The following is a 140,987-nucleotide window of genomic DNA, read 5'->3' on the forward strand; positions in this document are numbered from 1 at the left end:
GAATTGTAGGAATGACGCGTGGGCTTTCAGAGCCAGTTCACGCACGTTAGATTGGGGTTGTCTGGCTGCAGAGTGGTTGTGGGAGACGAGCGTGGTGGGTGAGGTGGCCCAGCCATGGTGAGGGTGAGGCCCGGGGAGCAATTCTAGCGTGTGGGCCGGGAGGGATCGGCAGAGGTGTTGGCGTAGTGAATGCGCAGGCTGGGGAGAGAGAGAGGCCAGGTTAGGAGCAGCAGAAAACAGCACGGCCTCGTCGGGAAGAGGAACAGGGGCGCTGAGAAGTTCCTCTGCACACGCTAGGCCCGTGGCAGGACTGGGGCTGTGACTGCAGCCGAGAACAGGGGATGTGGGCAGGGGAAGGGTGGCAGGGGTGTGGGCAGGGGAGGGGTGCAGGGGGAGGGGTGGCAGGGGTGTGGACAGCAGAGGGTGGAGCAGAGGGAGGGGGTGGCTGGGGTGTGGGCAGGGGAGGGTGGAGCAGGGGGAGGGGTGGCAGGGGTGTGGGCAGGGGAGGGTGGAGCAGGGGGAGGGGTGGCAGGGGTGTGGGCAGGGGAGGGTGGAGCAGGGGGAGGGGTGGCAGGGGTGTGGGCAGGGGAGGGTGGAGCAGGGGGAGGGGTGGCAGGGGTGTGGGCAGGGGAGGGTGGGGCAGGGGGAGGGGTGGCAGGGGTGTGGACAGCAGAGGGTGGAGCAGGGGAGGGGGTGGCAGGGGTGTGGGCAGGGGAGGGGTGCAGGGGGAAGGGTGGCAGGGGTGTGGACAGCAGAGGGTGGAGCAGAGGGAGGGGGTGGCTGGGGTGTGGGCAGGGGAGGGTGGAGCAGGGGGAGGGGTGGCAGGGGTGTGGGCAGGGGAGGGTGGGGCAGGGGGAGGGGTGGCAGGGGTGTGGACAGCAGAGGGTGGAGCAGGGGAGGGGGTGGCAGGGGTGTGGGCAGGGGAGGGTGGAGCAGGGGGAGGGGTGGCAGGGGTGTGGGCAGGGGAGGGGTGGTAGGGGGAGGGGGTGGCAGGGGTGTGGACAGCAGAGGGTGGAGCAGGGGGAGGGGTGGCAGGGGTGTGGGCAGGGGAGGGTGGAGCAGGGGGAGGGGTGGCAGGGGTGTGGGCAGGGGAGGGTGGAGCAGGGGGAGGGGTGGCAGGGGTGTGGGCAAGGGAGGGTGGAGCAGGGGGAGGGGTGGCTGGGGTGTGGGCAGGGGAGGGTGGAGCAGGGGGAGGGGTGGCAGGGGTGTGGGCAGGGGAGGGTGGAGCAGGGGGAGGGGTGGCAGGGGTGTGGACAGGGGAGGGTGGAGCAGGGGAGGGGGTGGCTGGGGTGTGAGCAGGCATCCGGGTGAGCCGGGCACGTCGGCTAAGGATGTCAGTGGAACTTACTTGCAGGGGATTTTGGGGCTTGGCCCTCGATCTGGGGAGGGCCAGGGGCACTTGGTCCGGTGAAAGTGTGTCTCCGTGGCCAGGTTGGTCAGGGTGTTTGGTGGGTCGTACCTTCCCTGAGGACTAGGGATGGTATGGAATAGGGACTCTCAAAGACTCTGGAGTGTTGGGTCACCTGTTGGGATATGGAAGACAGGGATTCTGACTTGTTACCCAAGTGACAGGGGGCAGGGACTCCAAAAGGAGGGAGCTCATACCAGATGGAGGCGGCAGTGGACACTTGTGTAGCGGGGAGGCCACAGCCTACTCTCTCTAAGGGGGGGGGGCGTCTGTGAACCGACCTGCCAGACTGGGGCGGGGGGCGGGGAGGGCAGAGATCCGTGTGCTTGATGGGTTGGAACGGGAGAGGGGTGCAGACTGGAAACCCGGGTGGCTCTCCTGCCAGTGGAGCAGCAGTCAGATGGGGTCATAGAGTTTTAGAAAGATCTACAGTGACTCAGGTTGGGGCAGGAGAGGTTGTGTAGGTTCCCGCTGACGTCCCCACTACCCACGGGGTGAGGGGCTTGGAGGTTACCCAGGGTCCCAGGTTACCATGGTAGGAGCACGCAGCAGGGGAGTCATGGGAAAGTGCCTGAAGGCCTCTGGGCTGGGGGCCCTGATTGGCTTAGAGGTTTGTGGATGTAATGCCGATGGGAGGAGCCATTCAGTTTTTAGGGGTCTCTCCTCCTGGTTGACCTCATCCTGCTATCAAAGACTCGGGAGGCAACATTTTTTTAAAAAGATTTATTTATTTTACTTGAAAATCACAGTAACACACACAGAGAGAAGGAGAGGCAGAGAGAGCAAGAGTGAGAAGGAGACAGAGAGAGCTCTTCCATCCACTGGCTCACTCCCCGGATGGCTGCAACAGCTGGAGCTGCACTGGTCCGAAGCCAGGAGCCAGGAGCTTCTTCCAGGTCTCCCACGTGGGTGCAGGGGCCCAAGGACTTAGGTCATCCTCCACTGCTTTCCCAGGCCACAGCAGAGAGCTGGATCGGAAGTGGAGCAGCTGGGACTAGAACCAGCGCCCATATGGGATGCCAGCACTGCAGGCAGGCGGCGGCTCTACCCGCTACGGCACAGCACCGGCCCCAGGGAGGCAACATTTGAAAGCTCCTGCTGGGGCGTTTGGGGTCCTCGTTCTAATGTCTCGAGTTTCTCTCCATGTCCGGGGCCAGCTGATGGACTCCACGTGTAAGGAGAGTGGTCCCTGCAGGGGTGCTGGGACCCAGACTGCTAAACTCAATGAGTCAGGTTCTCACCCAGACTCTGGGTAATGTCTGCGATCTAACTGTAATTGAGTGTGGGACTTCATGTCTGCATGTGGTCCCGGGGCAGGGCGGCTTCGTCCTCAGGTGGGTAGGGCCTGGAGGTCCTGTGTGGGTAGAGCATTGCCGGCCGCTGCGAGTGGGGTTCTGTTTTGCTAGTTGGAGCGGTCAGCATGTTCACGGGCTGCTTGCTAAATGCCGGCTCGCTCGTCTCTGAAGTTTGTGTGGAATGTAAAATATGACAGACACCTGGCCAGGTGAGGAGGTGCACCTGTCGCACGGGGGCGCTCCTGGTGGCGTATCCTGGATCCTCAGGGGAGGAGCCAGGCTGGCCCTCCATTTGGGGACATATCAGTCACAGACAAAGGAACAGGGACCTGGGCTGTGCCTGCTGTTCTCGCCACCTCCCGGAGGGGGACATGTGGTGAGGAGGAGGAGATGGGGAGCGGTCCAGAGGGAGAGGTGGCTTGGAAATCGGGTGTGGGGGGGTCTTGGGTGTGTGGATTCTGGGAAGCTGGGACGCGGACCGCAAGGGGCAGTGGGAGCGGATGTAGGGGACCTCTGGGCACTGGCCATTTCATCGGGGAAAGTTATTCCAATTCCGGGAAGGACTGGGGTCGAGGGTCCCGATTCTGGTTGCCCAGTGAATATTGTGGGAAAGTTTGGCTGCAAAGGCAGAGGAGTTTCTTGGACTTCAGGTCGGGAGCCAGTCCGAGAGTCCCACGGTTGCTCAGCAGGCAGCACACAGGACTGTGGGAGGGATGGACTGTTCTGATCCCATGCTTTTGCTTTTTAAGAAGATTTGTTTAGGGACTGGTGCTGTGGTGTAGCAGGTTAAGCCACCGCCTGCAGTGCCTGCAGTGCCGGCATCCCGCATGGGCGCCGGTTAGAGACCCAGCTGCTCCACTTCCAGTCTACTGATCTCTGTCCTGGGAAAGCAGTAGAAGATGGCCCAAGCCCTTGGACCACTGCACCCACGTGGGAGACCCGGAAGAAGCTCCTGGCTCCTGGCTTCGGATCAGCGCAGCTCTGGCTGTTGTGGCCATCTGGAGAGTGAACCAGTGGATAGAAGAGCTCGCTCGCCTTCTCTCTCTCTCTCTTCTCTCTCTCTCTCTGCCTCTCCTTCTATCTCTGTGTAGCTCTTTCAAATAAATAAGTGTTTTTAAAAAAATATCATTTATTTATTTGAGAGCAGTTACAGAGAGAGGTAGAGACAGAAAGGTCTTCTGTCTGCTGGTTCATTCCCTATTTGGGTGCAATGGCCAGAGCTGGACCTATCAGGAGCCAGGAGCTTCTTCCAGGCCCGCCACGTGGGTGCAGGGGCCCAAGGACTTGGGCTGTCTTCTACTGCCTTCCCAGGCCACAGCAGAGAGCTGGATTGGAAGTGGAGCAGCTGGGGTCAGACTGGCGCCCATATGCGATGCCAGCTCTAAGGCGGCAGCTTTTGTTCCCACGGAGAAGGCATTAAATGATCTTTGGACATACACTCTCGCCTGGTCAGAACATGTTATCCTTTTTTATTTTACATTTTTTGTTAAGATGTATTTATTTATTTGAAATAGAGTTAAAGAGAAAGGGAAAGAGAGCCAGACTTGGGCCATCTTCCACTGCTTTCCCAGACACATTAGCAGGGAGCTGGATGGAGGTGGAGCAGCCAGGACTCGAACCAGTGTTCGTGAGGGCTGCTGGCGCTGCAGGCAGCAGTTTAACCCATTACGCCACCGCGCCAGGCTCCTATTGCCCTTTATACCCTTCTGCATTTGACCTGCTTACATGTGGCTAGTCTTGCGTCTATGTTCATGAAGCAGGTTCCTCCAGAAGCTGAGAAAACTGTGCGTTTACATCGGGCGGTGGGCCTGCTCCTGTTTCCTGAGCTGTGTGCAGCCGGCATTGCGCCTCCCTCGCCATCGGTTTCATGGTCTGCAGGCGTGCAAGTGTGTGTGTGTGTGTGTGTGTGTGTGTGGAGAGAGAGACATTGAGGGAGAGACAGGGAGAGGGAGAGAGAGGGAGAGGGAGAGACACTGGAGAGAGGGGATTGAGAGGGAGAGGGAGAGGGATTGAGACAGAGAAAGCTAGAGATTGAGAGAGAAACATTGAGATTGAGAGAGACATTGAGAAAGGCAGAGATTGAGAGAGGCAGAGAGAGATATTGAGAGATTGAGGGAGAGAGATTGAAAAAGAGATTGAGAGATTTATTTAAAAAAAGATTTATTTATTCGAAAGAGTTACACAGAGTAGGAGAGGTAGAGAGAGGTCTTCCACCTGCTGGTTCACTCCCAATTGGCTGCAACGGCCAGAGCTGCACCAATCCAAAGCCAGGAGCTGCTTCTGGTTCTCCCTGCAGGTGCAGGGCCCAAGGACTTGGGCCATCCTCCACTGCTTTCCCAGGCCACAGCAGAGAGCTGGATTGGAAGTGGAGCAGCCAGGACTCAAACCAGAACCCATATGGGAGCCAGCACTGCAGGTGGCTGCTTTACCCGCTATGCCAAAGCACCGGCCCCGAGAGATCAAGAGATCGAGAGATCGAGAGATCGAGAGATTGAGAGAGAGATAGAGAGATTGAGAGAGAGATAGAGAGATTGAGAGAGAGATAGATATAGAGATGTAAAGATTGAGAGAGATGTAGAGATTGAGAGAGAGAGATGTAGAGATTGAGAGAGAGGTAGAGATTGAGAGAGAGGTAGAGATTGAGAGAGAGAGGTAGAGATTGAGAGAGAGAGGTAGAGAGAGAGAGAGAGATTGAGAGATACAGATTGATCTTCCATCTGCTAATTGGTTCCTCAAATGGCTACGACAGCCATGTCCACCAGGGGGCGCCGGTGCAGCAAGTGGCTGCTTCCCCTGCTGTTCTACCGCGCCGCCCAGAGTTCTTTGTGCAGGCTGGACACCTGTTTCCTGTTAAACGTGTGTTCCTAAGGCTTTTTACAACTGTCTATAGCTTGCTGGTTCTTTTTAAACGATCTATTTTATTTAATCGAATGGCAGAGTGAGAGACAGGGAGTTCAGACAGAGAGGAGAGAGCTTCTACCCACTGGTTCGCTCTCCAGATGTCTGCAATGACCAGGGCTGGGCCGGGCCAGAGCCAGGAGCTCCATCTGTCTCCCTTTTCCGGGACAGGGGTCTAAGCACTTGGGCTTCTTCTACTCCCTTCTCAAGAGCATTAGCAGGGAGCTGGATCGGAAGGACTCCACAGGGCAGTGTGATACGGCATCCCACACGGGCACTGGTTCCTGTCCTGGCGTCTCCACTTCCGATCCAGCTCTCTGCTATGGCCCGGGATGGCAGTGGAGGATGGCCCAAGTCCTTGGGCCCCTGCACCCGCGTGGGAGACCTGGAAGAAGCTCCTGGCTCCTAGCTTCGGATCGGCGCAGCTCCGGCTGTTGTGGCCATCTGGGAAGTGAGCCAGCGACCTCTCTCTCTGCCTCTCCCCCTGTCTGTCTGTAACTCTACCTCTCATAAATAAAATCTAAAAAAATAGTACTTGAAGGCAGAGTTAGAGAATTTCCCATGTGCTGGTTCACTCCCCCAATCTGAAGCCAGGAGCCAGGAACTTCATGCTGGTCCGCCACGAGGGCGCAGGGGCCCAAGCACGTCGGCCGTCGTCCTCCACTGCCCTCCCGGGCCATACAGAGAGCTGGATGGGAAGTGGAGCAGCCAGGTCTCGAACCGGCGTCCCCCTGGGATGCTGGCGCCACCACAACGCCAGTCCTTAAGCGGGCCCCTTCCGAACAGACTCTCCAGGCCATGGACCTTTCCCACTCAGGGCTAGGGCCAGGCCAGGCTCCCTGTCCTCAGCACATAGGGAGCGCGAGGCCCTGGCGTGCGTGAACCTAGCCCTCGGTCCTGGCGCCATGGGCCGCGGCTCTCGGGACCGCCAGGACCTAGAGGCATCTGCGCCTGCGTGGGCCGGTGGGGCGGGGCCAGCCTGGGGGCGTGGCCTGCATGCGCAGACGCAGTGGGCGCCGGCGCCTCTTTCCAACGCAAGGGACGCTGGGAGTCACTTCCGGGTTGTCCTGGAGTCCGGCCCCGCCGCGGCTGCCGGAGGGCGCGGGAGGGTCCCTCTGACGGAGCTCGGGGGCGGGCTGTCTCCTGAGACCGCTGCTTCCACGAGCTGAGCGCCCGGCGAACCAGGTGGCCGCCGCTGTGAGTCGGGTCGCCCTCCGGCCCCGCCGTCAGGTGCCCGGGCTCGCCCAGCAGCGGTCAGGAGGTGGCCTTGTCACTCAGCCCCTTGCAGCCCAGCAGGGGACGGCTGGCTCAGTGCTGCTGGGTGGTGGGGAGCATTGGAAGCGCAGTTGTTGCGTGTACTGCTATGGACACTGCCTGGCCGTGGGAGACGCAGCCGGCCCACGGCACCTGCTGCCTGAGCGCGCACCGACAGGGTGGGGGGCTTAGGGGGTGCTGTGGACCGGAAGCCGCCCGCTCAGGGGGCCGCTTTTCCCAGCGTGGTTCCGTGCACGCTGGTACCCGTGCCCCACACTGCCCAACAGCCGCCTGCACCGGCTCACCACGGTTCCTGCACACCCCCCGCAGGGGCCGGCTGACGGTGACCTCGGGTGCCAGACACCCACGATAAACGGCAGCTGCAGGGCCAGGGGTCCCATCAGACGGTACTTAGCACCGCACAGTTCAGCTGTGGCTGCTGAGCGCCTGCCCTTTCGAGCGTACTCTGAAAACGCTTCCAGTCGAGACTGAAGCCTTCTTGGCAGTCGTAGGGCTCTCACAGGCCTCCCGTCGCAGTCCCCCTCGACTCTGGCACACGAGACTTCGGCAGCTTGGATGTCAGCTGAGGGTTCCGACCGGCCAAAATCCGTGGGCGAGGGCAGGGCCGGCTGGAGGCAGAGGAGGCAGGCGGGTGCTGGCCCTAGATCTGAGCTGTTACCCGGAGTGGGGCTTCCGTTCTCGGTTAACGTTTCAAAGGACACCAGCACATGTTCTCACTTGGGCCTACGTTTTGAAGAATGTAAGTTCTTAGTAGGCTGTCGTTAGGAAACAAGGTGCTACTGTGCTACTGACTTAAAATTGGGCCATGGCACAGCGGGCTAAGCCCCGGGCCTGCAGCGCCAGTACCCCCATATAGGTGATGGTTCGAGTCCCGGCTGCTCCACTTCCGATCCAGCCCCCTGCTAATGTGCCTGGGAAAGCAGCGGATGATGGCCCAAGTCCGTGGCTCCCTACACCCACGTGGGAGACCTGGAGGAAGCTCCTGGCTTTGGATTGGCTCAGATCCAGCTGTTGCAGCCGTTTGGGGAGTGAACCAGCAGATGGACTTTCAAAATAAATCAAATGAAAAAAAAAAAAAAGGCACTAAAATTTGAGAGGTAGAGTTACAGAAGGTGAGACAGAAAGGTCTTCCATCTGCTGGTTCACTCCCCAAATGGCCACAATGGCTGGAGCTGGGCCAATCTGAAGCCAAGAGCTTCCTTCAGGTCTCTCACATGGGTGCAGGGCCCAAGGGCTTGGACCACCCTCCACTGCCTTCCCAGGAGTGATAGCAGAGAGCTGGATCAGAAGTGGAACAGCCGGGATTCGAACTGGCGCCCACATGGGATGCCGGCACCACAGGCAGAGGGTTAGCCTACTGCACCTGAGCACCGACCCCAATATAGCTTAAAAAAAAAAAAAAAAAAAATTGTAACCCTGACCCAGATCCCTCCCTTTGCAATGAGAACAGCATCACTCATTTAGGCTAAGCCAACAAAAACAGGTAATGTAACAACCTGTAGTAAAGTCTCTGCTAGGATTCATCACTGACCAAAATCCACAAACGGAGGAGCGCAGTGCAGGAAGTTGTCTAGAGACCCCAACCATGGTGTTGATGGAGCAAGCCACAGAACCCCTGGGGAAAAGGAGGTTCCACACTTATTATGGTGAAGTCACGTGGACTCACTGGGGAAGGCATTTAGCCTAGTGGTTAGCGCTGACATGCCCACATCAGGGTACCTGGGTTCGATTCCCGGCTCTGGCCTCTGACGTCCGCTTCCTGGGACACAGTGGGGACAGCTCAAGTGACTGGGTCCCAGGCACCCACATGGGGCACCCGGATGGAGTTTCTAGCTCTCAGCTTCAGCGTGACCCAGCACCAGTTTGGAGAGGGAACTGGGACATGGGAACCCCCACCCTACCCCCAAAAGCTAAAAGGAAATCGCTAGCTCACCCTCTGACCAAAGGAAATGAAAGCGCTTTTTGGGACGCCTCTCTTGTAGCTGCATCGCCAGGCCGGACAGGGCCGTGGGAGGTGCCCTCACTGCTGTCCCTGCAGTGCAGGGTGGGTCAGGGGCTCTGCTGATGGTCATCGCAAGACGGCCAAGGGGCAGGGTTTTACCAGAACCTGCAAGTTAGTCTCTACCACGGAGATGCACGGCCAGGCTCCTGGAGACGTTCGAGGAGCGCTCTGCATGTTAGCTTTCCTGCTTCTGTTAGCCTGCAGACGGCACTTGGTGAACATGAAGCCATTCTGCCTTAGTGACAACTCGGGGCCGGTGACGGTAGGCTGAGACTCCTCTCCATCCTAATACTTCTCACTGCTGCTGGCAGCAGTGGCTCTAACATGGCGTTAGTTCACGGATTGGAGTGCCTCGCTTTATTTGAAAACTCTGGCCTGTGATTTCTGCAAAGTAGACCAGGGGCTATCATTTGTGCTTGACCTTGCCGGGTGTGATGAGTAACGCCAGCCACATCACAGCACATGTTAGAACACACACTTGTCTTCTGGGGCTGCCATTGTGGCACAGTGGGCAACAGGGGCAGCATCCCATGCTCCACTTCTAACTGGCTCCCTGCAAATGTGCCTGGGAAAGCAGTGGACGATGGCACCACCTGGGAGACCTGGATGGCATTCCAGGCTCCTGGCTTCAGCCCGGTCCAACCCTGACCGTTGTGGCTGTTTGCGGAGTCAACCGGTGGGTGGAAAATCTCTCTCCCTCTCTGCCCTCCAAATAAGTAAATTAATGAATTCAGAACAAAACAGAACTAAACTTGAGCTTTTCCCAGTTACTCCTTGTGTGCTGAGAGAGACAGTGGCTTTACTCACACACACAGCAGCTAAACCAGCCCTACTTTTAAAAGGGATGGAGTCCGATGTAATGCAGTGAGGAACAGGTTAATCCTGGAAGGGGCAGGGGCATGCTCTCCACTGGCTTCTGCACACCCAAGCTTCAAGTCTCCTCCTGGCTCTGAGAGCGCCCCGTCCCTGGACACACACTAGACTTGATGGCTGCAGCCGGGTCAGTAGAAACCATTGAAGTTTATTGGCGGTCACAATGCGTACACCGTAGGCAGCAAACACCCTCACACGTCTATCCCAACCTGATCACGCGAGAAAGGATTCACCGCAGTCGCCAGAGAAAGGAGGAACTCAACAGGCTTGTTTCGGGGGTGGAGGAGAAAGAAAGACAGAACCCAATTGATGAGTGTCCCGTGGCAAGAGCGGAGCCAGAGGTGGTAAACCAGCAGCGACAGTCGCGGGGAAAGTACCAGGCGCGTAGCTTTCTCCGTTGCTTTTCCTCTGTAGGTTCATTCTTTTTAAATATTCAAAACATTTATTATGGTTCTCATTTTATAAAAACGTGTACTTTGAAGGGGTGGGAGGCTGCTGACTACTCCATGCTAGGTAGGCCTTGTTACTGAGAACCCCTCCTCCAGTTCATACATTCACGAGTGCAGGTGCATATATAAATATCCACACGCATACGTCCACACGCACTGCCTCAAGGGCTGGGGAAGACAAAGGTATTGGCCACGCGCAGCTGGGCCTCTGGTGGCCTCATCCAAACTGCTCCGACGAGAGCAACCGGCTCCATTACTTCTCTGCGGTCTCTGGGCCAGAGGCCAGAAACCCCACACACACTGCGAAACCCGATGAGCAGAGGCAAGTGCGGGAGGCTGAGGTGAGCCCCGCGGGAGGGGTGGAGTGAGGACACCGAACGCTGTCAGGGGGCCGCGCGGCCCTGGGGGGCCGGGGCGCTGCTCTGGCATGGCTTAGAGTCCCTAAAAACCAGGGTTCATACAGTAACAGGGCGTGACCACTGCTGGGGCGAGGAAGGGGCGATACGAAAAAATAGACATTTGGGATTTTTACTTCTGCCTCTCCACACTGCGTCACTGAATCTGCACGCTCACACACCCTTGTCCAGTAAAGCTTCAGGCCACCGGGTACACGACTGCACTCGCACACAGCCCTCACGTCAGCACTGTGCACTGGACTCTGTAAAAAGTTTTCAGTCACACTTTTTGTTTTTAAACTTGAGTCAATATAAACCTTGTTCAAAATGTTATGAAAAAATGTACATGTTTATACAAGGCAGGCTGTGGCAGGACACTGGGGTTCTCCCCCTCGGGAGGCCCCGGGAGGAGGGGCTGGAGGCGCGGGCGTCCTCGTCTCTGGCTCCTCTCCTCCCGCCACCCTCCCCACCCCGTCCCCAGGAACCAGCAGCGCCCTGCCCCGAGCTGAGTGCACTCACACCCGTTCCCCGGGGAAGCAGCCAGGTGACCTTTGCCATCTCCCCACACCCCGGGAGGAAGGGGCCAGGAGCAGCCAGGCCCTCTCCCTTGCAACTGTTCACCCCTCTGGGCCAGACCCGAGGGACACTGCTCTGTACAGGCAGAGTCCGGGGAGCCGTCAGCTCATCATGTCATTGCTGTTCACGCCGTACGTGGAGCTCTTCATCGAGTCGTTGACTTCTCGACGGAACGCCGACAGGTTCTGCGTGAATCTGTGGACAGGTTGGCGGGGGGGTGGGTGTGTGTGTGTGTGTTTGCCGCAGAGAAGCGGCTCCTGGGAAGCCGAGCGTGGCACGGTGCTTCTGCTTCTGAGCCCACAGGCAGCTCCTTCCTGCCCCTTCTACCTGGCAGCACTGCCCGGGGAGGAAGAAGCAGCCGGGAGAGTGTGGGCTCCGGCGGCGGCGCCCAGTGTGGGAGCGCTCCCCACACAGCAGTGGGCAGCGCGGCCAGGGCAACTCAACGAGGGAACTTAACCATTCATGGAGTCCCACTCTCCAGTGCAGCCTAGCGCCCGAGTCGGGGTGCTCTGGGTACGTGCACGGCAGATGGGATTCGGAACACTCTGTGCAGTGAGGATGTCCAAACTCTCACACACTGACGTCCGTGTCCTGGGCTACAGACTCTCGACCTTCAGCTGGACGGCGGGTCTGAGGGAGCTGCCCGCCCTGCGCCCGGGGCCCCTGCACTCACCTGTCTCTGTTTTTCGTCAGAAGGTTGCGCTCGATGCCTTCCATCAGGTTCTCGAAGCACAAGTGCATCGCCTGCTGCTTCTCTGGTGGCTGGCTGTTCACGATGCTGTTCCTTAGGTCCGAAAAATACTGTGGGGCGAGGAGTGGGACCGAGGGTCAGAGGCCGAGGGCAGGACGGCTAGTCCTGTCGCCTGCAGGGCTGCGGGATGCTCTCCAAGCAGAGAGACAGCTTCCACTAAAACTGGGTCCTTGAAAAACATTCAGGCAGCTACTGGCAGGACGGCTGCATCCCGCTGCAAATCACCAGTGCGGCATCTGCCCCTGACTCCTTCCAGGCCTGTCCAGACTGGCCCCGTCGCCGCAGAGACGGAAGCACGCTCTCCCTGCCCAGAGGGAAACCCCGCCTTCCACCCAGGCGGACTCTGACCGCCAGTCAGCGGGTGGGGTTCAAAGTCAGTGACCGGCTCCTTTTGCCTGCTTTACCATCCCTGGGTATTGCTTTTAAAATGTTTATTTCTTTGTATTTATCTGAAAGGCAAAGACACACAAGAGACAAGGGAGAGACTCCATTTTCTGGTTCACTCCCTAAATGCCTCCACTGGCCAAGGGCTGCATGCAGCAGGCAGGAGCCAGGAGCCTGGTGTCTGGCGCCCAAGCCAGGCCTCCCGTGTGCGGGAGCCGTCACTGCTGCCTCCCGGGACCTGGAGCTGGGAGCAGGACTCACACGCTCCGGCAGGATGAGGGTGTGAAGTGGGGATTTTCCACTACTGCACCACACACCTGCCCCCAGGGCGCTTCTGAAAGCATTCTTTCCTCTCTCTGCCTGGCCACTGAGAGCGAAGTACAGCCAAGCCCTGCCTCTTGTACCTTTTCATTTAGTAGTATCAAGCCAAGCAGGGGTCGGGACATGGACCACTGGTTCCTACAGTCTTCAAAGATGATGATGTTCAGCACCGTGGACAGCATCTGGAGGGCGAGAGAGAGGCTCGGAGGCAGAGGCCAAGGGAGGCTGGGCTGCAGGCAGGCGAGCCGGGCGAGCGTCTTCTCTTCACTTCAAGGTCAGCTTTTGTCTGTGCTGTTTCCGTTCCTGTTCTTTACGGTGCTTTGATGACCCCACTACAAAGGGGCCACTCCGCTTCCCCCGGACTGCGGGGAGCCAGGGCACGTCCAGCACTGGGGCCCCAGGCAGTGTCTGAGCAGCCCGTGTCCTTGTGGCCTGCACGCTGTTCCGTCTAGCAAACAGCAGCACAAGCCGGAAGCGGGCTGCACACCTGACAGCTCACGCTCCATGTACAGCACCGACTTTCACGGGGAAGGGGCAGTGCTCACGAGGTGGGTCCAGGCACGGGGGCTGCTGTAACACTCAGAACCCGACCGTATCAGATCTCTGGCAGCCGGCAGTCACTCGGCCATCTGCCATGCCAACCCAAGCCTCACGGGGACAGCGCGAGCCTGGGGAGGCGGGGCCGCCGGCTGACCCGGCCGGCAGCGGTTCTCCCCGCTCACCTGCTGGATCATCTCCGGATGCTGCTGCATGATGTGCAGAAAGCGGTCACTCTCCTGGCTCAGGGGCGTCGTTCTCTTCTTGGTGCTGCGCGACAGCTGCTTGAAGAGGTACGTCACGATGTGGTCCAGGCAGGAGCAGCAGCCCGTGCACACCATGGTGTCTGCAGGGGAGAGAGCGGGGACGCAGCACAGCTACGGAGCTGCCCGTGGACGGCGGTCCTGTCAGCCAAGGCCACGGCCCGGGTGCTGCTGCTAGCTCTGACCTTTGCCGTGCGGCAGGCTGATCTGTAAGTCTGAGAGCGAGTGTGTGGCAACAGGTCCTATGAGCATAAAGGTGTGAAAGGCAGAGGGACAGAGACCTATCTTCCACCTGCGGGCTACTCCACAGATGGCTGCCACAGCCAGGTCTAGGCCAGGCCAAAGACAGGAGCCTGGAACTCTGTCCCGGTTTCCCCGGTGGCAGGGGCCACTATCCGCTGCTTTCCCAGAAGCGTCAGCAGGGAGTTGGGCCGGAAGTGAACCAGGCGGGACCTGAACGGTGCTCTGCTGCGGGACGTCCGCGTCGCTGCGCCCCATGTGCGTCCCAGCAAGGGCGGCCTCTGCCAGACAGTGCTGAGTGCCCGACAGGTACGCCAGGAGGCAGGTGTTCCACTGCACACACGAGGGAACCAGCGTCTGGGAAGGTCATGCTGCTGGTAACGGAAGAGCTGTGCTCAGAGGCCGGGAAGTCAGAGGTGAGCCCGTGTTCTGGGTTACCTGGGGGAATCTCATGAACCCCATAGCCCACTGCACAGCCATGGCATTTCTGGGGGAACCACAGATTTGTAACAAGGAAACACCCTGCACAGAGCCAACACTGTGACTCCTGGAGGACTGACGGTTTACACAGCGGCCCCTGTATTTTCAAGAAGCAAGGTGTCCTGCCTTGACTGGGTTGCATTAAACACGGCTGTCACCAGATGGCGCTGAATGCCAATCAAGTGGCAGTGGTGGTGGGGCCAGAGCTGTGGCATAGCAGGTAAAGCCATCGCCTGCAGTGCCAGCATCCCATGTGGGCGCTGGTTGGGAGTCCTAACTGCTCCACTTTTGATCCAGCTCTCTGCTGTGGCCTGGGGACACAGTATAAGATGGCCCAAGTGCTTGGACTCCTGCACCCACGTGGGAGACCAGTAAGAAGCTCCTGGCTTCAGATCAGCCCAGCTCCTGTCATTGCGGCCATCTGGGGAGGGAACCAGCGGATGGAAAACCTCTCTCTGCCTCTACAACTCTGCCTTTCAAATAATAAATAAACCTTTAAAAACTCGAGTAATAAATACTTTCTTAAAGTGGCAGGGGTGTAGCTCCCTCACCACAGATCACCCTCTAACTTCATTTATGGTCTGCTCAGCCTAACACACACACACGCAACTACAAAGACTGCTGGAAGGTAGCCTAGAAAACAGTGGGTGGGGGCCGGTTCGAGTCCCAGCTGCTCCACTTCTGATCCAGCTCTCTGCTCTGTATGGGAAAGCAGCAGAGGATGGCCCAAGTGCTTAGGCTCCCCCTGCCCGCGTGAGAGATCTGGAAGAAGATTCTGGCTTCAGATCAGCCCAGCTCCGGCCAGTGCGGCCATTTGGGAAATGAAAACAGATGGAAGATCTCTCTCTCTGCCTCTCTTAACTACCTTTCAAATAAAAAAAAAAAAATTTTTTTTTTAAATGAAAACCACGTGGTGCAGAGCCATGGGGATGATGATGGAAACCTCACTGGGCAAGGGGCTGGAACCTCCCCTGATCCGTGGCCCTCATGGGGCTTCAGAGCCCCCTTCCGGAGCCACAGGCCTGCACCTGTGTGCGGTGGCGCCAGCTGCCTGGCTTTCTGCTGCCCACAGACACGAGTGCCCGCTGCTCCGACTGGCGGGTCCTCTCCTCCTGACCCGGGCAACAGCGTCCGGACGCCGCCGTCTCTAGCAGCCCCGCTCAGGCCCTTGTCTGTCAGCTTCACCCAGCACAGAGGCCTGCTGCACCTCACTGCCCTACCGCTCCCGCAGCGCCCGGTGCCAGGCGGTCTGTGTGTGCTGGGCGCAGGGCACGCAGCACGTCAGTACCCTCTCCTTTCAGGGCACGCTCCCCTTGTTACTAGCTAGGAGGTGGGAACCAGGCAGACGGGCGGGCCAGCCAGGTGCTTACCAAGTGCAGTGAGGCCTTCAGAAATGGAAGAGAGAATGTACATGATGACGTGGGGCTCCAGGCTGGCGATGAAGTTCATGTGGTCCTGGGTGAGGACTTCCAGCAGTGAGTAGTAAGACTGGCTGAGCTTGGGGTAATCCTGAGGGAGGAGGAGGAAGAGGGGCTCGGGCGCTGTGCACCTCGGCGCGCAGGAGAACACCTGCGTCACATGGCTCCGTGCCGCAGCCAGCCCAGAGGCCTGGTCCCGGGCGAGCTTACCAGGAGGTCGCTGTGCGGAATGGAGAGGAGCAGCTTGATGAAGGTCTGCAGGGCGTTGTCCAGGGCGTCGTCGCCATAGAGACGGAAGACCCCGAAGTTGACGTAGCTGCCGCTGAGGGCTGCCTTCAGCATGGAGAAGCAGATGGAGATGCCCTTGAGCTTCAGGGCGTAGACCTGGTCCTTGGGGACCTCTCCCAGTGTCAGGATGCGATTGCCTGAGGAAACACGGGGCAGGTGTTCAACCACGTCGGCACTGACGGTTCTTATCCCCAGCAGGCTGTAGGGGCGGCTGGCACGCCAGAGGAACGCAGCACGCCCTAACACTGTCCTGGCCACGGCCCTGCTCACGGTCCCCGGCAGGGCCAGCGCCTCTGAGCACTCACCATACATGGTTATCATCTTGCTGGTTTCCCGAAAGAGTAAGATGCCGTTGGGAGAAGAGACATCGAACTGCAGCCTCTGGGACCTGAGTGGGGCACAGCAGGGAACAGTCAGAGATGTGGTCAGGGATGGACTGTGGCATTGCAGGCTCTCGGGAGTCCCCGGGCTGCTCTGCAGTCAGACATGCAGACGCCTATCTAACGTGAGAACAACGAAGCTAGCTACAGGTATGTAACCAGGGGCCGGCACTGTGGCTAGCAGGTAAAGCCACCGCCTGCAGTGCCAACATCCCATATGGGCCCCATTTCCGATCCAGCTCTCTGCTATGGCCTGGGAAAGCAGTGGAAAATGGCCCAAGTGCTTGGGCCCCTGTACCCACATGGGAGACCCGGAAGAAGCTCCTGGCTTCGGACTGGCACGGCTCTGGCTGTTGCAGCCAACTGGGGAGTGAACCACCGGATGGAAGAGCTCTCTCTCTCCTCTGCCTTTCCTCCTCTCTCTGTGTACCTCGACTTTCAAATCAATAAATCTTAAAAGTATGTAACCAATGATGTAGCTTGTGTCTCAAAAAAAAAAAAGTATTTAAAAGGCAGAAAGAGATATCTGTTCAATCTGCTAGCTCATTCCCTAAATGCCACAACAGCTGGGGCTGGGCCAGGCCAAAGCCAGGATCCCCGAATGTCACCTGGGTCTCCCATGAGGGCGGCAAGGACCCAAGAACTTGAGCCACACCTTCTGTCTCCCTGGCCTGCTTCAGCAGGAAGCTGACTTGAACCAGGCACTCTGACAAGGATGTGGGTATCCAAGCAGCTGCACCACAATGCCCAACCCGGCCTGTTCACTGGATTCAAGGAGGTAAAAGGCTCCCATCCGCGGTTCTTCTCTCCCGTGTGCCCCTGAAGTCACCCATTGCCTCCCCTCTGCCCCACCTCCCCTCTGTCCCTTCCTTCACACAGCAGGTGGCTAGGATGGCACCATTCAATACTGTAAATGAGATCACTCATCCCCTGCCTACACCCTCCTGTAGCTTCCCACGTTAGTGAGGCTAAATGCCCGCCCCGCCGTGGGGGAGGGTGTGTGTGTGTGTGCATGCGTGCATGCGTCAGGTGCCATCTTGTTTAGAACAGTCCCTGTCTGTGCAGGCTACAGAATGTTACCTGTCATCCAGATCCCAGCACGAGCGTCACAGCCTCCAGGCCTCTCCCACCCCTCAGTCCGTTCTGTGTCCCTGCCTTGTTTTACCTTCTCCACAGCACTCGTTACTACCTGCAATGATCTCTGCTGGCTTCCCGTCTCTCTCATTGTCTGTGCCGTCAAGGAGGCAAACAGCTGGGAAGGGGCCACACAGCTAGGAAGGTGTTTGGCAAGAATAGCTAGCTGCTTCCACGGCGCTGTGGCACAGTGGGTTAACGCCCTGGCCTTAAGCGCCGGCATCCCATATGGGCGCCAGTTCTAGTCCCGGCTGCTCCTCTTCCCATCCAGCTCTCTGCTACGGCCTGGGAGAGCAGTTGAAGATGGCCCAGGTCCTTGGGCCCCTGCACTCACCGGGAGACCCAGAAGAAGCTTCTGGCTCTTGGCTTCAGATCTGCACAGCTCTGGCCATTGTGGCCATCTGGAGAGCGAACCAGCGGATGGAAGACCTCTCTTTCTGTCTCTAACTCTTTCAAATAAATCTTAAAAAAAAGAATAGCTGCTTCCAAATATATCTTATAGTGAGTACCTCAGAAACACAAGCCTCACGGTGAGCTACTGCCCATTCCCTCACTCGGGCAGCTTTAACATGACTAACTTTCTCAGGACGACCATGAGAGGCAGTCACAGCAAAGCTAAGGTGCTCAATTTTTCCTTCTTACCATCTCTATAGTATTGGGAAAATATGCAATTTAAAAAAATGATTTTCCTTTTATTTGAAAGGCAGAGAGACAGAAGTCTTCCGTGTGCTGGTTCATTTCCCAAATGCCTACAGCAGCTGGGGCTGGGCCAGGCTGAAGTGAGGAGCTGAGGACTCCACCCCAGTCTCTCATGTGGGTGGTGGGGAACCAGGCATGTGGGCCACGATCTGCTGCCTCCCAGGGTGCGTGTGAGCAGGAAGCTGGATTGAAAGCAGAGTAGCCAGGACCAGAACCGGGCACTCTGGTAGGGAAAGCGGATGCTCCAAGTGGTGACTTAACTGCTGTGCCACACTCACCCCTCCATTTAAAAAAAATAAATCTCTCAAGTTTACAGAGATCCTCCATCTCCTGGCTCACACACCACACGCCTGCAACAGCTGGGACTGAGCCAGGCCAAAGCTAGGAGTCTGGAACTCTACCCGTTTCCCACATGGGTGTGGGAGGCAGGACCCGAGTACTGGACCCAGCTGCTGCCTTCCAGGGTGTACATCAGCAGGAAGCTGGAACTGGAAGTGGAGCCAGAACTCAGACACAGGCACTTCCATGAGATGTGGGTGTCCCACGTAGCATGCTAACTGCTGGATCAAACGCCTGCCCCAAAGCTGTAATTTTGTTTTGGAAGTCTCTCACTTAAAAAAAAAAATCCTTATGGATCCATCTGTAATTTACTGAATACATGCCCTTCCTAAGACAGGGTATTCTTGGATCATCCTATCGTTTTCAGTGGTCTCTATGAACTAAGAGAGGGCACTACTGCCACACGCTTGCCCTCTGTCTGTGGGCACGGGAGTTGGAATCTGGACTGCCCAATGTATTCTAATAGGTATCTGGAAGGAACGGGGTGGGGGCGACAGTGAGGACTCGGGGGTTCATCTGGGCGTTGGTTGCGAGTGCTGTCAGGTGACCCGAAACGCCTCTGTACCCTCCTGTGCATTTCATGGTATGTAGGCTGTATTTTTGAGACTCTTGTCAAAGCGATTTATCTCCTGCGGGCACTTTGTGTGGTGGGAGTATCTCCCTTCATACACACCCTCGAGCTCTCCCACCGGACAGCAATGCATCCTACCCTGTCACAACGCGTCCAAGCGCCAGGCGAGGCAGGTTCTCTCCAGGACAAGCAGCCCTGCTTACCTGTTGTGAACGAGTTCCGCCATCAGCTTGAGCACGGGCGTGGTGCAGGCGGGGTCGTGGTACCACAGCTCGATCGCCCGCTGCAGGATGGGCATGTAGGACGGGTATCTGGGGAGAAGCTAAGGCAGACTCCCTGCACCGACGGGAAGCGCGGCCCAAGCACAACACCGCTGCCCTTCCTCCTGTCCCCGCCCCTCGCATCCTAACCGGGGCCTCACTAGAAGGCGCTCGAGGGACTGTGCTCTGGCCTCTGGGAACGCGCATTCACTCACACAGCGCCTTTCCTCTGAAGAGCACGATGCACTTCACACTGTTAGTTGTCCTTTCACTACTTCTCTGAGGGGACGGGGATCAGCTATTCCCTGGCACGGCTGGAGAACAAGGCCCCTGGTCTGAGATGACCCGGTCTGCGACGCTGGGCGCTGCCGTCTTAGAGCTGATTCTGCAGCAGGCCGAGATGTTTCTCCTTCCTGCAACCCTGCACGGCCGCTGTCTACCTGGGGCCGCCAGAGGCACTGGGAAATCACCTCCCTTGTGCGCGTCCCAGACCACCGAAGGTGGCGTACAGACCTCTGGGGACCGCTGCCACCTCCCGGCCGCACCACACCTGCTCCCCTCCCGCAGTGCCCCCGTCAGCTGAGGCCTGCTGGGCCGGCTCCTGGACTGAGGTAGGATACATCCATTCAAACAGCATCATGAAGCTGGTCTTGGCGTTGAAGGCGAAAGCTATCCCCCTCAGGTCTCTCACCAGGCCAACTAGAGTGCGCTGCAACAGAGGGCAGAAACGCGTTCACAGGAGAAAACCAAAGCCGGAACCACCCGGCGGGGGGGTCTCCCTCCCACACAGCTCCACGATATTCCAGATCAATCTCGACCACACCAGAGCGGCATCTTTTCACACAAAAGCTAGTTTGGAAGCTGCTTCTAAGAAAACAGGACGGTTACTGGGCAACTGGAGCGAAAACAGTCTGATGAGCTTTCGAGATACTAAAGTGATAAATCGTATGTAAAAAGCTGGCAGGCCAAAAGGCCCGTCCAACAGGCAGAAAAGCGGTACATCTTCAAGGCCGTGTCCCAGAGGGACGCCCATGGGGAGTGTGTGTGGCACTGTCCCTTCGGTTGGGGTGCCTGGCAATCAGGCGTACAGCCCACGGTGGTGCGGCTGGGGGCAGGAGGGCCCGGATGAGGAAGCACAGAAGCACAGCAACACGCACTTGGTGGCCATAAACAGTAGTCAGGACTTTTTATTTATTTGAAAGACAGAGAGAGGTAGGAACATGAGAGAGAGATCTTTCATCTGCTGGTTCACTCCCCAGATGGCTGCAATGTTGCTAGAGCTGTGCTGATCTGAAGCCAGGAGCTTCTCCCAGGTCTCCCACGAGGGTGCAGGGCCCGAGGACCTGGGCCATCCTCCACTGCTTTCCCAGGCACAGCAGGGAGCTGGACTGGAGGTGGAGCAGCCAGGACTAGAACTGGCGCCTATATGGGATGCTGGCACTGCAGGCGGCGGCTTTAACCTGCCGCACCACAGCGCTGGCCCCTAGGACTGTTTTTAAATTAGGAAGTCACCAGGATGGTCAGAAAGGCAGCAGACGTGGTGGTCCCACCTCATTTTGGCAACAACCACTGTACTTCTGTTTTAACAGTGTGCTTCAAAAGCAAACAGTTTTGGGGCCAGGGCTGTGGTGAAGAAGGTGAAGCCTCTGCCTGCAGTGTTGGTGTCCCACATGAGCACTGGTTCGAATCCTGACTGTTCCACTTCTGATCCAGCTCCCTGCTAATGCGCCTGGGAAAGCAGTAGAAGACGGCCCCAAGTGCTTGGGCCCCAGCACCCACATGGGAGACCTAGAAGAAGCTCCTGACTCCTGGCTTTGGCCTGGACCATCCCCGGCCAGTGTGACCATCTGGGAAGTAAACCAGAGGATGAAAGATCTCTCTCTTTCTCTCTGCATTTCAAATGAATGAATAAATCTTTAAAAAAAAAAAAAAAGTTGTGTTGCTTGAGCAGTCTTCCAGTCTGCATGGGACATGACACGTGTGGGAGACAGCTCTTCTGGCTGACTGCACTTGGCTGCATGGGACTGCTGTGCTGGGAATGGCGCTGGTGATCAGACAGCTCTCAAGGACCTCTGTCTACTGACGGGGGCTCTGGCTTCAGTCCCCAGTGCGTTCCATGTTCACACAGCCCGGAATGTGACTGCCTCGAACCCCGAACCCCAAAACGACGCATGGTCACGCGCTGCTCAGTGAGGGGAAGGTGAACTGAGACGTGACTCGGCAGGTGCCTTCGCCGCGGTGTGGACACACCCACGCGGTACAGCTGCTACACACCTAGGCTACGGGGAATAAGCTGTCATGGAAGGGGTCCAGTGTGGACGGAAACGTCATGAGTGGTGCAAAACTGGCAAGGAGCAGAGCCGGGCAAAGTGGTGCTGCTCTCGGACTGCCCTGCTGAGCTGCAGACAAAAACCCAAGAGGCCTTCCAGGCATGAGAAAGGGGAATCTGGGAGTGGGGTGCAGCCCGCCTCTTTCCTAGCTACGTCCCTGACCGTGTGGTGGCTCCAGGGCGAGGCTCGGTGTTCACCAGCTCCGACACCCTGGGGCCGCCCCTCTGCGGCAGAGGCGGCTCAGGACAGGTGTGAGCGCAGGAGGACGACAGGAGGCCAGCAGTCAGGAAACCACTACAGCACCTGAACAGGCCCTGTGCAGGGAAATGCAAAAGCCTTCCACGGGACCGTGTGGCAAAGGCAAGAACCTTAATGGAAACCAGAAGCTACGAAGACCCAAACGACAGTGAATACTATATACTAAGACTTGTGGGTTCTGTTTCACAGTGTGGAAGTACTAACCACTACTAAACTAAACTTTATCTTCTAAACTATATAAAAATGACTAGGATGGCAAATTTTACAATTTTTTACATTAAAAAGCTCTTAAATACGTGGACTAATATACACCAATTTTTTGGGTAATTTTAAATGATTATATTAGGCAAGAAGAAGGGGGTTGCAAACTAGAACCACAGATAACTCCAAGAAAAAAAATACACACAAACAATGAAGAGTAAAAATGGATGAAACAGAAAACAGATAAAATGCAGGCAAAAAAAGAAAAAAGTGCCAACAAAATGCAGTGACTTCTTACAGACTAATAAAATGGATCAGCTTCGGGAGGACTGATCTAGAAAGAGTGAAGCAGGAGTCCAGTACTGAAGATGGACAGGGCAAGTAATTAAGACACAACAGAGATGAAAAGGACAGCATGAAAACTACAGTAACTCTATGCTGACACACTTGAAAACTTAGAAAAAACCCCTGAGAACTGCTCAGAACTGTAATGTAAAGAAGCATTTATAGACCTCTGCTGTTCTTCAACTGAGCTCCCGGAAGCCCCAGGCTCCAGGCAGAAGCTGAAGCAGGGCCGGCTCCTGCTCTGCGCAGTGCGGGCAAGCCCGGGCCCCAGCAGGGGCGCACAGCTCCCGGGCGAGGCCTCACCTTCGCTTCCTGCTCGTTGAAACTGTTAGCGCTGAACATCTGGGCCACAGCCTCGAACGCCGCTGTGAGTGGCAGCATGAACTGCTCGTACTGATCTTCGTCCTCTCCTGCAAGGGACACAAGCCGGGTGTGGCCGCACACCAGCTACTCACCGCTGTGGGCGCACGGGAGAGCTGGGAGACCCAGGGAAACTGAACGGGGTCCCTTTACTAACCCAACAGGCTACAGTAGTGCATGGGAAATAACATGTGCACACACAAGCAACTGTTAAACCAGAACACAGCAGAAATCAGCTAGTCAAGGGGTGTCCCAAGTGGACCAGACTCCCAAGTGTATGAAGTGCTATGTGGTTCGTTTGTTTTCTATGAAGTGACGACCAGGTGAGACTCACACTCCAAAGAGCTGCTTGTGGGGACTTTACAGTCGTGAGCATTGTCCCTCGTCATCTCTCCCAGCCTCGGAAGGTTTTAGAATGTCATTTTAAACTTAAATAGCTCAAAATGCCAATGACATCTTCGAACTTTAGTGATTAGCTAACCACATACTGCTCTCACAACCACCTGAGCCACAGAGGTGACTGAGTTCCTGGTTCATGTGTGTTAGAGATTGGATGATAAAAATTTTGTTGGCTGTCTTAAAAGCAAGTTTGCAGGATCAGCATCGTGGCAGAAAGCGTTAAGCCACTGCCTGAAACACTGACATCCCATATGGGAGCTGGTTCAAGTCCCAGCTGCTCCACTTCCAATCCAGTTCCCTGCTAACACACCTGGGAAAGCAGCAGAGGATGGCCCAAGTGCTTGGGCCCCTGCACCCACATGGGAGACCCAGAGGAAGCACCAGGCTCCTGGCTTTGGACTGGCCCAGCTCTGAACATTGTGGCCATTTGGAGAGTGACCCAGTGGATGGAAGACCTCTCTCTCTCCCCTCCCTTTTGGTAATTCTGCCTTTCAAATAAATCTTAAAAACAAGTGTGGGATGATGGGAGCTATCTGGCCAACAAAACACAGGTAAGAAGCTTACTGTGCAATTCTCTTCATTTTCCAGGAAAGGAAATGAGGAGAACATTCATGCTACAGCTAGCGCTGTCAGACAGAAGCCTGCAGGGTACTGTCACTCTTGGCCAGTTACAGGGACCGTAAGGGCATGATGGGTGCTTGGTGCTGTCTGACTGCTGTTTCAGATGGCTCGGCTCCTGCTGAAACGGAAAGACTTCCCACATCTGGCTTTCTGTCCTCAACTAACAACGTAGAACAGTGCCAGAGGACTTCGTAAGCCTTAGGATTTACTGCAGTACCTAAATCCACCATGAGGAGACGCCCGAGTGCTGTGTAGAAGGTAGTCCGACACCGCATGTCTGTCAGGTTGGATTGGTTGTTAATTCCCAAAAATGAAAAGTGCTCGCTCTGTTGGGGGGAAAAAAAAAACAAACACCACCGCCACAGGTTAGAGGCAGAAGGTAAGCCAGAGATTTGAGAATTCCGGAGCTCTTTCACACACATGGCTACGTGGTTATTCCTTAAGGACCTGAGGGCAGAGTTTCTGTGTTTAGATGATCGCTGAGGTGTGCACAGTACCCGTGACCTCAGCCTAACTCAGCCCTCTGGGTCCCCAGCGGCACGCGGGACTCCCCCCACGCACCCCGTGTGGAGCAGTGTGGGTGGGGCGGCTGTGGAGGGGGCGTGGGTGCTCACCGTGGGACTCCCCCCACGCACCCCGTGTGGAGCAGTGTGGGCGGGGCGGCCGCGGAGGGGGCGCGGGCGCTCACCGTGGGACTCCCCCCACGCACCCCGTGTGGAGCAGTGTGGGCGGGGCAGCCGTGGAGGGGGTGTGGGCGCTCACCATGGGACTCCCCCCAAGCGCCCTGTGTGGAGCAGTGTGGGCGGGGCGGCGCGGGCGCTCACCGTGGGACTCCCCCCAAGCGCCCCATGTGGAGCAGTGTGGGCGGGCGGCCGTGGGGGGGGCGTGGGCGCTCACCGTGTGATTGTTCAGCATGAACTGCACGGCGCTGAGCTTCACCAGCTTCCTGACGCTACTGTACGTGAGGACCACGGAGGAGTCAAGGAAAGGGGCGCGCCCTGAGAACCCGGCAGGCGGAAACGTCGCAGGATGCACGCAGCGACTCAGACGCCTGGCTTTTCTACATCCCTCGCCAAACAGAAAAGATGTGTTCTCACCTAAGCAATATGTAACTGACCCAGAAGAGAACACCTATTCCAAACTCCTGTCTGGAGAGAACAGGTAAGCTCCAGCAGTCTCCCTGAAGAGCCACCACATCCCAGAGTGGCGTTCCTCGCCAGGGAGTCAGGTTCTCCTGCACTGCCCAAGGCTTCACCAAGGATAACAAACCTGTCACCGACCTGCAGAGCAGTAGTTCTGTACAGTGAAAGCCAAGCGATCTCACGCGCTGGCCTTCTCTTGCAAAGCCCTGTGTAGCAAGCTCTCCTGGAGCACGCACTCTTAGGCAGGCGTCTGTCACAGAGCCTGCTGACAGGACACCCCCAGAGGGGCTGTGCCGCCACGCCGAGGGCGCACCTACGGGAAAGGCCCACGGGGTGTTTCTGGGCCTTATGATCATCCAAGGATAAAGCTGTAGTTGACGATTAGGTTGTGCGCTGGCTCATTCTGGAGTCTAGGTTACTTCTACACTGCACCGTGGGTACTGCCTTTGATTCCAAGGAATACAGAAGATGCCGGAGCCCGCAGCTGAATGAGTGAGAGGCCACAGGAGGCCGTGACTTCTGGCTGCACGCACTGCCCACTGTGCACAGGCGCTGGCTGAGCAAAGGATATCCAATGGAGAGGTCGTTGAGCAGCTGCAGGGTCTTGGAGGTGATGGGTTCACAGCGGCCCCAGTACTTCAAGTTGGTGATGCTGGGGGACACAGAGAGAAGAGAGCAAGAGCCACTTTTGATTTGCCTGCCTTCCTCGGGGACTGGAAGAAGAAAGTCATCCATCAAAAGTCACCACACATCTGCATCACCAAGTCACAGACATCACGACCACAAAAAAAAAGAAAAGAAAAAAAAAAAGAAAAAAGGGCATAAAATCTCCATACTTACATTTGGTGGACTAGAAAAATTATCCTTCAGATTATCTTCACTACTTGGTTCCAAAGCTACACTGGCCCATACCCAGGCCCTTGGAATTCTGGGGCACTCCAGGGCAGATTTCTGCAGCAAGGGTAAGAGATTCCTGCGGCAGTGACAACATGCAGACGTATGCGATTCTGCACCTGCACCATCCACCGTCAGCTGCAGAGGTCTTGTAGCCCTTGCTCTGGATTCTAAGCTCGCAGAGTCCTTTAGACCCCCTCGGCTTTCTCCTCTGAAATGATCAACCAGCTCACCGACATGAGTGTTTAGGGCTAGGATGGCTGGAGAACGCAAAATGTCACATTGCACACAGCCCTGGGTAATGCAGTTGGCTCCTAGTGTGTGCTTTGGTGAACCGAGCTTCCTAAGAAGTGGGAAAAGTTAATAAAGGGCACAACTTAAAAAATAAACAAAAAAAGGCGGGGGCAGCCAAATAGGAGCGCCACCTTTGAAAACAGTTCAAACAACAGCACTGCACTGGCGACTCGAGACGCTCCGAGGCCCATTTACAGTGGGGCTCTGCTCCCAGGGGACGCCAGAAGCGGACGGCCGCGCTGGCAGCCCCGGCGGCGCGGCAGAGCACCGATCGCTCAGAAGGGAGGGCTGTCTGTGAGTGCCGCGACACGGCTGCACCGACTCCAGGGGCTGAAGAGGAGCTTCTGCGAGAGCAGAGTGAACCCTTGCCTGGGCAAGCCTGGAATGCTCTGGGGCCGGGCCATGTCTCTAAGCACAGCTTGTCACACACTCAAATGCACAATGTTCGGACGCAAACCATCAGTGCTGGAGTCCCGAGGCACTGGCAGCACAATGCCAAGCTCACACTGAGGCTGTGACAGGACCGCGAGGGGCGCCTGCTGGCGGCCGCAGCACTTACATCTTCCCTATGAAGACGCTGAGGACCATCGTCTCGTCACTCAAGCCCAGAACCTCGGAGAGTCGGCGGTACAGCTGGCGTCGAGGGAAGGGAGACAGAACCAGGAAACACGGTCAGCACGCACCCCTTCACTCTCTTCTGTCCACACTCGAGGGTAAATAGGCAGGAAGCACACGGACCACATCCTGGGGAGGCCGCGCTGACGGGGCGAGCTCAGTATCGCCACGTGAGGCAGGGGTGCTGAGCTCTCTGCGACCCTGAAGTGACAGAAATGCTGCCACAACCTTTGCTGTTCTGAACAGTGATCCACTGCCGACGTAGGGGGGCAGCAGACGTTACGACTGCCATTTGATAAGCACATGGAGCACTAGAGAAAGGGGCCCAATCCTTTGATGAGCTTCCTAGAATTCTACAGACTGAGAGGAAACATTCAGACCATCCCGCCACCTCGGATCTGCAGGCTGTGTCTGAACTGCTACCAACGGCTTCCCTCCATCAGCTATTCCACAAGCAAGGGAGAACGCAACGGAGTCGACTGTGAGTGTGTTACCTTGGAGGATTTCTGCACCTGGTCCCCAATGTAGATCTTACGAAACTGTTCAAAAAAGCTCAGCATGGCCAATTCTAGCTTCTCGTTACCCGCCTGAGCCAGGCGAGAGTCTGTGAGGTTCATCAGCTGCAGCACCCTAGGGGAAGAGGAGCAATGATTCTCGCAGCAGCGGGATATCCTAGTCACTCCAGACCCCGGAGCTCCCTCGCCGTCTACACCCCTGACGGGCATTCTGTGCAGGCCCTACGCTCTGGGGAGGGAGCGCGCTTCCCCATTTCTGCCCCACAGGAACCACCGTTGAAGAGTGGAGGGGAAGTTTACCCACTGACACAGCAGACTGGGGAACACACCAGCAGCCTAAGAACAGCGGCAAATGCTGGCAGGCAGCGTAATGGTCTTCCTGAGACGTCTATGGGACCTGGGCAGAGCAGTTTCCCGGGTCCCAGTGCATCTATTTAAATGATGGAGACGGCACGAGGCCAGCAGTGCTGGGTCAGTGTTCTCACAGAGCCATGAAAGGAATGCTGGCACATACAGGATGGCGTCCACAGGCAGGAGACCTGTGACTGCACCCCTTTGTCCTGCAGCCCTCTCCCCTGAAGAGAGCACACTGGAGGGCACCTGAGTGAGTGCCGAATGACTGAGAACAATGCTACGGCGAGTGAGGCATCGGACATCCCGCTCGTGTGAGCAGAGGCAGCAAACTGCCATGTCGTGAATGAGTGGGGCTCAATCTGCGCTGGAACACCCACGCTGAGAACCTGACTAGCAGACACTGTCCGCACTGAACGCGCGTTCTGAGCCACACACAGGAGCACCCGGGCTGCAGGCCGGAAAGGGCCTACATCCCACTCTGAGGAAATCTTTGCACAGGTCTCCAAAATATGGCAGTCAGACAAGGCCACAGAGGCTTGTCGGGATCCAGCCTCCTGAGGGCAAATGGGTGCGTGATTAACAAAAAGGAGATAGAAAGACACAGACGGGGATTTGCAGAGGAAGAACATGGACTCAGACACCCAGAGACCAGCGCAGTCACGGCATCACGTTACACTGGGCTCCCTCTGAAAGCGGAGAAGCCTTTAGGCTAGTGGCCCTCTGCCAGGTCAGGTAACCATGACACTGAGATACTCTCGGCCCTTTTCACCTGCCTTATCTCACGACATAGGGGTAGCTTCCCAGAGGCTACAGGTCATGTGACGTCACAACAGGCTGGATGCGGAAGCAGGGCTGAGAATCCAGCTGACTTCCGTCATGCCAGACATTAAAACTTGCAAATATGCCAACCACTGCCACTCTTCTCATTCTTTATAGTATTTTTCATAAAATATAGTATGCATTTATCATTAAAGTGAACAGACTGATATTTTTTAAAAAATTATTTGAGAAGCTCCTGGTTTACTCCCCAAATGCTTGCAATGGCCTTGGGCTAGGGAGCCCACCAGGAGGTGAGATCTCAACTATGTAAGCCGTAATCACTGCCTCCCAGGGTCTGCATTAGCAGGAAGCTGGAGCCAGGGATTCTGATGTGGCATTTTAACCAGCATCTTAACTGCCCTCCCAATAAGTACTTTTAAATCAAATGTTCTTTGAGGTCTTCATGCTTTTTAAGAAAGTAAAACCTGAGATCAAAAAGCAAAAACAAACAAAAAAACCTTGAAAACCCCGTGTTAGGATATTTTTAAAAACCCTACACTGGGGCCAGTGTTGTGACACAAGGTTAAGGAACCGCCTTGCCATGCTGGCATCCCACATTAGAGTGCTGGTTTCAGTCCTGGCTGCTCTGCTTCCAATCCAGTCAGCTCCCTGCTAATGCAGCTGGGAAAGCAGTGGAAGATGGCCCAAATACCTGGGCCCTGTCACTCACATGGGAGGTCCACACAGAATTCTGGGCTCCACGCTTCCGCCATGCCCAGCCCTGGCTGTTGTAGTCATTTAGGGAGTGACCCAGCGGATGGAAGATCTCTTTCTTTTTCCCCCTCATTCTTTCAAATAAATAAACAAACCTCAAAATCAACAAACTTTCCATGGGACAACTTACTGTGCATGCAAAAAAATATTCTTTTTATGTTATGTACATTTTTAGAAACCAGTAATGATGTTAACTTTTCTTCTCTTCAATTGAGAAATACAATTTTCAACAAGCTTTAATGCTCACTTAAATGCTTTATGAGAGAATTACAGACACAAAATAACCTGAAGTCCTGGAGGTGGGCAGGAAATCTGAAAGGTTGCAGGACTGTCAGTCTCCTGTTTGGCTGCCTCAGAAGAGCCATGGTTTCCTCTTACTTACCCTGGCCTGGCAAAAGCAGCCCGCATTCCACCCGCCGGGCTACTGTCTTTATATGGAGCAGCCACTCCCCACTTTAGTGTTCCTACTTCCGCATCCATCATCTCCTTGAGGACTCACACACCCAATGTTTTCTCAGTAAAGACTTCAGGCAGAGTTCTCACTGCACTTAGAAAAGCCCCAAGTTGGCTCCGCCAGGCCTCTGTTTCGATGGGCACCCAGCCTCACAGGGCTACGTTGTGTAAACGGGGAGGAAAGCGTCCACGGGCAGGCGGTCAGAGAAGCAGACGGAAGACGTGCAGGGAGGCACTTACCGACAGACAAGCTCGCCGTCCATCGCATCCTGCTCATCAGTACTCGCAAAAGACACGCGGCCGCCAATCACCGCCCCGATGATGTACACCAGCCACGTCAGCCTTCCTGCAGTGGGAGCGAGAGCCTTCAGTGCCAGCTCCGGGGCCAGCCCGAGAAGACGCTGCTCCCTCCGCCCGTCCTCGGTCCTCAGAGCCCGGGAGAGCCGCGGGCTGCCCTCCTCGGAGGACGGCGGACTCTGCTCTGCTGAGGCGGCGCCAAGGGAGCAGTTCAGCAGTGGTCAGCGTTCCTCTCAGACAGGTTACCGTAGGTGGGCAGTACTTCCTTAGGGCTACCAACACCCCTGCAGACAGGTTTGGTACTCTCCCCTAGTGTCTTGCGGCTGGTACTCACTCACCAGTATTGTCTTGTGTATATGAAGGTAACTGAGGTGCGAGAATCCCGGGGAAGGAGGCGTGGCAGGGAGGAGGGGTACCGAGGCCCATCCTCCCGGGTCCCGGGCTCCCTGCACGCCGCACACTCACCCTCCTGCACTGCAATGTCCATCGGGCTGGCACTGGCGCTCTGCAGCAGCTCCTGGTAGGACTGGGCCGACTGGTCGAACAGCTGCACAAGGAGTGCACACGTCTTCTCGTACTCACAGCGCCCGATGGTGGACAGCTGGTCCAACTGCTGCTGGACCAGCCCTGTGTCCTCCAGGGGATCTTCCAAGCCATCTCTGCTCCCGAGGGAAGAAGGAGGCAGCTCCCTTAGTCAGGCACTGACTTCCCTAGTGCAGTAGCCTTCCCAAGGCAGCGCTGCTTCTACTGACAGAGGCTCCCGTGTCAACACGGCCTTTCTCCCAGGGAGAATGTTTAAACACCGTGAGCTCTCCTGTCCTAGCTGGCCGCAGAGTGGCCTTCCCACACTCCAACACCTGCTGTCTACCTCGGCCTCGCAGGCCCAGGCATCTCTCTCCGAGCTCCTGGCTTGTTCCTGACTACAGTATGCTCCAGGTCTGCCAGTGCACAGCCCTAATGTGAGGCCACTGCGGTCAGATGTGCTCTAGGGTCCAGACATCCTCAGATTTGGGGAGGCAGTATGATGCTCTACCACATAATGTAAAAACCTCAATGCTTTCTGTGCCACACCAAGTTCAACATTCCTGTAGCACAATGATGACTACCATGAAGTACTACTAAGTCGAATTTTTGAAAAAAGTCAGTAAATGATCTAATAATGGCTTATGTTAAGCTCTGCCATCGAGTGAATTCTGGTGCCAAGCCGACGGGGAAACTGTTCTCACACTTCAGGTTTCAAGGCTCAGGTGAGGCACTGGGGATCTGTAGCAGCTCCTGCCTTGTGGGCTGGTGCCTGGGTTTTACCACGTCCTGTGATGAGCTCTCTCTGCAGTCACCAAGTGTGACAACGCCAGCGCCAACAGCACCCCAGCATACAGCAGCTCACTGCGGTGTGCTCGCCATGTACTACACGCCATCCACTCACAGAATTCAGTCGTTCTACGGACCTTATTGGATAGGTCTGCTACTTGTATTTTACAAACGAGGGAACTGAGAAACCTGCTCACTCTCTGAGCCCCTCCCCAGTGCACCCCACTGAGAGGACAAGGCTGTCCAGGGACCTTCATGAATACTGTTTCTGAGTGACTCAGATCACAATTAAGGTTTTAACATGTAACAGATGAAATGCGCCTGACACAGTGAACTGAGCATCTGACTTTAACCAAAATTAGCCTAATTTTGCACAGGTCTTTTCTGAAAGGCCTGACATTGCTTTAGCTACATGTTTCTGGTCCAGGTAACAGGCAAGGTAGAAAGAAATGGAGTTACTGTGATGCAATCAGTCAGAGACCAGCTGCTGAGAACTGCTATGTCTTCTTCTGTAAGTACTAGAATCAAAGCTGGTAACCAGATTGTCTAATCTGTCTAATCCTGCCCATCCATTTGTTTCTTTAGGAGTTCACGCTGGCACCTAGAACTCATATACAGTTCTTCACTGTATGCTGTAGGGTTTTCCATGTCTAAAGAAAATCAGTGGTAAGGACAAACAGTACACAGGTATACTTGGTAGTCAAAGACACTGGTATGGATGCCAAAGAGGGAGACACAAACAGGATGCTAAAGAGGAAGGATTCTTTCAGACGTTATACTCTTGAGTGCTACTCTGCTGTCAAAGCAAATGAGCCAGTAACAGTGTGAGCGCCGCTACAACTCACGACAAGCCCTCTCCTAGCCAACCGGGTGTCGGACAGCAGACCGTGAGACCGTCAGTGGCGCCTCACCTCAGAATGATGTGCACGCTCTCCAGGCGGGATGTGATGTAGGCTTTGGTGACCTCGGGGGTGTACGTTTCCAGCATGTGGGGCTCTGTGGCTTTGACGTACGGCACAGAGGCTGCCAGCCGCTGCCACAGGCTTAGCAGATAGTGTACACTATTTGGGGCAAATTCCCAGTGCTAAAGGAAACCAAAAGAGCAAAAGGCACACTTTTTATTTCTGTACACATTAGTCCTATGTCCCAATACAAAGGGTAGAGGCTTTATTTGAAAAAGATGATGGAGGGCGGGGCCAGCACTGTGGTGTAACAGGTAAAGCCGCCGCCTGTAGTGCCAGCATCCCGTTCAAGACCTGGCTGCTCCACTTTCGATCCAGCTCTCTGCTGTGGCCTGGGAAAGCAGTAGAAGATGGCCCAAGGCCTTGGGCCCCTGCACCCACATGGGAGACCAGGAAGAAGCTCCTGGCTTCAGATAGGCACAGCTCCGGCCGTTGTGGCCAACTGAGGAGTGAACCAGCAGATGGAAGACCCTCCCCCCCCAGTAACTCTTTCAAATAAATAAATAAATTAAAAAAAAAAAAAAAAAAAAAAAGATGGAGCAGGCATTGTGGTGCAGCAGGTTGATAAGCCGCTGCCTGTAATGCCGCATTCCATATGGGTGCTAGTTTGAGTCCTAGCTGCTTCTGATCCAGTTCCCTGATAATGCACCTAGAAAGGCAGCGGAAGATAGGCCAAGCCCTTGGGTCCCTGCACCAACATGGGAGACCTGGAAGAAGCTCCAGCTTTGTGGCTCTGGCTTGACCCAGCCATGGCTGCTGTAGCCTTTTAGGGAGTGAACCAGTGGATGGACCATCTATCTCTGTCCCTTTCTCTTACCTCTGTCTTTCAAAAAAATAAATACTTCAAAAAAAGGGAGGGGGGTAAACCTTGATGGACTTTGTTCCACGTACGGCAAGTAGTTTAAGGTCTCTACTTTTAGTGGTACTCTGGAGACGAAGTCTCCATCGGGAAGAGCAGCTCTATGCTGCTTGCGTAACCTTACCACAGGAACGGCGGGCACAGTGGCTCGCAAACATCACTAAGGGCCGGCACTGTGGCGCAGTGTTACTCCTCTGCCTGCAGTGCTGGCTCCCATACGGGCACTGGTTCGAGTCCTAGCTGCTCCTCTTCTGATCTCGCTCTCTGCTATGGCCTGGCAGAGCAGTAGAGGATGGCCCAAGTCCTTGGGGCCCTGCACCCGTGTGAGAGACCCAGAAGAAGCTCCTGGCTCCTAACTTCAGATCGGCTCAGCTGATTACAGCCGGCTCCAGCCATTACAGCCATTTGGAGAGTGAACTGTGGATAGAAGACCTTTCTCTCTGTCTCTCCCTCTCTCTGTAACTCTAACTCTCAAACAAATAAAAACCTTTAAATAAAAATTACTGTGCATGAATACTGCCTGGGCAACTTGTCAGACCTACAGCCGCCAAGGCTCCACCCCACACCAGTGGACCAGGGATCATGTATTTCCCGTGGCGCTGCGGAGGATTCTGATGCAAGTCAGAGAGTAAGACCCCTGTCCCATACCACATGACCAAGGGGCAGGCGCGAACGCGCTCTAACTCCCCTCTCGTCCCCCACTCCAGCCCTGCCTTTTTCAGGGTGATGCCGAGGAAATTCTCTCTGCCTTAAATCTGCATATTATCCTTTTAGTTCCCATGTTCTAGCCACACCACTGCACTTTCCTAAGTGCAGATTTATGGAAAGATATAACAACGACTCCCTAGGCTTATCTCACATACAGTCACCCTTGCTGAGAAGAAGTATCTTCTTATGAACTGGAGCCGGGAGCAAGCAGAGCGCCCCGAGGCCGACACACACCTGCAGGCTGGTCACGGTGAAGTTGGCTATCAGCCGGATGACCTCGGGGTAGTTCTCCACCTTCACCAACTCTCCCAGCTGATAGTTACTCTTCAAACGGGCCAGCAGTCTGCAAAACTCATGGTAATTGTTTGGGTCTGACAAACTCTGCCAACAGCACATGAGGAAAATAAAATACAAAATGTGATTCAACATATTTCCAAGAGCGACATAAACTTGAGGTGGCGCCAGCAAGGGAGAACTCTGCTTTTTTGCTTCTGTGTGGAAGACCATGATTCTGAATGACACAGCCGTGTAGTATTTCGAAGCAATTTTACAGATGGGACGGTTTCATGTCCTGTCTCACCTGCTCCTAACACCCACCCTGTGAGGGGATCATCAGCCCTGGCCGAAGGAGTCAGAAAGCCCAGGAGGGGCCCGCTCCTTGCTTGAGGTTGCACGGGTGATTGACAGCAGAAAGAGGCACCACCTAAGACATGACTGGCTTGCTCACTTGCTTCTCATCCATCAAAGGAAACGGAATGAACTTTCCCCTCCCCTGTGTGGAGCCGATCACCAAGCACAATTGCACACTGACACTACAGCGGCAGAGCTGCGTCCAAGTCTCCTGTACGTCCGTTATGCCATCACGACTGTAACACACTCATGCTCTCTCGGTGTGTTATTTTACTGTGCACTTACGTGAAGCACTGATTTGCTAACACATCACACCAGTGTGTGTCTCCCTGTGTCTTCCTCTAGTGGCACCTGGCGCCACAGGCCCCTGGCACAGAGTAGCGGCTCTATAGTTTACTGAATGAGTAAAGGAGAGCACAAGTGGGCACTTGGTGCAGGAGTCTGATGCCACTCGGGACACCTATAGTCCACACAGTTTGAGTCCCTAGTCTGGCTTCCTGCTAATGTGCACCTGGGAGGCAGCAGATGATGACAAGTGCTTAGGTCCCTACCACCTATGTGGGCGACCTGGACTGAGTTCCAGGTTCCAGGTTTGGCCTGGCCCATCCCTGGCTATTGTAAGCATTTGGGGAGTGAATCAGCAGATGGAAGCTCTCTCTTTCAAATAAAAATAAATAAAAATCTTTATTTAAAAAGGAGGGACAGAACTGAGTGTATTTAAAAACTGCTTTTGAGATTTTTTTCTATCATCAGAGGAGTGATACCTCAAAAACAGAAGGAAGTGGCTGAATTTTGGGGACTGAAAAAAAAAAGCAAAAAGGGCAACTGAGTTTGGAATGAAAATTTGAAAAAGGAATGTCCCTTCCCACTTCAATGCAGCCCCACACACTTAGGTGAGTAGTAAACCTCAAAAAATTTAATGAAGACAAAAGAAAATTTCCCTGAGTTTAGTTTTGTTTCTTGGAGAAAAAGGCCAACTTTGTTCCTGACTTCCCGCGTCAGCGTGATGTTTTCCCACAGCACACCGACTCTGAAGCTGGAGAACTCAAGCCCCTCTTTCGGGCAAATGCTCGCAGAATAGGCCTACACACACAGGTTCCCACAAACTCTCCAAACACAGAAGTACTTGTTTGGAATCTCTGCTACGTGCAGCTTCTGGGTGGATGCCTTCTGTCATCCTAGGCACACACCAATCCTATACATACACAAATTCTCAAAAAAAGCTTACCTGTGGATTTTCCAGTATTCGCTTAACACCATCGACAAGATGAGAGAGAAACTTGGCCCTCTCTGCGTTGTTAAACAGGGACCTTCTGACTGAGGCGATCTGCACTAAGCAGGATAATACCTGGAATCAGGGCACAACACAAACACGGGATGAGGGGGTGAGGATGGCGTGGCTATTTCTGAACCAGATCTTCCCCTCCTATCATATTCTTCAGGATGTCTGAAGCAGCTTTATTAAAGGAAACAAAGAAGAGCATTAGATCCAAGTTGATAACAGCAACTAGTCAAATTCAGTTTGGAAAATTCTCGTGGGTATTACTCTGACACAGGATGTGGGAGTCCCAAATGGTATCTTAAGCACTAGGTCAAATGCCTGCTCCTGATTCTTGCTAAGCTATATACTTAAGGCTTGAAAATATCCATCAATTTACAATTTAAAACAAAGCTTCAAGCCTGTTCCCCACCCCCGCCCTGTTTTATTAAGGCTTTTGGGCTCATTAGGCTCCCTACATAGTGCTATCATGAGAGAACCAAGTCAGACCTGTGGCCTGGAAGCCAGCTTCCACCTTCCCATTCTTCCAGACACCCACATTCTCTGCCGCCCCTCCAGATCTGTCTGCCATCCTCCCCCACCCTGCTCTGCTTCCTGTGCGGCCCCTTCTCCCCTGGCTCTGGGCTGGCTTCACCCACTGTGAAACGAGGCTGCCCCTCTCTGCTCATATCAGCCAGGCGGTGGGAGGGGCAGCCTTTCCCTGAGGCTCAGCTCCAGCTCTCCTCCGAGTTTCCTGCTCCAGTCCCTGGAGGCTCACCCTGTGGGCCCAGGGGATGGGCACCACAGCCTTTGCTGGGTTCCCCTACTTCTGCCCACATCCTTACAAACGGCCCACTCAGTCTTCACTCCTCTTGACTATGCGCTCTTCACCTGTAGTCACCTTAATGATACACACGCACTGAATTCACGTTTCTGCTAAAGCAAATGACAGGAAAGTAGTCAGCTGCAGAAACACCCGCTACTTCACTGTGTCTTGTTGAATATCTGAAATACGCACCAAAAGCATTTTACAGCCTGCATGAATTTCAATTCTTTGAGGTCAGTGATGGCATTAAGGGAGAACTACACTATTCCTGGGAGATTTCAAAGGGCAAGTATGCAAATCAACCTCCCATTGGGGTTTCCATCTGTCACGCTGTAATGTGCGCCTGAGGGCTTTCCAACAACCTTCTCAGGACAGTCTTAAAGGCTCAATCAGACAATCAGGTGACGGAAGCACTGCTCTCCAGCCTGCAGTGACCTGGGGTCAGGCATGAAGACACAAGAGGATACCAGATACAAGAGGACACCAGAAGAGTTGGCCACCCACAGTGACTGCCAGCAGGCAGGACCCATCCAGACACCTTCCAGGCTCTACTGCCAGCACCTGAGGCGACACGCTGACCGGCACACAGCTAGTGACAGCCCAGTGTTCCCAGGCTTTCCTGCCATGGTTTTGCACAGCAAACGAACCGGTTCGTTCGACACTGCTACTTTCTAGAAACAAACTGGCACTGGAAATGGGGTCCTGACTCACCAGAGGTGAAAATGAAGGAGGGATGGAATGATACAGGTCAAAAAACAGCTGCAGGGTCGACGAATCCAAGAATGCTGAAACGACACCAACAAGACTTCATTGTAGCCAGCTCATTGTAGCCAGCGAGCGGGCCGGCACCCTCCTGACAGGGGACACACTAGCAGCAAGCCCTGCGATGCTCCGCCTTTCAGAATGTTTACTTCCTTGGAGAGTGACACAGCAACAGAGGCTTTTTGTTTTCCTTTTTTTTTTTTTGACAGGCAGAGTGGACAGTGAGAGAGACAGAGAGAAAAGGTCTTCCTTTTGCCGTTGGTTCACCCTCCAATGGCCGCCGCGCTGATCCGATGGCAGGAGCCAGGAGCCAGGTGCTTTTCCTGGTCTCCCATGGGGTGCAGGGCCCAAGCACCTGGGCCATCCTCCACTGCACTCCCTGGCCACAGCAGAGGGCTGGCCTGGAAGAGGGGCAACCGGGACAGAATCCGGCGCCCCAACCGGGACTAGAACCCGGTGTGCCGGCGCCGCTAGGCGGAGGACTAGCCTAGTCAGCCGCGGCGCCGGCCGCCGTTTCTTTTTTAAAAAGTATGTACTAGTATTAGCTGCTCTAAGAAACATTCTTTCAATTTTCTGGGAACTTAAGACAGTCCAATAGCTCTTTCCATCCCAGGAATTTTACATTTTTATCTTTAGACAGAAGCACAAGTTCTTCTGTTTGATTTTGTTTACCCTAAATAAATAGGTAACAAAAGTCTCTAGGCAATTAAAGCAAGATGGTAAATACACACCGGGGACTCCTCCGTCATTAGGGTCCTCCCACAGCCTCTAGCGCCCCCCGGCAGTGACCCTCGTGGGGACCAGCGCCCCACCTGATCTCCAGCTGGTGGGGATCTGCACCGTGCACAGGTCGTCTGAGGACTCGTCCGTGGACGTGCCGATGAAGTCAAAGTTCAGGCAGCTGTGAGTGAGCTTGAGCAGCTGCATGAGCAGGCCATGCTGACTCTCATCATTCAAGTTGAGATTCTTCCCCGAAGCCTGCAAAAACGACCACAGAATGAGCCCCAAGCAATCACTCCTCTTTTCCCAGCTTGCTCCCAGACTCCCAAGAAGGCGGCTAAGCTGGAAAACCAAAGTCCTCCCTGCCAACATGCTACATTCTGTCACCTGACTGCTACTAAAACACCAGGCTCCTCACTGGCCATCCCGCCATGGAGCTGGTACGTACAGACCGCCTCCTTCTACCATGTACTCTTGCCCTGCTGCAGCCAGAGTGGCCACAGGCAACCAGGAATCACGCAGGGTGTGGCTACTTCACTCGCCCGTGAGGTCCGGTGATTTCTGGACAGGGTGATGACTACATTCTGGAGGGCGTTTTGAGAAGGTTTATACGCTGCTCTACTTCCTTCTTTCCTGCTATTAGTGCTGCCATCACCACCAGCATCCAAAACCTCTCAAACCACAACTAAAACTTAGTCACCGTGGCATGGTCTCTTAACACAACTGCAGTGTGCCTGACACAATCACTGAACACTGGCCCGCAGCTACTGGGACGCTGAGACCCCAAGGCCACACCAGCGCGGCCTCAGAGCTCAGACACTGGCTTGCTAATTGCCTGTTGATAATATCACCTTTGGTTTTCTCAAAAGCTTTCCCCTAGTGGGTATAAGAGCTGTTGCCAGGCAGCCTGCCTAACCTGAGGAATGTCTTCCAGCTCTCTGCTGTGGCCTGGGAAGGCAGTGGAGGATGAACCAAGTCCTTGGGCCCCTGCACCTGCATGGGAGACCTGGAAGAAGCTCCTGGCTCCAGATTGGCTCAGCTCCGGCCACTGTGGCCATTTGGGGAGTGCATGGAAGATTCCCCTCTCTCTTTCTACTTCTCTCTTAACTCTTTGAAATAAGTAAATCTTAAACCCTGAAATTGGGGAATAATGGAAAATGGGGAAACACAAAATGCCAGAAGGCCAGGCCAGAGGCTAATGGCAGTCAGCGTCCCAAGGGGACGACACACCCAACTCCGGTCAGGAACACGGGGGACCATCGGGTGGCAGTTCTTTCTCACTTCAACTCTTATCAATAAACAAACAGAAACACTAGCTTTCCACTTCAAAACAGGTAATTTCCTTATGTGACACTGTCTACCCCTTTAGGTTATTAAATCTAAATGGATGGTAAAAACTCAAACTCCACTTTTCCTTACAGATGCTGCCTGTCTCCTGGCTGCTGTTAACTCAGCAGGGGTGGGGGTGAGCCCACTTTTGTACGTGACAGTGCAGTCTGAGCCGCTCTCAGAGCCAAGAAGCCAAACACCATAAAGTCAACACGCTGTCACCCCATCCAGAAGATTTTATGTGGCTATAAAAACCCCAAACAACAAAACCCAAACTTCATGGCAAAGTATGTTCCTTCAAGACGGGAGCATGGGATGAGGGTTCACTTATGGCTCTTCACCTAGGGGACAGATCCGACACAGGGAAAACACAACCGTGTCTCTAGCTTCGGTGCCCAAACTGGCACCGTCCCCCAGCAACTCTTAGTGGTCAGCTAGGAACTGACACCCAGCAAGTTCTCACTCGTCCTCCCAGCGTGACGGCCGCGTGCCCTGGCCCGCAAGCTCACCTGTTTCAGTAAATTGCAGGAGAGTGTGAAGATATCAAACAATGATGAGTCCCGGAAAGAAGAGGCTATTTTCCTGTGCTTGGTTAGAGGATGGGTGGTGTCTGCCTGAGGAGAAAATAATAAATCAATGCAAGTTTTGGAATTAATTGCCATAAAAAAATAAATAAAAATAACTTTTCATGTAGACTTCAAATAAACTGAAGATTTCCAATAAAAAAACACAAGTACAAAATACATTTAAAAAAATTTACTTATTTGAGAGGCGGAGTTACAGAGAGAGGGAGAGACAGAGAGAGGAGTTTGCAAGTGCTGGTTCACTCCTCAAATGGCCACGATGGCTGGAGCCAGGAGCCAGGAGCCAGGAGCTTCTTCTGGATCTCCACGTAGGAACAGGGAGCTGGACTGGAAGTGGAGCAGCTGAGACTCAAACCAGTGCCCATATGGGATGCCGGCACTGCAGGCAGAGGCTTAACTTTCTATGCTACAGCACCAGCCCCACAAAACACATTTTCAGATCTCAGTTACTAAGGCCGGTGCTGTGGCACAAAAGGTTAAGCCCCCGTCTGCAGCGCTGGCATCTCATGTGGATGCTGTTTGAGTTTCAGCTGCTCCAATTCTGATCCAGTTCCCTGCTAATGCACCTGGGAAAGCAGAGTAAGATGGCCCAAGTGCTTGGGCCCCTGCATTCATGTGGGAAACCCGGAAGAATCTCCTGGCCCCTGGCTTCAGCCTGGCTCAGCCCCAGCCATTGCTGCCATTTGGAGAGTGAATGAGCGGATGGAAGACCTCTCTCTCTCCTTCTCTGTAACTCCTTCAAATAAATAAACAAATCTAAAAGAACAGCAGAGTTATTGCTAAAGTGAATCTGACGAGAGACGCAGAGCAGGTCCACTGCTCACAGGTAAGCAGCGCATCCCTCCTCTGTGGCTCACATCAGGAAGACAGGAGACGGGCTGTTTCCTCTCTCCTCTCCGAGGTACAACTTCTTAATGGTAATTATGTAATTACTGCCAGACACTGCTAACAATGAGTGTCATGTCACACTGAGGCTTAGCCTTAGAAACAGCAAGTAGTAAGGCTTCAGTTTTGGCAAACAAGCCATCCAGGGTTGAAGCTACTGCAGCATTTACAAAAACAGTCATCAGCTAACAGCCATGAGCTTCAGGTAAATGAGCTACAGGCTGTACCTCCGCGGCGAGAACTCACTTTAACTGGCTGGACTGGTCTCTCACTCCTGGACTGCGGTTAAGGACTAAATCGTTTACTACTTTGGTATGCCTCTAATGTACACAGTAGGCACTCAATAAGTGGCATCAAAGAATCCCAAGGTTACTAAGGGTGTTTCTGATCTAACCACCTGTTGACAGCATCCATCTCTTCTACTGATGGACTGGCTTATTCACAAGGGGGCTCATTTTGCTCTATCCACACTCACAAGTAACACAGCCAGATTTCTGTCGAAAAAGGTCTTCCTTGATTTTATTTCTAAGTTCAGAGAGGAATGGTGACAGAAATATACTCATATTGACATCTGACAACCAAAAATGCAATGGTGCGTTAAAGTTATTTAGAGGTCCAAAAAGAGTCCCTCAACTCCAGCCTCAGTGTAACTGTTACCACACGAAGGTTCTGCTGGACTACACAGCACTTACACCACATCCTGTTAATAAAGCTTCTGCTAGATTATACAATGTACTATATACCTGAATAATCTGTTACACTGAACATAATACGGTGGATAATTACATGGTAGGTAATTAAGACAGATCTGCATCGTTTTCTTAAGGAAGACACAGATGTCTTTTGTGAGGCAGAGACTGTAAGCCCACACCGCCCGTGCTTGGTCAGCGCTTGCCTCCATGACAAAGGTGACAGTGGTCACACAGGACGCCAGCTGTTAACACTGCAGACTCCGCAGCAGGACACCTCTGCTTGCCCTCTGTGATACCTCAGGTGGCAAGCTTATGTAACCTTTAAATGCCTCAGTTTCCTTTCCCAGACAAAGGGACAACCACGGTACCCACATCACAGCGGGCTGTGAGAACAAAATCAGTTCACGTACGTGCCGCGCTCAGAACAGGGCTGCCACGCAGCAACGCCGCTGCCGTGTTAGCGTCACTGCTTTGGGGACTACTGATCACAGCGGAAACTACAGGGGGTTCGGAACACAGCCTGCAAGCCAGGACTGCCCACTCAGAGTCAACACGTCCCACAGTTCAGAAAATGTCTGCGTAGCTGAGACAGCAGCCACAGCACTTCTCACGGCGTTAATGTGCTGACAAGGGTGGGATGCTGCCACTAGTATTAGTACTGGCCTGTTCAATAATTAGCAGAATTTTAGCTAGATACAAAAGTAAATCACTGAAAAATGTAACAGCCAGCAGGGGGCGGGGAAGCCAGCGGTGTTTCCTCTGTAGTACTCTGTGACAGCAAAGATCAGCCACGAAATTGACTGGTATCTACAGCAGAACATCTCTTGCACTCTGCAGAGATTACTGACACCATTTTTTAACAGCAGCACAGGACGATGGATTTTTAAATGATTCTAGAACTCATTAATATACACAGGGCTAGACGACACACAAATGACACTGGTTCATTTGATCTCGTTTTCGGATGCACTCTCCATCAGCAAGACAGTATTTCACGGTCGTTCTGACTAATGAGCACTGCTCTCATCTAAAACAAACACGAAAGCTACCAAACACCCTGAAGAGAAAGACAGACCAGGACAGTCAGGTAGGTTGTACCTACAGAGGAAAACCCATGGAGCTCGTTTGTTTCAAAAGGGCATTGACACTTACCGCAAAAGCACACAACTGCCAAGCAAGGTCATCCCACACACAGCAGAAAACACCAATACTAAGAAAAAATATGTCACTTACTTCAACGAGGAAGGCTGTAGCACTTACTTGATTAATTTCATTGGTTAGCTGAGATAAAATTGTGACGCCGATGATGCAGTACTCAACACTATCCTGGTAATAAAATGTAGGGCAGAGAACTGGTATGGGTATTTGACTTGGCATCTGAAATGCACACATACGCTTGAATGGCAGATTCCTGTGTCACCAATAAAGCTGCCTAGACAAGGCAGCAAGGAATTATAAAGCTGTTGCTTCACAGGATATAAAAGCTAACTGCCATAAAGGAACACTGTTAAATCTGCCTTCACTGAACAATTCAAACTTTCGTATTTCAAAAATTCCCCTAAGCATCAGAGCCTACATATCGTAAAAAGATAAACTGCAGATCAGTTCTAAGGTAAGTGATGAATGAGTAACCCAGCTTACAAAGAAACTGTATAAGAATAAGAAAAAGGCAAAGAATCCGAGAAAAAACGAACATAAGATGTAAACAGATGATAGGGCTGGCACTGTGCTGCCGTGGCAAAAGCTGCTGCCTTCAACGACAGCACCCCAGTAAGCGCTGGTCTGAGTCTTGGCCGCTCCACTTCTGAACCAGCTGCCCAGTGATGTACCTGGGAAAGCAGCGGAGGACGGCCCAGTGCTTGGGCCTTGGCCATTCATGTGGGAGCCTGAATGGGAGTTCCAGGCTCCCGACTTAGAGCTGGCCCGGCCCTGGCCATTGTGGCCAACTGGGGAGTGAACCAGCAGATGGAAGATCCCTCCCTCCCTCTCTCTGTTTAACTCTACCTTTCAAGTAAGTAAATAAATCTTTGAAATTAAAAAAAAAAAAAGATTTTAATAAATAGATGGGGCAGACGTTTGGCACAGCAGTTCAGACCCTGCTTGGGACGCCTGCATTCCATCTCGGAGTCTCTGGCTGGAGCCCTGGCTCCGCTCCTGATCCCAGCTGCCTGTTAATTCACACCTGCCGGAGGCGGCAGGTGACAGCTTAAGTACTTGGGTTCCTGTCTCTCATGGACTGGGCTCCGGACTCATGGCTACGGCCTGGCCCAGTCCTGGCTGTTGTGGAAAGTTAATGGGCCAAAGATCTCTCTTTGTACCTTTCAAATCAAAATATAAATAAATAATTTAAAAAATTAACGGTGAAAATAGGAAGTTCACAGAAAAATGTAAACAGTGAAATAAAATGAAAATTTGTCCAGTTTCACTCATAAACTAAACAGTGAGATACTAATTCTTCACCTATTAAATCGGACAAATAAAAAATTTTGCAAAGTAAGTACCCTAACAAAGGGTTGGCAGAAGTATAATTAGGTGTAACTTTTTTGAGGCGGATTTGGAAATATGCTTGAAAGGAAAAATATATACATCCCTTTGATTGACCAAGTCCAGGTTCAGGCCAGGAAGTCACTCCACAAACATGCAAGAATTTCTATGCAAGTACCTCCTTAACAGCCAGAAATTGGAAACAAACTCAATGTCCATCTACAAGAAGTTAGTTAATTGTGTTATTTTAGCTGGGAATAGTATGTGCGCCTTCAACAGAATGAGGCAGGGTTTGCTTGTGGTAACACGTAGACACTGCCAAGACATGTTAAGAGTTAAAAAAAAAAAAAAAAAAAAAAACCATAGAAAAGAACATACCAAATAATTCCATTTTGTGCAGTTTCTATGCCTATGCTGCTGTGTCACACCTTTACATCCAATACAGACATCGTACCTGTAAAAACCTCGTGACGTCCGTGATGGCGTTTCTGAAGACATAGTCATCCTTCTGACAGTCAAACCAGCCCAGCTTTGTGATTCTGGCGTATAACTGGATGAGCGCTTGTGTCACGAAAGTAGCCAACTTTGGCCGGGTGGCAAGGTAGTTGAGCACATAGTTCCCTACGAAAGAGAAACGATCCCTGGAGTGCAGCGCTCCACAACGAAGGGTGGCGGAGAGGAGGCAGGCTCAGACAGTACACCCTGAAGCCTTCCTCATTCTTCATGCTACAACAAACAGGGCCTCGGCAGAAACCCAGACTAGATATTCCGCATGCTTTGCTTAAATTTAAGCATGTTATCAGGCAAACTCATAAACTTAACTTCTAACACACCACTAAGCAGACTGAATTGTTCTCAAGACAGACGGGAAATCCTGTACTTACGAATATCTATGCGTTGCTCCAGTGGCAGGGGGTTGTTTGTGCGCGACACAAGCTTCGTCAGGCATGTAGCTGCCAATAACTGGGAGTAAGACGACTGCGAAGAGAGGGGGAAAAGACTTCAACTTGCATCGTCACAAGGTTTGTCACTGCACGTTCCCAAGTAAAGGGAACCTGTCTTACTTTATTCAGTCTTTCAGGTGCTAGAGGGTCTACCACTCTGGGGAAGAATGAGTCCCCGCTAGCACAGGGCTCAGCTGACTGCAATGCTGGACGAGGGGCGAGTGAACAGCCTGCTGGACCTAATCCAACATGGACACCAGCTTCCCTGAAAACAGACACTAGAGGGCACCTTTCAGAAAGCTCCCACAAGCCAAGAACTCTCCACCTCAACACCCCATTATCGTGATGTCTCAAAAGGACTACAGCATGGCATTAGAAGGAAGAAACAGAACTCTGAGGAAACCCCACAATGCTATCTACTTAACCCCCAAATTCTCTATCAGCACAGCCATAGCTTTTGGGATAGCAGATGAGTTGTGTGTTTTTTTTTTTTTTTTTTTTTTTACAGGCCGAGTGGACAGTGAGAAAGAGACAGAGAGAAAGGTCTTCCTTTTGCCGTTGGTTCACCCTCCAAGGGCCGCCGCGGCCGGTGCATTGCGCTGATCCGATGGCAGGAGCCAGGTACTTATCCTGGTCTCCCATGGGGTGCAGGGCCCAAGTATTTGGGCCATCCTCCACTGCCTTCCCAGGCCACAGCAGAGAGCTGGACTGGAAGAGGGGCAACTGGGACAGAATCCGGCGCCCCGACCGGGACTAGAACCCGGTGTGCCGGCGCTGCAAGGCAGAGGATTAGCCTAGTGAGCCGCGGCGCCGGCCAGCAGATGAGTTTTAAAGTAAACTTTGAAAAGATATTTGTTGAGAAAGAAAACTTATGTCCTAAGCACCAGAGTAGCATTATCACATTTTCAAATGTGATTTTTAATGAATTTTCACTTTATGAAGAATTAAAGCATTCCATCTGGTCATAGGATATAAGAATCATGTGACAACATTAATTACATAATGTCACACAACAGAAACAGAATGAGAAGTAGTAACTAACTTAATCCAGGGTCCAAGATAATTTTTCATGAAACTAAAGGTCCTTAAGATAGGAGGCTATTCATTTATTTAAAAAAATTAATTATGGAAAAACACCAAGTCTTTGACAACATGGTTTTTATTCAACATACCTGAACATGACTTAGACTGATTAATGCAGGCATGTGAAACCATGACTAAGAGACTGTTCTAATCGTAATACATAATATATAACTGTATAATGAATATATGTTCTTAGATATAATGCAATAAATCTAACAAGTCATTAAGAAGTCAACAGAGATTAAAAAGGCAGAAACCACTCTGGTTTCAGCATTGTCCCAGTTCTGTGTTCTTTAACTTGTCAAGAGTCAACAGGCAGGAGTTGGAGCTGACAGTGTCAAACTCTGCACTGTGGTGGGGGTGGACTGGAGAGCTTTAGGCCGATCATTCCCAACACCGAGTGATTTAAAAGAAGTATACGAAGTAGTACTAGTATTGTACAACTTACAACAGACTACTACATAATCTATCACTTTGCAATCTTCAGATATTTGGAAAAAAGAATTCGATCTTTAGCTATTAAAGGATAATTCTAACTAACTCTTTGTCGCATAAACACAATTGTGACACTAATGAAAACTCAAAAATGAAAGTCAGAAGTCTATCCTCCTCAACAATTTTTTTCACGATTTACTTATTTAAAAGGCAGAGTTACAGAGAGGGAGAGACAGAGACTGACATCTTCCATCTTTTGGTTCACTCCCCAAATGGCTGCAACAGCCAGAGGTGGGCCAGGCTGAAGCCAGGAGCCAGGAGCTTCACTGGGGTCTCCCAGGTAGGTGCAGGGGCCCACATATTTGGGCCACCCTCCACTGCTTTCCCAGGAGCACTAGCAGGGAGCTGGATCAGAAGTGGGACAGCCGGGACTTCAATCAGTGCCCACACAGCATCACGGGGCAGAGGCTTAGCTGGCTGTGCCACAATGCTGGCCCTACTCCCTCAACAAATTAAATGCTTTTATTTGTCCACATCTCCTTCCAGTCCAAAGGATAGTTTTTTGGAAATGCTGTGTTATTACCCGGCTCTTAAGGGATAAACCTCTGTTCAGGACACAGCACTATACCATCACTTCCACTTTCTTTTTTCTTTTCTTTTCTTTTTTTTTTTTTTAAGATTTATTTATTTATTTGAAAGTCAGAGTTGCACAGAGAGAGAGAGGCACAGAGAGCAAGAGAGAGGTCTTCCATCCACTGGTTCACTCCCCAATTGGCTGCAATGGCCAGAGCTGCACTGATCCGAAGCCAGGAGCCAGGAGCCAGGAGCTTCCTCCAGGTCTCCCACATGGGTGCAGGGACCCAAGCATTTGGGCCATCTTCCACTGCCTTCCCAGACCATAGCAGAGAGCTGCAATGGAAGTGGAGCAGCCGGGACACAAACCAGCATCCATATGGGATGCCGGCACTGCAGGCAGCGGCTTCCCTGGCTATGCCACAGCGGTGGCCCCATCACATTTGAGACGTCCACTTTCATCTCCACCCCGCCAACAAGAGCGACAGTGAGGCCTACTGGCTGCACAGGGCACACAGGCCAAGGTGCCTGTGTGAGCACGAGGGAAAAGGAGGACTGCACCTGACCGCATGCCCTGTCACAGAGGTCAGTGCTGCCCACCGCAGGCCTGGCTCTGACGCCCTTTCAGGACTTCCCCTCCATTCTGCCGAAAATAGTCACTTCATCAAGTTATGTCTCAATCAAGCATCATTTTGATCACTGCCATGCCATTTCTAAGCTGGCAGGGGGTTGAATTCCATTTAAAACCTACAGCTTCCTGTCAGTCATTTTTCCTAGACTCACTGTAAGGTACAGAGGAGGAAGACACAGAGAAAACTGAGGGCCTTGTAGGGTGACAAGGACTCAGGACCAGAAGGAGATCACTTCTACCCAGCCCTGCCCTCCTGTAATAAACAGGAGGGGGCAGGGCTGGTGCTGTGGGGCAGTGGGCTAAGCCTCCACTTCCGGAACCAGCATCCCACATGGGCACCAATACATGACCCAGCTACTGCTCTTCCGATCCAGCTCCCTGGGAAAGCAGTGGAAGATGGCCCAAGTGCTTGGCCTCTGTAGCTGTATGGGAGACCAGGAAGAAGTTCCTGACTCCTGGCTCCAGATCTGCCCAGCTCCAGCCGTTGCAGCCAATTGGGGAGTGAACCAGCAGATGGAAAACCTTTCTCTCTGTCTCTCCCTTTCTCCGTCTGTAACTCTGCCTCTCAAATAAATAAAACAAAACAGGAGGTGGCACTTACGCATCAAAACGGAAAGCGAAGGGCAGTGCTATGGACAGCAGGTTAAGCCCCTGCCTGTGACATGGGCATCCCTTACCAGAGCACCAGTTCCAGTCCTGGCTGTTCCACTACAGAACCAGATCCCTGCTGGGAAGGCAGCAGAGGGTGGCCCAAGTGCTTGGGGCCCCTGTACTCACGCGGGAGACCTGGAGGAAGCACTTGGCTTCATCTCTTGGCCGCTGAGGCCATTTGGGGATTAAGCCTGTGGATACAAGACAGATCTCTCGCTCTCGCTCTCCTTCTCTGCCTTTCAAATGAATAAAATAAATCTTAAAAAAAAAAAAAAAAAAAAAAACAGAAAATGAGTCCCAGAAGTTTGTTTCAAGATGGGAAACAACAGGACAGAAACGAACAGTCAAATATCTTTTCCTGGTGGGGTCTTTGGCCTTTCTCACCAACCGGGCAAGTATGGCACTTTGTAAAAGTAAATGAAGAAGGCAGGGCCACCTAGAGAGTCAGGGAGCAGGAGCTCCCCCGCTCCACCCCTAGCCTGAGAGCCAGAGCAGCCTGCTACACTGCCCTCTTCCCTTCAGGGTGTTTCAAACCTCACGTACACTTCCTCTCTCAAGGAGGAGCTGGCACTTGCTCAGGCAGTCGGGGCTGTTGGTGAACTCCACCAAGGCTTTCTCCGCCTGCAGGCGAGTGGTTGTGTCTGTTGTCTCATACAGCTGTTTGCACAGGTTTTCTAGTTGGGCCAGGCTCTGGAAGAGATCAGTGGAGAAAGAAATCAGTCCAGTCTGCTATATCCACAAGGAAGTGCGCTCGAAATCACTGGGAAGAAATAAATAATAATCAGTGAGCAGAGAGCTGTTCCTGATCCTGAGGACAACCGGGGGGACCGTGATCTAGTAATAACCATGCCAGCTCAAGACAAAGTGACCGCCTTAAAACACGCACACACGCATTCTATCAATCACAAATGGTATTTCCCCCCATGCAAATACCCATCCCGCTACGCTTTTTGAAAAGGCTTCCAAACACTCAAAACTTAATTGTTCTGCCATTAATTTAAAAAATACAAATACGCTGCCGCTACGACTAAGCACATGACCTCCATGTAGTTTAAACACTCGCCCCTTGAGGAGCTGCTATGAGATCCCACTAAGTGTGTGCCTTCAGACGGTGGCCAGCCTCCGTGAGCAAACCTGAGAGCGGCACAGAAGAGATCTTACCCACCTGCAGCCCCGGGTCCCTCATGCTGAAGTCCAGCAGGCACGCTGCTCCTGCTGCACTTTAAACTGGCTCCGGTTCCAAATTCAAAATGGAAGGGTCAAAATAAAGTCAACCCTAGCATATGCTCACCCACAGATAAGACAAGGGACACGCCCCCAAACAAACCCTGCTCTACAAATCTCAAACTGGCTCCAGCAAGGCAGGGAGGGTGTGGGGGGGTGTGTGCTTTGGTCAACGCCCCACAGGGATTCACATCTACTTCCACTTAGCGTGATGTTGATAAAGGCAAAGTGGAAAGGCACTAGTTACAAACACACTCTTCACCTCCCGGAGAAGAAACTCAGCATCTGTTAGCCTTGAGTGGTTTGGACTTTAGGAAGATGTCTGAGGCCACTGTCACCAGCAGTAAGCAAGAGCTGGTTTCGTTTGAGGAGTTCCCCCTTCAGAAACGACCATGCTTACAAGAGCGAATGTAGTAACAACAGTTAAACAAACCAAGCTGTGTAAACTGCCTAAAACATATTATACTGCTAGTCTGTCCAAGGCTTCTCACCATCACTTTAATTCATATGCTTAACTTTATAAATCACAGCTTTCCCACTGACCAGGAAAGCCCTCAGGGCAATCCCTATTTTATTCAACCGGATTAGTAAGTTTCCAAGATTCACCCAAAGCAAACAAGGAAGACAAATACTGACAGTCTGGATCATCAGTCTCACTTCAGAGAGCTCCCACTCCCCCAAACAACCCTTATCCTCAAAACAGAACACAGAGCTCTTGGAGTCACCCCGGACTCTGTAAAACTAGGCTTACTATGTGCGACTTCTTCCCTGACCCCAGGGCTCTGCCGGAACACCTTCATTCAAAAGCACAGAGAACGCTGCAGAGGCAACGTCCGATCTCAAGCAGGGAGGCAGCGCTGGGCGTTTCACGTGGCACGTGAACACCAGCACACCTCCGAGCCAGGCTTGTGAAGGTCACTTCGATGCTTGCGTGTACTGGCTCCAGACTACTGACAATGTCATCAGTCTGACTCTGAATCCCTACATCTACTGCGCAAGTTTGCGCTTCACTCACTCCCATAAAACGACACGCGTAAGAGAAAAGGTGATACAGACGACATCAACAGAAGGCCATGGCGATAAAACGTTAGGGTGAGCCTGGTTATGAGGTGCTGGGCCAACAGCCACCTCACAGCCTCCACAGCCAACACCCCACGCACACTCCCTGAGGAGGCGGCTGCTCAGGGCGTGAGGATGCTCAGTACTGCCTCATCAGTCAGTGGGTGCGGCGGCTCCCCCACCGTGCGACTCCTGTGTTATGTTTATTACAGCAAAGCTGCTCACTCCACGAGGGCTAAGCACCTGCTAGGTCAGGCTATGGTGGCTTCTGCTGTGTTCTGATTTGCTTTAATTCAGCAGACAAACACACTGCAGGGTAAGTCTGGAATGAGTTCTCAACTCAGGAAACAAGACTTCAAAAATAAAACAAGTAATGTGACCATTTACACAACAGTTTGGAGAACTACAGCTCTAATTCTCTATTTTCAGAACAAATGGGAAACAATTTTGTTTCTCAAACAATTAGTGGAAGCATCTAAGAAACACAGGTGAACAGTGATTCTATTTGAGTTGCCAAGACTGCCATGGAAGGGTGAAGGAATGAAAGGTGACATTCACGCTCTTTGGGTTCCTACGGCCTCCAAAGCAAACCTAATGTTAGTCAGATCATTAAACTTCCTTTTTGGGGGCTGGGTAGAGAACCAACATAAAACAATCTACCTGGGCTAACGCTGTGGCGCAGCGTGTTAAAGTCCTGGCCTGGGGGCCGGCACCGTGGCTCACTTGGTTAATCCTCTGTCTGCAGCCCCGACATCCCATATGGGCCCAGGGTTCTAGTCCTGTTTGCTCCTCTTCCAGTCCAGCTCTCTGCTGTGGCCCGGGAGGGCAGGGGAGGATGGCCCAGTGCTTGGGTCCCTGTACCCACGTGGGAGACCGGGAAGAGGTACCTGGCTCCTGGCTTCAGATTGGTGTAGCTCTGGCCATTGCGGTCATTTGGGGGATGAACCAACGGAAGGAAGACCTTTCTCTCTCTCTGTCTAACTCTGTCAGTCCCCCCCCCCCCCCCCAAAAAAAAGTCCTGGCCTGAAGCGCCGATATGGGCACAGGTTCTAGTCCCGGCTGCTCCTCTTCTGATCTAGCTCTCTGCTATGACCTGGGAAAGCAGAAGATGGCTCAAGTCCTTGGGCCCCTGCACCTGCGTGGGAGACCCGGAGGAAGCTCCTGGCTCCTGGCTTCAGATCTGCTTAGCTCCAGCCGTTGTGGCCAACTGGAGAGTGAACCAGTGGATGGAAGACCCCTCTCTCTCTGTCTCTACCTCTCTCTGTAACTTTTTCAAATAAATAAAATAAATCTAAAAAGAAAATCTACCTTACAATTATCTGAGTAGCTATTAAGGCTACTACACATTCGGGGTGGCACAACACGCCAGTGTTCTCTGCGCCTCTGCATGTAACACCATTGTTCGACCTTTCCTACCCTGCAGCTCTTCTTAAGGACACCTCTTCTGTGATGCCACTTTGTTCACAGAAAAGTCTCCAGGAACAAAGTCTATTTTCTGTTACAGAGACTGTCAAGCCTATACAACTCATAGAAAAACTTCCATCTGTTTCCACTATAACAGAAAAGCACATTTATAAAACTGGAAGGTGGGGGTGGCTTAGTGGGTTAAGCCTCTGCTTGCAGTGCTGGCATCCCATATCCGTGTCGGTTCACGTCCCAGCCGCTCCACTTCTGATCCAGCCCCCTGCTAATGGCCTGGGAAAGCAGCAGAGGGTGGCCCAAGTGCTTGGGCTCCTGCACCCACATGGGAGACCCAGAGGAGGCTCCTGACTTCATCAGCCCAGCTCTGGCTGTTGCAGCCATTTACAGAGCGAACCAGCAGATGGAACATCCCTCTCTGTAACTCTGCCTCTCAAGTAAATAAATCTTTAAAAAACAAAACAAAATAAAAAACTGGAAGGCAACCTTCAAAGTATTGCTTTAGTACAAAGACTTGACCAAGTAATCCCCAAATCTAGAACTAGATGCACTTCCCCAACAATGGCCCTAGTGATGGTATTAACATTTAGTAGCAACATTATGGTATAGTCTTTTTGACTTTAACAGAGAAAACATAACTTGGTTACTCTCATTTCAATATAAGGTGCCAACTGCAGAGACCACAGCCCTCAGCATATACTACCTTACCGGGAGAGCTGCCTCTGGGTAACGGGGTCATAAACACTGTCTCTGTACATGAGATGTTATATTTCTCAAAGCAGAACATCTTGGAACTCATTTAGTTTGTGTAATATTTCTTTTTAAATAGCCCAACAGTGCAGCTATTCCATGGAGTACGTCAGGAACAGGTTTAAGGATTCCTTGTGGGTACCAAAGTCCCTCACACATGGGTGGAGTAGTACTTACATGTAACTTCCACGTTAAATCATCTCGAGACTGTTCCTAATACCCACGTACACCGTCTGGACAAGACGACACACATTCAGCACAACTTCGCCCGGAATGCCCCCTCCACAGAGGGCTGACGGCGCGTACCGTGCCTGCACAGGGCCTACACCTGCTTGGGGTTTCCGAGCAGGACGAGGACGCCTGTCCTCAGGAAGCACATGGTGACACTCTGGGAACCCCTTGACGACTGACGGGCTCTACACAGCACACACTAACCAGCCGCCAACTGCCCGCCGGAGACCAGGAGCCACCATAGTCTTACCACCAAGTGCAAGTGCAATACTAACTTCAAATGAAGAATACAGAATAGATTCACCAACTCAGCAGCTGAACTTCTCTAATCAGGACACCTCAACAGGAAAATAACTGCTCTCAACCTGTGCACAAACCCTATCAAGTTAAATCCCCTTAGCTGGGATTTTCCTCTCTCCCATCCCCCACTTTTTATCAATTTTTAAATTTACTTTTTGACAGAACTTTTTAAAAACCAATTTATTTATTTATTTGAAAGTCAGGGTTACAGAGAGAGAGAGGTCATCCACTTGCTGGTTCACTTCCCAGTGGTGTGGCTGCAATGGCCAGGGCTGAGCCAGACTAAAGCCAGGAGCCAGAAACCTCAAATGATCTCCCATGTGGGTGCAGGGGCCCAAGCACTTGAGCCATTTTGTGTTGCTTCTCCTAGGCCATTAGTAGGGAGCTGGATAGGAAGTGGAGAAGTTAGGACACGAACCGGAATCACAGACAGCGGCTTTATCCACTATGCCACAATAGTGGCCACAAGAGGACATATTTTTAATACACATTATAGTCAAAGACTTAATGGCTTCACTAAATAAAGAGTTCAACAAGCAAACACAGAAAGGTATAGTCCTGCAGGCAAACACACAAGGGCGATAAACAATGATCAAATGAAAGGATGTTCAACTTCCCTTACTCAAAGTAAACTTAAAAATAATCACAAAATCATTAATACTACACTAGTATTCATGTATAATTCCATCAATTTGTTTGACAAATATTTAAAGAAGTTTGGGGACCAGTGCTGTCACATAGTGGGTTAAGCTTGCAGAGCTCGCAGCCCGTATGGGCACAGGCTGGAGTCCCGGATGCTCCACTTCCGATCCAGCTCTCTGCTAATGGGCCTGGGAAAACAATGGAAGATGCCCTAAGTCCTGGGGCCCCTGGACCCATGGGAGAACTGGGTCCTGGCTTTGGTCTGTCCAGCCCTGGCTGTTGCAGCCATTTGTGGAGTGAATCAGCAGATGGAAGATTTCGCTCTCTCTGCCTCTCCTTCTCTGTAACTCTTTCAGATAAATAATTTTAAAAAAAAGAGTTTGATAAGCTGGCGCTGCAGCTCACTTGGCTAATCCTCCGCCTGCGGTGCCAGCACCCCGGGATTCTAGTCCCGCTCGGGGCGCCAGATTCTGTCCTGGCTGCTCCTCTTCCAGTCCAGCTCTCTGCTGTGGCCTGGGAAGGCAGTGGAGGATGGCCCAGGTGCTTGGGCCCTGCACCTACATGGGAGACCAGGAGGAAGCACCTGGCTCCTGGCTTTGGATCGGTGCAGCAGTCATTTGGGGGGGGGGGTGAACCAACGGAAAGGAAGACCTTTCTCTCTCTCTCTCACTGTCTAACTCTGCCTGTCAAAAAAAAAAGTTTGATAAAAATACTGTATTTGCAGCAAAACTGATACACATGACATGGGCAATTCTTCCTTTTTTAAAAAAATTTACCTCTAACATATGAGGGAGAATGTGGTATCTGTCTGTGTCTGGTCATATCACAACATCATGTCCTCCATCCATCCACTCTGCTGCAAATGCCAGGCTCTCATTCTTTTTTTTGGCTGATTAGTATTCTATCCTGGCTCCATTCACCTGCTGATGGACACCTAGGCTGATTCCACAGCTTGGCTATGAGCAGTGCTGCTGGGAGCATGGTGGAGCAGGTCACCTCTGACACATGTGGTCGTGTCTCTCAGGAATCTAGGAAGCACTGTGCTAAGTGAACTAAAAGATGCACACTGACCTTGTCAGAAAGCAAACCATTTTAAAGGTTGAGAAGGTTAATAAAACCAACATGAATTACATTTTTAAATCTATTCAACAAGGCATTTTTAAAATATTTATTTATTTGAAACTCAGAGTTACTCAGAGGGACAGAGACAGAGAGTTAGTTAGTTCCATCCACTGGTTCACTCCCCAGATGGCCGCAATGGTCAGAGCGCACCTGTCTGAAACCAGGAGCCAGGAGCTTCCCCCAAGCCTCTCATGCGGGTGCAGGGACCCAAGGACTTGGGTCATCTTCTGCCTTCCCAGGCCACAGCAGTGAGCTGGATCAGAAATAGAGCAGCTGGGGCTCTAACCGGCGTCCACACAGGATGCCGGCACTGCAGGTGGCGGCTTAACCTGCTACTGCCACAGTGCTGGCCCCAACAATGCATTTTTATTGTCAAGAGGTTATCTAATTATTATAGATCATTTTTAAAAAATCTTTAGGTTAAAAAGCAACCGGCAGGGTATATTATCATTTGTGATCTCTTAGTAAATGTACAAAAAGAGAATCAGGATGAACACAAATCAAACTTAATTATCTCTGAGAGGTGAGACTACAAGAGACTTCCAGTTTCTATTTTATACTCTCATGTTTCTGTAATTGCTAATTTTTTTTTTTTTACCACAACCATGTTACTCTCTAGTAACATGGAAAAAAACCCTAACTATAGAGATAAATGAAAAAAAAAATTTTTTTTTTTTAATTTGAAAAGGAGAGAGACAGGGAGAGGGGGAGAAAGAGAGAAGGAGCAAGAGAGACTGATCGAGATCCCATCTTCTGGTTCACTCCCCAAATACTTGTAACAGCAGGGGTTGCCGGGCCAGGCCCAAGCCAGGTGGCTTGAACTCAGTCTGGGTCTTCCACATGGGTGGCAGGGACTCAACTACCTGACCCACCCCTGGGTGCCTCTGAGTACAAACCAGCAGGAAACTGGATGGGAGAATGCAGCCAGGCCTTGAACCCAGGCTCTGTGACGGGGATGTCAAGTGGCATTTTAACTGCTGCATCAAACAGTTGCCTCGGGTCTATAAACATACTTTTGAAAAAAGATTTATTTATTTTACTTGAAAGGCAAAGTTGGGGGGGGAAAGGGCTTCCATCTGCTGGTTCACTCCCCACATAGCCGCAATGGCCGGAGCTGAGCCAATCCAAAGCCGGGAGCCAGGAGCTTACTTGGATCTTCCATGCGGGTGCAGGGGCCCATAGCAGAGAGCTGGATCAGAGCTGGATCGGAACTGGAGCAGCCGAGACTCAAACCAGCACCCATATGTGATGCCAGCACTGCAGGCAGCAGTTTTACTCGCTATGCCACAGCACCAGCCCAGGTTATGTTCTTTTTCTAAATTAACTCCTCCAATTAATAATATTTTACTAATTAACTGCTAATTCTGTTATCAAGCAGAATTCCCAACATAAACTTATAAAACTAGAAAGGCAAAAAGGCTACTGGAGAGGTTAATTAAAAAAAAAAAAAAATCCCTGTTGGGCCGGCGCTGTGGCTCAGATGGTAAAAGCCAAGGCCTCCAATATGGGAGTTAGTTCCAGTCCTGGTTGCTCCACTTCCTTTCCAGCTCCCTGCTAGTGGCCTGGAAAAGCAGCAGAGGATGACCCGATGTACCCATGTGGCCCCTGTACCCACATGGGAGACCCAGAAAAAGTTCCTGGCTCCAGCCCAGCCCAGCCATAGCTGTTGCAGCCATTTGGGGAATGAACCAGAGGATGGAAGAGCTCTCTCTGTAACTCTGCCTTTCAAATAAATCTTTTTTAAAAAGAAAGAAAACAGCTTACAAAGTCAGAGTGAAAGATATGAATATGTTTTAAGAAGATACCCAGAAAAAGTGGGCAATCAGAATAATCACTCAGAAAATGCAAAGTCAAACCATGATGAGCTATCCACTAGAAGACTGAATACTGGCCATGACACAGACCTGGTACCTCAGCTAGTGGAGTCTGAGTTGATTCAAACACGGTGGAAAACTGGCAGCAGTTATTAAAAAGCCAAACACATGAATATCCTCTGATCCCGATACTCCACTCCCAGGTAGATACCAACGGAGAAGTGTGTGGGGGCCGGCGCGGCAGCCCAGTAAACTAAGCCTCCACCCGCAGCGCCCGCATGCCCTCTGGGTGCCAGTTCATGTCCCGGCTGCTCCTCTTCCCATCCAGCTCTCTGCTATGCCCTGGGAAAGCAGCGCAAGATGGCCCAAATGGTTGGGCCCCTGCACCTGTGTGTAAGACTCAGAAGCAGCTCTTGGCTCCTGGTTTTGGATTGGCACAGCTATGGCAGTTGCTGTCATTTGGGGAGTGAACCAGTGGATGGAAGACCTTTCTGTGTCTCTATCTCTCTAACTCTACTTCTAAAATAAATAAAATCTTTAAAAAAAAAAAAAAAAGTGACCTAAGCTTACCAACCAAACCAAGCCATGTACACGAAATGGTCACAGCAACACTAAAAGCTTCTCATCGTGTGTGTCAGTTACCCAGGCATGCTCACTCTGCGAGAACTCGCTGACGTACATATTCACACTCTGTGTATTTTTCTGTATGTTCAGATGAGTGCCGCAGCTCTCCCCGAGTCCTCCAGGTTCTTAATCGTATCTATTACTTTCTGAAAGTAATGAAAAAGAGGCTCACCAATCGCCTACAACTGCACTGTACACTCAGAACGCCTTAGTTTTACATCAATTTATGTTTTTAGCACCAGGACTCCTTTTACCTTCTCAGGATATAATTGAGGTAGGAGATCTGCACATACTTGGGAGCTTTCTCTTTCTGAGGTACTAAGAGGGAAGTAACACTTTTTGCTTGTAGATGCTGTGTAATGTCTCCTGCCTAAAAACAAGATAAACACATATTTTCCAAAGCGATAATGCAATGCCAGAGCAGTGCATGCCTTAGATAAGGACAGCAAGTCTGCTAACACATGAATGAGACTGCAGAACTCCACCTCTAACTTCAAAATACTCATCAATGCTAACTTGCAATAAACACACGATCTTCCCATCTGGGGCAACATGTGGCCAGAACGCATGTAAATAAATTTCAGGAAGTACACAAACGGCCTGCCTGGTCACCTGACAAGGTACTGACTCACACATGTAACCGTCCCTAGACACAGGGTGGAACGAAGCCGAGCTCCGAGAGCAGCAGTGTGAGATGAGTCCCGTGAGCAGAGGGGCCGGCTGGCAGCCTGAAGCTGGCTGGCAGACGCGTCTGTTCTTGTCTTGAGTGTGGTTTTAGTCTGAGGCAGTTGCCAGCATGTCATGAAAATCGCAAGGTCTGGAAAGAGCAGACCTGTAAGGCAGGGTGTCGCCGGCCAGGGCAGGCTCCCTCTCACCGCAGTCCCTCTGCGAACAGTGAGCTCCTCCCTGCTCTGCTGCGGCCTGGTCTCCTCTCACTGGTGCATTCCAGCAGGTCAAGCTTAAAAAAAGTATGAGCATCAACAGATCTTGGTTCACCTTTGAGCACCAGCTCTACCAAACCTGGTTAAAAAGTCTGCGAGGACGAAGGGCCACACGACACTCTGGCAGAGCAGAGGCAGCAGAGCGTGCAGCTCCCTGGGCGTCCCTGGGACGCCGGGCAGGTCGTCCCCCAGAGGCGTCAGTCAGCTCGCGTGAGAACGGAGTGGAACTTCAAAGATGCTCCCAACTGCAATACACCACTCCTCTTGTCAACCATGTAAGTCAGTCATCATGAAAAGCAAGCCAGTATTAAAAAGAAACGGATCATGAAAACAATGGACAGGACACTCCTTTCCAAAGACAGTATTACCGGACATCCTCGTCACTGCACAGGAGCTTCATCCAGACAGCTCAGTGACGAGACACAGAAGGGCATGGGACCTTTCGGAGTTTAGTGCACAGTGATGCAGTGATGATTAAGATTTTAGGGGACAGGCAAATGCTCACTCCTCCATCCAAGGGCTGTGGGAAAATAAGTCACTTAAGTCATCCAATCTAGATTTTCTTTTTCTTTTTAAAGACTGATTTCTTTATTTCAAAGGCAGAGTCACAGAGAAGCAGAGGCAGAGAGAGGTCTTCCATCTACTGGTTCACTCCCCAAAAGGCCACAATGGCTGGAGCTGCACCGATCTGAAGCAAGGAGCCAGGAGCTTCTTCTGGGTCTTCCACACGGGTGCAGGGGCCCAGGGACTTGGGCCATCTTCTACTGCTTTCCCAGGCCAGAGCAGAGTGCTGGATCGGAAGTGGAGCAGTGGGACTGGAATGCTGCCGCTGCAGGTAGCAGCTTTATGCGCTATGCCAGAGTTTTCTTTTTGAAACAGAATTAACCCCTACTTCCCGAAGCTGCACAAGTGAACAAGGTAATGCAGGGGAGCTGCCAGCCAGCAGCGACACACACTGCAGAGACTGGCACAAAATCTGCAGCTTCTGATGGGGGAGGGGCGGCTGTAGTAGCGCAGGACCCTTGACTGATGTTTCCTATAGCAGATGCTGTTACAGGAATTTACCTGCTTGCTAAAATAAACCTGCCCATTCTGCAATTCTACACAGACCTCTGCAGGGCTGCTCCTGACACACTGCAGGCCCAGGGCCATGCTGCGACACGCACACTGTCACACTGCTGTGCACGCACACTATCACACTGCTGTACATGCACAGTGTCACACTGAGACACGCACACTGTCACACTGAGACATGCACACTGTCACACTGAGACATGCACACTGTCACACTGCTGCGACACGCACACTGTCACACTGCTGTACATGCACACTGTCACACTGAGACACGCACACTGTCACACTGAGACATGCACACTGTCACACTGCTGCGACACGCACACTGTCACACTGCTGTACATGCACACTGTCACACTGAGACATGCACACTGTCACACTGAGACATGCACACTGTCACACTGCTGCGACACGCACACTGTCACACTGCTGTGCATGCACACTGTCACACTGCTGTACATGCACACTGTCACACTGAGACACGCACACTGTCACACTGAGACATGCACACTGTCACACTGCTGCGACACGCACACTGTCACACTGCTGTGCATGCACACTGTCACACTGCTGTGCATGCACACTGTCACACTGCTGTACATGCACACTGTCACACTGAGACATGCACACTGTCACACTGAGACATGCACACTGTCACACTGCTGCGACACGCACACTGTCACACTGCTGTGCATGCACACTGTCACACTGCTGTGCATGCACACTGTCACACTGCTGTACATGCACACTGTCACACTGAGACACGCACACTGTCACACTGAGACATGCACACTGTCACACTGCTGCGACACGCACACTGTCACACTGCTGTGCATGCACACTGTCACACTGCTGTGCATGCACACTGTCACACTGCTGTACATGCACACTGTCACACTGAGACGCACACTGTCACACTGCTGTACACGCACACCATCACACTGCTGCAACACACTGTCACACTGAGACACGCACAGTGTCACACTGCTGTAACACAGTCTCACTCTGCGACACTCACACTGTTGACACGACAACCGTATGTCTACAACCGTTAAGGTCCCTCTGTGCTGCACTGATGCTGTGTCTTCTGCCGTTCTGTGCCTCCGACATCCCCCAAGAAGACAGTGGGAATGCTGGCAGCGCTCCTAAATCCACGCAGCCTGTGGAGAAGGAGAACATGAAGCTTGTTCTGGCACGATCACAGGGCTCTGGGCCCTGATGCGATCGACGGTAATGAACCCAGCTTACCTATTACGTGAAGTGTCTTTAGACAGGAACACAAATAAAGCAAGCAGAAGCCCTGACTGGTTGATGACAACGTTACGACCACAGGCTGGCAGGACCCGAACCCTGCACCTCCCCTAGGAGCAATGCTTCAGTATTTGCTAATCCAGTGTTCCCAGCAACGTCACAGAACATGAGTCACAGAACATGACTGCAAGCAATGGTGGAGCTACCTACGTTTCCAGCAAATATATACTAAGTATATATTTCCCCCAGGAAAAGAACTCTAGCTGCTGCCACCATTTAAAGGCACTTGGCAAGAGGTATTTATTAATCTCAATATATATTTTCTAAGCTAATGTCCACATGATTCCTTAATTTCTTGCACAACTGTCCCAACGCTGACGTGAACTGCCATTTGGACTCATTTATTGTGATCTTCAGTGTGTGAGCACCAATGTACACTCTGCATGGAAAAAAGAAGAGTGCCTGGCACACAGCACGAGCTGAATACTTAAGTCAAACTCTTAAAAAGGCTTCTGAGGGACTCAGGGCCGGAATGGCAGACTGACCACACACTCGCCTTTTTTCCCCTCCCCAAACCCAACTAAAACAACAATGAAGGGCTTTAAACACACACACACACACACACACACACACACACCAGAAACCCTCAGAATTTCCACAAGAACAGGGAAGACAAAGGAGGGGACTGCAGCAACAGAAACTGGGAATTCTGAAAAATCAATGGTAAATGACTTACATAACCCAAGAAAGAGAAACCCCTTGCCACGAGGAAAGAAGCCAGAAATAACCTCGTTTCTCTCACCTGTTCAGATGCCAGGGAGAAATATTTCTGATGAGTTAGACTCCTTCATATCCCCGCTTACTCTATGCCTTGGAATGTCCAACTCTCAGGACTAGCACACAAGGCTAGTCAAAGACATAATTGAAGGGCCGGCGCCGCGGCTCACTAGGCTAATCCTCCGCCTAGCAGCGCCGGCACACCGGGTTCTAGTCCCGGTCGGGGCGCCGGATTCTGTCCCGGATGCCCCTCTTCCAGGCCAGCTCTCTGCTGTGGCCAGGGAGTACAGTGGAGGATGGCCCAGGTGCTTGGGCCCTGCACCCCATGGGAGACCAGGAAAAGCACCTGGCTCCTGGCTCCCGCCATCGGATCAGCGCGGTGCGCCGGCCACAGCGCGCCGGCCGCGGCAGCCATTGGAGGGTGAACCAACGGCAAAGGAAGACCTTTCTCTCTGTCTCTCTCTCTCACTGTCCACTCTGCCTGTCAATAAATAAATAAATAAATAAATAAATATCAAAGACATAATTGAGGCTATGGAGATGACATGAGGGTATTTCAAAAAGTTTGTGGAAAAACATAATTAAAAGGTTAAGTTTATTTTAGTGCTAAAAATTAAAACTCATGCAAAATGTTTTCACAATATACATTTCCCATGGCCTTTTTTAAGGCCCCTTGGACACGCATGAACTTCAAAAAAATTTTGCACCAAAATAAACTTACCCTTTCATTCCACTTTGCATAAACTTTTTTTAAAGATTTATTTATTTGAAAGAATTACACAGAGTGAGAAGGAGAGGCAGAGAGAGAGAGAGAGAGAGAGGGAGGGAGGGAGGGAGGGAGGGAGATCTCTTCCATCCGCTGGTTCACCCCCCAGTTGGCTGCACTGATCCGAAGCCAGGAGCCAGGAACTCCTTCCGGGTCTCCCACGTGGGTGCAGGGGCCCAAGGACTTGGTCCATCTTCTACTGCTTTCCCAGGCCACAGCAGAGAGCTGGCTCAGAAGTGGAGCAGCTGGGACTTGAACTGGTGCCATGTGGGAAGTCGGCATTGCAGGTGGCGGCTTTACCCGGTATGCCACGGTGCCAGCCCCAACTTCTTTTTTAAACAGAGAATTTTATATGCCTTGTGATTAGGTCTCTCTGTTGAAAATTTATTTGGCAGGGGGCAAGCAGGTTGAGCTGCTGCCTACAATGCAGACATCTCATGAACAGTGGTTTGACTCCCAGCTGCCCTGCTTCTGATCCAGTTCCTTGCTAACGTGTCTGGGAGATCAGTGGAGGATGGCCCAAGTGCTTGGGCCCCTGCCACCCATGTGGCAGGCCCGGAAAGAGTTCTAGCCCTTCAATTTGGCTTGGCCCCGCCCTGGCTGTTGCAGCCGTTTGTGGGAAGAGAGCCAGGGCTCAAGGCGTCCCAGCTGGTACCTTCACTGTGAAGCCAAATCCCTGCCCCTCCTCAACTTTTCCAAAGTGCCCTCATAAAGCAAGAAGTTGATTAAGTGGCTCTGTACACAGGGGTGATGCTGAGTCTCCCCTCACAGGGATCCACCAGAAACATGGGCATACACCGCACTCTGTAAGTGGGGGTGTGGGAGGGTCATCCCCCCGCACTCCGAATCTCAAGTTACAAAGGAAACAGCTGAAGACACAGACACAGGGGACATCCAATAGATGGGCTCCAGCACACAAGCCTCACACACACTCTTAGAGCTTCCAGTCAGCTTTATATTCTATTAATCTTGACCACGAGCAAACTATCAGTCTCTCAGCAATCTGAATGAAGTCTTTAACATGGAAGAGAGAGAGTTAAACAAACCATGCAAAAAGCAATCTGGGACAGAAACCATGCAGTGAGAAGGAAATTTGACAAAGGGAAAAAAAAAAAAACCAAACGGACAAAGGAAGCCCACTCGGAGATAAGAATTACCGGACGCTGCACAGAAAGAAACAGAACACTCGATCTCAGGGTGCGGGCACTTAGTCTTCCAGACTCGCGGGTGAGCACACTGCACAATCTGAGACTCCTGGCTCTGGATCCTGACCCCAACTTTCTGTCAATGTGGATCCTAGGAAGCAGCAGTGATGGTTCAAGTAGCTGGTTTCCTACCACCCCCGTGGATGACCTGGATTGCATTTCTGGCTCCAGGCTCCTGCCCAGCCATTACAAGCATTTGGGGAGTTAACGAAAAGATGGGCGTTCTCTGTCCCTCATATTAAAAAAAAAGAATGAACAAGACCTCAGGAAATAGAAATATGATAGAGACAAAATATCCTATTGGAAAGCTGGTAAATAAAGCTAAAACCTTTTATTCATTTGAAAGGCAGAGTTGGGGCAGGCGGGGAGAGAATCTTCCATCTGCTGGTTCGCTCCCCAGAAGGCTGTAACAGCCAGGACTGGGCCAGGCCGAAGTCAGGAGCCAGGAGCTTCATCCAAGTCTCCCATGTGAGTGCAGAGGCCCAAGCACGTGGGCCATCTTCTGCTGCTTCCCCAGGCACGTTAACAGGGAGCTGGATCAGACGTGGAGTAGCTGGGACTCTAACCAGCTCCCATATCAGATGCCGGCATTCTACTGGCAGCTTAACCCGTTATGCCAAGATGCCAGCCCCAAGTTTTATACAAAATTAAACCTACTTTTACCATATGACCTAGACATTGTACTCCTTGATAGTTACCCGAATGACTTGAAAACTTAAACTACACCAAAATCTTAACACAAACATTCATAGCAGCTGTCTTATAATGCCAAAACTTGGCCATCAAAAAACAGAGGAACTTAAATGCTTACTGCTAAATGAAAGAAGTCAACCTGGAAAGGTTACATACTGTACAATTAAACTATCTGACTTTTTTTTTTTTTTTAAGATTTACTTTATTTATTTGAAAGGCAGAGTTACAGAGAGTGGGAGAGACAGAGAGGTCTTCCGTCCGCTGGTTTACTCCCCAATTGGCTATAATGGCTGGGGCTGGGCCAGGCAGGAGCCAGGGGCTTCCCCCGGGTCTCCCACATGGGTGCAGGGGCCCAAGCATTTGGGCCATCCTCCTCTGCTTTCCCAGGCCATAGCAGAAGAGCTGGATTGGAAATGGAGCAGCTGGGGCTTGAACTGGCACCCTATGGGATGCCGGCACTGCAGGCGGCAGCTTAACCCTCTATGCCACAGCACAACTCCAACTATCTAATATTCTTAAAAGCTGAACTGTGCAGCATGAGAAATGGTGAGTGTGTGTGAAGGGCCGGGAGGGAAGCATGGAAAGCAGTGAGGCTGCTCTGCGTGGCAGCGTGAAGGCAGACGACGCGCATCCCTACATGCCTGCCAGAAGCCCACCAACAGGGTGCTGAGGTGAACAGGAGAAACCAAGCGGGACTGGAGAACGGGGGTGTGGTGACTCTGTACTCTGGCTCCATTTTCTGTACACTGAATTGCTCTAAGTAATAAAATCTAGTAAAAACAAATCCAGTTTTCCAGTATAAGAAGTTCTATTCTTCCTAGAGCCGGAACTGTGGTAGAGCAGCTAAAGACGCTGCCTGCAATGCCAGGATACCATATGAGCAGCTCTGTCCGATGCCCCACTTCTGATCCAGCTCCCTGCTAACCTGCCTGGGAAGGCAGCAGTAGCTGGCCCAAGGGCTTGGGCCCCTGTTACCCCATGTGGGAGACCCAGATGGAATTCTAAGCTCCTGCCTTTGGTCTGGCTCAGCACAAGCCTTTATGGCCATTTGGGGAGCGAATCAGCAGATGGAAGATCTCTTTCTGTAACTAACTCTGCCTTTCACATAAATAAATAAATCTTTAAAAAGAAAAAAAAAATGAAGACTACTGACAGATCACATAAAGCAGTGAGTTTTTCTGAAGTCCTACTCCGGCTTCCCAAAGTTAACCTTCATATTGTCTCGTTTACTCACCAGTGTTCTCCACTGAAACATAACCTTTTATACCTTAGCTCTCACACCCTGCCTCCACCCTCCCGGCTCCATCTGACAGGGCAACAGAATGGTTAAAATTCCGAGGGGTGAGCACTGTGGTGTAGCGGGTAAAGCAACCGCCTGCAGTGCCGGCATCCCATATGGACACTGGTTCTAGTACCGCTGCTCCACTTCCGATCCAGTTCTCTGCTATGTTCTGGGAAAGCAGTAGAAGATGACCCAAGTCCTTGGGCCCCTGCACCCACGTGGGAGACCTGGAAGAAGCTCCTGGCTCCTGGCTTTGGATCGGCACAGCCATGGCCATTGCAGCCATTTGGGGAGTGAACCAGCAGATGGAAGACTTCTCTCTCTCTCTGCCTTTACCTCTCTGTTACTCAGACTTTCAAATAAATAAATATATCTTTTAAAAAAAATCTCTGATACATACATGTTGTCAAAGACGATGGAACAGAATCCACACAGTACGCAACAGCTGTTCAGTATCCTGCTCCAAGGTCCCAATAGGAAAGACCTTCAATAGGTCTATTTCTAAGGCCGTTTCAACCTAACACTCACACTGCAGTAGTTTACTGCCACTTTTCTAAATTATTCTTTACCATCTGTCCAAACATGTCTGCGTTCGAGAGGTCAGCTGAATACACCTTGGTGATGTTTTCTATCTTAAGATAGCCATCTCTGGGGTTCAGTCCTCCTCTCTAAATTCTGAACACAATTCTAACACATTTCAACAACTGAAAACATTTTAAGTTCCAACAGCTTAATAATACATTTGTTTCCATTTAAAAAGCAGGAAAAGAACTGAGTGGACAGTAACTTTTAAATTTGTTTCCACATGTGTAAGTAACAAAATGTGCAGCAATAAAAAAAGTTGGTGTGCAACACATTAATAAGCTTTTTAACATCTCTAATATTTTCCACTCACAAACTTGTTGCAGGAAATGACTACAGGTATCTCACCATTGTAAACTGGCCCATGCTTTCTACTAAAAAAGAAAAGAAGCCAAATGCAAGTCATAGCCTAGTCATGCGCAGAGTGCCAGCTGCCGAACACCCCGCTGACACGACCGAGGTCCCTTCCCACACTGAGCAGACGGTCCCGGCTGAGACCGGGTTACACCGACCACTCCTCGTCTGATGAGCTGCCGTGTGTTCACACTTCCAGGGATGCCTACCATCCAGAGAGCATCACACTCAATCCAACAGAGGACTCACGACCAACCACACACAATATATACTCACAGTCAGCATCAGACCTTAACGAATTCTCGTACCCTAAATACTCTTCAAAAGGAATTTTCCAAAACTGCTGAGAACATGAGGCTGTGACAAACACAGCAGTAGCAAACAGGTGACAACGTACATGCAGTGGTTTCTCCACCTCTGACAAATGCTGACAGGCTGCATCAATTTTTAAACTGAAGGGGCAACTGGGCAGACTAAGGGAAACAATGGAAGAACAGTGACCCTGACGGGAGGTTTTAACTGGTGGTCCTAGTTTAGCTCTGCGGTAGACTACTTCTGCTCCACTGGAAGCCCCGGCTCCTAAAAGAACGTCTCCATCCTATCAAATGGAAGCAGGATGCGCTCACTACGGACAACGGGCACCTACTCAGGATGTGCTAACTACAGACAGTGACATCTACTCAGGATGTGCTAACTACAGACAGCGGGCGCCTACTCAGGATGTGCTAACTACAGACAGCGGGCGCCTACTCAGGATGCACTCACTACAGACAGCCGGTGCCTACTCAGGATGCTCTCACTACAGAGAGCCGGTGCCTACTCAGGATGCACTCACTACAGACAGCGGGCATCTACTCAGGATGTGCTAACTACAGACAGTGACATCTACTCAGGATGCACTCACTACAGACAGTGACATCTACTCAGGATGCACTCACTACAGACAGTGACATCTACTCAGGATGTGCTAACTACAGACAGCGGGCATCTACTCAGGATGTGCTAACTACAGACAGCGGGCATCTACTCAGGATGCACTCACTACAGACAGCGGGCGCCTACTCAGGATGCGCTCACTACAGACAGTGACATCTACTCAGGATGCGCTAACTACAGACAGCGGGCATCTACTCAGGATGCACTCACTACAGACAGCGGGCACCTACCAGGATGCACTCACTACAGACAGTGGGCACCTACCAGGATGCACTCACTACAGACAGCGGGCGCCTACTCAGGATGCACTCACTACAGACAGCGGGCACCTACCAGGATGCACTCACTACAGACAGCGGGTATCTACTCAGGATGTGCTCACTACACACAGTGACATCTACTCAGGATGTGCTAACTACAGACAGCGGGCGCCTACTCAGGATGCACTCACTACAGACAGCGGGCGCCTACTCAGGATGCACTCACTACAGACAGCGGGCGCCTACTCAGGATGCACTCACTACAGACAGCGAGCGCCTACTCAGGACACACTAATTACAGACAGTGGCGCCTACTCAGGATGCACCCAACTACAGACAGCGGGCTTCTACTCTGCGCAACACCATTCTAGACGCCTGACATACATCAGGAACAAAATAAAGACCCTTTCCTTCTTGCAGCTGACATAGTGAAGAAAGACAAATAGAAGCAAGCATGTTAAGTTACAGGGTATGTTAGATGGAGATAAATACAATAAAAAAAATAAGGACCAGTATACACAGAAAACATAAGAAAACATATGTAGACATGTGGACACTTCAAAGTTTGAGGAAAAATGGAATTAAAATGTGTTTATTCTGGTGCAGAACATTTTGAAATCCATGCATAGTTTTTTCATAATATTCAACTCCCACAAACTTTTCAATGACCTCTTGCACTTTATGAGTAGGGAGAGGTGCAGGCTGCAGTATTCAATAGGGTAAGTAGGGTAGGCCTCATTGAGAAGTAAAAAGAATGACCCCTAACTTCTCTTTGATTTATTTTCTTTATTTGAAAGGCAGAATGAGAGAGAGGGAGAGACACACAGAAACATATTCTACTTACTGGTTCAACTCCCAAATGGTTGCAACAGCCAGGCCTGGGCCAGACCAAAGCCAGGAGCCTGGAACTCTGTCCGGGTATCCCACAGGGGCACATGGGCCCAGGTTTTTAGGCAGTCTTTTGCTACTTTCCCTGGCACGTTAACAGGGAGCTGGACTGGAAGCAGAGCAGACAGGATGCAAACTGGTGCTCCTATATGGGATGCCATGGCAGCAGGCTTAACCCACTGTGCCATAACACAACAGAAGGGAGGGAGTTAACCAGAGGTAAGCACCTCTACTTACGTCTCCTAACAAGGACTCTTAATGGATCAGAAAACCAAGTCGTCCCAGGAGAAAGACGGTACCTTTGCTCGGTACTCACTGTGTGCTGACTCCTGCTCTAGGCACTTCATATACATCATTTTCTACACAAATTTAAGGTAGGGCGCTTGTGTGTTGTGCACCGCTTAAAATTATTTCATCCCGTGTCCTAGCTTCTCTGCTTTCAACCCAGCTTCCAGCTAATGTACCTGGGAAGGCAGCAAATGGTAACCAAGTACTTGGGCCCCTGTCACCCATGGCAGAGCCCTAGACGGAGCTCCTGGCTCCTGGCTTCAGCCTGGCCCAGCCCCAGCTGCTGCAGGCAACTGGGGATGGAAGATCTCTTTCTATCTGTCTCTGTTGCTCTGCCTTTCAGATAAATAAAACTTGAGGGGAAAAAAGGTGACTTGAAACTAACCTGACTAGCAGCTGGAATGAAAGCAACAGCAGCACAGCCAGAAGCAGGCACAACGCAAGCGAACATGAACTACACCAACAAAACGTATTCATTTGATGGGGAGAACAGGGAACAAAAACTAGCTCCTGTGGTACAGGAACATGACTACCTCCTCAGGGAGCGCTCCGATGCTAACTGACTGGACCTTTTTTCAGAATGTTCTTCAATGTCTATGAGGTAAGTGGAATTGAAGAGCCTGTGTCTAAGGAAAAGATACAATTCTAGATCCATTCAACTCAACTGGATACTGAAATATTTTAGACCCCAGATGTGAGTTAAGTATAAACCTACCTAATATGTATGCTAATTTGCTTTGAAACCTTAAACAAAACAAAATGTAGACCTCATTAAGCATGACCTTAAACATATACTCTGGAATGTACACTCCTGTTTCTACTTAGGTAATTAGCTTTGAAGCAAAGCGCTCAGAACTACCTAGCTAAGGAACTCAGAAGTGGAAGACGCAGAGTGCTTCGGGCCCAGCAGTTCAGACGCTGCTTGAGAACCCCAGCACTCAAGCTCTGGCTCCACCCTTGTGCAGGCCCTGGGAGGCAGCCAGGGATGCGGCAGTAGTGGGGTTACTGCCACCCACAGGGGAGATCTGCACTGAGTTCCTGACTCCCAGCTTCAGTCTGCCCCAGTCCTGCCTGTTGCAGGCATCTGGGGAGTGAGCTGATGACAAGATCTGTCTGTATACTGTGTCTCTCTTTTTCTCCCAAATAAATCTTAAAATTTTTAAAATAAATTTAAGACTTCTTAAAAGAAAAAAAAAGAGGGACCGGCACTCTGGTGCAGCAGGTTAAAGCCCTAGCCTGATGTGCTGGCATCCCATATGGGCGCTGGTTCAAGTCCTGGCTGCTCCTCTTCCATCCAGCTCTCTGCTGTGGCCTGGGAAAGCAGCAGAAGATGGCCCAAGTCCTTGGGGCCCTGCACCCATGTGGGAGACCCAGAAGAAGCTCCTGGCTCCGGATTGGCGCAGCTCCAGCTGTTGCAGCCATCTGAGGAGTGAACCAGAGGATGGAAGACCTCTCTCTCCGTAGCTCTTTCAAATAAATAAAATAATCTTTAAAAAAACAAAAAAGATTTACTCACCCACTTGAAAGGCAGAGTTACAGAGAGACAGAGATTTTCCATCAGCTTGTTTACTTGCCAAATGGCCACAACAGGTGGACCTGGGCCAGGCCAAAGCCAGGAATTTGGGACTTTGTCCAGGACTCTCACATGTGTGGCAGGAGCCCAAGCACCTGGGCCATCATCCGCTGCTGCCTTCCCAGGCCATTAGCAGGGAGCTGGAGTGCAAGTGGAGAAGCCAGGACACCAAACATTACACACATGGGATGCAGGTGGCAGCTTTATCTGATACACCACAACGTTGGCCCTGGGATATCTAGCTTTGAACACAGGGATTAGCAAACCCTTAGAAAATTACTTTGATTCGTGAGAAACATTCGCTTGTTCCCACTGAAGGACCCTCCAAATCGTTAATGCTGCAGAAGCCCTCAGGCCTCAGGAAGTATGAAGGGCCTTCAGGAAGTTCATGGAGAGTGTTTATTACAAACACACAGACAAAAACTGTGCATGGTTTTCAAACCAATAAACTTACCTTCTACTCCCATTTTCCCAAGAAGCTTTTTACTCATCTCTTTCTTTTTAAGATTTATTTATTTGAAAGAGTTACAGAGAGAGGTAGAGACAGAGAGAGATCTTCCATCCACTAGTTCACTCCCCAGATGGCCACAACGGCTGGAGCTGCGCCGATCCGAAGCCAGGAGCTTCTTCCCGGTTGCCCACGTGGGTGCAGGGGCCCAAGGACTTGGGCCGTCTTCTACTGCTTTCCCAGGCCACAGCAGAGAGCTGGATGGAAGAGGAGCAGCCGGGACCCGAACCGGTGTCCATATGAGATGCCAGCGCTTTGGGCCAGGGCTTTAACCAGCTGCACCACAGCGCGGGCCCCAGTGTACTCATCTCTTTTGAAAGGAGCCACATGGCTTCTTTGTGAAATGATCCCACAGCTACTTCTCGTCTGAGAAGGCATCACCTGTGGTGCCTCCGGTGTGTGGAACTTTAAATGAATTCGGGAAGACTCGGGATCCTCCAGCTCTCAACTCTACTGGTTCTAACACGCTCATCTATTCTCAGTGTATAAAATTTCCTCGACTGTAATTTTACCATAAATACTGGACTTGGTTTTTAACTGAGTCTTGTCGTTTTTCCTGCTCAGATTCAATAGGAGTGAGCATTCCCCCGTTCCTCCCGTCCTGCGTGGCCAGGTCTGAAGGTAGTGTCCGATGTGTGCGCGTGGGAAGGTGAGGAATCCAAGCCGCTGCTCACCCTTGGCACGCGCGTGGCCGCGGGTCTTTTCTTTAATAAGCTCAGAAACGGCTGGCAGGCATCTGTGCAAGCACTGCGTACCCCTGTCTCTGCAAGGGCTCAGGAGCTCTGCACAGCTCCGGCCGCCGTCTAGGGCCTGCGTTATAGTACCCGACCTGGGAATTTCAGCTGCAGCTCCCTCGCCCTGCAGGAGCACAGGCGGTTTCGTTTTGGCTTTTGGCCCTAAAGCAACTCTGACTTCACCAGCCCCCATGCTACAGTTTGAGTGCATCCACTTAGATTAAGGGGTCGTGCCAATGCATTGACAAGCAGGCTTATTCAAACCTGAACAAGATCTACTGACAGTGACAGGGTACGTGAGCAAAATGAGTTTGCCATACAAAGAAGCAGAACTCTTCCTACTCATTTTGATCCCTAAGGGATTTCCCTTACAGTTTTCTTTTTTTAAGGCCAACTATGTAGTTAAAGACATTCACATTAATATTTTACTAAGCATATTTGGGCACACTGTGCCAAAGTGCTAGAAATTTAAGAAATCCTTTTTTGCCCCCAAACATGCTGTTAAACTAGATTTTCCCATTTATGCCTATATAATTTTTCTGCACCTGTATGCAGCGCTTGCATTCATATACGTAAAATTTACCTTGTCAGATGTGCATAAGTGTTTCAGTCTAAGCAGATCTTTTCTAGTTCTTAACAAACAACCCACCCCTTTACCCTCTACATAACCAGCACATTAAACTTCTATTCCACCAGTTGTTTATGACAGTGAGATTAAAGGATAATTCCTTTGAGATTAAAGGATAGCGCTTAGTTTTTATTTTCGAGGACAGTTAGAAAATATAACTCAAAGAAAGCATTCAAGAAACGTGCACTGAATCAATGTCCTTAAGTAAGTTACTGATACAAATATTTTTAAAAGTTAAAAAAAAAAAAGACGGCACAAGATAAGGCCATGGTCAGATCCCTGAACCATAAAAGAAACCCTGTTCCCAGCTAACAATGATCATTCCTTGATAAGCATTCTTGGCTATGGCCATTCAACTAGTTACTCTATGATCCAAAAATATTTCACACTGTATTAAACTGCACATCTCAGCCAGTGAGCTCATGTCTGGGAGGGTAAACGGACAAATCTTACAAAGCACGCTGCTGAAACAGACGCACAGCGTATCACACTTCTGTTTCTCTAGCGTTACTGAACTGCCCTAAGTCCTCCGCAGAGCCTCTCCTCTGATGCAGACCAATGAGCTCCCCAACACAGCCCTGCTCTCAGCAGCGCAAGTTATTTTACTCAAAGCACTGCACATAAGCAGTCAATAAATAACTGCTTTACGACAGTAGAATCTTAATTTTTATTTCTATTTAAGTTATCCAAATTTCATGTATTTCATATACAGATTCAGAAACAGTGACACTTCCCTGCCTCCCCACCCCTGCTCCAACCCTTCCTCCTCTTCCCTCTCCCATTCCCACTCACAATTTTTACAAGTATCTATTTTCAGTTTACTTAATGATCATACAGTTAACCCTACACTAAATAAACAAATGGTATGAACAACAACAAAAAAATCCACACACACACATTGTTTCTCAATGGAAGAGACAAGGGCTGTAAATGATCACTGAATGTCAAACTGTCTTTCACTACAATGTATTACATTTCAGGTACACTATTAGTTACCTCAGATCAGGGAAAACACATGATATCTGTCTTTTCAGGACTAGCTTATTTCACCAAGTATAATGGTCTCCAGTTACGTCCATCCTCCTGTAAAAGGATTTTTTTCTTTTTTACAGCTGAGTAGTACTACATAGTGTATATATACCATAATTTCCCCATCCCATCAACAGCTGATGACATCTGGGTCGATTCCATATCTTAGCTATTGTAAACTGCTGCAATCAACATGGGGTTGCACATAATTCGTTCATATGTTGATATTTTGGTTTGGATAAACTCACAGGAGTAGAATGACTTTAAAATAATATTGATTTGGGGCCAGCAGTGGGTTAATGCCCTGGCCTAAAGCGCCGGCATTCCATATGGGCACCAGCTTGAGACCCGGATGCTCCACTTCCTATCCAGCTCTCTGCTATGGCCTGGGAAAGCAGCAGAAGATGGCAGCAGAAGTCCTTGGGCCCCTGCACCCATGTGGGAGACCGGGAAGAAGCTCCTGGCTCCTGGCTTTGGGTCGGCACAGCTCCAGCTGTCGCGGCCAATTGGGGAGTGAACCAGTGGATGGAAGATCTCTCTCTCTCTCTCTGCTTCTCTTCTCTCTGTGTAACTCTTTCAAGTAAATAAATAAATTTTTTAAAAAAATACTGATTTTTATTTGAAAGGCAGAGAGACACACAGACACAGAGAGAAATCTCCCATTCTCTAGTTCACTTCCCAAATACCTACTACAGCTAAAGCCAGAAACTCAGTCTGAGTCTCACACACGGGTAGCAGGGGACCATCCGCCTGGGCCTACCAGGGTGTGCATGGCAGGAAGCTGGGGTTGGGAGTGGAGCCAAGACGAACCTGGACAGTGTGACAGAGGAGGAGGGCATCCCAAATGGTATTTAAAAAAAAAAAGCTTTTTAATTTATCGGAGCAGTAGAGTTACAGACAGAGAGGGAGCGATAAAGAGAAAGGTCTTCCATCTATTGGTTCACTCCCCAAATGGCCCTGACAGCCAGAGCTGAGCCAATCAGAGCCAGGAGCTTCTTCCAGGTCCCACAGGGTACAGGGGCCAAGCAGCTGAGCCATCTTCTACTGCTTTCCCAGGCCATACCAGGGAGCTGGATTGGAAGAGGAGCAGCCGGGACTTGAACCGGTGCCCACATGGGATGCTGGTGCCGCAGGCAGAGGCTTAGCCTACCAGCCACAGTGCTGGCCCCCTAAGTGGCATCTTAACAGCTGCATCAAACACCTACCCTGTAGACTGTCTGTTTTTGAGGTTTTATTTATTTATTTGAAAGGTAGAATTACAGAGAGATCTTCCACCTGCTGGTTCACTCCCCAGACAGCCACAAGGTCGGGGCTGGGTCGACCAAACCCAGGAGCCCAGAGTTTCTTCCCAGTCTCCCACATGGATGCAGGAGCCCAAGCACCTGAGCCATCCTCTTCTGCTCTCCCAGGAGTACTAGCAAGGAGCTGGATCAGAAGTGGAGCAACCAGAACCCAAACTGGTGCCCATATGGGATGCTGGCAATGCAGCTGGTGGCTGAACCTGCTGTGACATGGCACCGGCCATTTTAATGTGTGGGATGTTTGAGGAGAGAATGTGAACTCTTGGTCCCACCCTCATTTATGGAAAAATGTGAGGAAAGAAAACAGGATTCTGTATTCAGTTTCCCTCAAGGGAAGGAAATAAGAATGCTGTGTGTTTATTAAAATCACTAATTCTAAATTATCAAAATCTACTTTTATATCCTTAAATTTTATTTCTTCAAATTACAGCAACAGACACCAGTGAGAAATGTATTCAATGATAGCAACCTAAAGAGCAAAGGAGCCTGTACATTTCCCAAATGATGTACAACAGAATGTTGTCAAACACTGTCAATCACCATAGCACCCTAACGACAGTCCCAAATATTTTATTTCACTGCTGACACTCAAAAAGAACTGTTAAAAAAAAAAAATCAAGTTCTTAATTCTTGACACGCCAAAGAAAACCTTCTTGTGCCAATTCCTTAAAAACACAAGAAATTATTTTGCTTCCATCAGCTGGTTCACTCCCTAAATGGCTGCAATGGCCGAAGCTGCGCCGATCCGAAGCCAGGAGCCAGGAGCTTCTTCTGGGTCTCCCACGTGGGCACAGGGGCCTAAGGACTTGGGTCATCTTCTACTGCTTTCCCAGGCCATAGCAGAGAGCTGGATCAGAAGTGGAGCAGCCGGGATTTGAACCGGCACCCACTGCACCACAAAGCCGGCCCCTAAGAAGTTATTTTCATATCCTTCTCAAAACAGAACCGAGATGAGTGCTGAATACAACAGCCAGTGGGAATGCACAAAGCTTACTAGCTCAGTGGGTCTTAAATGTGCTCCATGGGGTTGGTGCTGTGAGGCAGCAGGTTAAGCAGGTTTCAATCTTGCCTGCTTTGTTTCCAGTCCAGCTTCCTACTAATATGCTGTGGAGAGCAGTGGATGATGGCCCAGTGCCTGCCTGGGCCCCTACAACCCGTGTCAAAGACCCGGATGGAGTTCCTGCTTCCTGCAGCCATGTGGGGAGCGACCCAGCAGATGACACTCTTGACACTCTGCCCTTCCATGGACCCCTGGGTATTACTGAGATCCAGCATGTCTTCCTAACAATACTGAGACAGTTTTATCTTCTGCACTGTACTGACACACCAACGGTGCAAAGGCAATGGTGGAAAAACCACCAGTGCCTTAGTACAAACCAAGTGCTGGTGGTCAGTGGTCCTCACTGCTTCAGTGGTCCTCACTGCTTCAGTCACACAGACTAAAAACAACACTGCAGCCAGTCTCACTCAAGAATGTCCTTGAAGGAAGGAGAAATTTCCTATTAAAAATTTCATCCTTAGTATTCCATAAGACAAAATGGGAAGCATGTATAGACTATTTCTGCTGCATACCAATGGGGTGCCATGTTAACAGAGCAAGGAAAACTCAGGTACGGCTTCAGATCCCACTAACCTTTATAAAACCACTTGCTGGGGCAGGTGTTTTGGGGGTCCCAAAATGTCCCACGCTGGAGTAGTTGGGTGTGGGCACCTGCCTCCAGCTTCATCTCCCTCCAGACCCCAAGAGGCAGCAGCGATGGCTCAAGTAGGTGGGTCCCTGCTACCTGGTGGGAGACGTGTGTAGAGTTCCAGGCTCCTGGCTTTGGCCTGGCCCAGCCTTGCTGTTGGGCACATTTGGCGAGTAAACTGGCAGATGGAAGCTCTATCTATCTCTGCCTGGGAGCTTCCTCTCTACCTGTATCTATTTCTCTGGCTCTCAAAAACAACAATGGGGAGCCAGCGCTGTGGCATAACAGGCTAAGCCTCCGCCTGCGGTGCTGGCATCCCATCTGGGCGCTGGTTCATGTCCCGGCTGCTCCTTGTTGGACCCAGCTCTCTCCTGTGGCCTAGGAAAGCGGTGGAAGACGTCCCAAGTGCTTGGGCTCCTGCACCTGCGTGGGAAAGCCAGAAGAAGCTCCTGGCTCCGGATTGGCATTGCAGCCATCTGATGAGTGAACCAGCAGATAGAAGACCTCTGAGCTCTCCGTCTCTCCCTCTCTGTGTCTGTAACTCTGCCTCTCACATAAAATCTTAAAAAAAAGTCATTTATACCAGATTAAAAAAAAAATAACACCACAAATAAGTAACAAAAAACCTAACACTTGCTGAAGTACTGAAGAATATCCAGTTAGCTGAAAAGACTAAAACACTCTTCATCTTCGCAATCACACATCTGTGCAAGGCTGAATTTTGTTCCTACACTACGACCAAAACAATGTCTCATTATACACTGAATGCAGAAGCAAATGTAACAATCTGTCTTCTGTTAAGCCAGATATTAAAGTAACCTACCAAGAAATCCACAGTACCTTACTTTTTGTGTTGGAAAATTGTTTCATAAAAATGTTTACAAGGGCTATTTTTTGTTTTAATTTCTAATACAGTAAATATTTTAGCTCTAACCCACATCAATAAAAGCTCTTTGTGGTGCTCAATATTAAAAAGGACAAGGGGTTCCAGAGACCAAGTTTGAGAACTGCTGACAGAGTTGAGAAAAGTGTCACCTGGAGAGCCCTGCTCGGGCTACAGCAGCAGGACCTACAGAGTATGTAATGCATCCTACCCAACAAGAAACACTTTGGAATTGTATTGGCTACAGTTTTCTTCCCCAGCACTGCAATGTACAGCCAACTGAATTAAGAAGAAGTGATGTCCCTGGGGCTGGGGCTGTGGCACCACATCACCGGCCCCCAAATAAATCTTTAAAAATAGGGGCCAGCCCTGGGGAATAAAGGGTTAAGGCACCAACTTCAACACCAGCAGCCCATATGGGCACCAGTTCAAGTCCTGGCTGCTCCACTTCCAATCCAGCTCCCTGCAAATGTGCCTGGGAAAACAACAGAGGCTGGCCCAAGACCTTGGGTCCCTGCACCCATGTGGGAGACCTGGATAAAGCTCTTGGCTCCTGGCTTCGGCCTGGCCCAGCCCTGGCCATTGTGGCCAGTTAGGGGGTGAACCGGTGAATGGAAGATCTCTGCCCCTCTCTCTTTTTGTATTTTCCCCTCTCTGTAATTCCAACTTTCAAATAAGCAAATAAATATTTAAGGCCGGCACCACGGCTCACTAGGCTAATACTCTGCCTTGCGGTGCCGGCACACCGGGTTCTAGTCCCGGTCGGGGCGCCGGATTCTGTCCCGGTTGCCCCTCTTCCAGGCCAGCTCTCTGCTGTGGCCAGGGAGTGCAGTGCAGGATGGCCCAAGTCCTTGGGCCCTGCACCCCATAGGAGACCAGGAAAAGCACCTGGCTCCTGCCATCGGATTAGCGCGGTGCACTGGCCGCAGCGCGCCAGATGCGGCAGCCATTGTAGGGTGAACCAACGGCAAAGGAAGACCTTTCTCTCTGTCTCTCTCACTGTCCACTCTGCCTGTCGAAAAAAATAAAAATAAAAATAAAAATAAAAATAAAAAAAAAAAAAAAAAAAAAAAAAAAGAGGTGTCGTCAGTCAGGTCCAGAAATGGCATTTTGCCAACTCCCCCAAGGCCCCTGGCTGAGCCTCCCCCCCCACGCCCTCTGTCACCAAGTGAGCAATGCTACCTTAGTTTTTGGCTACCAGCTCCTTGCTGCTTTCCTCTTACGCTTTGAGCATTCGCGTGCGCTTCCCTAGACATTATTTGCTTTTGCCCATTCAAAAGAAAAAGTGTCTCTCTTAGCCCACAAGTTTCTCCAGCACCCCTTCTGCTTCTTTCTAATCTACTTACCAAGGAACCCAAGCTGTCTGCCTCACAGTGTTTCCAAGGTTTGGGTTTTACTGATTATATAAGAGAATATTTCCAACATTTCTGAATCGTGGAATTCAAAGTTTAATCTGGTGCAAACATTTTTGGAATGCATGCATATACAGGATCTCCTATATTTAAGGGAAATACATATTATGACAATATGATGCACGGACTGTGAAATGTCTGCACCAAAATGGAGCGATCTTTTTAATTCCATCTTTCCATGAACTTCCTGCAGTGCCCTGTGTCCCTGGTTCCTGTTTGGGGTGTTTCCCGGAAGCAGACAGACTCAGAGACTGCGTGAGCCTCAGGCTGCACGCGCCTTTCCCAGGACACAGAGGCAATGACTGGCAAGGCGACAGGGGCTCAAAATTCCTGCTTTTCTTCCTGCGACCTTAGGAGCCACTGATGCGTACTACATGTTTATTCAGTCTGGGGACTGCACAATGGTGAAACTTTAACCCTACCATTTCTTTTTCATTTAGTAGAATACATTTATAACCCATCTTGCCCCTCATTTACTATTTGGTCACCCACTGGTTCAGTTTACATGGAAAAGGCTGGGTAAATCCCTGATTCTTTAACCAGTTTTCAGGATAATGGTTCCCTGCCATCCCTTGAAATGACTCTGTGTGTGTGTGTGTGTGTGTGTGTGTGTGTGAGAGAGAGAGAGAGAGAGCAAGCTATCTTCTAGTTCACTGCCCAAATGTCTGTAAAAGCAGCCAGGATTTGGCCAGGCCAACCAGGAGCTAGGAATCCAATCCAGGTCTCCCAAGAAGGTGGCAGGGATCCAACCCATCACCTGCTGACCTGCAGGGTCTGCACTACCAGGAAGCTGGCATCAGGAACCGGAGCTGGGGATTGAATCCAGGCACTCCAATGTGGCAGGTGCCTTAACTATTAGGCCACTGCCTACCCTCCAATTGTTTCTTAGAGATTTACTCATTTGAAAGGCACAGTGACACAAGGGGAGATACGCGGAGAGAAACAGAGAGAGCATGCACACATGGTATCGTCCACCTTCTGGTTCATCCCCTAAATGGTTACAACAGATAAGTCCGGGTCAGGCAGAAGCCAGGAGCCAGGAACTCCATCCTGAGCCACCCATATGCGTGGTAGGGGCCCAAGTACTGCTGCCTTCTCAAGTCCAGTAGCAGAAGTTAGACTGGAAGAAAAACAGCCAGGAATCAAAGCTGCACTCCGATAAGGGATGCTGGCGACACAAGAGGAAGCTTTGCCCACTAAACCACAATGCTAGCCTCTGCTTTAATTTACTCAAAAGGCAGAGAGAGACAGAGGGAGAGAGATGTCTCCTTTGCTGGTTTACTACCAAACGCTCCACAGCGGGCGGCCAGACTGAGCAAGGCTGAAGCTGAGAGCTAGGAACGTGACCCAAGTCTCCCGTGTAGTAGGCAGCAGCCCAACCACCCGAGCTGCTTTACTGAGAGATAGAGAAAGGAATCAAACCCAGTCCCTCCTCTAATGGACCCTGACATCTTAACTTCTAGAGCAAACAACTGCTCCTCAATTATTTTTATTATTACTTTTAAAATATCATTAAAACCTTATGGTCTAAACTTACTTGACTGCCTACTTTGATAATTTTCAAACAACACGTTCTGGCTAATGAGGAACCTATTTAACTGTGTTACCCTGAGTGCTAACTTTACACTTGCAAAGGCCCATCTCCATAAGCAAAGGCATTTCAATTACGAAAAAGGCTAATCACTAATTCTTTTTTTTAAAGATTTACTTATTTATTTGAAAGTTAAAGTTACACCGAGAGAGAAGCAGAGGCAGAGAGAGAAGTCTTCCATTGCAGGGTCATTCTACAAATGGCCACAATGGCCACAGCCTGGCCAATCCGAAGCCAGGAGCTTCTTCTGGGTCTCCCACATGGGTACAGGGGCCCAAGGACTTGGGCCATCTTCTACTGCTTCCTCAGGGCACAGCAGAGAGCTGGATTGGAAGTGGAGCAGCCAGGACTCGAACTGGAGCCCATGTGGGATGCCGGCGCTGCACGTGGAGGCCTTACCGGCTTTGCGACAGCGCCAGCCCAATTTTTTTTTTCTTTTCCACTAATTCTTAAATACATGATAGATTCAGAATAGATTAAAAACTATTATATGAGGGCCGGTTCAAGTTCTGGCTGCTCTACTTCTGATTCAGCTCTCTGCTATGGCCTGGGAAAGCAGCGGAAGATGGCCCAAGTCCTTGGGCCCCTGCACCCAGCATGGGAGACCTGGAAGAAGCTCCTGGCTCCTGGCTTTGGATCAGCCCAGCTCTGGCCATTGCGGCCAGTTGTGGAGTAACCAGCAGATGGAAGTATAGTTTTCAGAATAAAACTAAGCGGCATTAGCCAGCTCATAAAGCATGTCATGACTTGATCTCTTCACCCTCATCTCCCACCACGCTATCAGTTAGTCTCTGATCTTTTTGGGTAGTATAAAGGTTTTGATAAAGTTGTATCTCAGACCAATGAGATGTTTAAATAGTTATCTATAAAAATTTAGACAGCTCACATCACAACTACTGTAGAAGAATCTGACACAGTCAACTGTGGCATTAAAAAAGAAAAAGAGTCACTGAAAGTAATCACTCTAACTTTAAAAATCCAGAGATAAATAGTTCCTTACAAACAACAGGCACATTCTCTCCCTCCCATCCCCACCAAGGAAACCTGTTATTTAATGAGTACAAATTTCACAAGGACAACTTTAGGAATACAGTGATTCTTTTCACCATACCTCCCCACCCACTCTTCTACCCCTCCTCCTCCTCCCTCTCCCCTTCCCAGTCTTATTCTCCATTAAGATTCATTTTCTTTTCTTTTTTTTATTTTTTATTTTTTTTTTATTTTTTTTATTTTTTTGACAGGCAGAGTGGACAGTGAGAGAGAGAGACAGAGAGAAAGGTCTTCCTTTGCCGTTGGTTCACCCTCCAATGGCCGGCGCGGCCGGCGCGCTGCGGCCGGCGCACCGCGCTGATCCGATGGCAGGAGCCAGGATCCAGGTGCTTTTCCTGGTCTCCCATGGGGTGCAGGGCCCAAGCACCTGGGCCATCCTCCACTGCACTCCCTGGCCACAGCAGAGGGCTGGCCTGGAAGAGGGGCAACCGGGACAGAATCCGGCGCCCCGACCGGGACTAGAACCCGGTGTGCCGGCGCCGCTAGGCGGAGGATTAGCCTAGTGAGCCGCGGCGCCGGCCTAAGATTCATTTTCAATTAACTTTATACACAGAAGACCACCTCTATACTAAGTAAAGATTTCAACAATTTGCACACGAACACACAAAAACTGCTTGAGAACAAGTTTTCCAGTTAATTCTCATAACACAACTCTTTGAGGACAGAGGTCCTGCATGGGAAGTTAGTGCACAGTGACTCCTGTTGTTAATTTAATAATTAGCACTTTTATGTATGATGTCAGTGATCACCCGGGGCTCTTGACGTGAGCTGTCTAGGCTATGGAAGCCTCTGAATCCACAAACTTCATCAGTATTTAGACAGGGCCACAGGCAAAGTGGAAGTTCTCTCCTCCCTTCAGAGGAAAGTACCTCCTTCTTCGATGGCCACTTCCTTCCACCGGGGTCTCTCTCAGAGATCCTTCATGTAGGACTTCTTTTTGCCACAGTGTCTTGGCTTTCCATGAATAGGCACATTCTATAGGCAAACTATATCTACCTGTTTTTAAGCAATGGAGATTAGAAGAAAATAAGAACATTTTATTATCAATTTGCAGTTTCTAAAATGGAGCATTTTTCATATTCCCAGTGAAAATAATTATGTAAATAAAATCTTGTTTTCATAAAAATGAGATATGAGTAAAACCTTCCCAAAAAGATAATATCCAGCAGCAGTGCAATTATCCTAAACATTTAGAAGTATAACAACAGATGTAATACACCCGTGCCCCTCATTCTCACTAAGAAGTACATCCCAAACCTCCACAGCCACTTCTCACTGTTTCTCAGCCTGGGGTCCTAGGACAGGGTCTCAGTGCTTCCTGAGCTCCCAATCAGAACTTTCAAACCATGTACCTTCTCTTCTATTACGAAGAATGATACTGGTATATTCTGGATCATCTGGCAGACCACCTTAAAGTCATCGCGTCTAGCCGGCGCCGCGGCTCACTAGGCTAATCCTCCACCTAGCGGCGCCGGCACACCGGGTTCTAGTCCCGGTCGGGGCGCCGGATTCTGTCCCGGTTGCCCCTCTTCCAGGCCAGCTCTCTGCTGTGGCCAGGGAGTGCAGTGGAGGATGGCCCAGGTGCTTGGGCCCTGCACCCCATAGGAGACCAGGAAAAGCACCTGGCTCCTGGCTCCTGCCATCGGATCAGCGTGGTGCGCCGGCCGCAGCGCGCCGGCCGCGGCGGCCATTGGAGGGTGAACCAACGGCAAAGGAAGACCTTTCTCTCTGTCTCTCTCTCTCACTGTCCACTCTGCCTGTCAAAAAAATAATAAAAAAAAAAAAAAAAAAAAAAGAAAAGAAAAGAAAAAAGTCATCGCGTCTTGATTTTGGTGCCCAGGTGCCTGTGCAACAGTGCACCAGGGCCAGGTAGTTACATTTTAATATGAGGGCTAACGCAAAAGGAGCAGAGGTGAACTTAATAAGTAGAAGAGGCATTTCTACAAATGAAGGCCAAATTATGTTACAGTAGTTTCTGGGTGTCCTGAGTACAGAAAAACGTGAGAGAACAGCAGCATCATGAGGCACCCAGCAGTCCTGGCAAGCTGAATTCAAGAACTCACAGTGACTACTGGGGATGGGGTTTCTTTCTGGGGGAATAAGATTCTGGAGCTAGTGCCGACGGCTGCACAGCACTGTGAAGGCGCTGGAAGCCACCTGGCCCACACACTTCCAGACGCACAGTGCATTTTACCTCACTATAAACAAAGAACAGGACGTGTGGTGGCCCTCAGTACTGCAGACAAGGACCTTGCTCATCTGAAGGTACTTGGCTCGTAGCTGTCTTAAATCTACAAATCAGTTCACAGCTGAACAAGAGGAAGAACGCTACAGAATTTACACCTGATTTTTATCTGTTAGTATGTGTTTTATGAAAACCAGTATCATTTAAACCAATTCTAGGAGTCTGTCAGACACCATCTGCCCTTTTAAAAGGGGGCTATATATTAAGAAAGTGAGAAAAACAGGAATGAAATACTCATAAACATTATCCAAATCCTTTTTCTCCAAAGCCTTAGTAACAAAAGTGGGAAATGAATGCAAATTATATCTTCTTTATAAATTACCCCAAGACCTTTGAAGATTCTCTTGTAACCACAGATAACATTTCTTTCTTTCTCTTTTTTTTTTTTTTTTTGACAGGCAGAGTTAAGACAGTGAGAGAGAGAGACAGAGAGAAAGGTCTTCCTTCCGTTGATTCACCCCCCAAATGGTCGCTATAACCAGCATGCTGAGCCGATCCGAAGCCAGGAGCCAGGTGCTTCCTCCTGGTCTCCCATGCGGGTGCAGAGCCCAAGCACTTGGGCCATCCTCCACTGCCTTCCCGGGCCACAGTAGAGAGCTGGACTGGAAGAGGAGCAACTAGGACAGAATCTGGCACCCTGACCAGGACTAGAACCCGGGGTGCCGGTGCTGCAAGCGGAGGATTAGCCTAGTGAGTCATGGTGCCGGCCTACATATAATGTTTCTGCTTGCAAAAACTGAGTATCCATTTGAATATAATACCTGCATAACAAATATACACTGATTTCAGAAAAGAGGAACAAAAACACCAAGAATCAAGTACTGATTTCCTGCTTGATCTTCTAAAATTAAACAAAGTTACTAGTCAATAACTTATAGTGACTTCAGTGAGCAGTGTGGTAATTAATAAATTCAAAAAGCAGAATTACAGGGGCTGGCACTGTGGCACAGCAGGTTAAACTGCTGTCTGCAGCGCTGGCATCTCATATGGGCACCGGTTCGAGTCCTGGCTGCTCCTCTTCTGATCCAGCTCCTTGCTAATGGCCTGGGAAAGCAGTGGAGAACGGCCCAAGTGCTTGGAGAGTACATCCACAAGGGAGACCTAGAAGAAGCTCCTGGCTCCTGGCTTTGGCCTGGCCCAGCCCTGGCCATTGTGGCCATTTGGGGAATGGAACAGGCAGATGGAAGACCTCTCTCTCTAATTCTGACTTATAAATAAATATATTTTTTTTAAATCTCTCCCCATTTGATTCAATAGAGTTGAGTTAAATCTCTATTACAATAGTCTCCTTGGGAAAAAAAAAATAAACCTCTTTCCTGTGCTACAGACTGGCTAGCTGTCACAGACAGGGACACTGCAGGACAGGAGCAGTAGTGGGGACAGAGGAGAGCAGGTAGATGCTTCAGAACCTCAAGGACTTACTACAACAAGCACTGTCTGAAAACTCTAGCACACTTAGCTTCTGTGCCGTCCACCAGCAAATACCGAAGTCTCTCCTCTCACGCACTGAGCACTACGAGCTCTACTCTCCTTGGTAGCAGAGGCATCAGAAGCACTTCCGCCTGAGACAGCACGTCAACATGTTCGAAAAGGCAAACCCAGGGGCTGGCGCTCAGGCTGCAGCCTGGGACACAGGCCTCCCCCAACAGCGCTGCTGCCATCCCAGCACCTGTACTGCCAGTTCCGCTTCCTTTCTCACTCTCTTTTTTAAATACTTATTTATGTATTTGAAATGCAGAGAAAGAGAGAGAAATTGAGATCAGGAGGTTTACCCCCAAATGGCGATCCGAAGTCAGGAGCTTCTTCTGGGTCTCCCCCGGAGGTTCAGGAACCCAAGCACTTGGGCCATCCTCTACTGCTTTCCCAGGTGCATTATTAGCCGGGAGCTGAATCGGAAGTGAAGCAGCCAGGACTCGAAGTGGTGCACATACGGGATGTCGGCGTTACAGGTGGTGGCTTTACACGCCATACCACAACACTGGCCCCCAATTTAGCTTCCTTTCTAATGCATCCTGGGAGGCAGCAGATGATGATGGCTCAAGCACTTAGGCCCCTGACTGGTTGGGGGGGGCTCCAACAGAAAAGGAAACAAAGTTGCTAAGCCTTGGCTCCACTAGGCCATAAGCCTTTGCTCGAGTTTGCCGCACTTCCGCATCCCAGTGACTCAGCGTTTCCAACAATCCAAGATGGCCCCCGGGGGCAGTACCTAGCCTGACTGGAGACTTCCGTATTCGTGCACGGTATGTGTCCTCGGCTGTGATTGGCCCTTGAGGGCGTGCCCGCCTCGTGTCCTGCCTTACCTTTCAGCTGATTGGCTGGGTTCCCTTGTGCCCTGGACAGCCCCCTTTCTGTGTCTATAAAAGCTCTTCCCCTCCCAATAAAGTCGAGAACCCGCTGCCCCCTGGGCGTTGACTGATCTCACGGCTCTGGTGTGGTTCCTCTGCCACTCATCATCCCGCCCAGGCTGGCCCTGAGGAGCTCTATCGGACCTGCTGCCCCTTGACGAGCAGCACCTGACAGCCACATGGGAGACCAGGATGGAGCCCCGCTCCTGGCTTTGGCCTGGCTCAACCTTGGCTGTTGCAAGCATCTGGGGAGTGATCCAGCAGAAAGAAGATCTCTCTGCCTTGCAAGTAAAGGAAAATTAAAAACAAACAATAAAAAGCAAATAATTTATAATGACTGAATTCAAGTGTGTCTTGGAAATACATCCCAAAAACCCAAATAAGAGTTATCAGTTTCGGGGCTGGCACTGTGGTGTAGCAGATAAAGCTGCCGCCTGTAGTGCCAGCATCCCATATGGGTGCTGATTCAAGACCTAGCTGCTCCTCTTCCAATCCAGCTCTCCGCTGTGGCCTGGGAAAGCAGTAGAAGATGGCCCAAGGCCTTGGGTCCCAGCACCCACGTGGGAGACCCAGAAGAAGCTCCTGGCTCTGGATCAGCGCAGCTCCGGCCGTTGTGGCCAACTGGGAAATGAACCAGCAGATGAAGACCTCTCTCTCTCTCCGTCTCCTCTCTCTGTGTAACTCTGACTTTGAAGTAAATAAATAAATCTTTAAAAAAAGAAAAAAAAAAAAAAACACTTCCTTTCCGCTGTAGGCCTGAGTGGTTGCCGTCGAAATGGGCAAGTTCATGAAACCCGGGAAAGTGGTGCTGGTCCTGGCCGGACGCTACTCGGGACGCAAAGCCGTCATCGTGAAGAACATTGACGATGGCACCTCGGACCGCCCCTACAGCCACGCTCTGGTGGCCGGAATTGACCGCTACCCCCGGAAAGTGACAGCCGCCATGGGCAAGAAGAAAATCGCCAAGCGGTCGAAGATCAAGTCTTTTGTGAAAGTTTATAACTACAATCACCTCATGCCCACCAGGTACTTTGTGGATATTCCTTTGGACAAAACCGTTGTCAACAAGGATGTCTTCAGGGACCCCGCTCTTAAACGCAAGGCCCGACGAGAGGCTAAGGTCAAGTTTGAAGAGAGGTACAAGACCGGCAAGAACAAGTGGTTCTTTCAGAAGCTGCGGTTTTAGATATGTTTTGGTTCTACTCATTAAAAAGTTTATAAAAAAAAAAAAAAAAAAGAAAGAAAAAAACAGACTGACCAATTTATTCATTCAACCAATAGGTATTTGTATCTGTTCTACGGCAGTCATTTATAATCTACCAATGATTATATAAATTACCCATAGTACTCTAGGTATTGTGGAAAACTCCAGAAAATTGGTAGTTGTGAAAAAACTTGAGACCTTATCATGCTAGGTTTTAAAAAAAGAGTGCTGTTTTGTTTTTAAAAATAGAATGATTGATTTTACTTGAAAGAGTTACAGAGAGAAGTGGAGATAGAGAGAGGTCTTCCATCCATTGGTTCACTCCCCAGTTGGCTGCAACAGCTGGAGCTGCACCAATCCGAAGCCAGGAACCAGGAGCTTCTTCTGGGTCTCCCATGTGGGTGCAGGGGATCTTTAAAATATTATATATATATATATATATGAATAAAAGAAATTCCAATTTTGGAACTGCCAAGTTTAACAAAGTAAAGGTATTTTTACCCCTAAACTAAAGAACTTCTAACAGTCTTCAGTATGCTAATGTACACCATGAATTTCTAAGAGAGGGACACAACATGTTGCTTCCAAAGAAACAGTAAAATATGGACCATGAGTCTAAGAATTTAATGGCTTTTGGATCTTTCAATGTATACAGCAGAGTCATATCATTAGAAAACTTTAGATTTGGATTTGAATTCCTACTCTATCCCTTACTGTGTTGAAACTGGGTGCCTCAGGTTTTCCTAACTTATAAAATTAAAGTGATAGTATAGGGACGGCGTTGTGGCACAACAGATTAAGTGGTCACCTGCAACACCGGCATCCCATAGGGGCACAGGTTCACATCCCAGCTGCTCTACTTCCAATCCAGCTCCCTGCTAATGCACCTGGGAAAGTAGTGAAAGATGGCCCAAGTGCTTGGTCCAGCTATTTGGGAAGTGAACCAGCGGAGGGACTCTTTCAAACAAACACACAAATAAATAAATCTAAAAAGAAAAATAGCACATACCTCATTGTGCTATCTGAAGGCTGAAATTAGATGGTGTGTGTAAAAGCATGTAGCAGAATGCCTGATGTTGTGGTAAGAGCTCAAGTGAACTGGCGTTATTCACAATCAGTCCAAACAGCGACTGAGAGCAAAACTGCTAGGGAAAAAGGTCTACTCCACAGACTGGACAACGCATCTACTGAAAATGTGGACTGAGTCCCGGGGATGTGCGGAAATGAGAGCAAGCTGCCCCATACCCCTCAAGGGGGCTGGCTCTGCACGGGCAGGAGAGGCCCTGACACCACCTGACACATGTGATATGATTTTACTTCTAGCAAAACTTATAAAGTGCTGTTAAAAGTTATTTTTGTCCTATCACTGTTAAATAGATTAAATTTAGATCTTGCTGTGACAGACATGGAGTTACTTCCATATTGCAGTGCTGGGTTCAAGTCCCAGCTACTCCACTTCCAATCGAGCTTTCTGCTATTATCTGCACCCTGGGAAGCAGCAGATAGCTCAAGCAGTTGGGGCCCTGCTACCCACATGAGACCTGAACAGAATTCCAGGCTTTTGGGTACTGTGTGGCCCAGCCCTGGCTGCTGGGGGCATTTGGGGAGTAAGCCAGTGGATGGAAGTTCTCTCCCTTTCAAATACAATGAAACAGAACAGAACTAAACAAAAAACTTTACGTCTTGTTTAAAAAACCCAATGCTCCTGGGCTGGTGTGTGGCACAATGGGTTGAGCTGGGGCCTGGAACGCTGGCATCCTGTTTGAGCACCGGTTCAAGTCCTGGCTGCTCCCCTTCTGTCCAGCTCCCTGCTAATGGACCTGGGAAAGAACTAGAGAACAGCCCGAGTGCTTGGCTCCTGCCAATCATGTGGGAAACCCAGATGCAGTTCCAGGCTCCTGGCGTTAGCCTGGCCCAGCCGTGACCACTGCAGCCATTTCGGGAGTAAACCAGCAAATGGAAGATCTTATAATATCTGCCTCTCCCTCCCTCTCCTCTCTGTAACTCTGCTTTCAAATAAATGAAGAAATCTTAAAAAAAAAAAAACAAAAAAACAAAAAAAAAAACTCCTTCCACTAAACCATATGAGCACTGTCTAAAAACATCAATTTCTCTCAAATTCCTATATATGAAAAAGATACAAAAGGCCAAGCTATTCAGTGAAAACAAATATATACACCAAGTATGTGAGTTAAGACTATTGGGGGGGGCACTGTGGTGTAGCGGGTAAAGCCATCACCTTCAGTGGTTTTATGGGCGCCAGTTTGAGTCCTGGTTGACCCACTTCCTATCCAGCTCTCCATTATGGCCTGGGAAAGCAGTGGAAGATGGCCTAAGTCCTTGGGCCCCCTGCACCCATGTGGGAGACCTAGAAGTTCTGGCTCTTGGTTTCAGACAGACCCAGCTCCTGCCATTGCAGCCACTGGGGAGTGAACCAGCAGATGGAAGACCTCTCTCTAGCCTCTCCTCTCTGTAACTGTGCCTCTAAAAAAAAAAAAAAAAAACTGGAGGAAAAAAATACTATTACAGGGGATTGTGCTGTGGCATAGCAGGTAAACCCGTCACCTGCAATGCTTGGATCCTGTATGGGCACTGGTTCATGTCCCAGCTGCTCTACTTCAATCCATCTCCCTACTAATGGCCTGGGAAAAGCAGAGGAAGAGGGCCCAAGTGTTTGGGCCCCTGTCACCCACATGGGAGACCTGTCTGTAACTAAGGGCTGAAACTCTAGTTTAAGAAACTTCAGGTCCAGAAACCAAAATTCAAGTTGGCTTTGGGCCAATGACACTTCTGCACCAGGCTGAATTAAAACACAAGACCTCCCTGGAAGAGGGCACTTCCAGTCTAGGTTACATAAGGTCTATCTGACAGATACACCTCTATCCTACTTTAGCTCATGATCTAAACTAGACAACAGACCTGAGTATAAATGTTGTAGTAATCAAAGTATTAAGAAGGCGAAACACCATGAATTAAGAACAGGCAGATTTGAATAAATAAAACTTCCAGGGCTGAAGCTGTGGCTTAATGCGTAAAGCCACCACCTGCAGTGCCAGTATCCTATATGAACACTGGTTTGAGTCCCAACTGCTCCACTTCCAATCCAGCTCCCTGCTAATGTGCCTGGGAAAGCAGTAGAAGATGGCTCAAGTGCTTGGGTCCCAGCACCCATATGGGAGACCTGGAAGAAGCTCCTGGCTTCAGATAGGTCCCGCTCTAGCCATTGAGGCCACTTGGGGAGTGAACCAGCAGATAAAAGATTCTCTCTGTCTCTCTCTGTGTTACTCTTTCAAATAAATAAAATCTTAAAAAAAAAAAAAGGGCAAGGACCATGTCTATTTTGTTCTCTGCTTTATCTTCCATAGAAGTGAAATACACAATTAAACTACTTTCTTATCCAAACTTATTCTTGTCTAAATCCTCTTCAACTATATTTACTTGTACACTGTCCTTCATTGCACTAACTACACAACAAAATTAGGATTTTAGTGGTTGGAAAAAGAAAAATGCTTACATTGTTTCTTTAAAAAAAAAAAAAAAAAGGCTGTATACAGCTAGCTACTGTCCACAAATAAAGTTTCTCATCTAGCTTAAAAACTATCACACTAATCCTGCTTCATTAATCTGATAACAATATTATTTTGGTTATCATAGGCATGTAGTAAATTACTGTATCCATAAATAAAACATTCTAAATATTTAGCTGTGGGTAAAAAAAACTGTAGATCTGGTACAGAAATGTTAACTGGCTTAGAAATGCTTTCTTAATATACCCCATTAAAAAAGAAATAAACATGAAGCTACTGTTTGCTGTCTCTGTTTAAAAGCAAGGGTCAGAGCAACACTTAAGTGTTAAACAAACTTGTATATGTAACCGGGAACTAATGATTTACACAGCTTTGAAACCTAAATTAGAGGAATTCCAAACTGTAACACATCATCTATTAAACCACAGCGACAACAATAACGTTGTAAAAGCCAGCAAAACGAGGAGAAAGATGTCAAGTGTTCCCTAAAACCTCAGAGGACACACACCTACAATCCTGGCAGTACGCTACACCGTGTACCACTGGCCAATTAATACTTTCTTGCCTTATGCAAAGAAACACAATCTAGATCCTCTCACAGAGGTCAATGTGAATATTAAACACAGGACCCCCAACTTCCCTTGAATGCACCCATTTTGTATGTTTTCTTTATACCGGTATCTCACAGATACAATGGACAGCTTTTAGTTTCTGAGAATAGCTGCTAGCACATTAAGGCTGAGCATCTCCTCTGGTCTTCCTAACAAAAAGGAAGAATGGACTCAGGAATTCAGCAAAGTGGTTGAGATAACACTTGGGCCTTCGCCGGAGTTCAAGTCCCAGCTCCACTCCTGTTCCAGCTTCCTGCTAATGGGCAGCACGCGAGGCAGTAGGTAATGGCCGTGTAGTTGGGTCCCTGCCCCAAGGGAGACCTGCATGGTGTTCCCAGCTCTTGGCTCTTGTGGGCACTTGGGGAATGAACCAGTGGATAACAGATCTCTGTCTCTCTGCTTTTCAAGTAATAAATACAACTTGGGGAAAAAATAATAAAAGAGACACAGGCAGAAAGGGAGAGGACAGCAACTATTTACTGGCATAAAAATTCTGAAGAAATCTTCTAAGCTTTCCTTATCTTTTTCCCATGAGAAAACCCCAAACACTACATGTACTCCTTCAGAAGACTCACAAGAAAGAAGAAATTCAAATCAGAACATTAAAGGGAAAAAAGATGAAAGCAATCACAAATACTTAATCTTAGAACCCTGAACTTTGATTCAGAGAAGCAAAGAATTCAAAGTTCCATCTTTAGCCTCTGACAAAAAAAGTAACAAAGAGTACTGAGTACACATTTCTTAAGAGGTTTTGGCATGCATGCGCCATACACTCTCCTCCTCTGGAATCCTAAAACTGTCCCTTAACAGTTCTATAAAGCATCAGTGTGCTGTTCAAGTGTGTACTACTATATGATCTGTAAAAAATGCTTTCCAGGGACTGACCAAGCCAGCAAATAAGGAAAACCAGGCAAACTGCAGAACAGAGGAGTCAGAAGAATCTTCTGTAGGAGTTTTTTTCTGGATGTCCCTGAAACAACAGTTGATGGAGGATAAAGAAAAACAAATCTGGTTTCTCGAAAGTTAAAAATGGGATTGAGAGACAAAAAAGAACAAGGACAGATAAAGCAGAATCTGTTTCAGTTACCTCAGGAAACAAGTGTTCACTGTGGTAACACTGCACGGCTGCTCCCAGTTGCTGAGAATATGACCTCTTCTCTTTTGCACTGAATGCCTACCAGTATATTAAACACAGGCCAATACCGATGCTGTGTCCAGAGCATCTTACTCTGAACCACAGTAACAGAATCTGAGGCTGCTCAGGCAAACAAACTGCAACAGAGCATCAGGGCTGCACTCACGTCTTGCACTACCCATAAGTTAGTAAGAAATAAGAGGTACATACTGCAAGCAGCCAACATTTTACCATTTACGTCATGTGAAGACTACTGAGATGAGTTTTCACTATGAAAACACAGGTTCTAACCCAACTTGATAACAGATAAACAACTGCCTACTGGACAACTCTACTCAAATGTATATGAGCAGGGCCAGCACTGTGGCGTAGCGGGTAAGCCCGCCACCTGCAGTGCCAGCATCCCATATGGGTGCCAGTTCTAGTCCTGGCTGCCCCACTTCTGATCCAGCTCTCTGCTATGGCCTAGGAAAGCTAGAAGATGGCTCAAGTTCTTGGGCCCCTGCATCCATGTGGGAGACCCAGAAGAAGCTCCTGGCTCCTGGCTTCGGACTGGCACAGCTCTGGCTGTTGTGGCCATTAAGGGAGTGAACCAGCGGATGGAAGACTTCTCTCTGCCTCTCTCTGTAACTCTGCCTTTCAAATAAATAAATAAAATCTTTTTTTAAAAAAAAGTATATAAGCAGCTTACACTCCACGTATACAAGCCTGACCCTACCCTCTTCCTCAACATCTTGTTCACTCAGCTGTCCAGAATGTGGAAGCCTGCCCCTCCCTCCACACATGCAGCTGTAGCCAAGCCCTGTGGGATAACCTGGGTAATATCAACCTCCTAGCGTCCATCTCTGCAGCTATTACTTCAGTTCAGGCCTCAGGATTTTGTTTTGTTTTTTAAGTATTTATTTACTTATTTGAAAGGCAGAGTTGCAGAGACAGAGACACCCACACTCAGAGCCAGCTTGTATCCGCTGGTTCACCCCTCAAATGGCTCCAACAGCCAGAACTGGCCAGACTGAACCGAAGAGGCTGAAACTCATCTGGGTCTCCCATGTGGGTGCAGGGACCCAAGCCCTTGGGCCATCTTCCACTGCTTCCCGAGGTGCACTAGCAGGGGGCTGCAGCAGAGGTGGAGCAGCCGGGACTCAAACGGGTGCTCAGAGTGCCACACTGGCCTCAGTTATTTCTCAGGCAAACTACTGCGTCATCTCCTTGTCTGTTTTCTACACCATCCCACCGCTTACAACAACGGGCTCCTCGTCTTCTGCTCCCTTCCCACCCTCCGTCTCATTTCTCACCTTGCCTCTCTTTAGTCCCTATACAGAAGCGACCCTGGTTTCCATTTTCCTATGGCACACTCTTTGCCTGGTGCACGCTTATTGACCTGAAGAATGGCAGGTGTTCTTGGACCTGGCTTAATCACCCACCAACTTAGGAAGCCTTTCCAGACTCTTCAAGGGAGGCCTGGCGGTCCTGTCATTCACCGATGCCATTCTATACATTACTGACATACATTCCCAGCCATTAACATCCTCATCGACACTGCGTCTTCATCATATTCACGTTGCCACTGTCCAGCAATCTGGTATACGGACAGCACAGAAAGTACACCATTATAATACCAGCTGAGGGAGGGTGTTTATCTTAGTGGTCAAAATGCTTGTGCCCTACGTGGGGGTATCTGGGTTAAATCTGGCTCTGTTTCTAATTGAAGCTAACTGTAGCTTCCTGCTAATGAAGGCAGCCATGGAAGACCAGGACTAAGTTACTGGCTCCCAGCTCTGGCCTCGGCTTGGCCCCAGGTCAGCCCTAGGCACTGCAGGCAGCTGGGGAGTTAACTAGATAATGGGAGCTCCCTGGCCCTCAAATAAACAGTAAACAAACAGAAACCGGTGAAAGGAGTGTGTACTGATCATTGCTTCTATTTCACCATATCACCAAGATGATAACACAAGCACTGTTCCCACTTTTAAATAAAAACTTATTTATTTATTTATTTATTTGAAGGCAGAGTTAAAGAGGGAGGGAGATGGCGATAGAAAGGTATCTTCCATTTGCTTTTCTCTCTCCAAATGGCTGTGCCCACTGTGGCTGGGCCAGGCCAAAACCAGGAGCCAGAAACTCCACCCAGGTCTTCCACGTGTGTGACAGGCACTCAATGCTGAGCCACCTTCCACTGCTTTCCTAGTGCCATTAGCAGGGAGCTGGACTGCAAGGTGGAAAGGCTGGGACGCAAACGAGCAGTCGTAGGGGACAGTGGTGCTGCAGGAGGCATCCTAACCCACTGCGCCACAATGCTACGCTGGCCCCCAAGTACTATTCTAAACAATATTATTTTTCAAAATAGCAAACAGATGACACACTTAGGGTACATATCAGAGACATCAGGTGGGTTTAAGACGTGACAAGATATGCTTGAAATCAGAAATGACAGAAGCTGTTTTAAAACTTACCTTTCTGAAAACCTCTAAAATACTCATTTGTTACATATTTCCTTATACTTAACACAAGAACATTACGAGAACCGCTACGTCACTCTCGCAGTGTTAGCCGATGCACTCAGATGCCTACCTTCAGCAAACCTGATCTGTGACAGAGCAGGAAGACACTCAAACAAGTGTTGAATCACCAAAAACTTACAAACTGCTCTGAGAACACCTCTATGTTAACAAAATAATCCCTAATAATTACACAGTATGCTTGCCAAAGAAGAGAAGGACTGTTCAGTAATGTGTTTACTGACCTCCACTTCACTATTCAGAATCATTAGTTAGGTCTGTCCCTAACAGGAGGATCATATGAAGCAGTCTCTGGTAAAGAAATGCTTTTAAATTCCATCTTAAAAGAGACCAACTTAACCACTTTAACGCAGGATATTTTGGGGTATTTTCAAAACTGAAGTTATCATTATGAAGAACTGTAAAGTCAGTGGCACCCTAAAGCTGGAAGCTGAAGGAGCCAGGATTGCTAGTCCATCAGACCGCACGCTCAATATTCTCTCATTCACAAGCTGGTTACAAACACAGCAGAATTTTAGAAGGCTTATTTTTGCAAACTGCTTTGGGAAAGGATATACTCAAGCTTTTTTTTTAATTATTTAAATCCCTAAAACACTATCTGTAAAATTCTGATTTTCTTTCATGAGTTAACTGTTTCCTCTCGTCACTTAGGAAAAGAACAGAACAGAACATGGACTATGTTCTGTGAACAAGAAGTAGTATTAAATCAAGTATTTACACACACTGGGAGGATGCAGACCCGGCTGAGTTTTATTGGCATGCAGGAAAGCAATGCTGTGGCCCATGTTCATGTCTGCTTCTCATCTCTCTGGTTCACTCAGAAGTTCTTCCGATTCTAGAGTTAGCACTGTACAACAGGAATTTATGTGATAATAGAAATATTTTATATCGGCACTGTGCGATACACGGTAGCCACCAGACACAGGTGCTCTGCGAAATATGGTGAGATTGAAAAGCTTAATTCTCAATTTAAATGTAAACAGTGACATGTGGCTACTGCTTACCACCTTGGACAGTACAATAGGAACCTGCCAGGTCAATAAAATCCATCAAGTTATTTCCAATTCCGATCTGGTTCCTGCCACGCTGGCCTTGGGTTAGAAACATACTGAGGTCCGGCACTGTGGTGTAGTAGGTTAAGCCACAGCCTGCAGCACCAGCATCCCATATGGGGGCTGGTTCGAGACCCAGCGGCTCCACTTCTGACCCAGCTCTCTGCTATGGCCTGGGAAAGCACTGGAAGACAGCCCAAGTATTTGGGCCCCTGCACCCATGTGGGAGACCGGAAAGAAGCTCCTGGCTTCAGATCGGCCCGGCTCTGGCAGCTGTGGCCATTAGGGGAGTGAACCAGAGGATGGAAGACCTCGCTCGCTCTCTGCCTCTTCGTGACTCTGCCTTTCAAATAGATTGAATAAAAAAAGAAAAGGAAAGGAACATACTGAGTTAGCCCCGCTTCCACCCAAAAGTCAAGACGACAGATTTGAGAGCACATCACCAAAGAAGATACCAGAAGTCAGCACCCTTTTTCCTAAAGGGTCAGACGTCAGCATTCTCTTTCCCCACTCCCCAACTAACTCCATCAACCTTAACTACATTAAATTTTACAATAACTACCACCACCACGATCATCATCCAAATGTTCCAAGGACTCTTGGTCTTTTAGTCAATCAATTTCAAGAAAAACTCCAGAATGGGTGCTTTGCCTAGTGAGTGGTTCATCCATGCCCCATATTGGAGTGCCTGGGTTCAAATCCAGCTCTTGCCCCAGTTCCAGCTTCCTGCTAATGCAGTGCCTGAGAGACGGTGGTGATGGCTCAATCAGGTTCCTGTCACTCAAGGGAAACCTGAAATGCATTTCTGGCTCCTGGCTTTGGTCCAGCCCAGCCCCGGCCACTGTGGCCATTTGTTTCTGCTGGTATCTCAAGTAAGCAAAAAATTTAAAAAAGAAAAACTCCCATTTTAATTATTTCTACAATGTCCACCTTACGATGGAGTTGCTGTGGGCATCAAATGAGATCGTATAAAGTAGCAAGCAGCTAAAAATCCGATTAATGCTAGTGTGACACTGTCATTCTTTCCTCAAACACATCCTTTCTCTATTATGGCAGATGTGTGCATGCTCACATGTGTGTACACACACAAACACACATGAAGCTGTGAAGGGCAAACGGAAATGCTCAGGACTGTATTTTTGTAACTCCTATCTCTCCCCAAGATTTTGCTATGCCCCTGCGGCCACGTTCCAGCCTCACTGCACTGAGAACTCCCTGTTAGTGAGTCAGAATCAAGGTGAGGAGTAACTGTGTTCCTCAGGCGGACTGCAATGGAGGCGAAGGTAACAGGTTCACTCAAACACGAAGACAAAATCACGGTCTCACCACAAACTCCCGACGCAATAATCCGAGCTACTTTTATCTTCCCAGTTCAAAGGCAAAGCCCCTGGAAGCAGGAGACCATGTCTTCTACTTCTTTCCATGTGTCTGCACAGCAGTAACAGATCATTAGTAGATGCTTAATGGCCACTATTAAACATCATGAAGAATATAGTTCAGTATTTGAAACTTCAGTTTGCTGAGACAGGCGTTTGGTGTAGAGGTTAAGATGGCACCTGGAATGGGGGGCAGGGCGGGGAGCGTGCTAGTGCTGTGGCATAGCGGGTAAAGCCACGGCTTGCTATGCTGGCATCCCATATGGGCGCTGGTTTGTCCTGGCTGCTCCATTTCCAATCCAGCTCCCTTCTAATGCACCTAGGAAAGCAGTGGAGGATGGCCCATGTTCCTGGGCCCCTGTACCTATGTGGGAGACCCATAAGAAGCTCCTGGGGAGCCAGCAGTTGTGGCGCAGTGGGTTAATGCCCTGGCCTGAAGCGCCGGCATCCCATATGGGCACCGGTTCTATTCCTGGCTGCTCCTCTTCCAATCCAGTTCTCTGCTATGGCCTGGGATAGCCTGGGATAGGAAGATGGCCCCTGCACCCACGTGGGAGACCCAGAAGAAGCTCCTTGCTCCTGGCTTCGGATCAGTGCAGCTCTGGCCGTTGTGGCCATCTGGGGAGTGAACTAGCAGATGGAAGACCTCTCTGTCTCTACCTCTCTCTGTAACTCTGCCTGTCAAGTAAATAAAATAAATCTTCAAAAAACAAACAAACAAACAAAAACAAAAAACAAACAAAAAAAACTCCTGGTGTGGTGTCACAGTGGCCCAGGTCCAGCTGTCGTGGCCGTTTGGGAAGTGAACCAGCAGACAGAAGACCTCTCTCCGTCTCTCTTTCTCTCTGACTCTGCCTTTCAAATAAATAAATATTTTTAAAATGTTCTTTTTTTTTTTTTTTAAGATTTATTTATTTATTTGCAAGACAGAGTCATGGCCGGCGCCATGGCTCACTAGGGTAATCCTCCGCCTGCGGCATCAGCACCCTGGGTTCTGGTTCCGGCTGGGGAGCCGGGTACTAGTTCCAGTTACTCCTCTTCCAGTCCAGCGCTCTGCTGTTGCCCGGGAGGGCAGCCCAAGTGCTTGGGTCCCTGCACCCGCATGGGAGACCCGGAAGAAGTACCCAGCTCCTGGCTTCGGATCGGTGCAGCACTGGCTGTAGCAGCCATTAGGGGAATGAACCAATGGAAGGTAGACCTTTCTCTCTGTCTCTCTCTCACTGTCTATAACTCTAACTCTGCCTGGCAAAAAAAAAAAAAAAAAAAAAAAAAAAAGGCAGAGTCACAGAGAGGCAGAGAGAGGCAGAGAGAGAGAGAGAGAGAGAGAGGGAGAGAGGGAGGGAGGGAGGGAGGTCTTCCATCTGCTGGTTCATTTCCCAATTGGCCACAACAGCCAGAGCTCACTCATCCGAAGCCAGGAGCCAGGAGCTTCTTCCAGGTCTCCCACACAGGTGCAGGGGCCCAAGGACTTGGGTCATCTTCTACTACTTTCCCAGGCCATAGCAGAGAGCTGGACTGGAAGTGGGACCCGAACCGGTGCCCACTTGGGGTGCCAGCACCGCAGGTGGCGGCTTCACCTGCTGCAGCACAGCGCTGGCCCCAAGAAATAAATCTTAAAAAAAAAAAGAAAAAAAGTGGCAACTTGGGATGCTTAAGTCCCATTATCAGAGCCTGGATCTGGGTCCTGGCTCCACATCTGATTCCACCTTTCTGCAGGTAAAAACCCCAAGTGGCAGCAGGTGCTGGCTCTGATGGTCAGATCTGCCACCCACACGGGAGGCTCAGCAAGAGATGGGAAAGCTCTCTCTCTCTTCAAATTACATTGAATTAAATTAAAATTTAAACAATTCATCTTGCATGTAACTGCCCTGGAACACATACTATGTGACACTGACCCTTCAAATATGTCAAAAGAGAAATATCTGTAAATCAGCTTCTTAATAAAACATCAACATTTTCATCAAAAAGGGACAACCCTGAAGTCAAGGCTCATGAACATTCTTCGGCTGTAGGCAAAATCTGGTGCAGCGGTATTTGTGTCCCAGCCCCCGCCAGGGCATCGGCAACTTCCACCAGATTCTTCATGAAAAAACAAAGATGTCTCAAAGCTTACTAACTACTACTTCTGTACCTAGCCTGAAGCTTACTCTCGAATTCTGAAAGCGTGTTTAAAAATCAAACAACAGGGCCGGCGCCGCAGCTCACTAGGCTAATCCTCCGCCTTGCGGCGCCGGCACACCGGGTTCTAGTCCCGGTCGGGGCGCCAGATTCTGTTCCGGTTGCCCCTCTTCCAGGCCAGCTCTCTGCTGTGGCCAGGGAGTACAGTGGAGGATGGCCCAAGTGCTTGGGCCCTGAACCCCATGGGAGACCAGGAAAAGCACCTGGCTCCTGCCATCGGATCAGCACGGTGCGCCGGCCACGGCGGCCATTGGAGGGTGAACCAACGGCGAAAGGAAGACCTTTCTCTCTGTCTCTCTCTCTCACTGTCCACTCTGCCTGTCAAAAAAAAAAAAAAAAAAATCAAACGACAGGGTAGTATGAGGTATAGGCAGTTACTCGTGGCAGGCTGGGGTGGTGGGGGAGAGCACCAAGAGGACTCCTGGGCACTGATAACATCTATTGATTTGGGTGCTGGTTACAAAGCAGTGTTTACCTTGTAAAAAATCCATCAAGCTGAACACTGGGGGTTTTTGTCCCTACCTGTAGGCAAATGAGATTTCAATAAAAAATTAAAAATATATAACAAAGATGTCACTTAAAACAGAAAGGACACCAGTAGAGACTTTAAAAAAGTCCTTAAAACTGATGCACCCGCAGAGGCCCCCAGACCACAGTCAGAGCGGAGCTGGGATCTCGGGCCGCCAGCCTGCAAGTGACTGAGGTCTACCGAGGACCACGCTAGGGAACTGGAAAGCAGGCCTTGAAACTGACTGCAGTACCAGCTGACGGCTCACCTTAAAGGAGAGCCCAGAACCCTCTGGATGAGCCACTCCCAGATAATAAACGTTCGGTGTTTAAAAAAAAGATGCGATTTCAAAGATTCTCTTCCTCACAATAATGAAGCGAGCAAAGTAGGCTCGGTAGTTGTACCTACAGAGAGCCATTAGCTTATTGGTTTAAATTGGCAACTCTCCCTCCTCAAAGGACTGTGGTACAATATTGCTCTCAAAACCCAACTAAGAAAGAAAATACAGCTGGCGATGATGCACATCAATTTCTGGATCAAATGGAAGCTCCCTTCTCTGTAAGACAGAGCAGCGATCTTCTTGATACGTCTTTCCACTCCACCCATGTAAATTAGAGGTCATCCATCACAGTAACATAGCTGGTGTTTTACTGTGTAAGTGCTCAAACGATACTACTTGCATATACATATATATATATACACACACACACATACATTCCTTCATTTTTCTCAAGAGAAAATACACTAAAGGTCAGAGTTACAAAGTAAGCATGAATATGTTCTTTAGTTTATCTGCAAGGCAGAGAGAGAGAGAGTGAGACAAAATGAGCACTCCCCCACCTGCTGGCTCACTCCCCAAATGCCTGCAAAGCCAGGAGCTGGCAACTCTGTCCAGGTCTCCCATGTGGATGGATGGCAGAAACTCAATTCTCTGAGCTGTAGTCAGGAGCTGCAGCTCAAACCCAGGTACTCTGATATGGGATGTGAGGGTCTTTACCATTAAGCCAAATGCCTGCCTCAGTATGTTCTTTTAAAACATAGACAGGGGGCCGGCACTGTGGTGTAGCAGGTAAAGCTGCTGCCTGCAGTGCCGGCATCCCATTTAGGCGCCGGTTTGTGTCCTGGCTGCTCCACTCCCGATCCAGCTCTCTGCTATGGCCTGGGAAAGCAGCAGACGATGGCCCAAGTCCTTGGGCCCCTGCACCCGGCATGGGAGACCTGGAAGAAGCTCCTGGCTTTGGATCGGGGCAGCTTCAGCTCTTGCGGCCATCTGGGGAGTGAACCAGCGGATGGAAGATCTCTGTCTCTCTTTGCCTCTCTGTAACTCTGCCTTTCAAATAAAATAAACAAATCTTTAAGAAAAAAAAAACCATAGACAGTATTATTCCACAAAAAAGCTAGATCCAGGTTGTCAGGCAGAGTTGCAGGTGAGGGAGGGATGTGGCTATTCCAACAGCACCCAACACAATATGGCACATGTGGCAATCAGCACACTCATGCTAACTTGTGCTTCCGAACGCGACCCTCAGCAGTCTACCCAGTGTCCCCTCTGAATCTTCCGCAAAGGGCCTTGCACACACCAAGCAAATTCTGGGACTGTATTATTTTAACCGAAAAAAGTTACAGAAGTTACTGATTTTTCCACTTAAAATTCTCCAAAGCTGTCCAGGACTCCCTTCCCAAAATGGACTACCCATGGTGAAAGCCACAAAGACAACCAGGTTTTGCTATGATCTGGCTAAATTTCTGCACCCTTGTTACATTTTAACCTGCTAGCAGAGTTACACCAGCAGTCAATGTTTAATCACTGCATCTGAAACGCAAAACCAGGACTACTTTGAAATTATTCTGTACTACAGCAGTAATGCAGAGAGCAGCCAGCAACACCTGAAGACTCCGGGTAGAGCCCTGGGAACAGAACGCTTCACACAAACCCCCAGAATTACTCACGTGTAATGATCAGTTAACACACTCAAGTCAAACCCAATTCAGACACGTCTCCTTTTCCTCTCAAGCGCCACTACTGAAGCCAACACTCTCTCGTCCTCCACGGAGGGCTGGGCTGCTGCCCTGCCATGACCAGCCAGCACAGAAGACGCGGAATCCTCAGTATCTTTTTTTTTTTTTTTTTTTTTTTTGACAGGCAGAGTGGACAGTGAGAGAGAGAGACAGAGAGAAAGGTCTTCCTTTTTGCCGTTGGTTCGCCCTCCAATGGCCGCCGCGGCTGGCGCGCTGCGGCCGGCGCATCGCGCTGATCCGATGGCAGGAGCCAGGTACTTATCCTGGTCTCCCATGGGGTGCAGGGCCCAAGCACTTGGGCCATCCTCCACTGCCTTCCTGGGTCACAGCAGAGAGCTGGCCTGGAAGAGGGGCAACCGGGACAGAATCTGGCACCCCGACCGGGACTAGAACCTGGTGTGCCGGCGCCGCTAGGCGGAGGATTAGCCTAGTGAGCCATGGTGCTGTCCTCCTCAGTATCTTCATTCAACCTGAGATTTGTCTCTGCAGTGGAAGGAGGGCCAACTGAAGACGACTGGATACAAAATGAATCTGAGCCTGTCCTTGCCTGGCAATGCTTTGCACGCCGGCCTCTCTGGTAGGAGTCAGATAAGGTTATCTGAAGCCAAGAGTAAGAAACCCCATCACGGGGGCTGGTGCTGTGGCTCACTTGGTTAATCCTCCGCCTGCGGCACCGGCATCCCATATGGGCGCTGGGTTCTAGTCCCGGTTGCTCCTCTTCCAGTCCAGCTCTCTGCTGTGGCCCGGGAAGGTAGTGGAGGATGGCCCAGGGCCTTGGGCCCTGAATCCACATGGGAGACCAGGAGGAAGCACCTGGCTCCTGGCTTCGGATCGGCGCAGTGCTGGCCGTGGTGGCCATTTGGGGGGTGAACCAATGGAAAGGAAGACCTTTCTCGCTGTCTCTCTCTCGCTCACGGTCTATAACTCTGTCAACAACAACAACAAAAAAAAAAAAAAAAAAAAAAAAGAAAAGAAAAGAAAAGCAAGCAAGCCCATCACAGCAATGGGTTGCTTCAGGCCATCTCCTACAGATGGGGCTAGGAGACAAATCAGATGCTCTCATTCTTCCCCCAGTGAAGATTCACGGCACTTAAAACCTTCAGTAAAGCACACATTCTAGGGGCCCGCACTGTGCTGTAGCAGTTAAGCCTCCACCTGCGGCACTGGCTTCGCACTGGGCGCTGGTTATGTCCCAGCTGCTCCTCTTCCGGATCCAGCTCCCTGCTGATGTGGGAGGCTGGGAAGGCAGTGGAGAATGATCCAAGTGCTTGGGCCCCTGCACCCACACAGAATACCTGGAAGAAGCTCCTGGCGCCCGACCAGCCCAGCTCCAGCTGCTGTGGCCATCTGGGGAGGGAACCAGCAGATGGAAGTCCTCTGCCTCTTCCCCTCTCTGTAACTCTGCCTCTCAAATAAATAAATATTAAACAACAAAAGAGATACCTGCACTAATAGAGATGACGTGCAACACTTCAGCCTTCACATGACACTGCTTAGCATCAACTCTAACAACGTTGAGAAAAGTACAAGACACATCACAATTCAATCAACTTCGCAGATCTACGTACCCAACTTCCAGACCACCAGCATCTTGATCTGTGATGGACTCTGAGAACTCCACTTTCCAGCGGTGCTAGGAGCAGCCCGCACCGTGCCTCTGCTGAGCGGCCTCTGCTGGGGCCTGGCATCTACCTACTCCTCCCACCTGGGGCCTGGCATCTACCTACTCCTCCCACCTGGGGCCTGGCGTACCTTTCCCGAGAGGCTTTTCTGCCACCATGAAGTCTCAAGGTATCCAACACCAAAATTAACTTAGTGGTCCCCAAGGAGAGCAGACTGTTCTGCTCTAAAGAGGAAAAATTCATTCACAAATGCATCCTGTTGATAGAAGGACCACTAACCACCAATCTGGAGTAACACATCACAGCTCTTGAAGGCAAATAAAGGAGACTCGTGTGTGGCCTAGTGGGTGAAGCTGCTGCCTGCAGTGCCGGCATCCCATATGGGCAACAGTTCCCGTCCCGGCTGCTCCACTTCCAATCCAGCTCTCTGCTGTGCCTGGGAAAGCAGTAGAAGATGGCCCAAGTCCTTGGGCCCCTGCACCCACGTGGGAGACCTGGAAGAAGCTCCTGGCTTCCGCCTGGTCCAGTGCTGGCAGAGGTGGCCATCTGGGGAGTGAACCAGCGGATGGCAGATCTCTGTTCTCCTCCTTTCTCTCTGTTACTCTTTTAAATAAGCAAATATTTTTTAAAAAGTAAACAAAGAGTAAAAATAAAACAGTATCCAACATACTCCCCTTCAATGTGAAAAGTTAATAACTTCTTGGGGCCGGCGCTGTGGCGCAACGGGTTAAAGCCCTGGCCTGAAGCGCCAGCATCCCATATGGGTGCCGGTTCTGGTCCTGGCTGCTCCACTTCTGATCCAGCTCTCTGCTGTGTCCTGGGAAAGCAGTAGAAGATGGCCCAAGTGCTTGGATCCCTGCACCCACGTGGGAGACCCGGAAGAAGCTCCTGGCTTCGCATCAATGCAGCTCCAGCTGTTGTGGCCAACTGGGGAGTGAAGCATCAGATGCAAGACCTCTCTCTCTCTCTCTCTCTGCCTCTCCTCTCTCTGTGAAACTCTTTCAAATAAATAAATAAATCTTTATTTAAAAAAAAAAAGTTAGCAACTTCTCATCTTCCTAATTGTTTTGGGTCTCCATACTAAAAATCAAACAGACCCTCCATGGAGCAAACAACGCAATGAACGTTGCTTTGACATATTTCAACGTCCTCATAGGGATAACAACGTTTTTGCTTCCAAGATGGGAATCACATCGAGAGTTCATTCCTGACAGGAGACAGAACAGACGCATATTCACGAAAAGCACTGGCTTCCCCTGCATCCCACAGCGTCCCTGGGAAAGGCTACCAGCCACTGACAGGAACACTGGGTCCTCCCCCCAGAGGTCGACCCCCGGAGTCCCATCCGCAGACTTTGGTCCACGCAGCCTGACAAACCCTCACCCAAGCCAATCCTGAGTCTCGCTTCTGCGACTCCTTTAAAGTTACTTAAGGAGCCACTTTGTGCCTACTTACTCTGAACGTGCAAAATAAAGCCGCTTCATAGACCCGCAGGCTTCTCAGAGGACAGCCACAAGCGCAAGGTGCCACGCTGCTGTCAGTACTGTTGCCGCCTTGTGTGCATCGTCCTGAACGAGGCCACGGTGCCGGCCTTCCAACTTCACGCGGCTCGCGGTGAAGTTTCTGGATGCCATTCCGCCCTCACGCTTCCAAGACCTAACCCTCCAAGTCCCGGACGCATCGGCAGCCAGCCCGGTCCCCTCTAAGGGGCGAAGGCCACACTTCTCAGTCACTCCCCGCAGACCCAGACCCGCACGGCGGGATCCAGAGGCGCCCCGGCCACTGTCACAGGAACACGCGCCGCGGGGCGCGGAGGGGAGGAACTTCGTCCAGGCTGCAGGACCGGGCGCTGCACTGCCCCCTCCCAGGGCCCGCGCCGACCCCCGCGCCCGCCGGGCTCGCGGCGGACACACCCCCTGCACCCCGCGGCTCCCGCACCGCGGCCGGGGCCTGCGACTCGCAGGGTGGGCGCGAGGGGCCGGGGCCGGGGCCGCCAGGGGGACGAAGGTGGCGGGAAACAGTGTGGGGAGCGGGTGGCCCGCGCGAGGTCCTCTTTTTGTTAGCGTGGGGGGGCCGGCGGGGACCCCCTCCTCCCGCGCGCCCGCGTGTGCGTGTGTGGGGCGTGGGGGTGCCGAGGACTCGCGCGGAGGCCTCCCTCCAGCGGGGCAGGCACGGGGCTGCCGAGCGGCGTGGGCTGAGCACGCCGGGGCCCTGCCCCAGCGGCCCCGCCGGCCGGGCGTGCGGCCGGGTGGGAGGGGATGGCAGAGGCCCCCCCTCCGGCCCGGGAGGCGGGAAAGGCCCCGGAGCTCCGGGACGGGCGGCGGCGGCGGCGCGGCCTCGCGAGCCCGAGGGCCGCGTGCGCCCCCCGCCCCACTCCGCACCCCCGCGGCCGCCCCCTCCCCCTCGCCGCTCCTCTCACCTGCACATGATCCGCCATTTTGCTCCATTCATGCTCCTCTCCGGCCCCCCCTCCCCCCCGGCGCGCACCTCGGCCGGGGCCGCCGCCGCCGCCACCGTCGCCGCCGCCGCCGCCGCCGTCGCCGCTGCGCCTGCGCGCTGGGGGCCCGTCGCGCTGCGCTCGCGGCGTAGCGTCGCTCGGCTGCGCAGGCCGCGGCGGCGCGAGCCCGGGTTGGAGAATGCGCAGCGGCGCCGGGACGGCGTCGAGGCGCGCGCGACGTCAGCGGCCCGGGGACGCCGGGCCGGGGGAGCGCGGAGGCGGGGGCGCCGGGGGAACAAAGCTTTGTTTACATGGGGCTTAAAGGGGCCGCGCTGCTCGGGCGGGCGCGGGCCGGGGGTCGGCGCGCAGAGGGACGGGCCGAGCTGTGGCGCCGCCTCTCCCGGCGGGGAGCCCTCCCGCGCCGCGGGGGCCGCGTCCTCCAGAGAACCAGCTCCGGGTTCCTGTTGCCGTCCTGCTCTGCGGCGATGGCCCGCGCAGAGAGAGGGGTAGCACACGCAGCCTCCCGAGGGGGCTCAGATGCTGGGGTGGGGGCGGTGGGGTGGGGTCCCTGTCCCTGCCGCTGCCACGGAGCGCCGCTCTCCGGCTTCCACGGCTGACCCGGCGCCTCGGGTGGGGGCGAGTGGCCCTTCACACTGGGGGTGCAGTGGACTGGCACTGGGCGATCGTGGCCGCCGCTGCCGACCTCCTTTCTAGTGCGTCTTCCTGGTTGGTCAAGGTAGGACGCACCTAAAAACTACATTTCCCAGGTGTCCCTGCAGCTGGGGGTTTGCTGCGCTAGGTTAGACTGCCAATAGGATCGATTTAGGGGATTTGGGAGGCAGGAGCGAGGCAGAGCTGCTGACCGTTGCTTCTGGCAAGCCCGGCCCCTGAGATGTCCAATCATGGAGCGCCATGCGTGCCGGGAGACAGGGGCGGCGGGGTCGGAACCTGAATCGATTGCTCTGCAGTGGAGTGTTCCCGGAGCCACAACTGCACTGGCAACCTTTGCGTTCCCTGCTTGACCGATTGGAGCAGAGGTGACCACTTCCTGCTGCTCTAGGCCCAGAGCTGTCCGGGCTCATCCACCCTGCACCTCACCCACTTGTCGCTTGCTGTGTCTCTCACTGCCCTGCCTCACCAGCTCACAAAACAGACGCCCGGGAGTTATCTTGATCCTCAAGGCGCACACACACTCAGCCAATCTGCTGGCAAGCCCGGATGAATCTGGCTGACACACACCCACCCAGATCTGGCCACCGAGAACACCCCACCCGGGCCACCATGACGTTTCTCCTGGGCTCTGGTTGTAGATTCCAGACTAGTTTCCCTGCCTGCTGCCTTGCTCCCGGATAATCTGTTATCCCTACAGCTGCGGGACAGCAGTGTTGCTTCTATTGTAATCCAGATAATTCACATCGCTGCTTAAAATCCTGGACCTGCTGGTTGAGAGCCCAAGTCTTTGCCGTAGCCCGAGAGGCCACCTGTCCATCCTGACCTTGTCTCTCCCATATCCCTACTTGCTCAACGTGCTCTGGTCATTCTGGCCTTCTCTGCAGTTCCTCCTAGGCAGGGTGTTCCTGCCCCAGGACCTTTGCACTCACAGTAACTCATGCCAGGAGTGCTGCCTTCGTGCCTCAGCTGTCACCCCAGAGGGGTCTTCTTCCCGCCGTCTGGAAAGTCGTCCCCGACCTCATCACTGTCCTACGACACTGACCCCTGTTTGTGTGACGTGACCTACCTAGTCTTCTCATTATCAGGCTCACCAGCTCGAACTACACGAGGAAAATAGGGATTCTGTTTGTTTGTCTTATTTATCCTATGTCCCCAGTACCTCAACAGAGAGCTGGTGTTCAGTAAATGATTTTTTTAATTTTTTAATTAAATTTTAATTACTATTATTTGAAAGGCAGGGTTACAGAGAGAGAGGCAGAGAGAGAGAGAATCTTCCATCCACTGATTCACTCCCCAGATGACTGCAATGGCTGGAGCTGCACCAATCAGGAGCCAGGGCTTCTTCCCGGTCTCTCACGTGAGAGCAGGGACCCAAGGACCTGGGCCATCCTCCACTGCTTTTCCAGGCCACAGCAGAGAGCTGGATTGGAAGTGGAGCATCCAGGACTAGAACCGGTGCCCATATGGGATGCCGGCACTGCAGACGGCAGCTTTACCCGCTATGCCACAGCACCAGCCCCAGTAAATGATTGTTGAACGTCACTTCTTTGTGTCTCCGTCTCATTCTGGGTTTGGGGGCAGGGCTCATATTGAACATTAAGCCCTTGAAGTTTTATGCCAGTGTTAGGTAAGATCTCTAGGCTCTCCTCCGTCTTAGTGCTGGGAGAAGCGATGGACGTAATGGCGAGAGGTGGTGCAGGCCCAGAAAGAAACTGGGCTTGAGCTTCCCCGCATGGCCAGGAGCCAGTGGGGGTGCAGGAGGCACGGATGGGACCTTGCGGAACCTCTGCACACTCGCTCCTCTGCTCCGTCCTTGGTCCGCTCGCTACCCATCCTGCATGTCTTCCTGTGGGCTGTTCCTCGGGGAGTGCCCCCTTGTACACCTGTTGCTGGCCACCTGATCCCCGAGCCAGTGGGGGAGCCGGAGGCAGTCTCTGCTTCTTTCTTTACTGCAAGTCCTTCGTGTGGGGATCCGTTATCATCCCTGCAGGAGAACAGGACCCTGGAGCCCTGGTTTCTGACCTGTGTTGAGTCCTCTCTCCTGCTGAGAGAAACCACTATGAAAGAAAGGGTCCCAGCAGCCAATACCTGAGGCACGCGTGGGGTTTAGGGTGCCCCTTCCTTTCCAGTCAAAGCAAAGAGTAGTCAAGGGCGACTCCAAGCCCCACCTGTGCCGCGTGGAAGCCTCTGTAGGATCCTTTCCAACACTTTCTCTTCCCCTCACTGATGCCGGGAATGCCTAGGGCCTCCCCCTACTTCTCTGCCCCTCTGCTGTGTCTTAGAGCTGAGTCTGTGGGGCCCTGTGTCCAGGATTGCCCTCTCCTGGGTGAGCGCTGCTCTCCAGGGGCCCCAGGTGGAGTCGCAAGGGCCTCCGAGGGCCACAGCCGTGTGGCTGTGTCGCCCTCTTGCTGCAGGCCGCGGATATGGACCAAGTCCGGCAAGGAGGGGAAAGGGGTGCGTGCCTTACCTGGGGCTCAGGCCTCCAGGTGTCAAGTGTTGGTGTCGTCTGGTAAACTCGGGTGCCCCCCTGTGGTTCCGGGTGGAATATGACCGCTTGGGCCATGGGAGCGGTGGAGAAACAAGCTCTCGTGTTGGGGCGCAAAGCTGCCCCAGAACTGGCGCTTTCAGCAAGCTCTGCCCTCAGAGTTCCGCGGGGGGGCCTCACACGCCCGTCCCCTCCCGCTCCACAGGCGGAGCTGGGTCTCCTTTGGGACTAGCGACACGGAATCACAGAACGGGCCGTGTCCCATCTCCACACGCCTAACCACGTCCCCAGGTGCGTGCGTCTCCCCTAACAATGGCTTAGTCTCCCATGGGCTGGGGGCTCAGCCTGTGCTAACTAACCCATGTGGCAGAGCTGCGGGCAGCGAGCTGGTGACTGAGCACTCTCCGCAGACCTCAGCCATCCCAGGAGCTTGGATTTCTCAAGGCAATTCATCTACTTGCACAGGGTCTAGATTCCAGCTGGGGCCCAACAAAACTGAATTAAAGATCTGGAGCTGGGCCTGTCTGCGACGCTGGCATCCCATGTGGTTTCTGGTTGGTGTCCCGGATGCTCCACTTCCGATCCTGCTCTCTGCAATGGCCTGGGAAAGCAGCAGAAGATGGCCCAAGTGCTTGGGCCCCTGCACCCACGTGGGAGACCCGGATGATGCTCCTGGCTCCTGCCTGGCACAGCCCTGGCTGTTGTGGCCATTTGGAGAGTGAACCAGCAGATGGACGATCTCCGTCTCTCCTTGTCTGTAACTCTGCCTTTCAGAAAATCAATCAACCAGGCGCCCTGGGCTCTGCGTCCTCCACAGCCTCCCAGCTGGCTCTGCGGCTCTCAGCAAGCTGCCAGCAGGTGTGTTCAGACCTGGTCTGCCTTCGTTAGGTGACTGTGTGGCTGGTGAACATGAACTGTGAAGCATTTTAGAATATGTATTGGCCGGCGCCGCGGCTCACTAGGCTAATCCTCCGCCTAGCGGCGCCGGCACACCGGGTTCTAGTCCCAGTCGGGGCGCCGGATTCTGTCCTGGTTGCCCCTCTTCCAGGCCAGCTCTCTGCTGTGGCCAGGGAGTGCAGTGGAGGATGGCCCAGGTGCTTGGGCCCTGCACCCCATGGGAGACCAGGAAAAGCACCTGGCTCCTGGCTCCTGCCATCGGATCAGCGCGGTGCGCCGGCCGCAGCGCGCCGGCCGCGGCGGCCATTGGAGGGTGAACCAATGGCAAAGGAAGACCTTTCTCTCTGTCTCTCTCTCTCACTGTCCACTCTGCCTGTCAAAAAAAAAAAAAAGAATATGTATTGGAGGAGGGGTGAGTTAGGCCTAATTGTTAAGCCATGTCACTCCAGAGTGCTTGGGTTCAAGCCCCAGCCCTGCTTCTGATTCCAGCTTTCTGTTCCTGTTTCCCCGGGCAAGCAGGAGTGACGGCTCAGTGGGTGCTCAGGTCCCTGCTACCCACACGGGAGACCTGGATTGAGTTCCCCGTTCGTAATGCCAGCCTGGCTCCGTCCTGGCTGTTTTACTAGCAGATGAGAGCTCATTGTCCCTGCTTCTCTCTTTGCCTCTCCAATAAGATAAATAAAACTTTTAAAAATATCTATATTGGGCTGGCGCCGCAGCTCACTAGGCTAATCCTCCGCCTAGCGGCGCCGGCACACCAGGTTCTAGTCCCGGTCAGGGCACCGGATTCTGTCCCAGTTGCCCCTCTTCCAGGCCAGCTCTCTGCTGTGGCCAGGGAGTGCAGTGGAGGATGGCCCAAGTGCTTGGGCCCTGCACCCCATGGGAGACCAGGAAAAGCACCTGGCTCCTGGCTCCTGCCATCGGATCAGCGTGGTGCGCTGGCCGCAGCACGCCGGCCGCGGCGGCCATTGGAGGGTGAACCAACGGCAAACGAAGACCTTTCTCTCTGTCTCTCTCTCTCACTGTCCACTCTGCCTGTCAAGAAAAAAATATCTATATTGAAGTTGTTGCTACATAGATCATGTTTGCAGGACCCCCTGTTGTGGTGCAGGTTAAGCCACTGCCTGTGATGCCGTCATCCCATATGGTGTTCAAGTCCCGGCTGCTCCACTTTCCTTCCAGCTCCCTGCTATGGCCTGGGGAAGCAGTAGAAGATGGCCCAAGTGCCTGGGCCCCTGCACCCACGTGGGGACCCAGATGAGGCTCCTGGCTCCTGGTTTCAACCTGACGCAGCCTTGGCTGTTGAGGCCATTTGGGGAGTGAGCCAGCAGATGGAAGATTCTCTCTCTCTCTCTCTCTCTTTCTCTCTCTCCCTCTCTCTCTCTCTATCCCACCGTGTGTAACTCTACCTTTCAAATAAATAATAAATTTTTTTAATCACTTCCAGATGAGCCCTGTGACTTCCTGATGCTCCCAAAGCCTGGAAAAAAGGTGAGATCCAACAGCTGAGATGCACTTGCTGGCAGTCAGTGCTGGCTCCAGAGGGGATGTCCCTGGTTCCAGACCGTGTGGGCGGGCGGTGGGCAGGGTGAGGCAGTGTTCCCACGGAGTGGGAAGGGGTGTGTGTGTGCAGTGCTGAGTGTGCTGCAGCCCTCAGCCAGTTGAGAGACCTGGCTTCCAGCTTGACGACCTTGAGCAAGTGCCGAGACCCCGCTGTGAGCCTGGGTTTCCTCGTTTCTAAGTGACTTGGGCCCGTTGCTTTCTAAGGCCTCTTCCAGCTCGGGGGTGCTCAGCAGCAGCCAGCCGGGGCCTGGGGCCTGGGGCCTGGGGCCTGCTGCTCTGAGTCTGACTCGCGGACCGGGTTTCTGGGCCTCACTGTTCTTGGGTGGCAGCCGCTCTCTCTGGTGACTCCCCATGCCGTCCCGTGTCCCTGAGTTGCTGCTCTTGGAGGAGCTGGAATTTGGCTTTTTGGGGACATTATTTCTTAGTGGCTGGAAATGCAGGAAGCTTGAGTGTGAAGCTCACTCATCAGAAACCAAACACACACACACACACACACACACATGCACGCAGAGCAAGAAACCACAAGCCTATCGGCCTGTCGTCAGCGAGCAGGCTAGAACAGTGCAGAAAACCCTAGGCAGAGAGGAAATGAACTTGAACTTGCGAGAAGGGGGAACACAGGCTGAGAAGAGAGGGGAGAGGCAGAGGGCGGAGTGGAAGGAGGGAGTGGACGCCAGGGGCCCGAGATGGTGAGACGATGGAGGCCGTGGCTGTGAAGCAGGGCTGCTTGTACCTGCAGCAGCACCAAGCGTTTGCGAAGGTGGGAGCCGGGCTGGGCGCAGGGGCTGGGCGCAGGGGCTGGGTGCAGGGGCTGGAGGGAGCTCCAGGCTCCCAATCCCTCTGTGGGGACTATGCCGGCGTTCCAGCTCAGGCAGGCTCTTTCCTTACCATGCTTGCCTCCCAAGCCAGGCCCCGTGGCGCAGGCGGGGGTGGAGAGGAAGGAGGGTGCTGACTTAGCTCCTGCGTTCTTGTGCTCTCTCTCGACTTCCTCTCCTGGGGCAGCTTGGACAGGGATGGAAGGCATGGGGTGGGGGGCAATCCGGGACGATGCTGGAGGGTCTCCCTCACTTTCCCCACCTTGTGGAGGGGGGAGTGTCTGGCTGGCATTAAGCAGGTCAGGGGCCTCTGGGAGCTGCAGCCTCAGGGCGTCCAACCTCCTCCTCCTCTCCTGGCCTCCTTGAATGAGGAAGTCTTGTCCCCAGCGGACCCACCCAGTCAGTCTCTGTTTCTCTCCCCTTTCCCTCCACTCCCCTCCACGCCCTACCTGTCAAGCAGAAAACTTCAGGGGGCCCGGAGAGAATTTTCTGGAGACAGGCCCTCTCTTGTGAACATGTCCAGGGCAGGCCCCTGGCGCTCCCCCCAACCCCTCCTCTACCTCTGGAGCTCACTGGTGCTCTTCCCTAGACCAGCACCTGCAGGGCGGGCTTCCCGCTGCTCGCAGCCTGCTCCCCCTGCAGCTCACTGCTGTGCCTCCTGCTGCCTTCAGCAGCCTCTCTGTTGCTTCTGGCCCATCTCCTGTCCTCGCACTCCGTGGGCCCAGTTACCCTCTCTGCCTCCCTATCCGTCCCCATCTCCCGTGCAAGCCCCCCTTCCCTGTGGTCACAAGCTCTCTCTCTCTCTCTCTCTCTCTCTCTCTCTCTCTCTCTCTCTGGGTGGCTCCCTCCCGGTGCTCCCTCTCCCACGCATCTGGGTTCAGAAATGGCGCCGGTTCGGGGCCGTGCTGTACGCGGAGTCGGGCTGCGCCTTGGCCCGCCTGGAGCTCCAGGAGGGCCCAGAGAAGACACGTCGGGGAGATGCTGGCCGGAGGGTCATCCGCCTCAGTGACTGCCTGCGGGTGGCCGAGGCCGGCTCCGAGGCCAGCAGCCCCCGGGACACCAGCGCCTTCCTCCTGGAGACCAAGGAGCGCCTGTACCTCCTGGCAGCCCCCACGGCAGAGCGCAGTGACTGGCTGCAGGCCATCTGTCTGCTGGCTTTCCCCGTGAGTCGTTCAGAAGGGGTGGGGGGGGGGTGGGGGGGGGCCCTGGCCACTTCCGGTGAGCAGGTGTTAGAACGTCCAGGTCAGGGTGTTGGAGTTGGCAGCCCGGTCCAGAGAGTGCACGAGGGGGTCCAGAGAGTGCACGAGGGGCTCAGGGGTTGGAGGACAGCCTGGAGGGCAGCAGAGGTGCTGAGATCCCGGCCTCCTCCCCTTGGGGCAGAGGAAGGAGCTGCAGGTGCCCGAGGGGAAGAGTGGCCAGCCCCACATGGAGATCAACGAGCTGTACAGCCGGGCCACAGGTGAGGCTCCCTGGGGTGTGGGTGGGAGGAGGTGAGGGGCCCCTGCCAGTCCCCGAGTCTTCCTGTCTCGTGGTTGTCCCCAACCTGGGCCAGTCGCCTTATCAGCCTTTCCCCCTTGCTTCCGGTGCTGCCCAAGGCGGGGGGGGGGGGCGCCTCCCTGAGTACCACTGCTGGTTCACCCCGTCTTGTTCAGGCTGAGGGGCCCCACGTGAGGTTGCTGCTCTTAAGTCCTCTGTGCTGGGACCCCAGCGATTGTCTGGGGGAGGGGAGAACAGAGAGAGAGAGAGAGAGAGAGAGAGAACTTTTCTGTGTTTGCCTGTGCAAGTCTCAGGTGGCTGGGAGCTTTTGGGTGACAAGGCAGGTGCCACTGTCACCGGCTCTTGTCCTCTGGGCTGTGTGTGCGTGCGTGTGCATGCTTGTACAAGCATGGCCGGTGGACACAGAGTCCCCTGTCCACCTAAGCTCCCCCGCCCCCCAGGGCACCTGCAGGCATAGGCAGTGGAGGCAGGGTCGGGCTTCCCCTGAAGCTGTTAACAGTGGGAGTTGGGGAGCCAGCTGGTTTGTGGGTGAGAGGTGAGATGAAGCCCAGGCTGTGGGCCTGGCAACACCAACAGGAAGCTTGTGAGCACAGGATCGCGTGGATGTGCCCGGGGTGGGTGGGCACGCGTGGGGGTGGAGGTACCTGGCCGGATGACCCGGCTCAGGCCAGCTCAGCCTACACCATCCAGACAGGTGCTCCCCACCCCCACGCCGGAGGAATTTGTCATGCTTTTCCTGGAGGCTGCGCCCCTCCCCCCGACTTTTCTCTCCTCTCTGCTCCCCAGTGGTCCCTTGCAAGGAGTTTGCAGTGACCATGAGACCCACAGAAGCCAGCGAGAGGTGCCGGCTCCGGGGCTCCTATATCCTGCGAGCCGGGGAGAACGCCCTGGAGCTGTGGGGCGGCTCGGAGCCCGGCACACCGCTGTTCCACTGGCCCTACAGGTTTCTGCGACGGTTCGGGCGGGACAAGGTGAGCGAAAGCGCGAGCCAGGTTGGAGAGGATCAGGAGGGCCCAGTGCACCTGCTCGGGCCCCTGACCCCCGACCCCTGCCGCCTAGGTGACCTTTTCCTTCGAGGCAGGCCGGCGCTGCTTGTCCGGAGAGGGCAGCTTTGAGTTCGAAACGCGGCAGGGCAACGAGATCTTCTCGGCCCTGGAGGAGGCCATCAGCGCCCAGAAGAACGCGGGCCCCGCGCCGGCCGCCGCGCGCCCCGAGAGCCCCTACGCACAGCCGCTCGACTCGCTGCCGTCGCCGCCGCCCGCCGCGCCCCTGCCCGCGCCTCGCACGCGGGCCCCCGAGGGGGACTACGCCGTGCCCTTCGACGCCGTGGCCCGCCGCCGGGGGCACAGCCTGGCGCGCCCCTTGCCCCCGCCCGACCCGCTGTACGACAGCATCGAGGAGCAGCCGCCCGCGGGGCCCGACCCCATCTACGACGAGCCCGAGGGTGTGGCCGCCCTGACCCTGTACGACAGCCCGCAGGGGCCGGGGGCCGAGGCGTGGGGGCGGCGGGAGCGCCCTGCCTCGGGCTGGCCGCCGGCCGCCGAGTATGACAACGTGGTTCTCAGGAAAGGCCCCAAGTGACCCGCGCGGCCGGCGCTCGCTCCCCTCCCCTCCCTTGCTGTCCGCCTGGCCGCGGCTGGGTCGGCGGGGTTGCCCCTCCCAGAGCCTGCGGGGTGAGTCACCACCCCGGGGCAGGAAGGGTGCCCTGGAGGCACCCACCCACCCACGCACCCTCCTCCTCTTCTACTTCCTTCTCTGGGGCGCGGTCCGCAAGGCGCTGGGGGGCAGAGGGCAAATCTGTGGCTCCTGCCTGCTGATGTCCACCCCCACGCAGACACAGGCCTGGCTCTGGGCGGACCCCTGCCCCACCCCCCTGGAGAGTGGCCGCAGCTATCGGGCAGGTGTCCGATTTCTCTGTAGCATTAAAGTTCCCCAAGTATTTTTGTTTGGATGAATGCTAGGGGGTGTGGGGGAGGGGAGGGAGGGGACTGGGCCAGCCAGAAGCCAACCGGGAGCGCTGGGACTGCAGGTCCCGGGTGTCTGTGCCCACGGAAGTGAGAGTGCACTGGGAAAGTGGTTGATTGGTTGGTTGGTTTTTTTAATGTACTGAATTAATTAATTTGAAAGAGAGAGAGAGCTTCCATCTGCTGGCTAACTCCTCAGATGCCCACAACAGCCAGAGCTGGGCCAGACTGAAACCAGGAGCCGGGAACTCTATCCGGGTCTCCCTGGTAGGTGGGCAGGGGTCCCAGGTACCGTCTTCCGCTGCTTTCCCAGGAGCATTAGCAGGAAGCTGGATTAGAAGCAGAGCAGCCGGGACTGGCATCAGCACTCAGATAGGGGATGCGGCAGTCACAAATGAGGGGTTAACCTGCTGCACCCCTTTGCTGCTGCTGTGAGAATGGTGGTTTGGGGGGGGTGCTGGGGAGCACAAGAGCTCAGCATCACGGCAGGAGAGCTGGTTTGCATGACAAAGCCACTCTCTCAGTGACAGGTTCATCCATTCATCCGCCTAGGGGGACAGAGCCCTCCTGACTCAAATTCAAGGTGCACAGGGCATAGCAGGTACAGCGGCTGCTTCATCCCATGTGGGCGCCAGCTGCTCCACTTCCCATCCCCCTCTCTGCTAATAGTGGGGGAGACCTGGAAGCGGCTCCTGGCTCCTGGCTTTGGCCTGTCCCAGCCTTGGCCGTTGCAGCCATTTGGGGAGTGAACCAGTGTATGGAAGACCTCTCTCTCTCTCTCTCTCTCTCACTCTGCCTTTCAAATACATAAACAAACAGGGGCAGGTGTTTGGCCTTGCAGCTAGGATGTCTGCATCCCATACTGGAGGCCTTGAGTTCGAGTCCTTACTCTGTTCCCCATCCCAGCTTCCTGCTCATGTGCACCTGGAGAGTGGCAGGCGATGGTTCAAGTCCTTGGGTACCTGCCACCTATATGGGAGACCTGGGTTGAGTTCTCAGTGGGGGGAGGTTCAATCCAACCAAGCCCTGGCTGTTGTGAGTCTTTGTACCTATCATATGGTTTTAAAGATGCATTGATTTCTTAGATAGGCACAGACACAGAGTTACAGACACAGAGAGGGAGAGAGGTCTTCCATCCACTGTTTCACTCCCCAGATGGCTGCAACAGTCAGTGCTGGGCCAATCCAAAACCAGGAGCCAGGAGCTCCTTCTGGGTCTCCTGGTGGGTGCAGGGGCCCAAGCACTTGGGCCATCTTCCACTGCTCTCCCAGGTGCATTAGCAGAGAGCTGGATCAGAAGTAGAGCAGCTGGAACTCAAACCTTAAGTGTCCATATGGGATGCCAGTGCCACAGGTGGAGGCAGGGCCTGGTATGCCCACAGTCCCGCCACCCCCCTCTTTTTTTAAGAAGGAGAAAGAAGATCTGGCCTTTGGAAGAGATAAGTCTTTGTTGGGGGACCAAGACAGGCTTCGTATCAAAGGTGGCATTTAAGGTGCATCTGTAAGGGGTATGAAGAGAGTAAGGGGAGGCATGTGTCCAGGACGGGTCTGTGCTCAGAGATGAGGAACAGGCGACAATCTAGATTTCCCCTCACTTAACAGGGAGGCAGCAGGTGATAGATAGCACAGGTGCCTGAATTCCTGCCATTGGTGTGGGAGCCCTTGATCGGGTTCCTGGCGGGTCGCTGTAGGCATCTGGGGAGTAGACCACTGAATGAGCGCACTCTCTCTCTCTCTCTCTCTCTCTCTCTCTCTCTGTCTCTGTGTCTCAAAAACAGGCATTATAGAGACAGCTCTGCAGATGGTGGGGTCCCCAGAGATTTGCTGGATAAGCTCAGGTTCCGAGAAGATAAACTTCATTTCTGATATGTTGAGGTTAAGAAGGTGGTGATAACTAAAAGAGAATTGAAATCCATGAGTAGTTTTTTTATAGTGCACATTTTCCACATGTAAAAACTAATTTTTTTGCATCCAAATAAACTCATCCCTTTAGTTCCATTTTTCCAGGACTTTTTTTTTTAATATTTATTTATTTATTTATTTGAAAGAGTTACACACACAGAGAGGAGAGGCCAAGAGAGAGAGAGAAATGTCTTCTATCTTCTGGTTCACTCCCCCAAATGTCCGCAACTGGTGGAGCTGCGCTGATATGAAGCCAGGAGCCAGGAGCTTGTGCAGAGGCCCAAGGACTTGGGCCATCTTCTACTGCTATCCCAGGCCATAGCAGAGAGCTGGATGGGAAGTGGAGCAGCTGGGACTCGAACCTGTGCCCATATGGGATGCCAGCGCTTCAGGCCAGAGCATTAACCCACTACACCACACCGTTGGCCCCCGCATTACCCTCTTGAGGCTAAAAGAAGAGCCAGCAGGGGCTCTGGAGTGTAGGTGGGAAAGGAGGGACAATTGGGCTGACGTTGGTCTCCTGGGTGCACAGCAACCTCAGCCGTGTCTAGTGTTGAATTCGGGCCCGGGGGCAAGCAGCTGGAGAGAGTCAGCCAGGGCCTTCCTGGGGTCCTGCCTTTGTTGTGTAGGCGGAAGCGCTGCGACCGTGGACACCACGTCATCCCAGCCCCAGGGCACACCGTGGGGAGGAAGGCCTGGCGCCCCCACGGAGCTGCGAGACCGCTCCCACGTCCTCGTTCGCGGTGACCACCTGGATCAGCCCAGCAGGGGGCAGTGTTAGCCTGTGGAAAAGGCCACTGGGGCTTAGCCGTTACCAAGTCTGGGGGCAGTGCCCGGAAGGAAGGGATTCACCTGCGGGCTTTCCAACCCGGACCCTCCAGTCCCACGTGGGGCCGGCGGATCCTGCCTCCCAGAGGTGAGGTCTTACGCTGAACACCGCCCCTCCCCTCGCTCTGGGGGGCGGTGCGAGGTCGGAGCCGGCCTGGGCGTCTGGGGAGGGGGCGATGAGGGCGTGACAGGGACAACGGCCGAGGGATCGGTTGAGGGGGCCCCCAACACCCCGCGAGTCCCGCGTGCCTGGCCCCTCGTTGGGGACGGCGCTTGCTGCGTGGGTGGGCGAGCCCCCTGGACCCCTTAGGGGACTGCCCCGCCCGGAAGGGGGTCCCCGGAGAAGCTCTGAGGTGACCGGGATACTTAGGAACGGCCTTCGGAGGCGAGGTCGGGAAGGCGCCCCGGCACCTAGAGACCCAGCGGGCTGGGGCCTGCCACCCACGTGCACAGGCCCCCTGAGGCTGCCTTGTGCCTTTTTGCTTCCCGGCCTCTCTGTCTTCCCTCTGTGCCTTTTCTGTTTTAAGATTTATTTGTTGGGGTGGCATTGTGGCACAGCGGGTTAAGCCACCGTCTACAGTGCCGGCATCCCATAGGCATCCCACATGGGTGCCAGTTCGAGTCTGGCTGCCCCACTTCCCATCCAGCTCCCTGCTAATGCACCTGGGAAAGCAACAGAGGAAGAGCCAAGTGCTTGGACCCCTGCATCCCTGTGAGAGACCTGGGTGGAGCTTATTTGTTTATTTGGACTTTACAGAGAGAGAGAGGGAGACGCAGAGGGAGGTCTTCCATCCACTGGTTCACTCCCCAAATGCCCAAGGTCAAAGCCAGGAGCCAGGAGCTCAATCTGGGTCTCCCACATGGGAGGGAAATCCCAAAAGCTTCCTGGCGAAGAGGCATTAACAGACAAGTTGGTTATGAGCACAAAAAGGTTTGGGGGGCTGGCGTTGTGTAGTGGGTAAAGACTGCAGTGCCGGCATCCCCTATGGGTGCCGGTTCGAGGCCCAGCTGCTCCACTTCCAAATCCAGCTCTCTGCTGTGGCCTGGGAAAGCAGTGGAGGATGGCCCAAGTCCTTGGGTCCCTGCACCCACGTGGGAGACCCAGAAGAAGCTTCTGGCTTCTAGCTTTGGGCCAGCCCAGCTCTGGCTGTTGCAGCCACTTGGGGAGTGAACCAGTGGATGGAAGACCTCTTTCTGTCTCTCCCTGTCTTTTTCTGTAGCTCTGCCTCTCAAATACATAAATAAATCTTTAAAAAAACAAGTTTTGTAGTCCATGGGTAGTTCTTCCACAGTACACATTTCCCATGGCCTTTTTTTTTTTTTTTTGACAGGCAGAGTGGACAGTGAGAGAGAGAGACAGAGAGAAAGGTCTTCCTTCTGTTGGTTCACCCCCCAATGGCTGCTGCGGCCTGCACACTGTGCTGATCCGAAGGCAGGAGCCAGGTGCTTCTCCTGGTCTCCCATGTGGGTGCAGGGCCCAAGCAGTTGGGCCATCCTCCACTGTACTTCCTGGCCACAGCAGAGAGCTGGCTTGGAAGAGGGGCAACCGGGACAGAATCCGGCGCCCCAACCGGGAGTAGAGCCTGGGGTGCCGGCGCCGCAGCCGGAGGATTAGCCTAGTGAGCCGCGGCGCTGGCACCCATGGACTTTTTAAATCCCCCTCAGCCCATGATGAAATAAGGAATAAATGCAGCCTGGCTCACCCACGGCTCCTGTGTAATAACCAGGTCCCCGCGGCTCTGCCAGGCAGCAGGGCACAGCCTGACTCCTCATCTGAGAAAGCAGTGGGGGCATGAGATGCAGGGGTCCCTCCTGTCTGAGGCCCTGTGGCCAGGGAGGAACAGGAAGAAAGAAGAGCAAAGAGATGTTCGGGGGCGGGGCCGAGAGTCTGGGTGGCTCCTCCCACACTGTGTAGGGCGTGGCCTAAGTGCCCAGACCAGGGGAAGCTGCTGCCACGGAGACCCGTGGCTTGAGGCAAGGCGGGGAGCAGGCAGCCTCCTGGGAGAGCTCCTGCTTTGTTTCATTCCAGCTGCTGCACAACCCCCTCCACCACCCCCCAGGCCTGGCAGCTGGCACACGAGGGCACCCAGAGGGGCTCCTTGCTGTTGTGAGCACCTGGACCCCGGGAGCCTGCTACCCACCACGTGGAGCTCTGGGATCTTCCATGGGCTGATTCACTCCCCCAAATGGCTGCAGTGGCCAGGGCTGGGCCAGACTGAAGGCAGGAGCCGGGAGCCACGTGGGCGCGGGGACCCAAGCACTTGGGGCCATCCTCCGCTGCTTTCCCAAGGGGCATTAGCAGGGAGCTGGATCGGAAGTGGAACAGCCAGGATGCCGGTGCTATAGGACAGCGCTGACCCTAGATAACTGTTTTTTGATTGAAAGAGTAAACGAAGCCCAGTCTGCTCGGATGGTGGGATGGGGGTGAGGTGCTCTCCAAGGTGGAATGGCAACAAAGCAGAAACACGGCTTCCCCTCCAACATGGCCCCACCCAGCCTGCAGGTGCACTGCAGTCGGTCAGCTGCCAGGGCAGAAGACAGAGGGGGTGCAGAGGCGGGGCAGAGGGGCCCTCAGTGTCCACTGCATCTCCTGTGTCATCGCCTTCCCTCGGCTCCATCCTGCACAGCCCAGGGCCCATTGGGGGCACTGGGGGGGCGCAGGGAGGGGCCCCCCTTGCTCCCGAGATTTCAAGGAGCAGCACTGAGTCCTGGTTTTCCATGCTGAGGCCGAGTTTATTTTTAAATCCCTCTCCGGGGCATGCATGGTGGATAAGACTTTGTTTACAGCCCTGCTCGATGCATCCCCCTGCGGAGGCTGCAGCGTCCAGGGGGAGGCCGTTGTGAGCTTTCACGTCCCTGTGGGGAGGGGCCGGGAATCCTGGATCCCAGGCCCGCCCTTCCTGCAGGGGGCCGGAATTTCTTTCCCTCCCCGGTTTGCAAGTCCCTGAGCATTTGCAGGGGAGGTGCAGCTGAGCCAAGGGCGGCTGAGCCTGTGTCTCCTGCTGATTGCCTCACTGGTCCGAGCTGCCAGGGAGGTCCTGGGGGCCCCTGGCCCCTTTTCCTGTGATAACTGCCACCCCTGGGGATGTCCTGGGCCCTGGTGCCCGAGGGGTAGGTTCTCTGGGCAGCGACTTGGAGGCAGGGGCAGGGGCCAGCTCTTGGCTTGCATGCCTGCTTCCAGCCCCAGGCAGGAAAGGTTGGGTCCCTGGGTCTGTAGGAGGTGGCGCAGGCTATGGCGGGGTGTGGCTGGGCCGCAGCATGTGGACCCAGGAGGCAAGGACCTGAGATGGTGACTGGGAGAGGGGCTTGAGGTCTTGAGGAGGCTTGTTCACAGGGCAAGGAGAAACCTCGCGAGGTTCCAGCCAGCAGGAAGCGGGGCGGTGACTGTAGCCTGGCTGCAGCGCCAGGTCCTTAGTTCAGCTGCTCCTGGGTATTACCAGCTGGGTTTCTCAAGGAGTGCTGGCTGAGACCGCGTGGAACCTGGCAGGCTCTGGGGGCCGAGGGCGCCTGCAGGGCAGGCCAAGCCAGGATGGCCTCAGGTGCGCCGGGCTGGGCAGAGAGCTCAAGGTCTGGCATCTGGAGGACAGTGCCACAGGACATAGAAGAGGCCCTAGTCCTGGGCTCTGGGCCCTCAAGGAGGGCAGAGGGGCCAGCGAGGGCCAGCAAACCGAGCTGGATCCTGTAGCACAGATGGGGAGCACCCCCCCCCCCCCGCCGCAGGTTTGCTGGAACCTGCAGCTTTTTTTTTTTTTTAAGATTTTTTAAGATTTTTTAAGATTATTATTTATTTGAAAGGCAGAGTTACACACACACACACACACACACACACAGAGACAGAGAGAGAGAGAGGGGTGTCTTCCATCTGTTGGTTTACTCCCCAGCTGGCCACAACTATCAGAGTTGCGCCAACCCAAAGCCGGGAGCCAGGAGTTTCTTCCGGGTCTCCCACGCGGGTGCAGGGGCCCAAGGACTTGGGTCATCTTCCACTGCTTTACCAAGCCATAGCAGGGAGCTGGATCGGAAGTGGAGCAGCCGAGACTCGAACCAGTGCCCATAGGGGTTGCCGGCACTGCAGGCGGCGGCTTAACCCACTATGCCACAGTGCCAGACCTGGAACCTTCAGCTTTTTTTTTTTTAATTTTTTTATTTTTTGATAGGCAGAGTGGACAGTGAGAGAGAGAGACAGAGAGAAAGGTCTTCCTTTTTTGCCGTTGGTTCACCCTCCAATGGCCGCCGCGGCTGGCGCGCTGTGGCCGGTGCACTGCGCTGATCCGATGGCAGGAGCCAGGTACTTCTCCTGGTCTCCCATGGGGTGCAGGGCCCAAGCACTTGGGCCATCCTCCACTGCACTCCCTGGCCACAGCAGAGAGCTGGCCTGGAAGAGGGGCAACCAGGACAGAATCCGGCGCCCGGACCGGAACTAAAACCTGGTGTGCCGGTGCCGCAAGGCAGAGGATTAGCCTAGTGAGCCGCGGCGCCGGCACCTTCAGCTTTTGATGGACTGTCCTGACAGCCAGCCTGTGCGCTCCCATCCTGACTTCTGGCTTGGTGGACCCGGCACAGGCCCCTGCTCCCTAGCGGACAGATAGAGGATACAGGAAATCAGGTCTCACCCCCCCCCCCCCCGCCACTAACTGGCCCTGGGAGCTGGGGCAAGTCTCTTCCCCTCTCTGGACTTTATTTTCCCATCTGCAAAATGGAAGGCCTGGATTAGGAGACGTCCCAGATGCCCACTCACTGTACAGTGCTGTGTCTGGGGGAGATTGCCCAGATACCGAGGGAGCAGAAATGATCGTGCCAAGAGGGAATGTGGAAGATACGGGAGCAAAGTCTGTGTTAAGCATGGGGTGGGGCCCACTGCTGGGAGGCAGACAAGTCCAGAGGACGGGCGAGGTGAGGACGGAGGCCCTCCCTGCACAGAGCTCATTCTAAAAGAAGGAGACAGCCTCGTGGGATCTCCGGGCATGGGTGTGCAGATGGAACAATGAGCAGCCTTGGGCTTGGCCATCTCCATTCGGGCTCAGGCAGGCACCACTGACTTGAACAAGGAGTAAGCAGTGAGTTACAGGGAGATAGGGTGCTTGGGGGGATGGTACAACTAGACTCACCATGTACGGGTGCACAGACTGTGTGCTGCCTCAGTCCGTTAGACCACAGAGGAGCCATGTCTGGGTGTCTAGCTCTAGGACCTGATTCTTAGCACCCCCCTTTCCCTTAGAGCCCTTGGGGGCCTGTGCTCACTTGGGCATCCCTCCAGTTGAGAAAAGGAGGTGTCCAGTGGACACGGGAGTGCAGCAGCAATGGCCTTAGTGGTAGTGGAGGTGGCAGCGGTGCCCGGTGGCAAGCCTGCTCCTGGGGCCAGCCAAGCCCTCCGGGGGGCACTTGTCATGTGCAAGGGCCTCCTCTTGGCAGGTGCCCCCCAGGCTCCTGTGTGGCCACGCCAAGGCTCAGCCAAGCCCCTCCTCTGCTGGTCCGGGTCCCTGTAGGAGACTCATTCCTTTGTGACAGAGTGGAAAAGACAGGCGACTCCAGGGACTGCTGTGCTACCTTCGGACGGACCTATGGGAATGGTGGTGGGGTGTCAATCAGATCATGCCCAGGTGAGGGAAAACTGGGTGCCACCACTCAACCTGGAATTACTGTCTCCTATGGCGCACAAACGCCTATGGGGTTCTCAGCTGGTATCTCAGGGGTCATCTGAGCTCCACGAGGGGTCATTTGAGAGCCACGGTGGTCAGCACACAGGATAGGCCGCGGCACAGAGAGTTCTTAGATCCACCTGTTCCTGGCTCACCAGTGGCCGTGCAAATAGCCAGGCCCAGAGCACAGGGCTTTGCGCAGAGGGAGGCTTTGGTCCCTGTGGGTGGCTGATGAGGCACCAGGCAGGGTGGGAGGTGGGGTGCAGGGCTGGTCCACGCTCCTTTAAGAAACCGCCTCCCCCTTGCCGCTCCAAGCAGGTGGACAGATGATGGACGGCTGCTGACTTGAGGAGGGGGAGGGCTTGCTGGAGCCGGAAGAAGAATGGGATGGAGAACTGACCAGTGGGCAAAGTCTGCAGCCCATCAGTCAGCGGAGACCGTGTAGATGGCAGGGCTGCCGTCGGGGGCTGGGCAGTGAGTGCTGGACCCCCCGGAGTCTGTGGTATCCCCCCACCCCTCAGAGAGGACCACAGTGCTGGCAGGAGCCCTCCTTTATTCTAGAGCAGCCCAGAACTCCCCCCTGCAGATCCCGCAGCAGGCAAGGCGCAGTGGGAGAGCCGAGGGTGTGCATGGGAGTGATCCTGCTGGCTGTGCCGGCTGGGCAGGTTTGGTGGCGAGGGAGGGTGGAGGGTGTGGGTGGGCTCACATCCTAAAGCCTCCAGGTTCACCTTGCTGGGGGCTCCCTTAGGTCTCTGCCAGCTTCCAGGAGGTGGGGCCTTGGGAGGGCAGGTCTGGATCTGGGACTGGCCCTGCCAGAAGCTCAGTGGGCTGGCTCCTCCTGCACGTCCACTTGATGGGCTCCCCAGAAGCAGCCCGGGCCCTGGACAGATCGTGAAGGCGGCAGGAGCCAGAGGCCTGGGCCCAAACGCACCCGCGTGCCCCTGTGAGATGCCGGCGAGCAGATGGATCGGCTCCCCGAGTGCCTTTCCCTCTGGGGGGGACGTGGTTCCAGCTCCATCCGTTGTCATTTTGGCCTGCGCTGTAGATGCTTGCGCCTGGAGTGCCGGTGTGCCTGCTCTTCTGGGTGCCCGGGGTCCTGGCCTGGCACGCGGTGCTGGGGTTCCAGGGGTCTCTGAATGCCAAGGACTGGGCACCCCCGGCCCTGGCTGGGCACTCCTGCTCCAGAGGCTGGGCTTTCTGGTGCTCCAGCTCCAGGCCTCGGTGCCAGACTCTTATTTATTTATTTGAAAGTCAGAGTTACACAGAGAGAGGAAGACAAACACATAGACACACACACACAGATATCTTCCATCTGCTGTTCACTCCATGAATGGCCACAACTGCTGGGGTTGGGCCAGGCCAAAGCCAGGAGCCGGGAGCTTCTTCTGGGTCTCCTATGCGGGTGCAGGGGCCCAAGGACTTGGGCCTCCTCCACTGCTTTCCCAGGTGTGTTGCAGGGAGCTTGACCGGAAGTGTAGCAGCCAGGACTTGAACTGGTGCTCATATGGGATACTATATTATGGGTGGCAGCTTCACCCACTATGCACAATGGTGGCCCCCTCACTCAACTTTATTAAACTTTTTTTTTTTTTTATTTGAAAGGTAGAGTTATAGGCCGGCGCTGCGGCTCACTAGGCTAATCCTCCGCCTTGCGGCACTGGCACACTGGGTTCTAGTCCCAGTCCGGGCGCCGGATTCTGTCCCGGTTGCCCCTCTTCCAGGCCAGCTCTCTGCTGTGGCCAGGGAGTGCAGTGGAGGATGGCCCAAGTGCTTGGGCCCTGCACCCCATGGGAGACCAGGAGAAGCACCTCGCTCCTGCCATCAGATCAGCGCGGTGCACCGGCCGCAGTGCGCCGGCCGCGGCGGCCATTGGAGGGTAAACCAACGGCAAAAGGAAGACCTTTCTCTCTGTCTCTCTCTCTCACTGTCCACTCTGCCTGTCAAAAAATTAAAAAAAATAAGGTAGAGTTATAGACAGTAAGAGAGAGTCAAAGAGAGAAAGGTCTTCCTTCCGTTGGTTCACCCCCCAAATGGCCACTATGGCTGGCGCTGCGCCGATCCAAAGCCAGGAGCCTGGTGCTTCTTCCTGGTCTCCCACGTGGGTGCAGGGGCCCAAGCACCTGGCCCATCCTCCACTGCCTTCCTGAGCCACAGCAGAGAGCTGGATTGGAAGAGGAGCAACTGCGACTAAAACCTGGTGCCCATATGGGATGCTGGTGCTGCAGGCGGAGGATTAACCTAGTGAGCCATGGCACCGGCCCTCCACTCAACTTTTTAAACAAAGACGAGTGAGCCTTGTCAGGGGCGAGATTATGCCGGGGAGGGGCAGCAGGCCAGGGATTCCAGACAAGGGCCAGGGGCGAGGTGGGCGGATCCAGAGTGCCCTGGACCTGCCCTCTGCCCTCTGCTCTTGTCCATCCTCTTCCTCCGCCCAATACTCCAGGAGCCACAGAGCTCTTGGGTCCCAGGAGAAGGGTGGTGGGCAGGCAGCCCCTTGGCAGCCCACCAGCTGGAAATGTTTGCTGGGCTGGGAGGAGGGAGTGAGTGGGGCTGCAGGCTGTGGACCAGCGCAGGTCAGGGGGGACTCTGGGACATACTCAGCCCACAGGGTGGGTTTGGATGGGGTCTCAGGAAACATTGTGGCCTGAAGAGTCCCCACTGAACAGTCCAGCTCGGGGGAGATGTGGGGGGCGGGCTGAGGGTTTCGGGCAGGAGCACGGGAGGCAGGTGCTGGGTCTCCCTGCCTTCCATGCTCCGCTGTAGAGGGCGTTTGTTCTCCCAGGTAATCGGGTGGGGAAGAACATGGCCCAGCCCTGCCTTGAGGAGTCTCGAGGGAAGGATGGAAGACCCTCAGGGGTGTGGTGTGGTCATGCCCTGGGGCCCACAGACATGGCACTGGGGTGCAGGTGCCCAGAGGAAGGAGCCCACTCTGCCTGGGCAGCAGCAGCCCTAAAGCAGAGGAGGACGAAGGGGCTACGGGCGTGGAGGGAGGATGGTTTGGCCGCTCTGGCGTGGACCACGAGTGAGGGTGTCAGGGCGGGGCGCGGAGCCTGGGGGATCCTCCGTGTCCTAAAGGAAACGAGGAGAGACCCAGCAGCCTGCAGCAGAGGGCACTTCTCTGAGAGCAGTGCTCACCCCGGACAAGGGCAGCCAGTGGCCTGGGGACCATCTGGGCCAATCCTCTTCCTTCCAGATGGGCGGAAGACAATTGCCCAGGGCTCCAGAGCTGTGGACCAAGGCAGGTTGTGGCTCTGGAGCTGTAGGGGTGTATGACAACAGCAGCCACTGTCTGAGCCATTAACTTTGTGTGTAACTCGTCCCTCATCACTCAGCCCTGGAGGTGGCCACAGCGGTTAGCATTGCCCCTTTTCTCAGATGAGGAAGCTGAGGCACAGCTGATAAGCAAGAATTCAAGGTCGCCCAGCTCGTGTGTGTGTGTGTATGTGTGTGTGTGCAGGGTGGGGCCCCGCGGCCCCATCTGAGCGTGGTTCTGGCAATCCCAGAATCCTCCACGCTCCTGGAAAGTCCTGTCAGGGCCCCAGGGCCCCCGTGGTGTGTGAGGTTTTGCAGGCTCCAGGCAGAGAGGTGACGGCCCATTCGTCCTCACGAATAAGCAGCTCTGGGCGCGGGAGATGGCGCCATTAGCTGTTGCAGCAGTTGCTGATTTACGTGGTGGAAATATGAGGTTCCTTGGCAGGTTCGTTTTGGTGTGAAGCAATTTTGACATCCGTACATAATTTTTCTGTAATGTGCATTTTCGTGAGCTTTTTGAAGACTCCCTGGTTTGCATGGATTTTGAGTTTTTTTTGCACTAAAATAAACTTACATTTTCATTCCATCTTCCACACATTTTTTATTTTTATTTTTTTATTTTTTGACAGATAGAGATAGACAGTGAGAGAGAGAGACAGAGAGAAAGGTCTTCCTTCACCCCCCAAATGGCCGCTATGGCTGGCACTGCGCCGATCCGAAGCCAGGAGCCAGGTGCCTCTTCCTGGTCTCCCACGCGGGTACAGGGCCCAAGCACTTGGGCCATCCTCCACTGCCTTTTCGGGCCACAGCAGAGAGCTGGACTGGAAGAGGAGCAGCTGGGACTGGAACCCGGCGCCCATATGGGATGCCAGCACCGCAGGCGGAGGATTAGCCAAGTGAGCCGCGGCGCCGGCCCCTTCCACACATTTTTTATAAAAAGATTTACTTATTTATTTGAGGGAAAGAGGGAGAGATGTTCTATCTGCTGGTTCATTCCCCAAAAGGCCACAATAGCTTGGGCTGAACCAGGCAGAAGCCAGGAGCCAGGAGTTTCCTTTGGGTCTCCTACTGCGGGCAAGGGCCCAAGCGCTTGGGCCATGCTCCACTGCTTTCCCACATGGGTTAGCAGGGAGCTGGATAGGAAGTGGAGCAGCCGGGACTCGGAGTGGCGCTCATGCATGAAGCCAGCATTGCAAATAGCAGCTTATCCAGCTGCACCACAACCCAGCCCCTTCTTCCACGAAGTTTCTTGGAATGCTCTCATATTCCCACCAAGGCCAGTGTCAGGCTTTTAAGGGCGTGTCCATCAGTGCAAAGCTTCTGAGAAATCTCACTGACAGATGTCAGTGTGGGTCAGCCCCAGGCACCACGGCACTGCGCACCCCACACCCCCACCCCCGCTTCCTAACGCTGCCCCAAGTGCCCCTTCTCCCTTCTCACACCGCCTCCCATTAAGCTAGCTTCATGTAAAGCAGGGTGATGTGAAAGTTCTCATCTCGGGGCTCAATAAACATCGATAAGCGATTTCCTGGAGTGCTTCCCACCACAGCCCTTTCCTGCAAGGACCTTGGTGATTTAGTTCAAATCCCGGTTTTCCAGAGACAGGCAAATCCGCGCCGGAGTAAAGAGCCTGGCCTGGGGGCACACAGCCTGGACGTCACTGAACCCCAGCGAGAAGCTGGGCTCCAGGTCGCTCTTCCTCCGCCTCTCTCAGTGCCTTCCGGGTTCCGGCAGGCGATTCCAAGGCAGATCACAAGCGCACTCACTTTACGGAGACCAAAGCACAGAGCGATCATTCAAAAAAAAGCAAGCTGGCGGGAGGGCTGGCAACTCATGTCTTCAAGGCGCTCAAGAACCTAGCGTTATCATTTTATAAACGCAGGTGTCTGAATGCCCATCTACCTATGTCACAGGGGCACTGGGCAGACTCAGGAGAGGTGGCGGGGAGGGAGACACACAGGGCTCACGAATGGATAGCACACTGGGCGACGTCATTCCCAGTTTGAGGAATGGACGTCAGGATCGCACGAGCAAGGATGTGTGCAGAGACGCGGCGAGGGGAGAAGGCGGACCGTAGTGACGATGCTGGGAACACAGAGGTGCGGCGAGGGGAGAAGGCGAGAAGGCGGACCTTAGTGAAGACGCTGGGAACCCACATGGTCGTATTTCTCCTGGGAAATATGAGCTGTGATAACCTCGGTGGAGGGTAATGGCGCAGCCTCTCTCAACATGTTAAACACACGTAGCCTCTGACCATGCAGATCCACCTCTGGGGATTCGTCCTGTAAATCTGCGTAAGTGTTGTGTACCGCTGTTGTGGCACGGACGCCTGTGGAGGAAGACCGGACACAGTGTGAGGCTTGCTGGGGCCGGCGCTATGGTTGAGCCTCCTCTTGCAGTTCCAGCATCCCATATGGGCACCGGTTCAAGTAACCGGTAAAGTCGGCAGCATTGCCTATGGGCGCAGGTTCAAGTCTGGGCTGCTCCACTTCCGATCCAGTTCACTGCTCATGCACCTGCACACAGGTGGGGGACCAGAGATGCTCCTAGCTTCAGCCTGGCCCAGCCCTGCCCTTTAAAGAGGAGTCTTGTTAAGAGTTTCTTGTCCCAGAATGACGGAGTATAACGCAGCGGTGCAAAGGAACGAGAGACCTTGGACCCGTGTATGAGGCGTGTCAGCAAGGAAGGAAAGCAAGGCGACATTTTAGGTTGAAAAGGGACAGGAGAGATTTCCAGGCATACAGGATGAAATTCTAGAAGGCTCTCGGGCACAAAAACCGCGGCTGCCTGTGGGGAGCAAGGCTGCCACACTGAAGGGGAGGAGACGGGGGACAGGGAGACTCTTTACTGTTTATTTTAATGTCTACTACAGTTTTTTTTTTATGGTGCAGCAGATTAAGGGTCCAGTCATGACATGGACATCCCACATTAGCGCGCTTGTTCAAGTCCCAGCCGCTCTGCCTCCGATCCAGTTCCCTACTAATACACCTGGGAAAGCAGCAGAAGATGGGCCAAGTGCTTGGGTCCCTGCACCCGCGTGAGAGACCTGGATGGAGCTCCTGGCTCCTGGCTTTGGCCTAGCCCAGCCCTGGCTGTTGCAGCCATTTAGGGGGAGTGAACCAGTGGATGGAAGATCTCTCTCTCTCTCCTTCCTTTCAGGCTGCCTTTCAAATAAAAAAAAAAATCTTAAATTTTTGAAGGTTGTGAATGTGTTAACAATTCAAAAAGGTAAATTAAGAAATGCCTTTTTAAACTGGAAACCACTGCAGAAACGGCAGTAACTTGGAGCAGGGTGAGTATAAAGGCTAGGCTAGGAGCAGGGTCTGCAGGGCGCCACACGAGGATGCTGGCCGGTTCTGGTGGAGCTGGCGCAGGGTCTTAAAGGGAAAGCGATCCTTAGCGTTTGTGAGAAAGTGTTGGTCTGTGTGCCATGGCAGGCCAGGCTCGGTGGCCAAGATGGGTTTTCCGGGCTCCGGGCTCCAGGGTGGCTCTCTGCCCACAGCTGAGCTGCCGTACGCAGCATGCAAGGGGCAATGGAGCCAGGCCTCCTCGCCCTCCTTTGCTCGGGGGTGCAGGCTCCAAAGCGCCCGCACAGAGAAAGCTCTGAGCTCCCCCTGCAGCAAGCCCCTCCCGCCCTCACACCAAGGCTTGGAGCCTCCTGGCAGGTCGGGGTCCCTATCTCACACACAAGGGCATGGAGAGGTCCCACAGTGGTGGGCCGGGCTGTGACTGCAGCCAGCTCCTTAACCACCCCCCAACTCTGGGTGGGCCCCTGCTTTCTCCTCTCCACCCATGCCCACCACTTTCTTCCTCCTCCTCACTGCTGCTCTGCCTGGCTCTCCGCGGGGAGCAGACAGCCCCCAGCCAGGCGACCCGTTTGCTGCCGGTGGTCTCCAGCACTGTGTAGGGCAGGGCGCCAGCCCTGCTGCTCCTCTCCTCTCCCCTCTAAGGGGCCTCATCCACCCCACCCCCTGCATCGTCCAAGCAGACAGAGGCCTCTTGTCAGTTACAGGCAGGCGGGGCCCTCCTATCGGGACCAGGGATCTGCAGGAGAGGCGGGGCTGCGGCCAAAGTGAGAGCCTCCTGTCTCCAATTAAAGTTCTGAGGATCCATCTTCCCGCTCAGCCCCCTCTGAAATTGACATTTATTAGGTTGTCAAAGCGGATTTTTCCTCCTGGCCCTTTCCTGCCCCCATCCGTGTGTGTGTCTGGTGTGTGTGTGTGTGTGTGATGTGTGTGTGTCTGGTGTATGTGTGTGTGTGATGTGTGTGTATGTGTGTGTGTGATGTGTGTGTGATGTATGTGTGTGTGATGTGTGTGTGTGATGTGTGTGTGTGATGTGTGTGTATGTGTGATGTGTGTGTGATGTGTGTGTGTGTCTGGTGTGTGTGTGATGTGTGTGTGTGATGTGTGTGTGTGATGTGTGTGTATGTGTGATGTGTGTGTGTGATGTGTGTGTGTGATGTGTATGTGTGTGTGTGATGTGTATGTGTGTGTGATGTGTGTGTGATGTGCGTGTATGTGTGATGTGTGTGTGTATGTGTGTGATGTGTGTGTATGTGTGTGTGTGATGTGTGTGTGATGTGTGTATGTGTGTGTGTGTATGTGTGTATGTGTGATGTGTGTGTGTGATGTGTGTGTATGTGCACGCGTGGCCAGGCATGCATGCACATCAATATCTATGTTCTGTTTTCCAAAAATTTAAAATGTAGTGTTTCGTGTGATGGCTGAAGGTGTGATGGCTGAGGGAGTGGGCGGCAGATCTGAGATGGGGGAGGTGGCCTTGTGCAGACGGAGCTTGCCACGTGTGTCACTTTGGAAGTGCCCCACCCCCTACTCTAAGTGTCCTCTCCCCCATGCGCCCTGGAACTGGAATTCCACTTCCTGGGGACTCGTTCTTAGGAATTTCTTTATTTCTTTCCTGAGGTCTAGTTTCTTCAATTTAATTTATTTTGTATTTGAGAAGGAGAGAGAGAGAGAGAGTGCGCTTCCATCCACTGGTTTACTCCCCAGATACCCACCAATGGCCAGGCCTGGGCTGGGGTTGAAGCCGGGAGCAGGCAAGAACCCAAGTACTTGAGCCATCACTTGCTGCCTCCAGGGTCTGCATTGTCAGGAAGCTGGGGACTTGAACCCAGATACTCTGATGTGGGATATTGGAGTCTTTTTTTTTTTTAAGATTTATTTATTTATTTGAAATAGAGAGAGGAGACCTTCCATCTGCTGGCTCATTCCCCAAATGGCCACAGTAGCCAGGCTTGGTCCAGGCCAAGCCAGGAGCCAGGAGCTTCTTCCAGGTCTCCCATGTGGATGCAGGGGCCCAAGCACTTGGACCATCCTCCGCTGCTTTCCCAGGCTATAGCAGAGAGCTGGATCGGAAGTGGAGCAGCCGGGACTCGAACTTGCGCCCATATGGGTTGCCGGCACTGCAGACAGTGGTTTTACCCACTAGGCCACAGCACTGGCCTCAGTACGGGATTGTTTTAAGAAACATTTATTTATTTGAGAGGCAGAGAAAGAGAGAGATCTGGTTCACTTCCCAAATCAGCATCTTAGCTGTAAGGCCACACACCCACCGCTGAGGGTGGGGGAGACAGGAACTCACCACCATCCCAGAGTTCAGGATTCGGAGCGGGGGGCGGGGGGGAGGCCCTGAAGGGGACCCCCTGTCTTCTCTCTTGGACAGGAAGCTGCCCGCCGTCACTCATCAGGGGCGACGGTGCCAGCGGCTGTGGCCCGGATCTACTGAGCCCATCCGGGTAGGACCAGGCTTATGAGACTGGATTCCTTGGGTGGCAGAGGGAGGCTGGCCTCACCCAGGAAGCGGCAGCGCTGCCTCCTGGCTGGCACTGTTGTGCACACTGTGACCTGCTCTGCACGTCCGAGGGGGACGGTTAGCTGAGACGAGGCGGCTCCCTGGCCTCGGCTCTCCTTCGATGGTTAACCACCGGCCGGCAGCGGCCGCTTCCTCCTTTGCTATTTTTACCGTATTTTTTTTCTGCCACTCCTATTAATGCGACATAGCGTTTTCCCTGCAGTTAAATCATTTTTAAACTTTGTCCATCTGGGGAGGAAAGTGTGTGTCGCTGCGGCGCAGGGAAAGGCAGCGATCACTTGCCAGAAGTAGGAGGCGACCATAAAAACGAACCTGATGAAATCCAAACCGTGCTGGTCACATCTCGCGAGGGCCTTCCCTGCCGAAAGCTCTTGGCCTGCGGGTGCTTTTCTCGGCGTAAAAGGGAAAATCACCAAGTGTCGGGGGAGGCACGGGAAACCCGAGAGTCCCCAGGTGAGACTTTGTCCTGCCGGAGGTCGTCAGCGGCCGTGTTCCATTCCTGGGGCTGGGAGGCTTACCTCTGTCTCCAGTCCAAAGTCAAGGTGTAGACAGGGAGGTTGCTGGCTGAAGACTGTAGGGAGGGTGGGCGTCAGGCACAGAGGGTAAGCTGCTTCCTGGCACGCCTGCATCCCACCTCAGGGTGCTGGGGTCCCAGTCCTGGTTCCTGCTCCGTTGCCAGCTTCCTGGGAGGCAGCGGATGATGGCTCAAGTACTTGGGTCCCTGCCCCGCACCGGGAAGACCCGGATGGAGCTCCAGGCTCCTGGATTCTGCCTGGCCCCGCCCTGGCTGTGGCAGTGACTCGGGGGAGTGAACCAGCAGAGGAGAGTTCTGTCTCTGTCTCTCTGCCTTCCAAAAAAATGAAAACAAACCCATAAAAATTCAAGCTGTGGGGGAGACTCCTTGCCTGGCTTTTGCGGCTTCTGGTGGTGGCTGGTGGTCCCTGGTTCATGGGCTTGTGGGCTCCTCTCCCCGACTTCTGCCTTCCTTGTCACGTGGCACGTGGTACGTGGCACTCTCCTTGGTGGGGGTCCCTGGTCTCCACCAGGCTCTTAATCTTGTAAGGATGGAAGTCCTAAGTATGGCGTCATTTTTTTTTTTTTTTTTGAGAGAGAAAGGTCTTCCATCCTCTGGTTCACTCCCCAAATCGCAACGGCCGGAGCTGGGTGGATCGGAAGCCAGAAGCCAGGAGCCTTTTCTGGGTCTCCCAAGCACTTGGGCCATCTTCCACTGCTTTCCCAGGCCACAGCAGAGAGCTGGATTAGAAGAGGAGCAGCGGGGACTTGAACCAGCACCCATATGGGATGCCGGCACTGCAGGTGGCCCGTGTGACCCATCTTAACTAATGACATCTGCAGCATCCCTGTACCCCAAAGGGTCACTTGCAGGCGGTAGGGTTAGGGCTTCAACATGTCTTTGTGAAAATTACTTTTATTTATTAACTTATACAATGTATTTGAAAGGGGGAGAGAGAGAGCCAAAGAGATCTCCCATCAGCTGGTTCACTTTCCAAACGTCTGCATGGCTGTGGCTGAGTCAGCCCAAAGCCAGGGACCAGGATCTTAACGACTTGAGCTGTTGCCTGGTGCCTCCCCAGATGCTCATTAGCAGGACACGGGAAGCAAAAGCTGACCGAGAACTTTTTTTTTTATTTTTGACAGGCAGAGTGGACAGTGAGAGAGAGAGACAGAGAGAAAGGTCTTCCTTTGCTGTTGGTTTACCCTCCAATGGCCGCCGCGGCCAGCGTGCTGTGGCCGGCACACCGTGTTGATCCAAAGGCAGGAGCCAGGTGCTTCTCATGGTCTCCCATGGGGTGCAGGGCCCAAGCACTTGGGCCATCCTCCACTGCACTCCCTGGCCACAGCAGAGAGCTGGCCTGGAAGAGGGGCAACCGGAACAGAATCTGGCGCCCCGACCGGGACTAGAACCCGGTGTGCCGGCGCCGCAAGGTGGAGGATTAGCCTAGTGAGCCGTGGCGCTGGCCTTGACCGAGAACTTGAACCCAGCCACTCTGCTTCGGGATGCAGGTGTCACAGGTGCTGTCCTCACTGCAGTGCCCCATGCCTGCCCCATGTACCTTGCGTGTGGGGACACGGTCAACATGCGAGAGACGGCCTTTGAAAGAGCTTGGAGCGAGAAAAGCGTCTCACCGTGCACACTCACTGCTGCGGAGTGCCTGCCACGGGACGCAGCCCACGCCCGGGGAAATACTGCATTGTGGGGGTGCAGGGAGGTGGGGAGGCTGCTCCTGAGATCCCCTTCCCTCTCAGAGGCGCATGGGCTCTGGGGTCAGAGGGTGCCATGGGTGGGCGGGCTCAGCATGACAAAGACCTCTGTACCGCAATCAACCCCCGTTCACAGCAGTGAGACTCCGGGGAGCAGAGGAGGGGCAGTGCCACGGGATGCTGGCATCCCAAGCGCGCCTTTGTCGCTGTGCCGCCACGCTGGCCCCTGGGTAACTTGACGTTAAGTAGATTATCCTGCCACTGTGCTGAGAACCACAGCCTTTGAGGGGTGGGAGTAGAAGCCGAGAGTGGCGCTCCTCCAGACAAGGCGATGATTACGTAAGCCAGCTGACCCTGGTGAAGGTGGTGAGGGGTCAGAAATGACCCACTTACATGTAGAGTAGAGCGGTCTACTGATCGGTGAGCTGGGAGAGTGTTCTCGGGGCATCGACCCCAAGGCTTGTGGTCTGAGAACGGAGTAGCCGTCGAGCAGGCTGCGGAAGGCCATGGAAGGCTGCAGAAGAAGCCATTTAGGAGGGGGGATCAAGGTTTCCAAGCGGGGTAGGCTGAGGGTGAGGGCAGCCAAGAGGTGCTGCACGCTCGGAAGAGAGAAGGCGCGAAAGGGGCTTCAGGGAACGCGCTTGCTGCCAGCGGCAGCTCTGGAATTTCTGCGTTTGAGGGGTGAAGGGCATGGGTCTGGCCAGAAGCGGCTGAACACCAAAGCCAGCGTGAAGCTGGGAAGCCTGCAGTCCTCGGCTGTCGTCTGCTTTCCATGGCGGAGCTTCCTGGGAAGGAGGCGGTGTTGGGGGGATTCACAGTTCAAGATCAGGTGGTGCCGTGAGTCTGACGCAGGACGAAGGCGGGCAGCGGCAGAGCAGGTGCAGAGGGGAGAGGGCACGGTGGCCCTGGAAGCAGAGAGACATAAGGAGCCCGCCCTGCACAGGAAACCACCTGTCACGAGACCTACTCTCCCCCAGTGACCCACAGCCTCTCCCCGGCCCCACCCCCCAGACACCACAACCATACCAAGTCTCCACCTTTACTACGTTGGTGATTGGCCTAAGACTTTGGGGTCTACACATCTGTGTGAGTTTTGGGGGACTGAGTCCTTAATCCATCAGTCCAGGTCAACTTCAAGAAGGGGCTACAGAGAAGAAGACTAATAAGAGCCCTGGGGACCCCAGGAGATGGGTCTCATGTAAGGGTAGCATGAACCCTACTGCAGCTGGGAGCTGAGATCCCCTCTCTGGCCACTGTGGGCCGACCCTGGAAATGCAGTGAGTGGGGTGGGATGGACGATGCAGAATAAGACAGGAGGACATCCGGGCACTTGGTGGCCAGGCCCCTTGCTCATCGAGGAAGAAACTTGGTGACACCGTTTCACACCCCCCTCCCTCTCAAAGTATCAGTCAGGTCTAAGGGACAGTGTGTGTCTCTAGGGTACTTTGGTTTCTGAACACCTCCCACCCCACCCCTGCATACACACGGTGCACATACACCCACATGCATGCACACGTAAACACAAAACCACACACCCAAGTAGTCACCTTGGGAGGTAGAAGCTTCTTGCAAAGGTGTTGCTATGGCGCGAAATATTCCCGAAGCTCCTTCTTGGTACAACCCGCTGAGCCCGTGACACACTCCATGACTGCTCTCAGTGGGGGTCGCCCCTCGCCTTTCACGGGTAGATCTGATTTCTGGAAACTGCCTAGCGTCATTCGGACTCAAGTGTGATGGCTAAAATTAGGGATTCGAGTCTTTGTGGCCACGGGTGAGGTTTGATAGAGCTAGAACAAAACCAGCTTTGTCTCGTTCGCAAGCCGACAATTCCTCTTTCATAGGACGTAATGAGGTCTAGTGTGCGAAGTGCTTGGCACGGTTTTTGACCCGCAGCAGGCATTTCATAATTGCTAATTATTAATATTCCTAAAACAGAGACCCTGGAATGAATAGCGGCATTATTGAACTCAGTGACACATGTGTCCCCGAAGGTGACGACTTTGCAGGGGACACACTCCGTCTAGAGCTGGAAATGTGGTTAAGTGTGCCTGAAAGAAGTAGATTCAAACTTTTAAAAAAAATCATGTGTTGGTTTATTTGAGAGTCAGAGGATGAGGGGGAGAGAGAGGAGGACCGAGAATTCCCATCTGCTCTTTCACTCCACAGATGGTTGCAATGGCCAGGAGTGACAGGCACTGAAGGCAAAACACCCCGCACTCAGTTTTGCGCAAGTCTTGCTCTGCGGTTTCTTTGCCGAGGGGGACAGGGGCAGCCTCAGCCCAGGGCTGTGCGCAGTGAACGCTCCCAGGTGCACCTTGCTGCCTTGGGAGCTGCAGAGGCACCCGGTGTTCACGCACCCTCCCTGATCGGGTGAGCAGCTTTGGTTCTGTCCTCCCTGGGCCTCAGAGCAAAAGCAATCATAGCTTGGGGCTCCACTAGTGTTTTCCAGAGTTTCTATTTTTCATCTATTTTTAAAGATTCATTTATTTGAAAGGCAGAATGTTAGAGAGAGAGAGAGAGAGATCGTCCATCTACTGGTTCACTTCCCAAATGGTTGCAACGGCCAGGGCTGGGCCAGGCAGAAAGCCAGGAGCCAGGAAATTCATCCGGGTCTCCCACGTGGGTGCAGGGGCCCAAGCACTTGGGCCATCTTCTGCTGCTTTCCCAGGTGCATTAACAGGGAGCTGGCTTGGAAGTGGAGCAGCTGGGACTTGAACTGGGATGTGCCACTCTGATGCGGTGATGCCAGCATCGCAAGGTGGCAACTTAAGCCACTGCAATGCAACGTTGGCCCCTGTTTTTTTTTTTTTTTAAATGTATTTATTTGAAATTCAGAGTTTACAACGAGAGAGAGAGAGAGAGAGAGAGGAGAGGAGAGGAGAGGAGAGGAGAGGAGAGGAGAGGAGAGGAGAGGAGGGGAGGGGAGGGGAGGGGAGGGGAGGGGAGAGGAGAGGAGAGGAGATCTTTTGTCTGCTGGGTCACTCACTCCCCAAATGGCTGCAATGACCAGGGCTGGGCCAGGCCAAAGCCAGGACCCAGGAGCTCCACCTGGCTCTCCCACATGGCTGCAGGGGCCAGAGAGCTAGATTGGAAGTGGAGCAGCTGGGGGCCAGTGCTGTGGAGCAGGGGGTTACAGCCCTGGCTTGCAGTGCCAGCATCCCTTATGGGCACCAGTTCAAGTCCAGGGTGCTCCACTTCTGATCCAGCTCTCTGCTATGGCCTGGGAAAGCAGTAGAAGATGGCCGGAGTCCTTGGGCCCCTACACCCGCGTAGGAGACCTGGAAGAAGCTCCTGACTTCTGGCTTCGGGTCAGCTCAGCTCTGGCCATTGCAGTCATTTGGGGAGTGAACCAGTGGATGGAAGACCCCCCCCCCCCCGGCTCTACCTCTCTTTGTAACTCTTTCAAATAAATAAAATAAATCTTAAAAAAAAAAAGGAAGTGGAGCAGCTGGGTCCTTCTCGTACATTGAGTACATTTCGAACTAGTATATGTCTTTGTATTTGCATATGCATGCAAGGAGACTTCAAAAAGTTCGTGGAAAATAGTTTTAAAAATGTATTTTGGTGCAAAGAATTTGAAGTTCGTGCATGTTTTTTTTCATAATATGCATTTCTGTGAAAGTTTTGCAGATCCCTTGTATACCAATACACAGACATTTGTGCATATGTATTTGTGTGCGTATCTATCCATCTATCATCTCTATATTTGTCAGAACCCAAAATTGCAAGACTTGCAGTTCGCGAAATATGAGTGGGAGCAGCTGACAGTGCGCTTTCCAGTTCTGATCTCGTAGGCTTATTTCCAAGCCAGTCATTGGTTGATTGGTTTCAGGTGCAGTCACAGGTTACAGGGCCATGTCTGTGCCGAGGCCTTAGCTGGGTCCAGCTTGGGGCACTGCTCCTGTGGCTGTTAACGGATGCTAGCCCGGGGGCGGTTTCAGCACCTGGAGCCCTCTTCCTCATTGGCTTTTCCTGCAAGGGCATCTCATTTCTGACCGTGACCTTTAAATGACCTTGAGATCAAAAGGTTTCCCCAGGGCCGGCGCCGCGGCTCACTAGGCTAATCCTCCGCCTAGCGGCACCGGCACACTGGGTTCTAGTCCCGGTCGGGGCACCGGATTCTGTCCCGGTTGCCCCTCTTCCAGGCCAGCTCTCTGCTGTGGCCCGGGTGTGCAGTGGAGGATGGCCCAGGTGCTTGGGCTCTGCACTCACATGGGAGACCAGGAGAAGTACCTGGCTCCTGCCATCGGATCAGCGTGGTGTGCCGGCCACAGCACGCTGGCCGCGGTGGCCATTGGAGGGTGAACCAACGGCAAAGGAAGACCTTTCTCTCTGTCTCTCTCTCTCTCACTGTCCACTCTGCCTGTCAAAAAAAAAAAAAAAAAAAGGTTTCCCCAGGTTTAGTCTCCTGACCCCTCTCCCTTCATGTGGACCTATTAAAACCTAGACTGCACACTTGGGCCATCCTCTGCTGCTTTCCCAGGCCATAGCAGAGAGCTGGATCAGAAGAGGAGCAGCCGGGACTTGAACCGGCGCCCCTGTGGGATGCTGGCACTGCAGGCCATGGCTTAACCTGTTCTGCCACAATGGCAGCCATGAAGTGAGTTTCTTTCTACTCACCATGTAGTTGATGCTCTTTCCTGGGAGGCTTTTCTGGCCGTCGAGACCGTCGGATGGCCCGAAAGTGACCGGCCCTCCACCTGGGGGTCCTGGTACTGGGGGAAGAAGTTAGCGTGGGAGAGGAGGAGCTCCGAGCACACGTGTGGGTGCCCTTAAGGGATTTTGGCCAATGCCAAGGGCGTAAGTTTGATGAAAGACCCAAGGATTCCTTGTCCACTACTTCACGTTTTCTTTGCAATAGCGGGGTCCCTAACTTTCCTGTCCAGCAACCGGTCTAATAGCTTGGGCTTGCCCACGGAAAGTGGAGTGGGAGAGAGAAGGAAGGAAAACAAGAGATTGAAGGCAACAGTTACCCCCGACAGCACTCACTGGTGATGGGAAGGTATGCTTTGTTGAGTCGGGATCATGCTGGCCTTTTTACGTCTTTTTTAGAAAAACTATTTAAACAATTTTACTTATTTAAGAGGCAGAGGAGGTTATTTAAAAGACAGGCTGTTTGTTCTTTTTTTTTTTTTTTTTTAAATATTTATTTATTTGAGAGGCAGAGTTCTAGATAGTGAGAGGGAGAGACAGAGAGAGAGGTCTTCCCTCCACTAGTTCACTCCCGAGGTGGCCACAGCAAATGGAGCTGCACCGATCCGAAGCCAGGAGCCAGGAGCTTCTTCTGGGTCTCCCACGTGGGTGCAGGGGCCCAAGGACTTGGACCATCTTCCACTGCTTTCCCAGACCATAGCAGAGAGCTGGATTGGAAGTGGAGTAGCCGAGACTCGAACCAGCACCCATATGGGATGCTGGCGCTGCAGGTGGAGGATTAGCCTACTCCTACCGCACACAGCGCTGGCCCCAAGGCCGCTTGTTCTAATGGAATTATTTGCTCTTTGCCTATAGGCACTTGAGTTTGAAAACTCCAAGTGATGGCCTTGCTTCAGAGGAAGTGGCTAAGGAAATGTGGGTGCGGTTGCTGGATG

The 140,987-nt window shown here is 52.5% G+C and overlaps 2 protein-coding genes, 1 long non-coding RNA gene and 1 pseudogene across 11 annotated transcripts; 3 read left to right on the forward strand and 1 right to left on the reverse strand.

Annotated features, from left to right (window-relative positions):
• Positions 1-9,879: 9,879 nt before the first annotated feature.
• XPO7 (exportin 7) lies at positions 9,880-105,963 on the reverse strand. 5 transcript variants are annotated; one of them, XM_070047332.2, is made up of 28 exons: positions 105,811-105,963; positions 48,718-48,864; positions 44,742-44,835; positions 44,312-44,478; positions 42,634-42,699; positions 39,722-39,826; positions 37,976-38,141; positions 37,113-37,186; positions 35,546-35,665; positions 33,922-34,068; positions 32,070-32,242; positions 30,313-30,506; positions 29,791-29,896; positions 27,190-27,325; positions 26,640-26,713; positions 25,464-25,544; positions 24,648-24,711; positions 23,968-24,076; positions 22,674-22,780; positions 19,857-19,945; positions 19,180-19,287; positions 16,159-16,241; positions 15,776-15,990; positions 15,518-15,656; positions 13,350-13,510; positions 12,711-12,809; positions 11,845-11,972; positions 9,880-11,366 (listed from the first exon to the last, which is right to left on the reverse strand). In XM_070047332.2, exons 1-28 carry the CDS (start codon positions 105,826-105,828, stop codon positions 11,273-11,275), a joined length of 3,264 nt encoding a protein of 1,087 aa, XP_069903433.1. In that variant the 5' UTR covers positions 105,829-105,963; the 3' UTR covers positions 9,880-11,272. The 5 variants fall into 5 exon arrangements, with proteins under 5 accessions (XP_069903433.1, XP_069903432.1, XP_002722466.3 ...); XM_070047331.2 differs by having other exon boundaries at positions 42,607-42,699; XM_002722420.6 differs by lacking the exon at positions 105,811-105,963 and adding an exon at positions 49,340-49,420.
• LOC138843464 (uncharacterized) lies at positions 13,517-14,940 on the forward strand. 2 transcript variants are annotated; one of them, XR_016211800.1, is made up of 3 exons: positions 13,517-14,083; positions 14,198-14,367; positions 14,445-14,940. It is a non-coding gene; the product is annotated as an uncharacterized LOC138843464 (long non-coding RNA). The 2 variants fall into 2 exon arrangements; XR_016211799.1 differs by having other exon boundaries at positions 13,517-14,367.
• LOC138843463 (large ribosomal subunit protein eL27 pseudogene) lies at positions 83,668-86,839 on the forward strand (annotated as a pseudogene). The gene has a single exon (XR_016211798.1). The product of XR_016211798.1 is annotated as a large ribosomal subunit protein eL27 pseudogene (transcript).
• A 141-nt stretch (positions 105,964-106,104) lies between the features above and the next one.
• Positions 106,105-117,482, forward strand: DOK2 (docking protein 2). 3 transcript variants are annotated; one of them, XM_051836772.3, is made up of 7 exons: positions 106,105-106,564; positions 109,760-109,843; positions 111,330-111,373; positions 113,142-113,423; positions 113,641-113,719; positions 114,544-114,728; positions 114,817-117,482. In XM_051836772.3, exons 3-7 carry the CDS (start codon positions 111,350-111,352, stop codon positions 115,336-115,338), a joined length of 1,092 nt encoding a protein of 363 aa, XP_051692732.3. In that variant the 5' UTR covers positions 106,105-106,564; positions 109,760-109,843; positions 111,330-111,349; the 3' UTR covers positions 115,339-117,482. The 3 variants fall into 3 exon arrangements, with proteins under 3 accessions (XP_051692732.3, XP_051692733.3, XP_051692731.3); XM_051836773.3 differs by lacking the exon at positions 109,760-109,843; XM_051836771.3 differs by lacking the exons at positions 106,105-106,564; positions 109,760-109,843; positions 111,330-111,373 and adding an exon at positions 111,981-112,205.
• The last annotated feature ends 23,505 nt before the right edge of the window (positions 117,483-140,987 follow it).

This window comes from Oryctolagus cuniculus, chromosome 8 (genome assembly GCF_051225735.1).
Source record: "Oryctolagus cuniculus isolate XC-2025 breed Fujian yellow rabbit chromosome 8, ASM5122573v1, whole genome shotgun sequence".
Lineage (NCBI taxonomy): Eukaryota > Metazoa > Chordata > Mammalia > Lagomorpha > Leporidae > Oryctolagus > Oryctolagus cuniculus.

Coding starts and splice junctions, on each gene's coding strand:
- XPO7 (XM_017338325.4), bottom strand. CDS start 49,360: ATGAGGGACCCGGGGCTGCAG. Junction 24,712..25,463: donor CTCAACGACCTCTCCATTGG/ATATCCTTTGCT, acceptor CGTGGTCCTCAC/GTACAGTAGCGTCAGGAAGC. Junction 24,077..24,647: donor TCATGCTGAACAATCACACG/GTGAGCGCCCAC, acceptor TCCCCCCAACAG/AGCGAGCACTTTTCATTTTT.
- DOK2 (XM_051836771.3), top strand. CDS start 112,143: ATGGAGGCCGTGGCTGTGAAGCAGGGCTGCTTGTACCTGCAGCAGCAC. Junction 113,424..113,640: donor TCTGTCTGCTGGCTTTCCCC/GTGAGTCGTTCA, acceptor CCCTTGGGGCAG/AGGAAGGAGCTGCAGGTGCC. Junction 114,729..114,816: donor GACGGTTCGGGCGGGACAAG/GTGAGCGAAAGC, acceptor CCTGCCGCCTAG/GTGACCTTTTCCTTCGAGGC.